This window comes from Elephas maximus, chromosome 16 (genome assembly GCF_024166365.1).
Source record: "Elephas maximus indicus isolate mEleMax1 chromosome 16, mEleMax1 primary haplotype, whole genome shotgun sequence".
In the NCBI taxonomy this organism is placed as follows: Eukaryota; Metazoa; Chordata; class Mammalia; order Proboscidea; family Elephantidae; genus Elephas; species Elephas maximus.
Window position 1 is genome coordinate 60141576 of NC_064834.1, and position 144179 is coordinate 60285754.

Sequence of the window (144179 nt, forward strand, 5' to 3'; positions counted from 1 at the left end):
GTCAGATGGATCCTGGCAGAGAATACCAGGAAGATGTTTACCTGTGTTTTATTGGCTATGCAAAGGCATTTGACTGCATGGATCATAACAGATTATGAATAACTCTGGGAAGAATGGGAATTCTGGAACAGTTAATTGTGATCATGAGGAACCCGTGCATAGATCAAGAGGCACTTGTTCAAACAGAACAAGGGGATACTGCATGGTTTAAAGTCAGGAAAGGTGTGCATCAAGGTTTTACCCTTTCACCATACTTATTCAATGTGTATGCTAAGCAAATAGTCTGTGAAGCTGGACTATATGAAGAATGGGGCATCAAGATTGAAGGAAGACTCATTAACAACCTGTGATATGCAGATGACACAACCTTGCTTGCTGAAAGTGAAAAGGACTTGAAGCACTTACTGGTGAAGATCAAAGACCATAGCCTTCAATATGGATTACGTCTCAACATAAAGAAAACAAAAATCCTTACAACTGAACCAATAAGCAACAACATGGTAAATGGAAAAAAATTGAAACTGTCAAGGATTTCATTTTACTTGGATCCACAATCAACAGCCATGGAAGCAGCAGTCAAGAAATCAAAAGACCCATCGCACTGGGCAAATCTGCTGCAAAGGACCTCTTTAAAATGTTAAAAAGCAAAGATGTCACCTTGAAGACTAAGGTGTGTCTGACCCAACCTATGGTATTTTCAATTCTATCATGTGCATATGAAATCTGGACAAGGAATAAGGAAGACCGAAGAAGAATTGACACCTTTGAATTGTGGTGCTGGCAAAGAATATTGAATATACCATGGACTGCCAAAAGAATGAACAAATTTGTCTTGGAAGAAGTATAACCAGAATGCTCCTTAGAAGCAAGGATGGTGAGACCGCATCTTACATACTTTGGTCATGTTTTCAGAAGGAATCAGCCCCTGGAGAAGGACATCATGCTTGGTAAAAGTACAGGGTCAGAGGAAAAGAGGAAGACCCTCAGCAAGTTGGACTGACACAGTGTCTGCAACAATGGGCCCAAGCATAACAATGATTGTGAGCATGGTGCAGAACCAGGCAGTGTTTCTTTCTGTGGTACATAGGGTCACTATGAGTAGGAACTGACTCAGTGGCACCTAAGAACAACAAAAACAATTTTTAATAATCTGAAAAAATCAGATTATTCACAAGATAACTCACTAGATTACTTATATGATAATTATAGGCTTAATAAAACATAATTTATGATGCAGTTTAGGCAATGTGGCCATTTATGAATCTTCTTTGAAAAAAGAAGGAAGTTTGTTTTTCAAAACAGATTTTTAATGAGGCTTGTCACATTAGGTATAGAAAATGACTAGCATACCAGTTTACCAATTTAGACTAATTAAAGCAGCAATCAATTTAAACTCATAAAAACTCAGAATTACAAAGACTGTTTAAAAGGTAAAATAGCTAGAATCTGATTAACAGAATATAAGCTGAAATGTTCCACAGAACAAGCCTTCCTTAGTAAACTAATCATGAATAGTTCCTACTAGTATATTTATTATTAGGATATAAACAGCATTCCCTACATGAATGAAAACAGCTTGTTCTTTGAAGTCAGTTGAATTCTCCCTGTCTACAGTATTGTTTAATGGACAAACTGTCTTGAAAGAAGTACAACCAGAATGTTCCTTAGAAGTAAGGATGGTGAGGCTACATCTTATATACTTTGGACATGTTGCCAGGAGGGATCAGTCTCTGGAGAAGGACATCATGCTTGGTAAAGTAGAGAGTCAGCTAAAGGAGGAATACCCTCTACGAGATGGACTGACACAGTGGCTGAAACAATGGGCTCAAGCATAGCAACAATTGTGAGTATGGAAGAGGACCAGGTAGTGTTTCATTGCGTTGTGCATAGGATCACTATGAGTCAGAACAGACTCGATGGCACCTGACAGCAACAACAACACAATATTGTTTGCTAAGCTTAATCTTCATGGAACCCTAGTGGTGCGGTGGTTAAGAGTTACAGCTGCTATCCAAAAGGCTGGCGGTTCAAATCCACCAGCTGCTCCTTGGAAATCCTATGGGGCAGTTCTACTCTGTTCTATGGGGTCACTGTAAGTCAGAATCAACTCAACAGCAACAGGTTTGATTCATTTTGGCTTTAAGTTTAATCTTCATGGGTTTTTTTTTTTTTTTTTTCCTTGCATTTGAGTAGTAGAGTTTAAGCGGACATTCTTATTTAATCATTACATGTGCTCATGAGGTAAGTAAAGCAAGAGTTATCATTTCTTTCATGGACAAAATAGTGAAGGTTAAAGGTATTTTGACACAAACATTAAGTGCTTGACTACTAACAAAAAGATTGGAGGTTCAAACCCACCCAGAGGTGCTTAGAAGAAAGGCCTGGTAACCAGGGTGGATTATTCAGATCTTCTGTAGTGAACAATTTCACATTTTTTCACCACTTCAAAGATTCTGCTTCTAGGTATGGCTGGGATCTGTCTCTCTCCCAATCCCATGGCACCTTCTACAGAATCAAAGCCTGTTTTCAAATTTATAATCCCTGACAGGGATGGATTACCCAGTAAGTGAGACGTGAAATCCATGTGAAATTGGTCGCAACAAATTAGCGAATACACACAAATAAACTCCTGCTTACCTTGGAAACCCTGGTGGTGTAGTGGTTAAGTGCTACGGCTGCTAACCAAAGGGTCAGCAGTTCAAATCCACCAGGCGCTCCTTGGAAACTCTATGGGGCAGTTCTACTCCGTCCTATAGGGTCTCTGTGAGTCAGAATCGACTCGATGGCGCTGGGTTTGGTTTGGTTTTTGGTGCCTTGCTTATTGGGTAACTCTCCTGGCCTGGTGATCTGCTTCTGAGAGGTCACAGCTCTGAAAACCCAGTGGAGCAGTTCTACTTTGCAACACATGAAGTTACCATGAGTCAGGATCGACTGGATGGCAACCAGTTTAAAGGTATTTTGTTGTTTGTCTAAGGACAGGAATATGCAGGGAGTGGGACAAGAAATCAATAGAGTCAAGTGCTTCCTAATAACTCAGGTAATCATTGATCTAAATCCACTAAGTCTAAGGTGATGAATTCTGAATAAATAAGGTTATATCTTAAAGGGATATATATTGATTACAAAGAAAAATAATCCTCTCTGTTAATTCTTAAAGTTCTTATAGACTTTCTACATGAAGGGTTGGGAAGTAAGGTAGAGGAGCCCATCTCTCCTGATTGGGACTGAGCTGGACTGCACTATAAAATTTATTGTTTTTTTTATTTGCTGTTCTGTTCCAACTGGGGAAGAATAACCTATATTTAAATAAATTAATGATATTTTATTCTGTGTCTATCTATCAAGGTAGAAAATTGCAACCAGATTGATCTTTTGAGGTTACACTGAGAATCCCCCCTCCCTTGCCTCTCACCCCCTTAGAGAAATGTTTATGGAGGGAATTAGGCTACCTGTTTGCATAAACCAATACATTTGGCTGGTGGCTCTGCAGGTCCAATTAACTCCTCTGACACTGTGGTAAAACAAGGATATTGGATTATGTTTGTAGCCAATTAGAAACTTCATGGTTGAATACTCCTTGTAACACTATTTATAAAGTTATGAAATCCTAGTACTAAAAATTATTTCATGGAGTAGGAGAGAGAGTCTAGGCAAAAGGGAAAGAACAATTATTTTCTCTAGGTCACTATATAAAAATCATGACCTCTTTGATATCTTTAGGAGGAAAACAAGGTATTTTTTTGTTTGTTTTTTCCTGTAGCAATCAGAAATATACAGGGCATAAAGCAGTAGAAAGGCGTCTCTTTATTATCATTAGCAATATTATTACTTGTTGTTATTGTTAGTTGCCATCTAGTTAATTCTAACTCATGGCAACCCCATTTGTGCAGAGTAGAATTGCGCCACAGGGTTTTCAAGGCTCTCACTTTTCAGAAGCAGATTTCCAAGCCTATCTTCTGAGGCACCTCTAAGTAGGTTTGAACCACCAACCTTTCAGCTAGTTGTCGAGCACTTAACTATTTGTGCCACCCAGGGACTCCAAATTATTACTAACACATTATAAAAATTAACATTATTTTGGGAGACAATATGGTAAAATGGATGTAACATTGGGTTGGGAAATCAATAGGCCCAAGTTCCAATTTTACTTTTGCTGTTTTATAAGGCACAGCTTCTCTGAAATTAACGTACCCATTTAGAAAGTAGAAACAATAATTCTGATACTATGAGGATCAAATGACATAATACACATGATGTGTTTTTAAAATTATAAGGTATAAATCATAAAATAAAATTGTAACAATATGTTTCTTTTGAAATTATTTGAAACTATAGTACAAGCAAATCTTACTTTATACATTAGAAGTGTACCCAAGAAAATGTTTATAAAAATAAATATTTGGAAGTCAAACCTCATTTTAATTGTGCTAAAGGTAAATAAGCAGCCCTCTCACTCTCCTGATGTAAATATTTTGTAAGTGAGAATGGAGTTTTTAATAAAGCCATGGAAAAGTTCAAGAACTTATGCCGGACACACAATCTGTACTTGTAGTCTTTGATCTTCATCAATCAGTACTTCAAGTCCTCTTCATTTTCAGCAAGCAAGGTTGTGTCATCTTTGTGTTGCAGGTTGTTAATCGTCTTCCTCCAATCCCAATTCCACATTCTTCTTCATACAGCTCAGAGAAATAATAATAGACAAACTATATAAGGTATAATGACATTAGCTTACAGTGACATTAAAAGAAATGGTTTCTGAAAGATGAATGGAAGCGACAAATAATGGGCTACCAAAATAATAGAAAAGTTCAGGGAAGTGGCATTTCTTTGACCTGAGCCTTAAAGGAAGACTTCTCTCACTAGAGATTTTTCAGCGAGTTTCTGACAGTGAAGCGTTGTGCCTCGTCTTTTGACATAAATTAAGTGACTCCCATTTCAAAGAACATTCAGTGAAGAAAGAAAGTGTGTCCATGCTTGCAGAACAACCTTTTCAGTGGTAGAGAAAAACAAAAAATAAAAACATAAATAAACCCTGGCAACTGAGGAGAGAGAAAAGATTCGTGAGGAGAGTTGCCAGAACGAGGGAGAATTGCCAGAGAAAAGAGAATTTAACACTACTGGTGTAGTGCAACTAGAAGAAGGTTCATTGTCAAATAAAATATTGTTTCTCCAAGTGCAGTGAGGGCAGATGGATCAAAAGAAACATGTGGATGACGGTGCACTACACTGTACTAATGCATGAGTACAAGGCAGCCTCAGCTAAAGAAAAAAAACAGCTAAAGAAAGAGCCAGTTAAACGGATTAGGTTCTTGGAAGATTCCATAAATAACAGCCCTCGGTCCTGTACTGGGCACAGAGCAAAAGAGTAGTGCCAAAGGGAGCTCAAAATATTACCTTTAATATGATAAAGTTTAAACTGGGGAACATAGCTTAGTAAAAACACATGTTGTTGCTAGTTGCCATCAAGTGGATTCTGACTCATGGTGACCCCATGTGTTCAAAGCAGAACAGTTTCATAGGATTTTCAAGACTGTGACCTTTTGAAAGTAGATCACCAGGCCTGTCTTCCAAGGTACCTAGTCAAGAACAAACAAAGCAATACAAAACAAATAGGTCTGCCAATTGAATCCCAGAATTAAGAAGACTTAGTGCAGTTCCTGGGTGGTTAATGGCTGGGTGGCTTACTGAAAGGTTGGCGGCTTGAGTCCACTCAGAGGTGTACCTGAATAAAGTCCTGGTCATCTACTTCTAAAAAATCAGCCACTGAAAACCCTATGAAGCACAGTTATACTCTCCCACACATGGGGTCACCATGAGTTGAACTCAACTCCCAGGCAATGGGGTTATTTGTTTGTTTTATTGTGCTTTAGGTGAAAGTTTACAGTGCAAATTAGTTCTCATCCAAAAACGATACACAAATTATTTTGTGACATTGGTTGCAATCCCCTCGTTGTGTCAGGACTCTCCCTCTTTCCCTTTACACCCCGGGTTTCCCATGTCTGTTATTCCAGTTTTCTTGTCTCTTCCTTCCTTCTCAATTTTGCTTTTGGGCGGGTGTTGCCCATTTGGTCTCATATACTTGACTGAACTAAGAAGCATATTCCTTATTTGTGTTACTGTTTTATAAGCCTGTCTCTTTGGCTGAAAGGTAGATTTCAGGAGTGGCTTCAGTGTCCAGGGGCCATAGTCTCAGGGGTTCCTCTAGTCTCTGTCAGACGAGTTAGGTTTGACCTTTTTGTGTGAATTTAAATTTTGTTCTACATTTTTCTCCTGCTTTGTCCAAGAGCCTCTACTGTGATCCCTGTCAGAGTGGTTGGTGGTGGTAGTCAGGTACCATCTAGTTCTTTTAGGCTCAGGCCAGCTGAGGCTGTGGTTCATGTGATCCATTAGTCCCTTGGACTAATATTTTCCTTTTGTCTTTGGTTTTCTTCATTCTCTTTGCTCCAGATGGAATGGGACCAACAGATGTATCTTAAATGGCCACTCACAAGCTTTTAAGACCCAGACACTACTCACCAACGTAGGAGGTAGAACATTTTCTTTATGAACTATGTTATGCCAATTGACCTAGATGTCCCCTGAGACCTTGGTCCCCAACTCTCAGCACCAGTAACTCAGACCCTTAGGGTGTTTGGACATGTCTAGGAAGCTTCTATATCTTTGTCTTGGTGAACCTTTTCTTAGTTTTTTATAATAGTGGTCTCATACAGTACTTGTCCTTTTGTGTGGTGTTTGTTTTTAATTCTTGTCCAATCTCCTTAAGTAAATTGATTACCAGACAGCCCTTGGGCCATATAATCACATTTCTTGCTTCTATCATTACCAATTGCTTCAGAATAAATCACATTAGGCAGATAATGGTGTCATATCATTGAAGTTTTTCATCTTTGGGGGTATGAAGCTCAAATGAATAACCATAAATCTTATTATCTTTGGAAAGGTAATATATGAGAGGAGTGAAAAAAATATAGCTATAGATTATTTTTGATGGGACTATAATTTGAAGAAAAAATGTAGATACAGACAAAGTATATGCAAGCTTTATTTGTGCTTCCAACTAGGACTGCACTGTAGAAGATACCAGAAACATGTGTTTTGTGATTTCTGCCCACAACAGATTTAATGTCTAGGTGAAGAGACGAGACTTAGATGTACATTACACATGGAGAAAAAGAAAGGTGATTCCTCATGAACTGGGCACTCAATTAGCATTGGGATTAACTAGCCAGTCTTTAGTCCCTATCAAGTATAATGTACAGCTTAAAAGTATAAACTCCAGAGTCAGACACACTTAAGCACACCTTGGACACTGTGCTGCCTTGGGTAAGATATTTGCTGTCACAGAAACTTAATATTGTTATCTTTGTAATGGAGACAATGATATTACCATATTTTTAGGCAAATAACGCAAGACTTCTACGTTTGTTTGCCAACCGAGACCTCCCCTTGTGAGGTATTTTTGTAAGTGCCACTATGCCAATTTTTTTTCCATGTTGCTGTAAAAAAATTCGCATAGCATGTGTAAAAATATGGTAGCTATCACCTGAGATTTTTGTGAAGATAGAATGAGATAATGAAGAAAAAGGGCCTAAGAGTGCCTGGCATATATTAAGTTTGAGCTAAGTGCTAGGTAGTATTATTATTGTCATTATTAACATTAGCAAGTAAAGACTTATAGGAAAAAGGTCAAAACTCAGTATAATTAGATGGAACTCAAGGATTTGTGTTATAAACAGAATCTCAAGGGAGTGCTAATTTGGAGCTAAGAGGATGGTTTCAAATTGTATAGTCAATCCAGCAGGCTAGTGGAAGGAGGAGTGAAGACTAAGGGGAACAGGTAGGGGAAGAGATTTAAAGGAGACAGTGGGAACTAGAACTAGAGTAAGTTCAGATAGAGGTGACATGCAGAGACTGTGGCCCTTCTATCACTTGGGTCTCCTGCTAGGGTACTCTGCAGAGTATGTGAGATATCACATGACCACATTGCCATACACCTTCTCTCCACCCAACCCCAGGTGATTAGATCGGGGGTAAAGTATTAGTAAGGGGGATCTTCCATGGACTGAAAAGTATCTGACTTAAAATCAGGAACCCTTCTATTGGGCACTTAAATAGAGTGAAAGTCCAATCTCAAATGGCAGAACTGAGAGATTCATGAGAGCAGAGGTTAGGGCCACCGTTACCAGCCATGTTCCCAACACTGTTGTGAAGAAGTACAGTCCCAGAGGACACAGATCAGGAGAAAATTAATGGAGCAAATGCTCAGAGAGACAGAGAGGTTAGGAGAAAATTTAAGCTGAGGGAGCAGCCACATCTCAGAGTTGTCCTTCTGAGAGTTTAGTTCCTGGTGTTCAGCTCTTCCTTGATTCCCATGATACCTCGCTGTAGCTGTCTATGGCTCTCCCCCCATCCTCTCATTTATACTTGTTTTCCTTCCTTCCCACAAGAGCAATCCTACCCAAATAGAACAGAAACCCTATGTTGATTCTAAAAGCAGAAATTTGTTGGACCCAAATAAGGAAAACTTTCTTTTCCCAGTAGTTTATTTCATACTGGCTAATGCTTTGAAATTATCCAGGAAAACCATGAGCGAAAGTCTCCACCACAGCCTGGGAGAGTTAAAGCCACCTGGCATCTAACCCAGCTAATGGAAGATACAGCACCCCTCTATATAAGGCATCTTGGTGATGCCGTGGATACCCCGCAGTCAGGGGATATAAGCCAGGACTCTACAGTCACACGGACCAGGGTTTGAAATCTGAGTCCTCCACTTTTTGACTGTCTAACCTTGGGTGAGTTATACCGCCTCTGTGAGCCTCAGCTTCCACATATGTAAATTGGGGGTAATAAGATCTACTTTGTATAAGTTCTGCACAAGTGAAATGGAATAGTACATTAAACCTTCAGCATATGGACAAACAGTAGCAAGCCTTTTATAAGCTCGTATAGCCTGTATGAGGCAATATGACTAAGAAAACTGGCTTTTTCTTCTGGAGAACTACTGGCAAGTGGAATAAGGGCTGGGTCTTAGCATCCATTTGCCTCCTGGGTGTATGCCCTTCTCCAGGGCAAAATCTAAAGAGCAGCACTACCCCTTAAACCCATTGCCGTCGAGTTCTTTTCAAGTACTTAGTAGTTATTAACTAAGCATTAATTATTATGTTGTTCTTGTATTTAACTTACGTTCAATTTCATTTATTGCAGAAAAACAGCATACCCACAAATAAGAACTTGTAACTTAGAGAATTTTTCCTTAGCGATGGCTCATAACTAGTTAAGTAGCTGGGGTGAGGAGAAAAATAGGATCCTCAAGACTTCAGCCTGATAGAAAAATCAATGTAGTTCAGAGTGTTGTCAATAGCACCAATTATGTCTCATTGGTCATGATGGAAAGTGGTCTGCACTTACCTAATATGATTTTTTAAAACATGATGCCTGATTATATATCACCCTAAATACTGAATCTGGGCAGGTTGATATAAAATAAAATATATCCTTGTCTTCCAAAGGCTCATTTAGCTGCCTAGAAACAGTTGATCTATCTATAATGCAGGGTGCATAATTCAAAATGACAATAAAAAAAAAGAAGCTTGCATAATTGCATGCACATAGAGAGTAAAGACTGCAGAGAGGTTTATGGGTTACAACCTGCTGAAGACCCTTTGCTGAAATGTTTCATTCACTTTTCTTTGCAGACAGCTAAATTCTTTCATGTTCATCCCTTTGGATAAATTTTTCCCAGGAGTTGATGCACTTTAAATCTGCCAAACAGAGACCTATTAAATCTGACTCAATGCTATAAATGGTAGCAGCCTGAAGCCCTGAGCTATAGCTGCTCTAAAGATGACACATACCTTCCTTCCCTTGTGGCATTTTACAGAGAAGGACAGCAAGGTTATTACAATCACCACCATCCAAGTTAGAAATGGGATGGAGATAACACTGGTGACTCTTGCCCCTCTTTGAGGGGTCACCTGATAAAGCAGTTGAGTGACATAATCCACAGGCTACTGTAGACCCTGCCCAACTGGACTGTGCTTCATTTTTACTCTTCAATGGTTGGGAGTGGGTGGATGAATGAACTCAGAATCATGTGATTCACTCATCTCTGAACCAAGGGGACACACAGTGAATGCCTCAAGAAAACACTAAGAGTGGGTTAATGAATATCATTCAAAAGTCTGAGAAGAGGTGATATTTTTATTCCCAGATTTAGCAGCTCCCAGCTATGGGTGTTGAAGCATTCTGAAGTTGACAGGTTTGGGAATGCTTTGATCTAACACACTCATTTTTATAATGTGGTTGTTAAAAATCCAAGAATGATAATGTTTCAGCAAACTGAGTTCTCTATGGCTTGTATTCCATCTGTCTACTGGGAAAAAGCAGTATTCAGGCATCAGAACCTAATCAAGGAAAAGAGGAATGAGTTTTCTCAGTGGCAGGTTGTACTGTACCTAGCAGTAGGCCTGGCACACAGTAGGTGCTTAGTAAAAGAGTCTTCCTCTCTTGCTTATTTGGCCACTCTATACTCCTGAGTGAAGGGCTTATCCTTGCCATAGGAAAAGAGGAATAACAATTCTGTTCAAAGAAGAACTGGGCCTGCGGAGTCTCAGGACCTATTGGACGTTGGTTTTCCAGAAATAGAACTTTCATGGAAATATCCCAAAAGTGTAGTGGTTAAGAGTGTGGACACTGGAGTACAAATGGCTGGACTGAATCACAGATCTAAGAATCATTAACAATGTGGCTGGGTAAGTTAGCCTCACTCGTTTTATCTACAAAATAGGGATAATACAAAGTTTATGTAAACACTACATGAAATGAAGTATTAATGCAAAGCCTGGCACAGAGTGAGGACTCAATAAATGTTAGTCACCTGGGAAAATGGATCTGATAAGTCATGGATCTGGCTCCTAGTCACATTTAGAAAACTTGCCAAGTAAGCAATGACCATTCCTTGGATGAATGTTACACACACATACACTTATTTGGATTGAGACAATATCTGGAAATGGATGAAGGAGCCATCCCCGTTGGTAAGAAATTGTATCTCACTGTGGTTTTGACTTGCAATTCTTTTTATGACTGATGATGCTGAATATCTTTTCATGTGCTTGTTGGTGGTTTCTAAATCTTCTTTGGAAAAATGTCAATTCAGATCCTTTGCCTGTTTTTTCACTGGTTTATATATCTTTTCATTACTGAGTTGTAAGCATTCTTTATATAGTCTAGATATAGGTCCCTTATCAGATATACGATTTGCAAATATTTTCTCCCTATCTGTGGGTTGCCTTTTTATAAGTTATCAGCAAATTGGAGGAAAAGTAAATAAAACCAAAATTCTATTAATCTTTACTGCTGGGCTCAGATTACTGGTGAAAATGCATCTGTGTACTGAGGTAATGTTAGAAAATCTGTATTCTTATTCCAGCTCTTCTCTTAACTAAGGGAATGATCTTGCAGGATTATTCACTTCTTTGACCTCTATTTTCTCATCTGTAAAGTACAGTGACTAAAGTAGATGGGCCTCAGATATCTCATCCAGATATAAATTATGCGGGTTAGATGTTTGATAAAATCAAGTATAAATCCTGAAAGAAAGCCATTTCATATACCAAAATCTTAATGTAAAATAATTGCTCTAGAGTCATAGGTCACGCAGATGAGTTTTCACACTGGTACCATCCATTTTTTACTTCCTTCCTCTTCACTTCCTTTCCATTCTTTCATGAATTTACCAGTTACTGAAAGCTTGTTCTGTAATTTCTAGCTGTATAGGGGATATAAATGAATAGGATTTCTCTATGGCTTTGCTTCAATTAGGGACCCCCTCTGACCCTGTAGTATCTGCCTTTTTAGAAGTTTCAAAGACTAGCTATCATAGGGTTAATAAATTATTTCCTGATCTTGAATCCATAGCCCATAACACACATAAATTATCAAAGCTAATTCTCCCTGTACCAAAATCATTGGAGAATAGAACTTGAAACACAGTAAGATAACCAAATATGCACTGGAGAAGTGTTCTCCTCCACTACTCTCTCCTCCCCTGTGACTTGTTATTCAATATGGATTAATTCGGTTGTACATACTTTCCTGAAAATTTTCCTTGCCTTCAGCTATATATTAGTGCCACTCATGCTAAATTGACTTCCATGATATATTACACCTGGATGTGGGGGGAAAAAATCATTCTTTGGACTGTATACTTTATACTACAGGTACTGCAGCTTTCACCAGCTTGCTCATTGGTTCAAGTCCATTAACAAAACAATGATGAAATAAAAAGGCCTTGGGCATAAACACAAGACTGAAAATCTACAGGATGGTTTGCACTCATTTGTAATATTATATTATTCTAACATGTTGGAAGTTTTTGACTTTAGGCAAGAAGAAGATGATTTTATAATGGTGTTTCTTTTCTAAGTCTTTTCCTTTCTGCTTACAAACTGCTGACTTTCTACACAGGCTGTCACCGAATTGCTTGCTAACATAGATCTCCAAAGGTCAAAGCTTATGTCAGTAATGCTTGCACTTGGCGGCAAGAAGGCAGTACAACTTATTAATTACACAAAATGAAACATTTGAATACCTACTACTCTTCCCCAAAAAATCATTTTAAAATGTAAATAGTAGTTATTTTATTCCAATTGTCTAAGAAATTTGCTCCCTACTAATAATGTCTTAGCTATCCACAACAATAATTAAGAGATTTTGAATCTTATAAACCTAGACTCAAACCCCATCAGTGCCATTTATAATAGTGAAGTTTTGTAAACATTATTTAAATTCTTTAAGGCTCGACGTCACCATCTTTGCCAGGGAGTGATAGAAGTACCTACCTCATAGGATGGTGGTAAAGATTTTTTGAGATGTGTCTTGAGGTGTTGGAGAAGACCAATTTAATAAAAACTTCACCAGTACTTGTAGAGCAGTTAACAAGAGGATTGGTATATAACAAGCTTTTGTAAAGTATGACATGGATGTTTATGTTCTTCTTATTCTCTTTACACCTGACCTTTGTCACTGTGATAGTAAGGAGACACATTTGGTTCTAAAAGTAATCCAAATCAAAGATAGAGGGAATCCTGCTGTTAAAGATATGATACACTCTAGGAGTCCTAGATCTAGGTCCTTACACACAAGCAACCTCCATGAAATCTTGGAATCTCTTCTCGTACCTCCATCCAATGGGGTATTACATTTGATTTCTAATGCTCCTTCCTTCATTTCTGTTACTTGATAATCTTCCTCCATTTCCTCTCCTTTCTGCTCGTGGTCCAAACAAATACAGCCTCTACCCATCAACTTTAGGCATTTTCCTCAATTCTAGACAATTTAGCTTTTAAAATCCCTTATTTCACTAAAACTAGGAAGGCTGGACTGCAAAATGAAACTTGGGAACTACCACATCATAAATACTGGTATATTTTCCACCTCAGTTAGAGACCCTGCTTCTCAGTCCTTTTCCAAGAAGCAGACATTGCATCATTTTCAGAATCAAAGTGGAGAACTGGCCCTCATGTTCCAGAGAGAAAAAGCGGTTTTGCAATACCAGAGCTAGATCCTTTTTTGGCATAATGCTAGTTGGCAGCAGAGGTGGACTGAGGGAGAAAGAAAAGCCCTTTCACAAGTCAAAGGAATCAAAACACACAATGTTGACGTAAAAATTAAACATTTTGATTTTTTCATAGGGAAATGGAAAATGATCAGAAATTAGATCATTATAGTCATACTGTTTATTGTTTCAATAAAAAAAAATCATGTATTTTCCCAACCATACATTAAAACTCTACCACGATTTATAATCCACTGTTTCTAAAGAAAACCGCTGATTCTATTGGGAAAAGTTTACATTTGTTCTTTATAACATCAAGTATGTATAACATTTAATAACTATGGTACATAATAATTTTAACTAATCTCAAAGTTATAAATAAAAACCTTAAGAGGTAAAATGACCCAGTCCCTTGACTCCAAAAATATTCTTTCTTGAGACTATATCACAGTGTGTTAGGAAGAGTAATCAGGACCTTTGAAGGGTTATGCTAAAAATAACTTACGCCAGACTTCAATCACCTATTTCAGTTTCTTTGCTTCTTTGCTTCTATGACTTCTAAATCCTCCTCTATCTGCCCATATGAGCATAACCATTATATAAAGTCACCTTCTTGTGCACACAAACACACACAGAACTGCTGATGCTGACTGACACCTTTTCCTCAAAACAGATCCTTTTCCCAACCTGAAACCATTCCTCATCATTTTTTAACCGTCCAATGGGAAGGTGCCGGGATTTTCATTACACCAAAAAGGCTCTAGAAATTTAGTTACTAAATTTTCCAAAAAAATCTCAATCCTACTGAAAACATTGAAGCCAGATATATTTTAAATCACTTGCTGCCTTTATCAGGTTTCCTTATCAGAATGAATGCAGCCCTCCATTTTGTTTGCGTGTCTTTAATTTGTGAAATGTCTCTCACGTTCCCACTGTCTGGGTACAAGTGGGAGCCCCAGCTACGTTATACTAAAGGAACTACTAATACCATCTGTTACTTAAAAGACCTTGCTATCCATGCCCCTCTTCTCCCAGGAATTCGATTGCAGTAAAATAATATTAAAAAGAAGTGAATACAGATGTCCAAGTGCTATATTAAATTGTTAACTCTGACCTTTGAAAATCAGAACAGCCAAAGACAGCCATGATTAATGGCTTCCCCTGCCTTCCTAAAGAGCCACATTTATAAATTACAACCTGCAGGATAAAGAAGGTGTGTGGTTACTGAACGGGAAAGCGTTCAAACCCAGTGCTTCACCTTCTTGTCTATTAGTTATGCCAGTTTAAAAAGCTGATTAGAATGTGATTTGGTCATTTATTCATAACTTTTTACCACATTAATTTATACAATAGGTACGTATTTTTAAAAATGAAATAGGTGGTCCTATGTCATACAGGTGGTTTCAGAAAGAGAAAAGATAGTCAAGAATCCAGGCAGCTCAGCAAGAAAATCTGTCAACTTCTCTTCCCACCCAGTTCTCATAGCAGATTCAAGGAGACAGTGCAGACAGTTGTGGGCATGTCAAGCGCCTGTTCTCCAATATTACGTTTTCGATAGGTAGCAACATCATAGTCTTTGAATCTTGAACCATGAAAATGTATTATAATGACCATAATATTTGATCAAAACTAATAAAATTACAATTAATTTAAAAACATTTTAAATAAATTGAACATAAATCCCTCATTCTTTGAATCCACTCTTAGAACAATATTTCTATCAGTGGGAGCCACAAAGATGCGTCAGGCAGGACACGCCAAAATGCAAGGAAAGAGGATGATGGTGAGAATCCAGCCAGGTCACAAAGATTATGAAAGGGAATACTCAAGGGCCATTTACCTGGTATGTTCACTGTGGGGATCCTCTTCATGACATTTTGGAGTCATCAAAAAGTTACACTTTGGGCGGGGCCAAGATGGCAGACTAGGTGGACGCTACCGCAGATCCCTCTTGCAACAAAGACTCCGAAAAACAAGTGAATCAATCACATACATAACAATCTATGAACCCTGAACAACAAACACAGATTTAGAGATGGAGAATGAACAAATACGGGGAGGCAGCGATTGTTTTCAGAGCCTGGAGCCAGCTTACCAGTCAGGTGACCTTCAGCACCGATTTGGGGCAGAGCCCAGGGGGGCAGATGGCACAAACAAGGGGCCAAGCCCTGGCCACCGAACTCATTCCGGGAGGGGGCCCAGCCAGATCGCGTGGGTGGAGTGGCGACGCAGCCGGTGGGAGAAGTCCCCGGGAGGCAGTGACAGGTCTTGGAGCGGGGAGAGCAGCGTCCCAGCCGGGGAACCGTCCCGCCGGGATTTTGGTGGGGCACGGGCACAGCATAAGCACAGGGAGCAGCTCCACCCCCCTGAACTGACGGGGGGGGCAGCCGGTTCGTGCGGGCGGCGTGGCGATGCAGCCGGTGGGAGAAGTCCCCAGGAGACAGTGACGGGTCTTGGAGCAGGGACAGTGGCGTCCCAGCCGGGGAATCGTCCTGCCGGAATTTTGACTGGGTGCAGGCACGGCATAGGCACGGAGAGCTGCTCAACCCCCCTGAACTAGCCCCGGGAGGGCCCAGCCGGTTCGCGCGGGCAGTGTGGCGACACGGCCGGTGGGGGAGGTCCCCGGGGGGCAGCGACTGGTCTTGGAGCGGGGAGAGCAGCGTCCCAGCCAGGACGTGCAGTCGCGGCGCAGGCGCGGGGAGCTGCTCCACTCGCCTGAGCTGACCCTGGGGGGGGCCCAGCCCGTTCTCGGGGGCAGCGTGGCGACGCGGCTGGTGGGACAGGGAGTCCCCGGGAGGCAGCAACTGATTTTGGAGTCGGGAGTGCACCGTCCCAGTAAGGCAACCTTGACGTTGGGCATGGGGCTGGCAGCGGAGGATCTGACCCTGACTCCAGCGGACCAGACCCCCCGGGGGCAATCTCCACACAGCCAGAACACATAGGCAACGCTCCCCATGGAAATCTCAGATATAATAGTCATTCCAAGCAAGACAAGCAACTCTGGCTATATTCTGAGGTGCTACTCTCCTATCTCTCTGATCCCTCCCCCACCCGCCCCAGGCGGCTTCATTAACATCCGAATAGCCTGAGCCAGAGGGAGAACTCTGATAGGGATCTGACTGCATTTTTTTTTAGTGGATTTTCTGGAAAAACTAGTTTCCCAGTGATGGCTCGGAGACAGCAGTCCATATCAAACCACATAAAGAAGCAGACCATGACAGCTTCTACAACCCCGCAAACAAAAGAATCAAAATCTTTCCCAAATGAAGATACAATCCTGGAATTATCAGATACAGAATATAAAAAACTAATTTACAGAATGCTTCAAGACATCACAAACGAATTAAGGTAAACTGCAGAAAAAGCCAAGGAACACACTGATAAAACTGTTGAAAAACTCAAAAAGATTATTCAAGAACATAGTGGAAAAATTAATAAGTTGCAAGAATCCATAGAGAGACAGCATTCAGAAATCCAAAAGATTAACAATAAAATTACAGAATTAGACAACGCAATAGGAAGTCAGAGGAGCAGACTCGAGCAATTAGAATGCAGACTGGGACATCTGCTGGACCAGGGAATTAACACCAACATAGCTGAAAAAAAATCAGATAAAAGAATTTAAAAAAATGAAGAAACCTTAAGAATCATGTGGGACTCTATCAAGAAGGATAACTTGTGGGTGATTGGAGTCCCAGAACAGGGAGGGGGGACAGAAAACACAGAGAAAATAGTTGAAGAACTCCTGACAGAACACTTCCCTGACATCATGAAAGACGAAAGGATATCTATCCAAGATGCTCATCGAACCCCATTTAAGATTGATCCAAAAAGAAAAACACCAAGACATATTATCATCAAACTCGCCAAAACCAAAGATAAACAGAAAATTTTAAAAGCAGCCAGGGAGAAAAGAAAGGTTTCCTTCAAGGGAGAATCAATAAGAATAAGTTCAGACTACTCAGCAGAAACCATGGAGGCAAGAAGGGAATGGGACGACATATACAGAGCACTGAAGGAGAAAAACTGCCAGCCAAGGATCATATATCCAGCAAAACTCTCTCTGAAATATGAAGGCGAAATTAAGATACTTACAGATAAACACAAGTTTAGAGAATTTGCAAAAACGAAACCAAAGCTACAAGAAATACTAAAGGATATTGTTTGGTCAGAAAACCAATAATATCAGATACCAGCACAATACAAGGTCACAAAACAGAACGTCCTGATATCAACTCAAATAGGGAAATCACAAAAACAAACAAATTAAGATTAATTAAAAAATAATACTACTAATAATAATACACATAACAGGGAATCATGGAAGTCAATATGTAAAAGATCACAATAATCAAAAAGAGGGACTAAGTATAGGAGGCATTGAACTGCCAGATGGAGAGTGATACAAGGCGATATAGAACAATACAGGTTAGGTTTTTACGTAGAAAAATGGGGGTAAATATTAAAGTAACCACAAAGAGGTATAACAACTCCACAACTCAAGAAAAACATAAACGACTCAACAAACATAAAGTCAAACACTATGAAAATGAGGATCTCACAATTTAATAAGAAAAATGTCTCAGCACAAAAAAGTATGTGGAAAAATGAAATTGCTAACAACACACATGAACAGGCATCAAAATGACAGCACTAAAAACTTATTTATCTATAATTACGCTGAATCTAAATGGACTAAATGCACCAATAAAGAGACAGAGAGTCACGGACTGGATAAAGAAACACGATCCATCTATATGCTGACTACAAGAGACACACCTTAGACTTAGAGACACAAACAAACTAAAACTCAAAGGATGGAAAAAAATATATCAAGCAAACAATAAGCAAAAAGAAGAGGAGTAGCAATATTAATTTCTGACAAAATAGACTTTAGACTTAAATCCACCACAAAGGATAAAGAAGGACACTACATAATGATAAAAGGGACAATTGATCAGGAAGACATAACCATATTAAATATTTATGCACCCAATGACAGGGCTGCAAGATACATAAATCAAATTTTAACAGAATTGAAAAGCGAGATAGACACCTCCACAATTATAGTAGGAGACTTCAACACACCACTTTCGGAGAAGGACAGGACATCCAGTAAGAAGCTCAACAGAGACACGGAAGACCTACTTACAACAATCAACCAACTTGACCTCATTGACTTATACAGAACTCTCCATCCAACTGCTGCAAAGTATACTTTTTTTCCTAGCGCACATGGAACATTCTCTAGAATAGACCACATATTAGGTCATAAAACAAACCTTTGCAGAGTCCAAAATATCGAAATATTACAAAGCATCTTCTCAGACCACAAGGCCATAAAACTAGAAATCAATAACAGAAAAACGAGGGAAAAGAAATCAAATACTTGGAAACTGAACAATACCCTCCTGAAAAAAGACTGGGTTATAGAAGACATCAAGGAGGGAATAAAAAAATTCATAGAAAGCAACGAGAATGAAAATACTTCCTATCAAAACCTCTGGGACAGAGCAAAAGCAGTACTCAGAGGCCAATTTATATCGATAAATGCACACATACAAAAAGAAGAAAGAGCCAAAATCAGAGATCTGTCCCTACGACTTGAACAAATAGAAAGGGAGCAACAAAAGAACCCATCAGGCACCAGAAGAAAACAAATAATAAAAATTAAAGCTGAACTAAATGAATTAGAGAACAGAAAAACAATTGAAAGAATTAACAAAGCCAAAAGCTGGTTCTTTGAAAAAATTAACAAAATTGATAAACCATTGGCTAGACTGACTAAAGAAATACAGGAAAGGAAACAAATAACCCGAATAAGAAACGAGAAGGACCACGTCACAACAGAACCAAATGAAATTAAAAGAATCATTTCAGATTACTACGAAAAATTGTACTCTAACAAATTTGAAAACCTAGAAGAAATGGATGAATTCTTGGAAAAACACTACCTACCTAAACTAACACATTCAGAAGTAGAACAACTAAATAGACTCATAACAAAAAAAGAGATTGAAACACTAATCAAAAAACTTCCAACAAAAAAAAGCCCTGGCCCGGACGGCTTCACTGCAGAGTTCTACCAAACTTTCAGAGAAGAGTTAACACCACTACTACTGAAGGTATTTCAAAGCATAGATAATGACGGAATACTACCCAACTCATTCCATGAAGCCACCATCTCCCTGATACCAAAACCAGGTAAAGACATTACAAAAAAAGAAAATTATAGACCTATATCCCTCATGAACATAGATGCAAAAATCCTCAACAAAATTCTAGCCAATAGAATCCAACAACACATCAAAAAAATAATTCACCCTGATCAAGTGGGATTTATACCAGGTATGCAAGGCTGGTTTAATATTAGAAAAACCATTAATGTAATCCATCACATAAATAAAACAAAAGATAAAAACCACATGATCTTATCAATTGATGCAGAAAAGCCATTTGACAAAGTCCAACACCCATTTATGATAAAAACTCTTACCAGAATAGGAATTGAAGGAAAATTCCTCAACATAATAAAGGGCATCTATGCAAAGCCAAGCCAACAGCCAATATCACTCTAAATGGAGAGAACCTGAAAGCATTTCCCTTGAAAATGGGAACCAGACAAGGATGCCCTTTATCACTGCTCTTATTCAACATCGTACTTGAAGTCCTAGCCAGGGCAATTAGGCTAGACAAAGAAATAAAGGGTATCCGGATTGGCAAGGAGGAAGTAAAGTTATCACTATTTGCAGATGACATGATCGTATACACAGAAAACCCTAAGGAATCCTCCAGAAAACTACTGAAACTAATAGAAGAGTTTGGAAGAGTCTCAGGTTATAAAATAAACACACAAAAATCACTTGGATTCCTCTACATCAACAAAAAGAACACCGAAGAGGAAATAACCAAATCAATACCATTCACAGTAGCCCCCAAGAAGATAAAATACTTAGGAATAAATCTTACCAAGGATGTAAAAACCTATACAAAGAAAACTACAAAGCTCTACTATAAGAAATTAAAAAGGACATACTTAAGTGGAAAAACATACCTTGCTCATGGATAGGAGGACTTAACATAGTAAAAATGTCTATTCTACCAAAAGCCATCTATACATATAACGCACTTCCGATCCAAATTCCGATGTCATATTTTAAGGGGATAGAGAAACAAATCACCAATTTCATATGGAAGGGAAAGAAGCCCCGGATAAGCAAAGCATTACTGAAAAAGAAGAAGAAAGTGGGAGGCCTCACTCTACCTGATTTCAGAACCTATTATACAGCCACAGTAGTCAAAACAGCCTGGTACTGGTACAACAACAGGCACATAGACCAATGGAACAGAATTGAGAACCCAGATATAAATCCATCCACGTATGAGCAGCTGATATTTGACAAAGGACCAGTGTCAGTTAATTGGGGAAAAGATAGTCTTTTTAACAAATGGTGCTGGCATAACTGGATATCCATTTGCAAAAGAATGAAACAGGACCCATACCTCACACCAAGCATAAAAACTAACTCCAAGTGGATCAAAGACCGAAACATAAAGACTAAAACGATAAAGATCATGGAAGAAAAAATAGGGACAACCCTAGGAGCCCTAATACAAGGCAGAAACAGAATACAAAACATTACCAGAAATGACGAAGAGAAACCAGATAACTGGGAGCTCCTAAAAATCAAACACCTATGCTCATCGAAAGACTTCACCAAAAGAGTAAAAAGACCACCTACAGACTGGGAAAGAATTTTCAGCTATGACATCTCCGACCAGTGCCTGATCTCTAAAATCTACATGATTCTGTCAAAACTCAACCACAAAAAGACAAACAACCCAGTCAAGAAGTGGGCAAAGGATATGAACACACATTTCACTAAAGAAGATATTCAGGCAGCCAACAGATACATGAGAAAATGCTCTCGATCATTAGCCATTAGAGAAATGCAAATTAAAACTAAGATGAGATTCCATCTCACACCAACAAGGCTGGCATTAATCCAAAAAACACAAAATAATAAATGTTGGAGAGGCTGAGGAGAGATTGGAACTCTTATACACTGCTGGTGGGAATGTAAAATGGTACAACCACTTTGGAAATCTATCTGGCGTTATCTTAAACAGTTAGAAATAGAACTACCATACAACCCAGAAATCCCACTCCTCGGAATATACCCTAGAGAAATAAGAGCCTTCACACAAACAGATATATGCACACCCATGTTTATTGCAGCACCGTTTACAATAGCAAAAAGCTGGAAGCAACCAAGGTGTCCATCAACGGATGAATGGGTAAATAAATTGTGGTATATTCACACAATGGAATACTACGCATCAATAAAGAACAGTGAGGAATCTGTGAAACATTTCATAACATGGAGGAACCTGGAAGGCATTATGCTGAGCAAAATTAGTCAGAGGCAAAAGGACAAATATTGTATAAGACCACTATTATAAGATCTTGAGAAATAGTAAAAACTGAGAAGAACACATACTTTTATGGTTACGAAGGGGGGAGGGAGGGAGGGAGAGAGAGGGTTTTTTATTGATTAATCAGTAGATAAGAACTGCTTTGGGTGAAGGGAAAGGCAACACTCAATACATGGAAGGTCAGCTCAATCGGACTGGACCAAAAGCAAAGAAGTTTCCAGGATAAAATGAATGCTTCAAAGGTCGGCGGAGCAGGGGCGGGGGTCTGGGGAACATGGTTTGAGGGGACTTCTAAGTCAATTGGCAAAATAATTCTAGTATGAAAACATTCTGCATCCCACTTTGAAATGTGGCGTCTGGGGTCTTAAATGCTAACAAGGGGCCATCTAAGATGCATCAATTGGTCTCAACCCACCTGGAGCAAAGGAAAATGAAGAACACCAAGGTCACACGACAACTAAGAGCCCAAGAGACAGAAAGGGCCACATGAACCAGAGACCTACATCATCCTGAGACCAGAAGAACTAGTTGGTGCCCGGCCACGATCGATGACTGCCCTGACAGGGAGCACAACAGAGAACCCCTGAGGGAACAGGAGATCAGGGGATGCAGACCCCAAATTCTCATAAAAAGACCATACTTAATGGTCTGACTGAGACTAGAGGAATCCCGGCAGCCATACTCCCCAGACCTTCTGTCGGCACAGGACAGGAACCATCCCCGAAGACAACTTATCAGACATGAAAGGGACTGGTCAGCGGGTGGGAGAGAGATGCTGATGAAGAGTGAGCTAATTATATCAGGTGGTCACTTGAGAGTGTGTTGGCAACTCTTGTCTGGAGGGGGGATGGGAGGATAGAGAGAGAGGGAAGCTGGCAAAATTGTCACGAAAGGAGAGACTGAAAGGGCTGACTCAATAGGGGGAGAGCAAGTGGGAGTACGGAGTAAGATGTATGTAAACTTATATGTGACAGACTGATTGGATTTGTAAATGTTCACTTGAAGCTTAATAAAAGTTAATAAAAAAAAAAAGTTACACTTTGGCCAACTTGGGTGAGAATTCTCAGCAGACAGATTTATGAAGGGAGCTCCTATCAGACAATTGTAAGAGTTCCTTACTTCATTTACCTCCCATGCTCCTACCTCAACCACAGTTGATTAGGATTTAGCTTAATTATCAGGGGATTCATTCACCCATTAATATCCTGAATGACAAGAATAAGTGGATTATGGGATTGGAAGTGTGGGAGCTCTGTGGGAACAGAAAAGTTGAGGAGCCAGGCTTCTTGTCTTTGACTTAGTGTAGATTTGGATAAATGCCCTTCCATGCTTCCTGTCTTGGTTATCTAGTGCTGCTGTAACAGAAGTACCACAAGCAGATGGCTTTATCACACAGAAGTTTATTCTCTCACAGTCTAGCAGGCTACAAGTCCAAATTCAGGGTATCATCTCCAAGAGAAGGTTTTCTCTCTCTGCCAGCTCTGGAGGAAGGCCCTTATCATCAATCTTCCCCTGGACTAGGAGCTTCTCCGAGCAGGAAGCCCAGGTCCAAATGACACACTGTGCTCCTGGCACTGCTTTCTTGGTGGTGTGAGGTCCCCATGTCTCACTGCTTGCTTCTCTCATGTATATCTTACAACAGATTGGCTCAAGACATAATCCAATCTTATAGATTGACTCCTGCTTCATTACCATAACTGCTGCTAATCCCATCTCATCAACATCATAGAGATAGGATTTACAACATATAGGTAAATTGCATCAGATGAAAAAATGGTGGACAATCACACAACACTGGTATCCACAGCCTAGCCAAATTGACACACACATTTTTGGGAGACACAATTCAGTCCACGACACTTCCCTTCCCTCAGGACATTTCCTTCAGGCTTTCAGCAACCAGATTCTGCTTATCTCAGAGTGTCTGAAGCAAAAACCTACAAATTAGCAGGGCTCTGGTACAAAGAAAAGGTCATGTAATAAATCCGAGGGCTGTGTTATGGATTGAATTGTGTCCCCAAAAAATGTGTGTTAACTTGGCTAGGCCGTAATTCCCAATTATCCACCATTTTGTGATCTGATGTGATTATCCTACGTGTTATAAATCCTCACCTCTATGATGTTAATGAGGCAGGATTAGAGGAAGTTATGTTAATGAGGCAGGACTCAATCTACAGGATTAGGTTGTACCTTGAGTCAATCTCTTTTGAGATATAAAGCAGAGATTCAAGCAGAGAAGAAAGGGACCTTATACCACCAAGAAAGAAGTGCCAGGAGCAGAGGGCATCCTTTGGACCCAGGGGTCCCGGAGGTGAGAAGCTCCTAGACTCAGGGGAAGAATGACGACAAGGCCCTTCCCCCAGAGCCAACAGAGAAAGAAAGCCTTCCCCTGGAGCTGACACCCTGAATTTGGACTTTTAACCTCCTAGACTGTGAGTGAATTAGTTTCTTCCTGTTAAAGCCATCCGCTTGTGGTATTTCTGTTATAGCAGCACTAGATAACTGCGACAGGCTAAAAACAAAACTAAATAATGAAACAACAACAAACCCACATCAACCACCAGGGCTAATCTCACCTTCTCCCTTTTAATCATGAAAGCTCATTTTTAAGAACGGATGATTAGAATAATGTCAATTTTAAAACCACTTTAAATGATACTTTAAAATATAAAGAAGACAGCTCTTCATTTGAACTGGACTAAATGAGCTTTAATTATGCAATGTGAACAACTGAAAAGAACTAATTAGAAAGCATACCCTTGTTTAGGTACACCCCCATCAATGTGCTTTCATAAATGGAATTCATGTGAAAAGAGATCATTTTTTTTAAAACATAAACAAGAACTTGGTATTTGTGGATAAGATCAAAACAGAGGTGTTACAAAAAATAGGTGTTAAACAGGAAAAAAAGTGAAAGTCAATGTAATGAGGCTTTAAAAATGCAAATTAAGTGCTTGTCTGTCTCAGTTGTGTCAATTGATTGACACTATTCTGAGCTCTTAAACAGATGAAAGCTTGTCTCCTGCCTGAATCCAATTGGGAGATGTTTACAAGCTCTTCAATTTTCATTTGACAGGAAGCAATTGATTTAGTATTGAAGCTCCAGAAGTTACAAAGGGCTTGTATCAAGATCATATTAACTCTTGGGTGACTTCCTGTAAGATTTCAAATTCTCTCTTCTTTAACTATGCCTAAGGGAGTTTGAATGGAGTCTCTGAGTGGCGCAAAGTTAAGTACTCAACTACTAGCTGAGCCCCCACGTGCCTGTCAGTTTGTCATACTGTGGGGGCTTGCATGTTGCTGTGATGCTGGAAGCTATGCCACAGGTATTCAGGTACCAACAGGGTCACTCATGGAGGACAGGTTTCAGCTGAGCTTCCGGACTAAGACAGACTAGGAAGAAGGACCCGGCAGTCTACTTCTGAAAAGTATTAGGCAGTGAAAATCTTACGAATAGCTGCAGAACATTGTCTGATATAATGCTGGAAGATGAATCCCCTAGGTTGGAGGGCACTGAAAAGATGACTAGGGAAGAGCTGCCTCCTCAAAGTAGACTCTACCTTAATGACGTGGATGGAGTCAACCTTTTGGGACCTTCATTTGCTGATGTGGCATGACTCAAAATGAGAAGAAACAGCTGCAAACATCCATTAATAATCAGAACATGGAATGTATGAACTATGAATCCAGGAAAATTGGAAATCGTGAAAAATGAAATGGAATGCAGAAACATGGATATCCTAGGCCTTAGTGAACTGAAATGGACTGGTATTGGCCATTTTGAATCAGACAATCATATAGTCTACTATGCTGGGAATGACAACCTGAAGAGGAATGGTGTTGCATTCATCGTCAAAAAGAACGTTTCAAGATCTATCCTGAAGTACAATTCTGTCAGTGATAGGATGATATCCATACGACTACAAGGAAGACCAGTTAATACGGCTATTATACAAATTTACACACAAACCACTAGGGCCAAAGATGAAGAAATGAAGATTTTTATCAGCTGCTGCAGTCTGAAATTGATAGAACATGCAATCAAGATGCATTGATAGTTACTGGTGTTTGGAATGGGAAAGTTGGAAAACAATGAAGAAGGATCAGTAGTTGGAAAATACGGCCTTGGTGATAGAAACAATGCTGGAGATTGAATGATAGAATTTTGCAAGACCAGAGCCAAAATATGACCTTGAGTATATCCCACTTGAATTCAGAGACCATTTGAAGAATAGATTTGATGCATGGAACACTAGCAACCGAAGACCAGACGAGTTGTGGAAAGACATCAGGGACATCATCCATGAAGAAAGCAAGAGGTCACTGAAAAGACAGGAAAAAAAGAAAAGACCAAAGTGGATGTCAGAGGAGACTCTGAAACTTGCTCTTAAGCGTCCGGCAGCTAAAGCAAAAGGAAGAATTGATGAAGTAAAAGAACTGAACAGAAGATTTCAAGGGGCCTCTCGAGAAGACAAAGTATTATAATGACATGTCCAAAGAGCTGGAGATGGAAAAACAAAAGGGAAGAACACGCTCGGTGTTTCTCAAGCTGAAAGAACTGAAGAAAAAATTCAAGCCTTGAGTTGCAATAGTGAAGGATTCTATGGGGAAAATACTAAACGACTCAGGAAGCATCAAAAGAAGATGGAAGGAATACACAGAGTCATTATACCAGAAAGAATTAGTCGATGTTCAACTATTTCAAGAGGTGGCATATGATCAGGAACTGATGGTACTGAAGGATGAAGTCCAAGGTGCTCTGAAGGCATTGGCGAAAAACAAGCCTCCAGGAATTGATAGAACATCAATTGAGATATTTCAACAAACAGATGCAGCGCTGGAGATGCTCACTCGTCTACGCCAAGAAATATGGAAGACAGCTTTCTGGCCAACTGACTGGAATAAATACATATTTATGCCTATTCCCAAGAAAGGTGATCCAACCAAATGTGGAAATTATAGAACAGTATCATTAATATCACACACAAGCAAAATTTTGCTGAAGATCATTCAAAAACAGCCACAGCAGTATATCAACTGGGAACTGCCAGAAATTCAGGCTGGTTTCAGAAGAGGACATGGAACCGGGGATATCACTGCTGATGTCAGATGGATCCTGGCTGAAAGCAGAGAATACCGGAAGGATGTTTACCTGTGTTTTATTGACTATGCAAAGGCATTCGACTACGTGGATCATAACAAACTGGATAACATTGCAAAGAATGGGAATTCCAGAACACTTAATTGTGCTCATGAGGAACGTTTACATAGACCAACAGGCAGTTGTTTGGACAGAACGAGGAGATACTGATTGGTTTAAAGTCAGGAAAGGTGTGCGTCAGTGTTGTATTCTTTCACCATACCTATTTAATCTGTATGTTGAGCAAATAATACGAGAAGCTGGACTATATGAAGAAGAACAGGGCATCAGGATTGGAGGAAGACTCATTAACAACCTGCGTTATGCAGATAACACAACCTTGCTTGTTGAAAGTAAAGATGACCTGAAGCACTTACTAATGAAGATCAAAGACCACAGCCTTCAGTATGGATTGCACCTGAACATAAAGAAAACAAAAATCCTCACAACTGGACCAATAAGCAACATCATGATAAACGTAGAAAGATAGAAGTTGTCAAGGATTTCATTTTACTTGGATCCACAATCAACAGCCATGGAAGCAGCAGTCAAGAAATCAAAAGATGCATTGCATTGGGTAAATCTGCTGCAAAGGACCTCTTCAAAGTGTTGAAGAGCAAAGATGTCACCCTGAAGACTAAGGTGCACCTGACCCAAGCCATGGTATTTTCAATCGCATCATATGCATGTGAAAGCTGGACAATGAATAATGAAGACTGAAGAAGAATTGACTCCTTTGAATTGTGGTGTTGGTGAAGAATATTGAATATACCATGGACTGTCAAAAGAATGAACAAATCTGTCTTAGAAGAAGTGCAGCCAGAATGCTCCTTAGAGGCAAGGATGGTGAGACTGTGTCTTACATACTTTGGACATGTTGTCAGGAGGGATCAGTCTCTGGAGAAGGACATCATGCTTGGCAGAGTACAGGGTCAGCGGAAAAGTGGAAGACCCTGGATGAGGTGGCTTGACACAGTGGCTGTGACAATGAGCTCAAGCATAACAACAAGTGTGAGGATGGCGCAGGACCAGGCAGTGTTTCGTTTTGTTCTGTGGTGCATAGGATCTCTATAAGCCGGAACCGACTTGATGGCACCCAACGACAACAACACTAGCTGAAAGGTTGGCAGTTCAAACCCACCCAGAGGTGCCAGAAGACAGGCCTGACTATCTGCCTCTGAAAGGTCACAGCCTTAAAAACCCTGTGAAGCAGTTTTACTCTGCACACATGGGGTCACTATGAGTGGGAATCAACTCGACAGCAGCTGACAACAAAATGAGTTTCAAGCAGAGCATGTTTTGAAAGGAAAATGTTATTTCCACAATAATGTCCTTAGAGGGAAGAGTTTGCCTATTTTATTCCCTGAATGTTTAAGTTGTTAGGTGCCATCGAGTCGGTTCCAATTCATAGCAACCCTGTGTACCACAGAACAAAACACTGCCTGCTCCTGTGCCACCCTTAAAATCGTTACGCTTGAGTCCGTTGTTGCAGCCACTGTGTCAATCCTTCTCATTGAGGGTCTTCCTCTCTTCCTCTGACCCAAGCATAATGTCCTTCTCCGGGGACTGATCCCTCCTGACAACATGTCCAAAGTATGTAAAACACGGTCTCACCATCCTGGCTTCTAAGGAGCATTCTGGTTGTACTTCTTCCAAGACAGATTTGTTCATTCTTTTGGCAGTCCATGGTATATTCAGTATTCTTCACCAACACCACAATTCAAAGGAGTCAATTCTTCTTCAGTCTTCATTATTCATTGTCCAGCTTTCACATGCATATGATGCGATTGAAAATACCATGGCTTGGGTCAGGTGCACCTTAGTCTTCAGGGTGACATCTTTGCTCTTCAACACTTTGAAGAGGTCCTTTGCAGCAGATTTACCCAATGCAATGCATCTTTTGATTTCTTGACTGCTGCTTCCATGGCTGTTGATTGTGGATCCAAGTAAAATGAAATCTTTGACAATTTCAATTTTTTTCCATTTACCATGATGTTGCTTATTGGTCCAGTTGTGAGGATTTTTGTATTCTTTATGTTGAAGTGTAACCCATATTGAAGGCTGTGGTCTTTGATCTTCATTAGTAAGTGCTTCAAGACCTCTTCACTTTCAGCAAGCAAGGTTGTGTTATCTGGTTAATGCAGGTTGTTAATGAAACTTCCTCCAGTCCTGATGCCCCGTTCTTCTTCATATAGTCCAGCTTCTCAGATTATTTGCTCAGCTCAGCCCTGAATGTTAGGCATGTGTATTCTCTGATTCAGCCCTCCTGGGAACCCTAAGCAGTGGGAAGTATTACTAACTCTGTTTTAAAATGAAATAACTGAGGCAAAGGAAAGTTCAGAAATGTGTCCATGGTCATAGCGAAAGGAAGTTGTATGCCCGAGAGTCTAAGCCGAACAGCTGACCTGAGATCCTGCACACAGAACCACTAAATTACTGCACCCGCACTATTTTCTGGGACACCTGAGCAAAAACCAACCCACTGGCCCTAATGCAGAGATACCACTGAAGTCATCCATTATTTCAATCAGGACATGCCTATGGCCCTGGGTTTTCCAATGAAAACCAAAAAGAAAAAACCAGACCCATGGCTGTGGAGTCAATTCTGACTCCTAGCCACCCTATAGGACAGAATAGAACTGCCCCACAGGGTTTCCAAGGAGCGCCTGGTGGATTAAAACTGCCGATTTTTTGGTTAACAGCCAAACTCTTAACCACTACACCACCAGGGTTTCCTTTAGCAGATACTATATTTTCCTTTGACTACTGGAGCATTTCAGGGATGTCCTATGTAGATATAGTGGCTCTCAAGATATTGAAATTTAATCAGAACGTCAGGAAAAACCAAAGGCTCTGTCAGGCAATACACATATGACATTATTACTATTTTATCTTCTTCCCACAGAAGCAGAGAGATCTAGGGAAGTGGGGCAAGCTGTGTAGCAATGAACACTATCAATCGTTTTTAAAAACTTTTTAGTTTGTGATAATTATAGATTTACATACATTTGTAGGAAATAATCAGATATCTCATGTGTCTTCACCCAGTTTCCCTCAGTTGTTCATTTTTTAAATTTGTATTTGTAAATAGAAAGTTTATTAAGTGGTATATATTATGCCCTTTTTGAAGTACACCAGTGATCATTTGGCAATTGAAATCACCATAATGGTTTTTATGACATGGCAATTAGCTGTAATTATATTTCCTCCAATGTATTAGTCCTAAATATAGATAGTTTTATTTAATCTTATTACAGGTTGTTTTTGAATTCTATTGCAATCAAATGAGGGAGTGATAAATTATTTAGTAGCAGCTAACCAGTAAATATAGCACATTCTTCAGACAAAGTTAATTTGATTCAAATGTTTGACAAATAACTTCTGCCTGGATGATTTATCACCTTACCGTGGAATGGTCTTACAACAGCCAGGTCATGGTCCTAGTCTGCATTTTGGAACTTTCATTGAACTTGAGAGAAGGATGGCAGACAGCATAATTCTTTTCTGAGAGATTAATAAGATTAATAAGAGGAAGTAAAAAGGATTTGGGTTAAGTGCATGCTAAAATAAGTTCATGTTAAGAACATATGGCTCAAAAAGGAAAAAATTCAAAATAAAAGCCATAATGATACACAGACTACTTGAATCAGAAATCATAGAAATTATGCATGATCGATGAAGAGACAAGAAGCACTGTGAATCTTAATTAACCTTTATGAAACTGTAAATCCCCCAATTACTTCTCACATCATGACCTTGATCCCAAATAACCACAGTCATCTTAGGTTGAGAGGATACTAACACGGCATTGATTAGGGTAGTAAAGGGCTAACAAAGACCTCTGATGGGGTTTGAAGGGAAGGCACCACTTTAGCTAAACACCTTTGAGGTACTTTTCTAGGTTAAAGCTCTGATTCTAAAACCAAGAGTGAGGCAGATGACCTTCCTAACTTGCCACATGTCAGTCCCCCTCATTGCTGTGCCCCCTTCTCCTTTACTGTCATTTTACTACTTGTCTTAAAGATCCCAATTTTCAGTGAGCCTCCTGCAGAAAACCCTGTGCTTGGCTCACCTGAGTTTACTAGAGTCCCCTGTGCAGTGTTTCTCAAAGAGTCATCTGCTGCCGAATCACCCACCCAGGAAACATAATAAGCATGTGCTTTCCTAGGCCTTACCCCAAACATACTACAGTATCTATCCCTGAGCATGAGGCTTAGGCAGCTGCATTTTAAAAAGGCTCTGGGTGATTTTAATGTCCATTTAAAGCATGAGGACCAATGCCCTATCTTTCTCCCTACAGAACTTTCTACGCTTATTTTTCAAAAGAATAATTTTATAGGTCAGCAGTCCCTAACAACCTCAAACCCTGGTGGGCACTGAGAATCAATGATAAAGAGCTCTCCTCTGAACATGTGTGACTAGTTTCCTTTGTGCCCCATGCCCCCGCCTATAGAGCGGCTTTTTGCTTGGATCAACAGGAGAAGAAAGAGGGCAGACGTGTGGGGCGCAGAGGATGCAAGACGTGGGGATCAATCATGACAGGAACCAGAAACATGCAGGATCTTTCAGCCTTTGCCTTCTGCCTTTTCAGAGATCATAGAGGTGCTACAGGTATCAAAAGGAAGTTTGGCAGGGTGGATACCCATCTGTCCAGTGGTTCTCAACCCTGGCTGCACAGTAAAGTTACCAAGGTTGTTTAAATAAAACTCAAAAAAAATTGCCTGGGCCACCCATAAACCCATTAAGCCATATAGCCTGAATCCTAGACAGTGATTTTCTTTTTTTTTTTTTTTTATTAACACCAGGTGGTTTTAACGTGCAGCTGAATGTAATGTTAGTTCATCATATTCCTTGATCAAGAATCTCAACGTATTCATTCCCTCTGCAGCATTGATAAGTAACTGTGGCAATATCAATTTATGGCAATTGATTTGTATACACATGGGAGCCCTGGTGGTACCATGGTTAAAGCATTCGAATGCTAACCAAAGTTTGGTAGTTCAAACCCAAAAGTTGCTCCAGGGAGAAGGATGTGGTAGTCTGCTCTTGTAAAGAGTACAAACTTGGAAGCCCTATGGGGTAGTTCTACTGTGTCCTATAGGGTCATTATGAATCAGAATTGACTGGATTGCAATGGGTTTTTATATACATATACATAATAAAGCCATTGCCATAGAGTCAATTCTGACTCATAGCAACCCTATAGGACAGAGTCGAACTGCCTGATATGTTTCCAAGGAGCAGTATTATTCATTTTCCTATGGGTCCTAGTCCCAGCCCTCTATTTAAGCAAATGATTTAACTTCCACGGCTTCTGTTTCTTTATTTGTAAGATAAATGGTTATTTCAAATAATTTCTAAAACCCTTTATTGCTTTACAACTCTAGCCTAAGACTAGGGGTTACTCTCCAGGGAAAAAGTGGGAACCCATCACACTCACTTGGGGAGTTTCCTTCTGTACCACTTATCCATACCCCCAAGAGATTTGATATTCAATACTACCCTCCTGACCAGCACCACCACCAATACACACCAACCACAGGCCTAGAAAATAAGAAGAATCTAAAACTCTGAAATCCTCCTTTTTTTTTTCATTCTTCCACAATATCTCATGTAAGACTGCCATGAGTGGGTGCTTCTCAGGCCCTGCTTTGGGAACTGATATCACCAAAAGGGTAAATGTCCCAAGTCCCTAATTTCTCTGGACTTCCTCCTCTCCCTACATACTGGGCCCATAATCCTTCCCTGCCTTGGAATCTTTCCAATGACTTTAATATACAGAAATAATCCTACCACTAACGATATAAACGATGTGACAGTTACCAGCCTGCAGACTCTGCTTTTCTGAGTAAAACGGAAAACAGTCAGGTTTAGTGATTTACTGAGCTACAGTATACAGGTATTCTAGCTCTGCTGTTAAAAATATTTATGATTACTTAATGATACATGTAAGCCCTGTTACTAATCATTTATTAACATATAAAACCTTGAAATCCTCTGTTTCTGGTGCCTGTGAGAATAAGTCATTTTTCAATCAACCAAAATTTCCAAAGCTGGTCCAGTGAAACTAAAAAATTATCATCAGATTTATTGGATGGCACCATTACTGCCAGATCTCATGCTGACACGCAATCTATAATAATGTCAAGATGTATTTAATTTATGGTTAGGAGATTAAGCTTAGCAAAGATATCCCAAGCGATGGAGCCAGTGATTTCAATAGTTTTGAAAACACACACTGGAGTAAGCTGTCACCCGACAGGAGCTTCTTCTCAGAAGCCTTACTCCCATCCTTTCAGAAGAACAAAAGCTTAGGCAGCAGCTATAAAAACTATAGCTTTCCAGAGATAAGTGTGCAATGTCATCAAACCAGACATTTAAAGCACTAAGTAAGTAAGATGGGGAGAGGCTCTTACACGTTCTTCCAGCACAAGTGAAAATAGATGGCACTTTTATTACAGAAAAGAAATCCTAAACCCACCACCCTTTTGGTTAAGCTAGTGGGTGGTATAGTCTGCTTTTGTGATATTTTCAGTTGAGCTAATGGTGAAAGCCACTCATCAACATCTCAGAAGCAGGAAAGCCTTAGAATCACAGCCGCAGGCTACGGGATTCATCAGAACTCCTTCTGTCTGGAGGATGGAATCCTTTTATGGATTCGGAATGGGGCGACTCCTACGCAGGATCCCTAGGGAAGTCCTGAAGCACTACTGGGGAAAATACAGGAGAGGTGATCACGGCCCACTGATCCTGTTCACCAAAACTACTGCGCTTTCAGGAAGTCTCTCTCTGGGTGGCGTAAACTGCTAACTGAAAGCTTGGTAGTTCAAACCCACCCAAAGATGCCTCGGAAGACAGGCCCGGCATCTGCTTCCTAAAGGTCGTAGCCCCGAAAACCCTATAGAGCAGTTCCACTCTGTCACACGTGGGATCTCCATGAGTCTGAATTGACAACAACACTGCACTTTTAAAACTAGGCTTTTGACTACATCATGGTTTTGTCTTCCTTGATACTTAACTAATTTTGCATATTTGGGCAACGTATTTAATCTCTCTGTGCTCATTTTTCATGTCTATTGAACGGTTTAATAATACTTCCTAATTGGTAGGGTAGCTTTTAATATTAAATAAATAAATGAGTAAAAACACTTTAAAACAGAGCCTAGAAGAAAGACAACTATCACTAGCATTAACATCTCATCATCATCAACTCTCCATCTCAATTTTTCAATTGCAGGAAATATTCCTGCTGTCCTCCTTGCCTCTGTCCTTCTCTTTCCATATCTGTCTGATTCTCATGTCTGTGTTACTCCTAACCTTGACTTTGGAAGCAGCCAACTCATTGTACAGCCAATACTGGGCAGATCCAGAGAGGGGTGTGGATCCAAAACTAATGGATATTGTCAGTTATCAGCGTTCTGAAATTAATAGGGATCTCTCCAGCTCTCAGAAACGCCTGCCAGTGGTGACAGAGACTCCTGGCAACAACAACATTGGAATGAGCAGGCCTTTCCCCAAAGGCAGCAATGTAAGGTTGCAAAACAGAACTGCTGAGGCTCAGGGGAGCTTGAGTAGGTACAGAAGCTCTGAGGCATGATTTTAAGTGTCTTAGATGGTACATGTATTCCTGATCCACAGAAAGAGGAAAGACTAGGGCAGTGTGTTTCAGGGGAACCTTGTTCTAAGTAGTGCCAGTACTGAGCAAACTAGAAACTGAAAGGGCTTGAACTATTAAGGCTCCCACAAGATCTCCTGCCTTCATTAAAACAAACAAACAAAACCAGTTGCCATCGAGTCTACTACAACTCAAGACAACCCCATGTGTGTCAGAGTAGAACTATGCTCCACAGGGTTTTCAATAGCTGATTTTTTGAAGTAGATCGCCAGGCCTTTCTTCTAAGAGACCTCTGTGTGGACTTGAATCTCCAAACTTTTGGTTAGCATCCAAAAATATTAACCATTTTCTCCACCCAAGGACCCTTACCTTCATAGGCTTGTCACTAGTCCCACCTGCTTGGGTTCTAGTCAAGTTTCTATTGTTTGAAAAGCCATGAAATATCCCCCATTTAATCATTTAATCCCCTCCTTAGGTTTCTTGTCCTTGCCCTTAATTATGGAAGGGCCTGACCTACAGATACAATTGATTCTCAAAATCTGGCCCCAGCATTCAAGACAAAGGCCTCCAGCTAGACACCTTGGTGACTTAATGGGGAAAACATTGCTCTTTGGCATTTGTTATTGTTTTTGTCAAGATGCCAAAAAATACAATAATTTGAAGATTAAGAGAAATTATTCATATCCTCAGACAAATCATGTTTTATATAAGAAAGTAAGAAATTAGTTTAATCCACTTTTTCTTCATTCAGTTGATCTATTACCACAATCATCATTTAACTTGAGATGCCAATTTAACATAGATTAAAAATGCTTTGCTGAAAGATGCTTCTTGGAGGTGCACCAATTGCACATATATTGGCATTTGCATGACATTTTATTGTGATTTCTTTACTCGTGTAAGATTCCAACTTGGCAAAGGAGATTCTGAGAAACAATCACACTTCCCCCAAATATCTTAGGTCTTGAAAGAGAGACAGCATTAGAACTTGAGGCCAATCTTGAATGCACACATGGCCCCAACCAGCAAATGCGTGAGAGCATTGGATGAATAATGCATTGGTACACAAAAGATTCAGCACATTGTGGATAACTGATGGCAGTATGAAAAAGGCAGGGTGGGAAGCATTCATCATTTCATAAAATACAGCTCCACACCTCACCTCACAGGAACCTGTGTAGATTCATCATGCTAAACACTGCAGCTTACCCCCTTGCCCCTTCACTAACTAATAGCAAAGATGAAAAGGAAAGGAAGATTCAAATTCATGACTCTAGTGTTTTGTTGCTCTGTGTGAAAGTCTAGGGAGAAAAGTTTAGGGGGAAAACCAACCATAATGCCAGATATTTCCAAGACGCAATGCATAAAGTAACCAAAACATCTTATTTGTCATATAACTATTATGCCTTCCACTCTGTGCTTAGCACAGAGGGACACGGCTATCTGCTTCAAAGAGTATAGTCTAGTAGGGAAGGCAAAACTATACCGTATGAAAAAATATTGAAAAAATGCAAAGCAGAGCGAAAGAAGACAGGATATGCTGAAGTTATCAGAAAATATATTGGGTCAGGGAAGGTTTATGACAACATGTTCTTATACCAGATCAGTAAACCCCCTTTGTTTGGAGTGATGTCATATAAAGGGTGATCATATTCTCCATTTACAAAAATACTGGTTAAACTATTACTTAGGCACAGTAGAAGCAATCCCAACTTTTAATTCCCAATTTTTTTAATTTAATTTTAATTTCAAAGAATCCTCTGGGAAATGGAGGATACGTGCATCAGTTGCTATACGGTAGTGACAATCCTATGCCACTCTTTGTATTGAGTCTATTTATGACGAGTCAGGGTCCCCAGGATCATGCTTCGCCTTGTTCCTCCACCTGTCTAGATCACCTTTATCGTTCGGGGCACAACTCAAGTTCTGCTCCCTATATAAATTCTTTTCCAATGACTCAATTTTTATCATTTGTTCATGTTTCAAATGTTAATCTTGCCCCATCAAAATGGATTATATTATTTTTTAAAAAGCAGAATCTATGCAAGGCAAAAATAATGTTATACATTTATCAAACCATATCATTTCCCTAATGGACAAAACAGAAGACTAAATTTTTTTGCCTCTAGGTGAATTCATTTGACTACTTTTGACCAGTAGAATGCAAAGGGAAGTGATGTTCACCATCAGAAATCCTGGCCTCTAAAAGTTCCTCCACTCATGATTCTCCTGTATTTTCCTCTTTCCACAGAGAATCACATTGAAGATGGCTATGTCTCAAGATGAAAGGAGTCTGGATCCCTGGGTCAGTGACAGAGAAAAGCTATATGGGTGTATTCCCTGACCAGCAATGTCCTCGCTTAACTTTATATGCGCAAGAAATAAAATTTTATTATATTAAAATTGAAATTCTGTGGTCAATTACATAGTAGCTAACATTAGCTACCATGATTAATACAGTATTTCTTTTTCAGTTTTATTTTTGCCTCTTATTGAAGTTTAACATATACATATAGAAAAAATGCCCAAATCCTTAGTAAAGAGCTTGATTAATTTTCACAAACTGTACACACCCATGTAGCCAGCTCCCAGATCGAAAAACAGAACATTACCAGCTCCCTAAAAGCCCATATCATGCCCTGTCCCAGCCGTCATTGCTGTAGAGTTGATTCTGACTCATGGCGATCCCATGTGTTACTACCCACAGGGTTTCCTCGGCTGGAAACAGATCACCAGGCCTTTCTTCCACAGTACCACTAGGTAGGTTTGAACCACCAACCTTTAGGTTCATAGCCGAGTGTGAACTGTTTAGATCACCTAGGGATGTCATTACTAGTACTTTGACTTCCAACAGCATGAATTGGTTTTGTCTGCTTTTGTACTTTATAGAAATGGAATTATGAGATTGCAGTTTGACAGGTTACCACTAGAGGCCTTTCCCGAAGCAAAAAAAAAAAAGCATGAGCCTCCTCCCCCTGGCCTTCTCCTTCCCAATCGCAGTCACCTGAGCAATTACCTTCATCCCCTATAATAAGACCAGTGGTTCCTCATGTCACAGGGTGGGAGGAGAGAGGGAGAGAGGGCTGAGCACCCAGATTACTAAGTGACTGGGTCCACAGTCACAAGGTTCCCAGAGAGATATTAGAGACAAAGATGGGAACCAGCTGGAGCTCTGTTCTCAATCTCACTGCAGTCTTCCAGTGAGCTAGCATTGCCCAAATGAGTAATGAGGACTGTTTCTGCTCAGGAAATTGACCAGCTGCCTCAATGTCCCTTTCTTCTAGGCTGAAACCCTAAATTCAGCTCATTAGGTATTACCATAATCATGCTAAGGTGAAAGTAAGAAATAATATATCATGAAAAACCCAGGGAAAATGAAATATAACATAGAGGTTAAGTTCACAAACACTGGAGTCAGGCAGAGCTAGGTTTGAAACACCACCCCATCATTTGTTAGCTTTGTAAACTTGTGCAAATTACTTAACCTCTTTGAAACCTTACTCCCAAGTAGTTCAAAGGATTAAGAGTGTGTATATGAGAAGTGGAGAAGAATGTTATTTGTTTGTTCATTTGTTTGTCATGGCTGTTTCTACCCTTAATGGTGTGGCTAAAGGAAGACTCCTGTTTTGTTTCTGAAGGCATCTCAGTAGGTTGAATTTGTAATGCACAGACTAAGCATGGGGTCAGAGACGTAACTAAGCTATGGCAGGTAGGGCGCAAGCCCTGGGTGCTGCTTGAGGAGGGGCTCTAATGAGCAATTTCTATTGGCCATCACAGCTTCCATAGCCAGCTGTGAGAGACCATTCAGCAATTTAAAACAAAGGTACTATTTTCTGTAGATAGGCCCCTGCATAGAGTGGAAGCCCCAGTGCCGTCAAGTCGATTCCGACTCATAGCGACCCTATAGAACAGAGTAGAACTGCCAGAGTGGAAGCAGAAAATTAAAATTTCTGTAGAAGGATAGAAATTGCTGTCTTTTTTGGCAAAGAAATACATGCAGTTTGATTAATACACACACCCAAACCACACCACATATCTACATCTAATTTTACATACATGCATCTATATACTTGCTGAGGGAATTCTGTGTAGAACGGAGTGCATTTCTTTTTTTCATCAGGAGATATCAGTCCCTGGAGAAGGACCTCATGGTTGGTAAAGTAGAGGGAGGGTCAGTGGAAAAAAAAGAAAAACCCTCAATGAGATGGATTGACGCAGTGGCTACAACAATGGGCTCAAACATACCAACAATTGCAAGGATGACACAGGACAGGGCATGATTCATTCTGTTGTACATATGGTCACCATGAGTCGTAATCAAATCGACTTGACTGCACCTAACAACAACAACATAAGTCTGTATACATATAGATAGAGGGAGAGAAAAAGCATGCACACACAAGCCTTGGTTCCACAAAAATGAGTTCCTATATGAGTAGTGCCCGACTTACGACATGTTTGAGTTATGACAAGCTACACTTACAATAATCCATTTTTTTATACATCTTGTCATTGGTCATATGTTCTACGTACAGTGTTGTAGCATGTAATTTGCTGATATTATTATTCGCAGATATTCACTCACAGGTGTTCAATTTTATGATTTACTATTCAAAACACTGCCATATAAAAGGCCTGGTCTACAATGAAGTTGGTATGGTGTCAGTGTTTGGAGTCATAATGGATAGAAAGTTGGGCAATGTTATAACTCTAACGACATAAATTCAACAATTGAACTGCTCATGCATCCAATAGCCGTTATGACTCCAACTTCATTGTTACGACACCAACACTGACTTCATTGTAGACCAGGTGTATAGCGTGATCTTACTCAGTATTTTCTACCCTATGAAGCATTAGTTGTTAATTTGAAATGAGGTATTGACTTATATCAAAATCAACTTACCATGGAGTCATCGGAACGGAACCCTGTCGTAACTTGCAGACTACCTGTAATGCTCTTTTTACCTCTTGCTGTTCTCTCTCAACAGTAACCTGTAGAAATCCTTCCAAGTTAATGGGTGTACTCTTACCTCACCATTTTTAGTGTCTGCATAATATTACAAAAGGCAGCTGTTCTGTAGTTAAGTCAGCCATTGCTTCCTTCATGGACACTCGCTTTATGTCCATTTTTTTGCCATTAAGTACAATCAGCTTTTTGGTGAAGGGTAAGACAGTACTCAATACCGGGGAAGTCAATACATCTTGACCAAGGCAAAGTCATAGAAGCTTCACAGACATCTCCAAATTCCCTGAGGGACTCAGTAACAGGGGCTGAGGGCTGAGGACCGTGGTCTTGAGGGACATCTAGCTCAATTGGCATAACATAGTTTACAAAGAAAATGTTCTACATCAGGCTGGAGTGAGTAGCGTCTGGGGTCTTAAAAGCCTGCAAGTGGCCATCTAAGATACATCTACTGATCCCATCCCAGCTGGAGCAAAGGAGAATGAAGAAAACTAAAGACACAAGGGGAAGATTAGTACAAATGACTAATGGACAACAACTACCACAATCTCTGGCAGACTGAGTCCAGAGCAACTAGATGGTGCCTGGATACCACCACTGGCTGCTCTGACATGGATCACAATAGAGGGGCCTGGACAGGGGAGAAGAAAAAAATGTAGAAAATTCAATTTCATTAAAAAAAAAAAAAAAAGAGAGAGAGAGACAAGTCTTGCTGATCTGACAGAGACTGGAGAAATCATAAGAGTGTGGTCCCCAGACACCCTTTTAACTCAGTACTGAAGTCTGTCCCAAAGTTCACACTTCAGCCAAAGGTTAGACAGGTCTATAGGACAAAGAACATCGCACATGAGGAATGTGCATCGTAGTTCCATCATGTATCTGAGACTAAATGGGCACACCAGCCCAAAAGCAAAGACGAGAAGGCAGGAAGCTGGACACATGGAAACAGGGAACCCAGGGTGGAGAAGGGGAGAGTGTCAACACATTACAGCGTTGACAAACAATGCCACAAAATCATTTGTGTATTAATTGTTTAATGAGAAATTAATTTGCTCTGTAAACTTGCACCTAAACACAATTCAAAAAAAAAAAAACCTGGAGCTTCTGTTTTTGTGGGAGAGATTCAAAGAGCAGGCTTTCTGGGGCGGAGACAATGAAGTTTCAGTTTTGAACTGTTGTTACAAGATTGCTGTCCAAAAAAATAAATGTGTAGCAATTTACATATTCAACAGCAATATCTAAGAGTATGTTTGTTTTTGTTGTTTTTTTTACCCAAATTCCTCTCAGCAATAGGTTTAGCCTTCTTTATTTTTGTTTGTTCATTTTTTACTTATACAAAGAAAAGCAAGTAGTACAATGCACCCAAATACCCACACCTAGTTTCATCAATTGTGAATATTCTGCAACCCCGTAGCCTTACTTTGTAAGCTTGGTTTATTGAGGTATATTGTTGTTGTTGTTAGGTGCCATAGGGTCAGTTCCAACTCATAGCAACCCTATGCACAAGAGAATGAAACACTGCCCAGTCCTGTGCCATCCTCACAATTGTTGTTATGTTTGAGCCCATTGTTGCAGCCACTGTGTCTATCCATCTCTTTGAGGGTCTTCCTCTTTTTCACTGACACTCTACCAAGCATTATATCCTTCTCCAGGGACTGATCCCTTCTGATAACACTTCCAAAGTATGTGAGACAAAGTCTCACCATCCTTGCTTCTAAGGAACATTCTGGCTGTACTTCTTCCAAGACAGATTCGTTCATTCTTTTGGCAGTCCATGGTATACTCAATATTCTTCGCCAACACCATAATTCAAAGACATCAATTCTCCTTTGGTCTTCCTTTTTCATTGTCCACCTTTCAAATGCATGTGAGGCGATTGAAAACACCATGGCTTGAGTCAGGCACACCTCAGGCCTCAAAGTGACATCTTTGCTTTTTAACGCTTTAAAGAGATCTTTCGCAGCACATTTGCCCCAAGCAATGTGTCGTTTGATCTCTTGACTGCTGCTTCCATGGGTGTTGATTGTGGATCCAAGTAAAAGGAAATCCTTGACAACGTCAATGTTTTCTCCTTTTATCATGATGTTGCTTATTGGTCCAGTTGTGAGAATTTTTGTTTTCTTTATGTTGAGGTGTAATCCTTACTGAAGGCTGCGGTCTTTGATTTTCATCAGTAAGTGCTTCAAGTCCTCTTCACTTTCAGCAAGCAAGGTTGTGTCATGTGCATAACTCAGGTTGTTAATGATTCTTCCTCCAATCCTGAGGCCCCATTCTTCTTCATACAGTCCAGATTATTCGCTCAGTGTACAGATTGAATAAGTATGGTGAAAGCATGCAACGCTGACGCACACCTTTCCTGATTTTAAACCATGAAGTATGCCCTCATTATGTTTGAACAACTGCCTCTTGATCTCTGTACGGATTCCTCACAAGCATAATTAAATGTTCTGGAATTCCCCTTCTTTGCAACGTTATCCATAATTTGTTATGATCCACGCAGTCGAAAGCCTTTGCATAGTCATTAAAACACAGGTAAACATCCTTCTGGTATTCTCTGCTTTCAGCTAGGATTCATCTGACATCAGCAATGATATCCCTGGTTCCACGTCCTCTTCTGAATTCAGCTTGAACTCCTGCCAGTTCCCTGTTGATGTACTGCTGCAGCCACTTTTGAATGATTTTGAGCAGAATTTTACTTGTGTGTGATATTAATGATATTGTTCAATAACTTCCACATTTGGTTGGATCACTTTTATGGGCATAAATATGGTATAATATACACATAGTAAAATTTGCCCTTTTTAGTGTAAAGTTTTATGGGCCTTGACAAGTGCATAGTGTTGTGTAATTACCACTACAGTCAAGATACAGAACTTTCCCTCACGCTGAAAAGCTCCCTCACAGACCTTTATAGTCAGCCAGTCTCCCCACATCCAGTCCGAGGTGAGTTCTTGTTTTACTTCCCTGTATTTTTGCTGTTTCCCAGAAAGTCACATAAATACAATCATATAGTCTGTAGCTTTTTCAGCCTGGCTTCTAATATTTAGCATAATGCATCTGAGATTCATTGACACCATTGTGTGTATCAGTAGTTTGTTCCTTTTGATTGCTGGGTAGGTTGCATTGTATGGTATATCAAACCTTATCCATTCGTCAGTTGAAATTGTGGGTGGTTATGAATATACCTGGTTTCTTAGTTATCTAGTGCTGCTATAACAGAAATACCACAAGTGGACGGCTTTAACAAAGAGAAGTTTGTTTTCTCATCTTCTAGTAGGCTAGAAGTCCAAATTCAGGGCATCAGCTCCAAGGGAAGGCTTTCTGTCTCTGTCAGCTCTGGATGAAGGTTCTTCTCATCAATCTTCCCCTGGACTAGGAGTTTTTCTGTGCAGGAACCCCTGGTCCAAAGGACGCACTCTGCTCCCAGCGCTGCTTTTTTGTTGGTATTATGTCCCCTGGTTTCTCTGCTCACTTCTCTCTTTTATGTTCCCAAAGAGATTGGCTCAAGACACAATCCGATAGTGTGGTCATAACTGTTGCCTATCCCACCTCATTAACATCATAGAGGTAGGATTTACAACACATAGAAAAATCACAACAGAATACAAAATGGTGGACCATCACACAGTACTGGGAATCATGGCCTAGCCAAATTGATACACATATTTTTGGGGCACACAATTCAATCCATGACACCGAGGGGTCCCTGGATGGTGCAAATGGCTAGAGGTTTGACTATTAACCAAAAAGTTGATGGTTCAAACCCACCCAGAGGCACCTCAGAAGACAGGCCTGGTGATCTCCTTCCAAATGGTCACAGCCTTGAAAATCTTGAAGCAGTTCTATTCTGCATACATGGGGTCATCTTGAGTCGGAATCAACTTGATGGCAACTAACAAAGTGAATAAACCTGCTGTAAACATTGACTTCCATGTGTATGTGTAAACATAAGTTTTTATTTCTCAGACAAAAGTCTAGGAGTAGAATTATTGGGTCATATAGCAAGTGTATATTTAACTTTATAAAAAATTGTAGGCGGGGCCAAGATGGCGAACTAGGTGGACGCTACCGCAGATCCCTCTTGCAACAAAGACTCGGAAAAACAAGTGAATCGATCACATACATAACAATCTACGAACTCTGAACAACACGCACAGACTTAGAGACGGAAAATGAACAAATACGGGCAGAGAGTGACCGTTTTCAGAACTAGGAGCCAGTGTACCAGGCAGGTGACCTTCGGAGCCCGATCTGGGGCAGAGCCCAGGGGGGCAGACGGCACAGACAAGGGGCCCAGCCCTACCCCCCCAAACCCATCCCGGGAGAGAGTCTAGCTGGTTGGCGCGGGCAGTGTAGCGGTGCAGCCGGAGGGAGAAGCACCCGAGAGGCAGTGACTGATCTTGGAGCAGGGAGAGCAGCATCCCAGCCGGGGAGCCGTCCCGCCGGGAGTTTGGCGGAAAGCTGGCGGGGCGCAAGCGGGGGGGTCAGCTATATTTCCCTAAAGCAACCCCGGGGCGGGGCCCACACGTTCGTGCAGGGGGACGCCCACCCAGTTCGCGCGTGTGGCACGGCGCACCGGAGGGAGAAGTCCCCGGGAGGAAGTGACTGGTCTTGGAGCTGGGAGAGCAGCGTCCCAGACGGGGAGCCATCCCGCTGGGATTTTGGGGAAAGCGGGCGGGGCGTGAGTGTGGGGTCCAATTATATTGCCCTGAATTGACCCAGGGGGCGGGCCCACCTGGTCGTGCGGGTGACGCCCACCCAGTTCGTGTGAGCGGTGCGGCGCACCGGAAGGAGAAGTCCCCGGGAGGAAGTGACTGGTCTCCGAGTGGGGAAAGCAGCTTCCCAGCCGGGGAGCCGCCCCGCGGGGATTTTGGAGAAAGCGGGCGGGGCGTGAGCACGGGGTCCAATTATATTCTCCTGAATAGACCCTGGGGGCGGGCCCACCCGTTCTTGTGGGAGACGCCCACCCCGTTCGCGCGAGCAGTGCCACGCACCGGAGGGAGAAGTCCCCGGGAGGAAGTGACTGGTCTCCGAGCAGGGATAGTAGCGTCCCAACCGGGGAGCCGTCCCGCCCGGATTTTGGCGGACGGGAGCGGAGCGTGAACGCGGTGATCAGCTCTATATTCTGTGGTGCTACACTCCTAGCTCTCTGATCGCTCCCCCACCCTCCCCAGGCGGCTCCATTAACATCCGAATACCCGGAGCCAGAGGGAGAATTCAGATAGGGATCTGACTGCATTTTTTTTAGCTGATTACCTGGAAAATCTAGTTTCCCAGTGATGGCTCGGAGACAGCAGTCCATATCAAACCACATAAAGAAACAGACCATGACAGCTTCTCCAACCCCCCAAACAAAAGAATCAAAATCTTTCCCAAATGAAGATACAATCCTGGAATTATCAGATACAGAATATAAAAAACTAATTTACAGAATGCTTCAAGACATCACAAATGAAATTAGGATAAATGCAGAAAAAGCCAAGCAACACACTGATAAAACTATTGAAGAACTCAAAAAGATTATTCAAGAACATAGTGGAAAAATTAATAAGTTGCAAGAATCCATAGAGAGACAGCATTCAGAAATCCAAAAGATTAACAATAAAATTACAGAATTTGACAACGCAATAGAAAGTCAGAGGAGCAGACTTGAGCAATTAGAATGTAGACTGGGACTTCTGGAGGACCAGGGAATCAACACCAACATAGCTGGAAAAAAAATCAGATAAAAGAATTTAAAAAAATGAAGAAACCCTAAGAATCATGTGGGACTCTATCAAGAAGGATAACTTGCGAGTGATTGGAGTCCCAGAACAGGGAGGGGGGAAGAAAACACAGAGAAAATAGTTAAAGATCTCCTGACACAAAACTTCCCTGACATCATGAAAGACGAAAGGATATCTATCCAAGATGCTCGTCGAACCCCATTTAAGATTGATCCAAAAAGAAAAACACCAAGACATATTATCATCAAACTTGCCAAAACCAAAGACAAACAGAAAATTTTAAAAGCAGCCAGGGAGAAAAGAAAGGTTTCCTTCAAGGGAGAATCAATAAGAATAAGTTCAGACTACTCAGCAGAAACCATGCAGGCAAGAAGAGAATGGGACGACGTATACAGAGGACTGAATGAGAAAAACTGCCAGCCAAGGATCATATATCCAGCAAAACTCTCTCTGAAATATGAAGGAGAAATTAAGATATTTACATATAAACACAAGTTTAGAGAATTTGCAAAAACTAAACCAAGACTGCAAGAAATGCTAAAGGAGATTGTTTGGCCTGATGACCAATAATATCAGGTACCAGCACAATACAAGGTCACAAAACAGAACGTCCTGATATCAACGCAACTCAAATAGGGAAAGCACAAAAACAAACAAATTAAGACTAATTCTAATAAATAAATAAATAAACAAAATAATACACATAACAGGAAATCATGGAAATCAATAGATAAACGACCACAATAATCAAAAAGAGGGACTAAATATAGGAGGCATTGAACTGCCAGATGGAGAGTGATACAAGGCGATATAGAAGGATACAAGTTAGGTTTTTACTCAGAAAAATAGGGGTAAATAATAAGGTAACCACAAAAAGGAATATCAATTCCATAACTCAAGAAAAAAGCCAAGAAAAACGTAACGACTCAACAAACACAAAGTTAAACATTATGAAAATGAGGATCTCACAAGCTACTAAGAAAAACGTCTCAGCACAAAAAAGCATGTGGAAAAAGGAAATGGTCAACAACACACATGAAAAGGCATCAAAATGACAGCATTAAAAACTTATTTATCTATAATTACACTGAATGTAAATGGACTAAATGCACCAATAAAGAGACAGAGAGTCACGGACTGGATAAAGAAACACAATCCATCTATATGCTGCCTACAAGAGACACACCTTAGACTTAGAGACACAAACAAACTAAAACTCAAAGGATGGAAAAAAGTATATCAAGCAAACAATAAGCAAAAAAGAAGAGGAGTAGCAATATTAATTTCTGACAAAATAGACTTTAGACTTAAATCCGCCACAAAGGATAAAGAAGGACACTATATAATGATAAAAGGGACAATTGATCAGGAAGACATAACCATATTAAATATTTACGCACACAATGACAGGGCTCCAAGATACATAAATCAAATTTTAACAGAACTGAAAAGTGAGATACACACCTCCACATTTATAGTAGGAGACTTCAACACACCACTTTCGGAGAAGGACAGGACATCCAGTAAGAAGCTCAACAGAGACACGGAAGACCTACTTACAACAATCAACCAACTTGACCTCATTGACTTATACAGAACTCTCCACCCAACTGCTGCAAAATATACTTTTTTTATAGTGCACATGGAACATTCTCTAGAATAGACCACATACTAGGTCATAAAACAAACCTTTGCAGAATCCAAAACATCGAAATATTACAAAGCATCTTCTCAGACCACAAGGCAATAAAACTAGAAATCAATAACAGAAAAACGAGGGAAAAGAAATCAAATACTTGGAAACTGAACAATACCCTCCTGAAAAAAGACTGGGTTATAGAAGACATCAAGGAGGGAATAAGGAAATTCACAGAAAGCAACGAGAATGAAAATACTTCCTATCAAAACCTCTGGGACAGAGCAAAAGCAGTGCTCAGAGGCCAATTTATATCGATAAATGCACACATACAAAAAGAAGAAAGAGCCAAAATCAGAGAACTGTCCCTACAACTTGAACAAATAGAAACTGAGCAACAAAAGAATCCATCAGGCACCAGAAAAAAAATAATAAAAATTAGAGCTGAACTAAATGAATTAGAGAACAGAAAAATAATTGAAAGAATTAACAAAGCCAAAAGCTGGTTCTTTGAAAAAATTAACAAAATTGATAAACCATTGGCTAGACTGACTAAAGAAATACAGGAAAGGAAACAAATAACCTGAATAAGAAACGAGAAGGACCACATCACAACAGAACCAAATGAAATTAAAAGAATCATTTCAGATTACTACGTAAAATTGTACTCTAACAAATTTGAAAACCTAGAAGAAAGGGATAAATTCTTGGAACAATACTACTTACCTAAACTAACACATTCAGAAGTAGAACAACTAAATAGACCCATAACAAAAAAAGAGATTGAAACGCTAATCAAAAAACTTCCAACAAAAAAAAAGTCCTGGCCCAGACGGTTTCACTGCAGAGTTCTACCAAACCTTCAGAGAAGACTTAACACCATTACTATTGAAGGTGTTTCAAAGCATAGAAAAAGATGGAATACTACCCACCTCATTCTATGAAGCTACCATCTCCCTGATACCAAAACCAGGTAAAGACATTACAAAAAAAGAAAATTTTAGACCTATATCCCTCATGAACATTGATGCAAAAATCCTCAACAAAATTCTAGCCAATAGAATCCAACAACACATCAAAAAAATAATTCACCCTGATCAAGTGGGATTTATACCAGGTATGCAAGGCTGGTTTAATATCAGAAAAACCATTAATGTAATCCATCACATAAATAAAACAAAAGATAAAAACCACATGATCTTATCAATTGATGCAGAAAAGCCATTTCACAAAGTTCAACACCCATTTATGATAAAAAGTCTTACCAAAATAGGAATTGAAGGAAAATTCCTCAACATAATAAAGGGCATCTATGCAAAGCCAACAGCCAATATCACTCTAAATGGAGAGAACCTGAAAGCATTTCCCTTGAGAACGGGAACCAGACAAGGATGCCCTTTATCACTGCTCTTATTCAACATCGTGCTAGAAGTCCTAGCCAGGGCAATTAGGCTAGACAAAGAAATAAAGGGTATCCAGATTGATAAGGAGGAAGTAAAGCTATCACTATTTGCAGATGACATGATCGTATACATGGAAAACCCTAAGGAATCCTCCAGAAAACTACTGAAACTAATAGAAGAGTTTGGAAGAGTCTCAGGTTATAAAATAAACATACAAAAATCACTTGGATTCCTCTACATCAACAAAAAGAACACCAAAGAGGAAATAACCAAATCAATACCATTCACAGTAGCCCCCAAGAAGATAAAATACTTAGGAATAAATCTTACCAAGGATGTAAAAGACCTATACAAAGAAAACTATAAAACTCTGCTACAAGAAATTCAAAAGGACATACTTAAGTGGAAAAACATACCCTGCTCATGGATAGGAAGACTTAACATAGTAAAAATGTCTATTCTACCAAAAGCCATCTATACATATAACGCACTTCCAATCCAAATACCAATGTCATATTTTAAGGGGATAGAGAAACAAATCACTAATTTCATATGGAAGGGAAAGAACCCCCGGATAAGCAAAGCATTACTGAAAAAGAAGAAGAAAGTGGGAGGCCTCACTCTACCTGATTTCAGAACCTATTATACAGCTACAGTAGTCAAAACAGCCTGGTACTGGTACAACAACAGGCACATAGACCAATGGAACAGAATTGAGAACCCAGATATAAATCCATCCACGTATGAGCAGCTGATATTTGACAAAGGACCAGTGTCAGTCACTTGGGGAAATGATAGTCTTTTTAGCACATGGTGCTGGCATAACTGGATATCCATTTGCAAAAGAATGAAACAGGACCCATACCTCACACCATGCCCAAAAACTAACTCCAAGTGGATCAAAGACCTAAACATAAAGACTAAAACGATAAAGATCATGGAAGAAAAAACAGGATCAACCCTAGGAGCCCTAATACAGGGCATAAACAGAATACAAAACATTACCAAAAATGATGAAGAGAAACCCGATAACTGGGAGCTCCTAAAAATCAAACACCTGTGCTCATCGAAAGACTTCACCAAAAGAGTAAAAAGACCATCTACAGACTGGGAAAGAATTTTCAGCTATGACATCTCAGACCAGCACCTGATCTCTAAAATCTACATGATTCTGTCAAAACTCAACCACAAAAAGACAAACAACCCAATCAAGAAGTAGGCAAAGGATATGAACACACATTTCACTAAAGAAGATATTCAGGCAGCCAACAGATACATGAGAAAATGCTCCCGATCATTAGCCATTAGAGAAAGGCAAATTAAAACTACAATGAGATTCCATCTCACACCAACTAGACTGGCATTAATCCAAAAAACACAAAATAATAAATGTTGGAGAGGCTGCGGAGAGATTGGAACTCTCATACACTGCTGGTGGGAATGTAAAATGGTACAACCACTTTGGAAATCCATCTCGCGTTATCTTAAACAGTTAGAAATAGAACTACCATACAACCCAGAAATCCCACTCCTCGGAATATACCCTAGAGATACAAGAGCCTTCACACAAACAGATATATGCACACCCATGTTTATTGCAGCTCTGTTTACAATAGCAAAAAGCTGGAAGCAACCAAGATGTCCGTCAACGGATGAATGGGTAAATAAATTGTGGTATATTCACACAATGGAATACTATGCATCGATAAAGAACAGTGACGAATCTCTGAAACATTTCATAGCATGGAGGAATCTGGAAGGCATTATGCTGAGCGAAATGAGTCAGTTGCAAAAGGACAAATATTGTATAAGACCACTATTATAAGATCTTGAGAAATAGAAAAAACGGAGAAGAACACATACTTTTGTGGTTACAAAGGGGGGAGGGAGGGAGGGAGGGAGAGGGCTTTTTATTGATCAATCTGTAGATAAGAACTGCTTTGGGTGAAGGGAAAGACAACACTCAATACAAGGAAGGTCAGCCTAATTGGACTGGACTAAAAGCAAAGAGGTTTCCGGGATAAAATGAAAGCTTCAAAGGTCAGCGGAGCAGGGGCTGGGGTCTGGGGAACTTGGTTTGAGGGGACTTCTAAGCCAATGGGCAAAATAATTCTATTATGAAAACATTCTGCATCCCACTTTGAATTGTGGTGCCTGGGGTCCTAAATGCCAACAAGCGGACATCTAAGATACATCAATTGGTCTCAACCCACCTGGAGCAAAGGCAAAGGAAGAACACCAAGGTCACACGACAACTAAGAACCCAAGAGACCGAAAGGGCCACATGAACCAGAGACCTACATTATCCTGAGACCAGAAGAACTAGTTGGTGCCCGGCCACAATCGATGTCTGCCCTGTCAGGGAGCACAACAGACAACTCCTGAGGGAGCAGGAGACCAATGGGATACAGACCCCAAATTCTCATGAAAAGTCCATACCTAATGGTATGACTGCGACTAGAGGAATCCCAGAGACAATGCTCCCCAGAACTTCTGATGGCACAGGACAGGAACCATCCCCGAAGACAAATCATCAGGCAATGAAAAGGACTGGTCAGTGGGGGGGAGAGAGATGCTGATGAAGAGTGAGCTAATTAAATCTGGTGGACACTGGAGAGTGTGTTGGCAACTCTTGACTGGAGGGGGGATGGGAAGATAGAGAGAGAGGGAAGATGGCAAAATTGGCACAAAACGAGAGACTGAAAGGGCTGACTCAATAGGGGGAGAGCAAGTGGGAGAAGGGAGTAAGATGTATGTAAACCTACATGTGACAGACTGATTGGAATGGTAAATGTTCACTTGAAGCTTAATAAAAATTAATTAAAAAAAAAAAAAAGACCAGGCTTAATGGTCTGACTGAGACTAGAGGAATCCTGGCGGTCATGGTCCCCAAACCTTCTGTTGGCCCAGGACAGGAACCATTCCTGAAGACAACTCATCAGACATGGAAGGGACTGGACAATGGGCTGGAGAGAGATTCTGATGAAGAGTGAGCTACTTGTATCAGGTGGACACTTGAGACTGTGTTGGCATCTCCTGTCTGGAGGGGAGATAGGATGGTAGAGAGGATTAGAAACTGTCAAAATTGTCACAAAAGGGGAGACTGGAAGGGCTGACTCATTAGGGGGAGATTAAGTGGGAGTATGGAGTAAGGTGTACACAAGCTTATATGTGACAGACTGACTTGATTTGTGAACGTTCACTTAAAGCTCAATAAAAATTATTAAAAAAAAAATTGTAAACATGTTTTTCAGAGTAGGTGTAATATTTTATATTCCTATCAGCATTGCATGAGAGGTCTAGATTCTCCGCATCCTCAGAAGTATGTGGTAATATCGGCTTTTTTTTTTTTTTTTTTTTGTCTTATTGTGATTTTTTAACTTGCATTTTCCTAATGACTAATGATGTAGAAAAAACTGGCCACTGAAAACCTTATAAATAGCAGTGGAACATTGTCTGATATAGTGCTGAAAGATAAGCCCTTCAGGTTGGAAGGCACGCAAAATCCGACTGAAGGAGAACTGTCTTGTAAGGTAAATGGTCAGCGAAAAAGAGAAAGACCCTCAACAAGATGGATTGACACAGTGGCTGCAAAAACAGGCTCAAACATAGCAATAATTGTGAGGATGGCACGGGCCCGGGCAGCATTTTGTTCTGTTGTACATTGGGTCACTATGAGCTGGAACTTAACTCGAAGGCACCTAACAACAACAACAAGGATGGTGAGTATCTTTTATGAGCAAATTTGCCTTCCCTGGTGAAACATTTCTTCAAATTTTTTTGCCATCTTAGAGTTGGGTTGAATATTTTCATACTGTAGATAAGTGAGAGTCGTTTATCTATTATAGACAAAGTGCTTTATCAAACATGTATTTTACAAATGTTTGCCTTGTCTTATTTACTTAACAATGTATTTTATTTTTAGTTATATAAAGTTGACTTATTTCAGTGTACGGTTCTGAGTTTTAACACACAGAAACATGTAGACACCATCACACTCAGTACACAGAAATTTAGCTACTTTAAAAATTAATTTCCCCATTCTCTGCCTTTGTAATCACCCATTCTTTCCAACCACAGCCCCACTAATATATCCTGCACACCTCTAATTTCATCTTTTTGAGAATGATATAAGTGTAACCACACAATACACAACGTTTGGAGACTGGCTTCTTTCACTCAGCAGTGCCTTTCGGAATCTCCCAACTCGTGTGCATCACAAGTCCATTCCTTTTTACTGCTGAATCTGAATCGAATTCTACTGTATGGATGCACCTTATCCATTCACCCATTAAGGACGTCTGGTTTGTTTCTAGGTTGGGGCAATTAATAGAGTTGAGATAAATATCCACGCAAAGATTATTGTTTGAACACGTTTTCATTTTTCTAGGATAGATTTCTAGCAGTGGTATTGCTGGGTCATACATAAGAGTATGGAAACTTCCAAACCAAGTTCCATGTTCCCACCAGTCTGTGTATAGTCAGTAAGGTCCCTGGGTGATGCAAACAGTTTGTGCTCAACTACTAACCTAAAGGTTGGCAGAGCGAATCCACCCAGAGGCAACATGGAAGAAAGGCCTGGTGATCTGCTTCCATAAAGATCACAGTCAAGAAAACTCTATGGAGCAGTTTTACTCTATAACATAAGGTGTTGCAATGAGTCAGAATCAACTTGATGGCAACGGGTACAGGTAAAACTCACTTAACTTTTAAAACAACATTATGAGGGAAATATTATTATCCTTTTTTTTTTTTAACAGATAAATAAATGAAAGCACAGAAAAGTAAATGACTTATCCAAGGTCACAGAGAAACCAAAAGGTGAGACTGGGTTTGGACACAGTTCATTTGGCATCAGGGTCTTTACCCTGAAACTCTATTGTATAATGCTTCTCAAATGTACAATCCATGCTCAACGGAGAAGTAGATCAGGAAGTTTAAAGCAAAGGAAAGAAAAGACCTCAAGGCATTAATCTCTCCCATTATACCATTTTATTCTATTCATTGAAAGGGTTATCAAATCACCCTTGGACAGATCAGAAGCAAAATCATGGTCTCATTTTCACTGAAGGTGGCACAGGCACACACACGCACACACACACACACAAACTCAGTAATTCTTAATTATTCAACACATTAAGTTGGGATTTTAGAGTTTGTTCTTCTAGATGTCCACTACCTCCTCCAAAATTCTGAGGCTTCTTTACTGAAGTGTTATCAAAAGATTACTTTCTTTTTATTCAAAAATCAGATCTTCTTGAAGGCATATCGGTTCAAGTCCTCGTCGCCATATTGAATAACTAAAAACTCATTGCCATCGAGGCTATTCTGACTCACAGCGACCCTATAGGACACAGTAGAACTACCCCATAGGCTTTCCGAGGAGTGGCTAGTGGATTCAAACTGCTGACTTTTCAGGTAGCAGCTGAATTCTTAACCACTGCGCCCCCAGGGCTCCTCAATATTGAATACAAAAACCCAGTGCCATTGAGTCGATTCCGACTCATAGCGACCCTAAAGGACAGAGTAGAACTGTCCCATCGAGTTTCCAAGAGTCACATAAACTGTACACTTAGCCAAGCAGAGTAGGTATACCAATGATGGTAAAATCAGATACTACCACTTTCTCCATGCTTGGAAACCCACTTTCACACTAGAAAGGATTTACCCAACTCAAAAGGGACGATGAAAAAGGAGCCTCAAAAAAAGGCAATGTTTATGATAGCTAGGATATCAGTACCCTTGAGAGATTGCAGCAATAATCAGGGTTCAGTACAACCAAATCGTATGGTACACAAAAAGTAATGTCAAATAAGACACTTTTATTGGAGTAGCCTCTAGAACAGAGAGAAGCCCAATAGCAAGTGGATGAAAGAACATTACCTTTCCTCTAACCATTAAATAGATCGATAACCTATTAACTCTAATCTTCCTCTCAGTAGCATTCATTGTAATTGTGACCTAAACTGTGTACATGATACCCCAGTTGAGATTTATCTTTACACATGGACAGCACTGATACTCTTGCCTTGATCCCAAAGCATAATAGTAATTTAAATCAGCTTTGTCCTTTCCTTAAAAGCTGTTCACCTTCATGGTCTTTCAAGATCATCATATTATGCATCATTCTATCCAGCTTTTTCCAGTGTGATTGTTATCATAATAGAAATCACAACAGAATCTTAGAAGGACTTCAGGAATCTGCTTACTTGAGATGAAATATTAAGAAAGGCCTCGTGCCAAAACATCTTCTCAAAGTCATTACCTTATCCATGTAAATCTTCTCATTTGTTCCCACCCATATGTGTCTTAGAGGACAGAGTCAGCAAAAGTTGGGAAAATAAATGTTAGAAAATTGCCCTGCATATGAGGATAGAATGACGGAGGGAGGACAGTATTATATTGAAATCTGCATTTTAATATAAGATTAGAGAAAACATACCTGGAACCAACAAAAGAGGAAGAAATGTTGCAAAGTAACCTTGACCTTTATTTCCCTAGTATTATTTCACATGTATGGAATAAAGAAGCAAGAAAAGACCTCATTTCTGAAGGAGAGAGCAGGTGATTTGTGCAGGAAGTGTAATCCACTGGTCTGACAAAAGCAAGAAAACCACACACTCAGGCTGTATTTTCATGGTTTGGAGTTTCCCACTTCACCAAAGTAACTCTAATGGCATTCAGACCTACTAGAGGGAAGGAGGGAGAAGGGAAGGATGAGAGGGAGGGATAGACAAAGGGAGGAAAAAGGAAACTCTATGAACCTCCAGTCTTAAAAAGTCAGCCAAAGGGAAGATCAAATTTTTATAATAAATTATATTTTTATAAAATACATACCGATTTTTAAAACATATATTAGAAAGCCAGCAAGCAATAGGTCAAGAAGAGAGGTTAGATAAGCCAGAAATAAGAAAGAACTCCATGAAATCAGGAACGAATAAATGTTGGGAATATCATGGGTTCTATTTCATGGGTTGTCTGAGTTAGCAAATATTAGAAAAAAGAGAAAGTAGAAAGTTTTAGCATCACCCTGTGTTTAACTTTGAAAATGAAGGAGAAAGGTGAGAAAGAATCATCTTCTTGAGCACCAAGACTCCTGGAAAAACAGAAATGCTCACTCATTCATTCATCTCACGCTAAGCAAATATTTAATCTCCTCCATGTGACAGACGTTGTGCTAAATACTGAAAATTAAAGAATAAAAAGCACAATTCCTGCTCTAAAAGCTTGCAGTCCAGACACTAAGTCCTTGTAAGACTCAGAAGAATCATCTGATGTGAGACAGTTCAACAAAACATGGAAAAAAAACTGGGAAAACAAATGGATGAGGAAAAAACTGCAAAATGGAGCCCATTCTGAACATAGCTGCCAGATAGATCTTATAAAAGGTCAGTAAAATTATATCACTTCCCTATGCCAAACCGTCCAATGGGCTCCCTATTTCTCCAGGAGTAGAATAACCTTGTTGTTGTTGCTAGGGGCCATGGAGTCAGTTCCAACTCATAGGGACCCTGTGCACAATGGAACAAAACATTGCCAGGGCCTGCCCCATCCTCACAATCATTGCTGCATTTGAGCCCATTATTGTAGCCACTGTGTAAATTCCTCTCATACAGGGTCTTTATCTTTTTCACTGACCCTCTACTTTACCAAGCATGATGTCCTTCTCCAGGGACTGGTCCCTCCTAATAACATGTCCAATGTATATGAAACAGAGTCTCGTCATCCTTGCTTCTAAGGAGCTTTCTTGCTGTACTTCTTCCAAGACAGATTTGTTCATTCTTCTGGCAGTCCATGGTATGTTCAATATTCTTCGCAAACACCGTAATTCAAAGGCATCAATTTTTCTTCAGTCTTCCTTATTCATTGTCCAGATTTCACATGCATATGAAGCAACTGAAAACACCATGGCTTGGGTCAGGGGCACCTTAGTCCTCAAAGTGACATCTTTGCTTTTTAACACTTTAAAGAGATCTTTTGCAGCAGAATTGCCCAATGCAATACATCATTTGATTTCTTTATTATTATTATTGTACTTTAGATGAAGGTTTACAGAACAAACTAGGTTCTCAATAAACAATTACCTACACATATGATTTTGTGACCAACCCCTCAACATGTCAACACTCTCCCTTCCTGACCTTGGATTCCCTACAACCAGCTTTCCTGTCCCCTCCTGCCTTCTAGTCCTTGTTCCTGGCCTGGTGTGCCCATTTAGTCTTGTCTTGTTTTATGGGCTTTTCTAATCTTTGGCTGAAGTGTGAACCTCAGGAGTGACTTCATTACTAAGCTAAAAGGGTGTCCAGGGGCCACACTCTTGGGGTTTCTCCAGTCTCTGTCACACCAGTAATTCTGGCCTTTTTTTTTTTGTGAGTTAGAATTTTGTTTTACATTTTTCTCCAGCTCTGTGCACTACCCTCTATTATGACTCCTGTCACAGCATTCAGTGGTGGTAGCCGGGCACCATCTTAGTTGTGCTGGACCCTGTCTGGTGGAGGCTGTGGTAGTTGTGGTTCATTAGTCCTTTGAACTAATCTTTTCCTTGTGTCTTTGACTTTCTTCATTCATACTTGCTCCTGACAGGGTGAGACCACTGGGGTATCTTAGATGCCACTCATAAGCTTTGAAGACCCCAGAAACTACTCACCAAAGTAGAATGTAGAACATTTTCTTTATAAACTGTGTTATGCCAATTGAGCTAGATATTTCCCATGACCATGGTCCCCACAGCCCTCAACCCAGTAATTCAGTCCATCAGGGATTTGGGATGTGTCCATGGGTCTTCCATGACCTTGCCTTGGACAACCTGTGCTAGCTTCCTCAGTATCGTGTACTGTCTTACCCTTCGCCAAAGTTACCACTTTTCTATTTTCTATTTAGTGTTTTTCCATCCCCACCCCTCCTCTCCCTCATAACCATCAAAGACTGTTTCTTTTTGTATGTAAACCTTTTCATGAGTTTTTACAGTAGTGGGTTCATACAATATTTGTCCTTTTGTGATTGACTTATTTCACTCAGCATAATGCCCTCCAGATTCATCCATGTTGTGAGATGCTTCACAGATTCATCATTGTTCTTCATTGTTGCATAGCACTCCTTTGCATGTATGTACCATATTTTATCCATTCATCTGTTGATGGACATCCAGGTTGTTTCCATCTTTTTGCTATTGTGAACAATGCTGCAATGAACATGAGTGTGCATATGTCTATGCATCTGACAGCTCTTATTTCTCTAGGTTATATTCCTAGGAGTGGGATTTGCTGCATCATATGGTCTTTCTATTTCTAGCTTTCTAAGGAAGCGCCATATCATTTTCCAAAATGGTTGTGCCATTTTGCATTCCCACCAGCAGTGCATAAGAGTTCCAATCTCCCTGCAGCCTCTCCAACATTTGTTATTTTCTCTTTTTTTGATTCATACCAGTAATGCCAGGGTGAGATGGAATCTCATCGTGGTTTTGATTTCCATTTCTCTAATAGCTAGTGATTGCGAGTATTTCCTCATGTGTTTGTTAGCCACTTGAATGTCTTCTTTGGTGAAGTATCTGTTCATTTCTTTTGCCCATTTCATTTGATTTCGTGGGTGCTGCTTCCATGGGCATTGATTGTGGATCCAAATAAAATGAAACCCTGACAACTTTGATCTTTTCTCCATTTATTAAAATGTTGTTTATTGGTCCAGTTGTGAGGATTTTTGTTTTCTTTATGTTGAGGTGTAATCCATACTGAAGGCTGTGGTTTTTTACCTTCCTCAGTAAGTGTTTCAAGCTTTCTTCACTTTTAGCAAGCAAGGTTGTGTCATCTGCATAACACAGGTTGTTAATAAGTCTTCCTCCAAACCTGATGAGCCATTCCACTTCATATAGCCCAGCTTCTCAGATTATTTGCTCAGTATACAGATTGAATAAGTATGGTGAAAGTATACAACCCTGATGCACACATTTTCTGATTTTAAACCACACAGTATGCCTTGTTCTGTTTGAACAGCTGCCTCTTGATGTATGTACAGGTTCCTCAAGAGCACAATTAAGTGTTCTGGAACTCCCATTCTTTGCAACGTTATCCATAATTTGTTATGATCCACACAGTCGAATGCCTTTGTATAGTCAATAAAACACAGGTGAACATCTTTCTGGTATTCTCTGCTTTCAACTAAGATCCACCTGATAGCAGCAATGATATCCCTTGTGCCACATTCTCTTCTGAATCCAGCTTGAATTTCTGGAAGTTCCGTGTCAATGTACTGCTGCAACCATTTTTCAATTATCTTCAGCATAATTTTACTTGCCTGTGGTATTAATGATGTTGTTTGATAATTTCCACAGTCCACTGGATCATCTTTCTTTGGAGTAGGCATAAATACGGATCTCTTCCAGTTGGTTAGCCATGTAGCTCTCTTCCAAGTTTCTTGGCATAAATTTAAAGTCTTTAAAATGGGCAAAAGGCCCTACACTACCTGGCTCTGTGTTATTATGCAAAGGCTATAGCTCTAACTAATCTTTTTGCTGTTTCAACCATGTGGGATGGGCTATGCACTCTGCCACCTCTTCCCTCTGTCTGAATGCCCCCTCCCAACATCCCCACGGCTTTCTTCTAACCTTGGCTTAAAAGCCATATCTCAAAATGGTATCCCTTGACTAGCTCACTATGAATACGCCCCAGAATTTCTGGTCGCTCTTATTCTTCTGTATTTTTTTTCTGTCACATGTATCCTTTAATAAATATATCATATAATGGAGAAATTTATTGAGTTCTTACCACTCGTTATCTGTCTCTTGTCACTGGAATGTAAGTAGATGAAGGTAGAATTTTTGTGTTTGTTTTGTTTTCTCTTTTGCTCACTTCTCTATCTGTAGCACCTACAACAGTTACTGGAATAGATTAGGCATTTGACTAATATATGTTGAAATAATGAATGAATTTTAAAGGAATAGATATGTATAAACTCTCTTTTTGGAGTTTTTCATGTTGAGAAAATGGTTAGAGGTTTCTATACTAAGTGAACATCATTTATAAAAGTTAAGTGAAATTTTGTCCCTAGACGTTCCCAGAGGTAAGAAAACTTACTGTTCTGACTGGTATAGATTATCACCTGTCTAAAGGCAGGCATGGAACCAGATAATCTTGCAGGATTCTTTCATTTCTCTTCTATCTTAATAGGAAGGGAACTTGGGAAAGAATAGAATAGTAGACACTTCCATGATCACACCTTTTGAATAATGTATCTTCCTGCATTGCTGTTGTTTTTAGGTGTCATCAAGTTGGTTCTGACTCATAGCAACCCTATACAACAGAATGAAACACTGTCCAGTCCTGTGCCATCCTCACAATCATTGCTATGTTTGAGCCCATTGTTGCAGCCACTGTGTCACTCCACCTCACTGAGGGTCTTCCTCTTCTACACATAAAGAGATGCCATTAGAGAATGTCCCATTTAAATACATCCAGTCCTTACAGTGCTGTATTTTTTCTTGCATTATTTAAATTCTCTGTGCATATTAATGAGCTATTTCTGTTCAGAAGAAAAGGCAAGGTTGGAGCTATTACCAGTATAATCTAAATTTATGTATTTTATATTGAGCCAAGCATGACATATAAGAAAAAATAAAATAACCCACTATTTGGAGGCAAGCAGGCTAAGATACAGTTTCAGCTCTCCTATTTACTGGGTATCTAGGCACAAATGATTTAAAAAAAAAAAAAAGTGCCATCTAATCGACTTTGACTCATAGCCATGCTATGGGACAGGATAGAACTGCCCCATAGAGTTTCTAAGAAGCACCTGGTGGATTCAAACTGCTGACCTTCTGGTTAGCAGCCATTGCACTTAACCACTATGCCACCAGGGTTTCCTATGATTAACATTAACCACTCAAAATCCAACTCAAACTCATTGCCGTCAAGTCAATTCCAACTCTAGCCATATAGTTGGCAGTTTGAACCCACCCAGGGGATCTTCAGAAGAAAAGCCTGGCAATTCACTTCTGAAAGTTCACAGCCTTGAAAACCTTATGGAGCACATTTGTACTCTGCATACATGGGGCTGCCATGAGCCAGACTTGAGAGCAAGTGGTTTGATTTTAGTTTGGCCTTGAACACATCACTGGACTTCTTCATGTCTTCTGTTTTTCTTTCCATAAAATGTAAGGGGGACGGCTATTAACATTTATTCTCATGTTGTGGAAATTAGTTAAGCTAATGTATGTGAAGTATCCAGGGCTCCATAATACAACGGATAACGTTGAGGAGAATGGGAATTCCACAATTAATTGTGCCCATGAGGAACCTGTACATAGCCCAAGAGGCAGTCATTTGAACAGAAAAAGGGGACACTGGGTATTTTAAAATCAGGAAAGGTATGCGTCAACATTGTATCCTTTCACCATACTTATTCAAACTGTACTTTGAGCAAATAGTCCAAGAAGCTGGACTATATGAAGAAGAACGTGGCATCAGGATTGGAAGAAGACCCATTAACAACCTGTGATATGCAAATGACACAGCCTTGCTTGCTGAAAGCAAAGATGACTTGAAGCACCTACTGATAAAGGTCAAAAACCACAGCCTTCAGAATGGATTACACCTCAATATAAACACCAAACAAATCCTCACAACTGGACCGATAAACAACATCATGAAAAATAGAGAAAATACTGAAATTGTCAGGATTTCATTTTACTTGGATCCACAATCAACACCCATGGAAGCAGCAATTGAGAAATCAAAAGACACACTGCATTGGACAAATCTGCTGCAAGAGACCTCTTTAACATGTTAAAAAGCAAAGATGTCACTTTTGAGGGCTAAGGTGTGCCTGACCCAAACCATAGTATTTTCAGTCACCTCATATGCTTGTGAAAGCTGGACAATGAATGATGAAGACTGAAGAAGAAGTGATGCCTTTGAATTATGGTATTGGAGAAGAATATTGAATACACCATGGACTTTCAGAAGAATGAACTAATCTGTGTTAGAAGAAATACAGCCAGGATGCTCCTTGGAAGTGAGGATGGTGAGACTTCATCTCACATACTTTGGACATGTTATCAGGAGGGACCAGTACCTGGAGAGGGACATTATGCTTGGTGAAGTAGAGGTTACTGAAAAGGAGGAAGACCCGCAACAAGATGGATTGACACAGTGGCTGAACAATGAGCTCAAACATAACAACAATTGTGAGGATGGTGCAGGACCTGGCAGAGTTTCATTATATTGTACATAGGGTGATATGAGTTGGAACCTACTGGACGGCACCTAACAAAAACAACATAATCCAAGTGCTTGGGTGCCAAGTGCTTTCTGTGCATTATATACTTCCATCATAATCCCATCAGTTGGAGTTATCACCATTTTACAGATGACGATAAGAAAACACACTAGGATTAAGTAACTTGCCCATAGGTCACACAGGCAGAAAGCAGCAAAGCTGGGATATGAACTTTCATATTTCTGATTCAAACAGTAGAAATTATAATCACAATCTATACTTGGCTCCATATATTACTATGCTAGTTCCCTCTTCCTTGGTTTCAAGAATATACTGTCTTGAATTCCATTCCAAAGTAGATTGCATTATAAAAAGACTCTAACATATAACCTATCCTCCAACCTGCTACATTTTCAGCTTTCTCCCAATTATTCTTCCTAAACAATTCCTCTTTCTTCTTTAGCATCTTTTTTCCTTTTTCTTTTTTTTTGGTAGGGGGGGTGGCGGGGGAGAAACACTCAGAGACTGCTTTCTTGCTCAAATTTTTTTTTTATCATCTCTCTCCCAAGCCATAAATATTTAACTCTCTAATTCATGGAGATCATCCTCTGGTCTGTTTCATCATTTTGCGTCTTTCTTTGGCAGACACTTACCACTCCATGTGTCGACAGGTACAGAGACACTCTGAGATAAAGCCATGTTCTAAGTAGAGGCCCCCAGCGCCTCCATTTCCACCTGAGCTGAGTCACTAAATCCAGCCTCCCAGTGTAACCTGAAACTGGAAACAAAACATTCTAAACACTCAGTCCGGTGGTTATGGTGATGGTCACAGATGTCGGCTTGCTGGAATTCCAAAGCAAGGTGGACAAGGACAGGGCTGGAGGTATTTTTTCAGATGAGAAGCAAAAGAACACAAACCAGAGTGCTTCAGATAACTAACAAAAAAAAAAAATTTTTTTTTTTTTTGCTTATCTGCTCAAGGCAAATATTTGAACACTGATTGCAAGATGGATAATACACTCACACACACACGTACACACGCATAAGCATACACACAACATAAATCAAAACATTGAAAATGCCCAGTGAATTCTGATGAGCAGGCAAGATGAGATTCTAGATGAAAAAGAAAGCAGAAAGACTGCCCTGGTATACAGTGTAAACACAGGGTTTTTCAAAGGACTCTATATATTCTTTAAAGCTGCCCACAGCAAAGAAATTCATCTATGGATAGCCCAGACTTGCTAAAACCAAAAACAAAAGGGAAGAACAAAAAGAAGTACAAGAGGTGACAGAAAGCTGTAGTCCCAAAAGGAAAAGTGGTCCAAAAATACACAATTCATTAAACTGGTACAAGGTATCAGATACCGTTTAATACCCTATTCATCGTCTCAGAACTCTATAAGAGAGGAATTCGTATTCCCTTCATAGAGATCAGGAAATTGAGGCTCAAACTATGACCTAGAAATTATGTACAGTCACAGGATTCAAACCCAGATTTTCACATTTCAAAGCTCTTCCCCTTAATTACTCTGCTGTTCTCTTAAGAAATACCTTTTGCAGCCCCTGCTTCCTTGTTGGATTATTCCCTGAGGCCTCCCAACTCTCACAGGGGAAATCAGAGCTCTCATCCAGGAAAGAAGTGGCCACACTCTACAAACTGGAAAGCAATGAATGGTCCAGTCTGTTGTTTCAGCCACATTGCTGTTTACAGTCACAAAATATTTGGCTGCCGTAGTATGGGCCAGAAGTCTTCCTGTACCAGAAGTGGGAATCTATTTAAATATGCAATTGAGCTTTACATTTATTTCTGTCTGTTCAATCCACCCACACATCAATCTAGAGCAATAAGGTAAATATCATATTCAGTAGGCTTCAGAGTATGTGAAAGTGTCCATGTTGGCAGGAGAATCTCACTACAGTAATCAGGCAAAGACACAATTTCTGTTACGATGCCAAATCTCTTCTTAGAACATATTGGAGGACAATGATTGTTTAGAGATATTTAGAATTGTTGGGGAAAGTGGAAAGAAAGTCTGGTAGTTATATGCAGAAAACCAAAAAAAAAAAACAAACCCCTTGCTGTCCAGTCAATTCCAACTCACAGCGGCCCTATAGAACTGCCCCATAGAGTTTCCAAGGAGCACCTCGTGGATTTGAACTGCTGACCTTTTTGTTAGCAGCTGTAGCTCTTAACCACTATGCCACCAGGGTTTCCTGGTTATATGTCCATATAATTTACCTGAACTGGAGAGAAAAGAGGTGCCAATTGGCAACCTTGTAGAGGTGACAAAATGCGTAAAATTATTTTCTCTGCTTGTTACCTGTTCTGAAATGCCAAGGTTTAGAGAGGCTTCCTAAAATTGAAACACAGTATTTTCTTCCCTCCTCACTACCACTCCACCTAGGTATGGGAGCCATATACCCTTTTCCTCCAACCCAGGATTCAAATTTTATTAGCCAACAACTACACATAGTTTTTCCCTTTAAATGCATTCTTGATTGCATGTGTATTTCTGGAAATACTACATTTCTCGGTATGACATATTCGTGCCAAAATTTATCTAAGACGCTTAACTCCACTTGAGTTCTCTAATCACGTGTGTCTGAAATGATGTGAGCTCCTGAAGAACGAGGGGCCTTATTTTAATTATATTATCTATATTTCCAGCATACAGCATCATGATTGACACATGATAAGCAACCCTCATACATTATTATATTAATCAGTGATTGAGAATACCAAAACCAAAGCCAGTGCCGTCGAGTCAATTCCGACTCATAGCCACCCTACAGGACAGAGTAGAACTGCCCCATAGAGTTTCCAAGGAGCACCTGGCAGATTTGAACTGCCGACCCTTTGGTTAGCAGCTGTAGTGCTTAACCACTACGCCACCAGGGTTTCCATGATTGAGAATAGCACTGACAAATTGAGAGGGACTTGAACTGCCTCGTGTTTTCTGAAAAAATATCACATAGCAAGAGTTCACGGCTAAATTCCTTTTATCCCAGTATTTGTTTAATTCATATTGTTTCTAAACAGTTGGAACTTCTCTCTGTAAAATGCCTTAATGATAGCATATTGCTTAAAGACTCAACCAAATAGATTCACTAAGTCTTCTCTGACCCAGCTCGGTAGGCCAATTTAATTCACAGCAACAACTGCAATAATTTCCAATGACCACATTTAATTATCATACATGATTTCCTTACAGTACCATATTGGGCCCATCTGTGAAAATGGCGGGGAGCCCACAAGCAAGGTGGCAAGTGATCAGCACTTTGGCACGGGTAGGAAGAGAAGGGACAGGGGAGTAAAGCTGCTGCTAAATGTTGCCAAGCCAAGCCACTCCATACCAGCAGCCTGACCTGTCTCAGCTCTGAAACTCTGCTTCCGTTTGTGGCCATTAACAGTCAGACATTAATAAAAAATGGAAAAAAAAAAATCAAAACCAGGAAATAAGGGTGATAAGGAAAGGCATAAAGTTGTTCAGTTAGGACCAAAAACTGAGAAAAGACGTACAATATGAGCTAGGTTGGAGCTTGAAGGCATAAGAGTGCAAACTCTTCATTCTACTTTGAAGAAAAACTTAGCAAAACTTAGCAGAAAAAAGTTTTCTCCGTTTCTTGTAGAACTGCTTGCCGGTGCCATGAGGCCCTTGTACACCTCCACATAGGCCATGTCTTCCTTTCCTACTGCTGCTGTAACAGAGATACCACAACTGGGTGGCTTTAAAGAAATTTATTGTTTCACAGTTCTGGAGACTAAAAGTCCAAATCAGGGTCTCAGCAACGTCAATTCCTTCTCTGAGTCTCTCTCCTACTTTCTAGTGTCTTCCAGCAATCCTTGGCATTCCTCAATATGTCTTTGCAGTCAGGCAGAACAGCCTAGAGATTTCAGGTTGGCCCCGCACTAGCTATGTAATCTTGGAAAGCCACTTACACCTTTCTGAGCCACGATGGGTGTTTGCATGCATTGGAGAGAATATAGCGTGTGGAGCAGAGTCCTTGGCATAGTGTTGATAATTACTGGGAGAAAGCAGCAGGACTCTGAGGGCTGAAAGGAAGGAGGAAGGCTGAACTGGGGAAAGAAGGGCAGAGCAGAGAGGAACCCTGGGAATATGAGACGATACATTGTTTATTCTCATCTTTGCCAAGGTTAGCACTGGATGGGGGCACCAGACACCCCCACAAGCCTGAGAGGTCTTGATGGCCCCACACTGCTTAGCTGAAGGAAAGTTTATCCAATTAAAACTGTCTTAGTTGGTTTCGTTGCCACACTGTAACTGACCTTCTTTCCCTCCTGTGGGTTTTTAATATTCCTCTTTATTAATTTTATCCTGAATGCACAAAACAGGTGTTCTGGATCCAAGACAGATTTCTTAGTAATTGTTGCTGTTGTTACTTATCATAGAGTTGGCTCCAACTCATGGTGGCCTTACATATAACAGAAGGAAATGTCACCTAGTTCTGTGCCATCTTCATGCTTGTTGGTATGTCTGACTCTGTTGTTGCAACTATTATGTAGTGCCTTCCAACTTAGGGGGCTCATCTTCCAGCACTATATCTTTCAGAACTACATCAAACAATATTCTGTTGTGATCATAGGGTTTTCATTGGCTAATTTTCAGAAGTAGATCATCAGGCCTTTCTTCCCAGTCTGTCAGTCTGGAAGCTTTGCTGAAACCTACCCACCATGGGTGACTCTGTTGGTATTTGAAATGCTAACAGCCAACTTCCAGCATCATAACAACATGCAAACCACCACAGTATGACACACTGACAGATGAGTGGTAGCCTTATCAACTACCTCACAGGGATTTACCAGAAGTTTGGGGTGGGGTAGGAGTTGAATAGGTTAAGCCAAGGGGGTTTTTTTTACGGTGGTGCAACTATTCTGTATGATTGTAATGTTGGATATAATGTGTATTTGCTAAATCCCATAAAAATTTACAGAATAAGGAGTGAACCTTAATACATGCAAAAGAAAAAAATCATTTAGGGGGTCAGCGGATGCCAGGGATGGAATGCAGGATATGAAAAAGAATCTAGCTATTTTACAGATGTACGAAACGTCACTGAAGACGGTGGGCTAAAAAGATACTGACCTAAAGAACTTAGAAAATGAGCACTGACTGTAAGGCCAAATGTAAAACAAAGTTTACATAAGGACTACATTACAGTCAATAAAGTTGTTTCCCACAAGGGTACGCATTAACTATTCTCAAACTAGTATATCTCTATATTTTTTTTTATTAACTTTTATTGAGCTTCAAGTGAACGTTTACAAATCAAGTCAGTCTGTCACATATAAATTTATCTACACCTTACTCCTTACTCCCACTTGCTCTTCCCCTAATGAGTCAGCCCTTCCAGTCTCTCCTTTCGTGACAATTTTGCCAGCTTCCAACTCTCTCTATCCTCCCATCCCCCCTCCAGACAGGAGATGCCAACACAGTCTCAAGTGTCCACCTGATATCATTAGCTCACTCTTCATCAGCATCTCTTTCCCACCCACCGTCCAGTCCCTTTCATGTCTGATAAGTTGTCTTCGGGAATGGTTCCTGTCCTGTGCCAACAGAAGGTTTGGGGACCATGACCGCCGGGATTCCTCTAGTCACAGTCAGACCATTAAGTATGGTCTTTGTGTGAGAATTTGGGGTCTGCATCCCACTGATCTCCTGCTCCCTCAGGGGTCCTCTGCTGTGCTCCCTGTCAGGGCAGTCATCGATTGTGGCCGGGCACCAACTAGTTCTTCTGGTCTCAGGATAATGTAGGTCTCTGGTTCATGTGGCCCTTTCTGTCTCTTGGGCTCTTAGTTGTCGTGTGACCTTGGTGTTCTTCATTCTCCTTTGATCCAGGTGGGTTGAGACCAATTGATGCATCTTAGATGGCTGCTTGTTAGCATTTAAGACCCCAGACGCCACATTTCAAAGTGGGATGCAGAATGTTTTCATAGTAGAATTATTTTGCCAATTGACTTAGAAGTCCCCGCAAACCATGGTCCCCAGACCCCCGCCCTTGCTCCGCTGACCTTTGAAGCATTCATTTTATCCCGGAAACTTCTTTGCTTTTGGTCCAGTCCAATTGAGCTGACCTTCCGTGTATTGAGTGTTGTCCTTCCCTTCACCTAAAGCAGTTCTTATCTGCTAATTAATCAGTAAAAAACCCTTTCCCTCCCTCCTTCCCTCCCCCCTCGTAACCACAAAAGTATGTGTTCTTCTCAGTTTTTACTATTTCTCAAGATCTTATAATAGTGGTCTTATACAATATTTGTCCTTTTGCCTCTGACTGATTTCGCTCAGCATAATGCCTTCCAGGTTCCTCCATGTTATGAAATGTTTCACAGATTCCTCACTGTTCTTTATCGATGCGTACTATTCCATTGTGTGAATATACCACAATTTATTTACCCATTCATCCATTGATGGACACCTTGGTTGCTTCCAGCTTTTTGCTATTGTAAACAGAGCTGCAATAAACATGGGTGTGCATATATCTGTTTGTGTGAAGGCTCTTGTATCTCTAGGGTATATTCCTAGGAGTGGGATTTCTGGGTTGTATGGTAGTTCTACTTCTAACTGTTTAAGATAACGCCAGATAGATTTCCAAAGTGGTTGTACCATTTTACATTCCCACCAGCAGTGTATAAGAGTTCCAATCTCTCCGCAGCCTCTCCAACATTTATTATTTTGTGTTTTTTGGATTAATGCCAGCCTTGTTGGAGTGAGATGGAATCTCATCGGGGTTTTAATTTGCATTTCTCTAATGGCTAATGATCGAGAGCATTTTCTCATGTATCTGTTAGCTGCCTGAATATCTTCTTTAGTGAAGTGTGTGTTCATATCCTTTGCCCACTTCTTGATTGGGTTGTCTTTTTGTGGTTGAGTTTTGACAGAATCATGTAGATTTTAGAGATCAGGCGCTGGTCGGAGATGTCATAGCTGAAAATTCTTTCAGTCTGTAGGTGGTCTTTTTACTCTTTTGGTGAAGTCTTTAGATGAGCGTAGGTGTTTGATTTTTAGGAGCTCCCAGTTATCGGGTTTCTCTTCATCATTTTTGGTAGTGTTTTGTATTCTGTTTATGCCTTGTATTAGGGCTCCTAGGGTTGTCCCTATTTTTTCTTCCATGATCTTTATCGTTTTAGTCTTTATGTTTAGGTCTTTGATCCACTTGGAGTTAGTTTTTATGCTTGGTGTGAGGTATGGGTCCTGTTTCATTTTTTTGCAAATGGATATCCAGTTATGCCAGCACCATTTGTTAAAAAGACTATCTTTTCCCCAATTAACTGACACTGGGCCTTTGTCAAATATCAGCTGCTCATACGTGGATGGATTTATATCTGGGTTCTCAATTCTGTTCCACTAGTCTATGTGCCTGTTGTTGTACCAATACCAGGCTGTTTTGACTACTGTGGCTGTATAATAGGTTCTGAAATCAGGTAGAGTGAGGCCTCTCACTTTCTTCTTCTTTTTCAGTAATGCTGTGCTTATCTGAGGCTTCTTTCCCTTCCATATGAAATTGGTGATTTGTTTCTCTATCACCTTAAAAAATGACATTGGAATTTGGATCGGAAGTGCATTGTATGTATAGATGGCTTTTGGTAGAATAGACATTTTTACTATGCTAAGTCTTCCTATCCATGAGCAAGGTATGTTTTTCCACTTAAGTAGGTCCTTTTTAATTTCTTGTAGTAGAGCTTTGTAGTTTTCTTTGTATAGGTCTTTTACATCCTTGGTAAGATTTATTCCTAAGTATTTTATCTTCTTGGGGGCTACTGTGAATGGTATTGATTTGGTTATTTCCTCTTCGGTGTTCTTTTTGTTGATGTAGAGGAATCCAAGTGATTTTTGTATGTTTATCTTATAACCTGAGACTCTGCCAAACTCTTCTATTAGTTTCAGTAGTTTTCTGGAGGATTCCTTAGGGTTTTCTGTGTATAAGGTCATGTCATCTGCAAATAGAGATAATTTTACTTCCTCCTTGCCAATCCAGATGCCCTTTATTTCTTTGTCTAGCCTAATTGCCCTGGCTAGGACTTCTAGCACAATGTTGAATAAGAGCGGTGATAAAGGGCATCCTGTCTGGTTCCCGTTCTCAAGGGAAATGCTTTTAGGTTCTCTCCATTTAGAGTGATGTTGGCTGTTGGCTTTGCATAGATGCCCTTTATTATGTTGAGGAATTTTCCTTCAATTCCTATTTTGGTGAGAGTTTTTATCATAAATGGGTGTTGGACTTTGTCAAATGCCTTTTCTGCATCAATTGATAAGATCATGTGGTTTTTGTCTTTTGTTTTATTTATGTGGTGGATTACATTAATGGTTTTTCTGATATTAAACCAGCGTTGCATACCTGGTATAAATCCCACTTGATCGTGGTCAATTATTTTTTTGATATGTTGTTGAATTCTATTGGCTAGAATTTTGTTAAGGATTTTTGCATCTATGTTAATGAGGGATATAGGTCTGTAATTTTCTGTTTTTGTAATGTCTTTACCTGGTTTTGGTATCAGGGAGATGGTGGCTTCATAGAATGAATTGGGTAGTATTCTGTCCTTTTCTATGCTTTGAAATACCTTTAGTAGTAGTGGTGTTAACTGTTCTCTGAAAGTTTGGTAGAACTCTGAGTGAAGGTGTCTGGACCAGGGCTTTTTTTTGTTGGGAGTTTTTTGATTACCGTTTCAATCTCTTTTTTTGTTATGGGTCTATTTAGTTGTTCTACTTCTGAATGTGTTAGTTTAGGTAGGTAGTGTTTTTCTAGGAATTCATCCATTTCTTCTAGGTTTGCAAATTTGTTAGAGTACAATTTGTCATAATAATCTGATATGATTCTTTTAATTTCAGTTGGGTCTGTTGTGATGTGGCCCATCTCTTTTCTTATTCGGGTTATTTGTTTCCTTTCCTGTATTTCTTTAGTCAGTCTAGCAATGGTTTATCAATTTTGTTAATTTTTTCAAAGAACCAGCTTTTGGCTTTGTTAATTCTTTCAATTGTTTTTCTGTTCTCTAATTCATTTAGTTCAGCTCTAATTTTTATTATTTGTTTTCTTCTGGTGCCTGATAGATTCTTTTGTTGCTCCCTTTCTATTTGTTCAAGTTGTAGGGACAGTTCTCTGATTTTGGCTCTTTCTTCTTTTTTTATGTGTGCATTTATCGATATAAATTGGCCTCTGAGCACTGCTTTTGCTGTGTCCCAGAGGTTTTGATAGGAAGTATTTTCATTCTCGTTGCATTCTATGAATTTCCTTATTCCCTCCTCGATGTCTTCTATAACCCAGTCTTTTTTCAGGAGGGTATTGTTCAGTTTCCAAGTATTTGATTTCTTTTCCCTAGTATTTCTGTTATTGATTTCTAGTTTTATTGCCTTGTGGTCTGAGAAGATACTTTGTAATATTTCGATGTTTTGGATTCTGCAAAGGTTTGTTTTATGACCTAATATGTGGTCTATTCTAGAGAATATTCCATGTGCGCTGGAAAAAAAAGTATACTTTGCAGCAGTTGGGTGGAGAGTTCTGTATAAGTCAATGAGGTCAAGTTCGTTGATTGTTGTAATTAGGTCTTCCGTGTCTCTATTGAGCTTCTTGCAGGATGTCCTGTCCTTCTCCGAAAGTGGTGTGTTGAAGTCTCCTACTATAATTGTGGAGGTGTCTATCTCACTTTTCAGTTCTGTTAAAATTTGATTTATGTATCTTGCAGCCCTGTCATTGGGTGCATAAATATTTAATATGGTTATGTCTTCCTGATCAGTTGTCCCTTTTATCATTATGTAGTGTCCTTCTTTATCCTTTGTGGTGGATTTAAGTCTAAAGTCTATTTTGTCAGAAATTAATATTGCTACTCCTCTTCTTTTTTGCTTATTGTTTGCTTGATATATTTTTTTCCATCCTTTGAGTTTTAGTTTGTTTGTGTCTCTAAGTCTAAGGTGTGTCTCTTGTAGGCAGCATATAGATGGATCGTGTTTCTTTATCCAGTCCGAGACTCTCCATCTCTTTATTGGTGCATTTAGTCCATTTACATTCAGCGTAATTATAGATAAATAAGTGTTTAGTGTTGTCATTTTGATGCCTTTTTATGTGTGTTGTTGGCCATTTCATTTTTCCACATACTTTTTTGTGCTGAGACGTTTTTCTTAGTAAATTGTGAGATCCTCATTTTCGTAGTGTTTGACTTTATGTTTGTTGAGTCATTACGTTTTTCTTGGCTTTTATCTTGAGTTATGGAGTTGTTATACCTCTTTGTGGTTACCTTAATATTTACCCCTATTTTTCTAAGTAAAAACCTAACTTGTATTGTTCTATATCGCCTTGTATCACTCTCCATATGGCAGTTCTATACCACCTGTATTTAGTCCCTCTTTTTGATTATTGTGATCTTTTACATATTGACTTCAGTGATTCCCTGTTATGAGCATTTTTTTTTTAATTAATCTTAATTTGTTTTTGTGATTTCCCTATTTGAGTTGATATCAGGATGTTCTGTTTTGTGACCTTGTGTTGTGCTGGTATCTGATGTTATTGGTTTTCTGACCAAACAATATCCTTTAGTATTTCTTGTAGCTTTGGTTTGGTTTTTGCAAGTTCTCTGAGCTTGTGTTTATCTGTAAATATCTTAATTTTGCCTTCATATTTCAGAGAGAGTTTTGTTGGATATATGATCCTTGGCTGGCAGTTTTTCTCCTTCAGTGCTCTGTATATGTCGTCCCATTCCCTTCTTGCCTGCATGGTTTCTGCTGAGTAGTCTGAACTTATTCTTATTGATTCTCCCTTGAAGGAGACCTTTCTTTTCTCCCTGGCTGCTTTTAAAATTTTCTTTTTATCTTTGGTTTTGGCAAGTTTGATGATAATATGTCTTGGTGTTTTTCTTTTGGATCAATCTTAAATGGGGTTCAATGAGCATCTTGGATAGATATCCTTTCGTCTTTCATGATGTCAGGGAAGTTTTGTGTCAGGAGTTCTTTAACTATTTTCTCTGTGTTTTCTGTCCCCCCTCCCTGTTCTGGGACTCCAATCACTCGCAAGTTATCCTTCTTGATAGAGTCCCGTATGATTCTTAGGGTTTCTTCATTTTTTTTTAATTCTTTTATCAGATTTTTTTTTCAGCTATGTTGGTATTAATTCCCTGGTCCTCCAGGTTTCCCAGTCTGCATTCTAATTGCTCGAGTCTGCTCCTCTGACTTCCTATTGCGTTGTCTAATTCTGTAATTTTATTGTTAATCTTTTGGATTTCTACATGCTGTCTCTCTATGGATTCTTGCAACTTATTAATTTTTACACTATGTTCTTGAATAATCTTTTTGAGTTCTTCAACTGTTTTATCGGTGTGTTCCTTGGCTTTTTCTGCAGTTTGCCTTATTTCGTTTCTGAGGTCATCCCTGATGTCTTGAAGCATTCTGTAAATTAGTTTTTTATATTCTGTATCTGATAATTCCAGGATTGTATCTTCATTTGGGAAAGATTTTGATTCTTTTGTTTGGGGGGTTGTAGAAGCTGTCATGGTCTGCTTCTTTATGTGGTTTGATATGGACTGCTGTCTCCGAGCCATCACTGGGAAACTTGTTTTTCCAGAAAATCCGCTAAAAAAAAAATGCAGTCAGATCCCTGTCAGAACTGCCTTTGGATTATAACCGCCACCTTGTTCCCTATAAGGATTAAAGTCCGAGATTTGGATCATATATGCTTGGCTGTAGCTGGTTCTGTGTTTTTAGTCCAATTAGGGATGGATTTTTGGTCCCCGGGTTTTTTGTGGTTCCTTCTCTCAGGCTGGAAGAATGGGTTAGGAAAAGACCAAAAGAAAAAAAAAAGGTGGGGGGGAGCAAAGCCGCCGAGGAGCCGGAGCCGTTCTCCCTCTGGCTCAGGAAATTCCAATGTTAATGAAGCCGCCTGGGAAGGGTGGGGGAGTGATCAGAGAGATAGGAGAGTAGCACCTCGGAATATAGCCAGAGTTGCTTGTCTTGCTTGGAATGACTATTTTATCTGAGATTCCCAAGGGGCGTGTCACCTATGTGTGCTGGCTGTGTGGAGATTGCCCCCGGGGGTCTGGCCTGCAGAAGCCACGGCCAGATCCTCCACTGCCAGTCCAAAGCTCAGCATCAAGGTTCCCCTGCTGGGACGCTGCACTCCCGGCTCCAAAATCAGTCGCTGCCTCCCGGGGACTTCTTGTCCCGACAGCCGCATCGCCACGCCGCCCCCGCGGACCAGCTGGGCCCCCTCCCGGGGTTAGTTCAGGGGAGTAGAGCTGCGCCCCATGCTTGCGCCATTACAGCACCCAGTCAAAAGCCCAGCGTCAGGTTCCCCTGCTGGGACGCTGCACTCCCGGCTCCAAAACCAGTCACTGCATCCCGGGGACTTCTCCCACAAGCCACTTCCCCACACCGCCCGCGCAGACCGGCTGGGCCCCCTCCCAGGTTCAGTTCAGGGGGGTAGCGCTGAGCCCCTTGTTTGCACCGTCACAAGATTTATGAGTTCAGCTCCCCTGGGCCCAAAAGCCCGGCGCCAAGGTTACCTGACTGGTACACTGGCTCCAGGCTCCGAAAACAGTCACTGCTTCCCCGTATTTGTTCGTTTTCCGTCTCTAAATCTATGTTTGTTGTTCAGGGTTCATAGATTGTTATGTATGTGATCGATTCACTTGTTTTTCAGAGTCTTTGTTGCAAGAGGGATCCGAGGTAGCGTCTACCTAGTCCCCCATCTGGCCCCGCCCTATATCTCTATATTTGAACTGAACAAATAAGCAAACGAGTAGTGGATAGTGACAGCCAGGTCTCTCACTTGGAATGGGATGTTACAGAAAAGCAAGGGAAAAGACCACAATGATTTATGTGGTAACGAGTTAGTGTTTGAGACATCAGTATGAATTCATGTTTTGCTTAATATAAGTACACACAGACATGTATAGATAGAGATACATAAAGAAATATTTATGGATATGTGTGTGTAAATGGGGCAGTATACACACACGTTTCCTTGCTCTGTCACTTGAGAGGATCTAGAAGCAATGAAACCCCTGTAGGAACAAGCCCATCCTCTGCCCAGGTTTTGATTCTCAATAAAGGGAACCAGGGCTCCTCAGAGAAATGACTGATTCTAGAGTTGGGGCAAGAAATACACAAGATGAGCCTGAAACATTGCACAGTATCAGAAAGTAAGGAAGTGATGATTAAAAAAAATAATAATTAACCCCCCCCCAACACACACACAAAACAGGAGCATTTAAGGACACAAAGCCAACAGAAAGTGCTCCCAATGGAAAAAGCTGAAACAATTTAGAGCAACAAAATAAAGAAGGATGATAATCCAAACCATAAAATAAATATATATGAGCCCATACTGATATTCCTAAAGGCAACTTAAAGTCAAACAGTAACCCGGTAAGTAGCTTAGTGAAGATCGTTTTGCCTTGGGCATTGGGCTCTTTTGAAGAATTTTCTGTGTGCAGTCAGTTTTGAGAGACAGGAACTCCAGGGTCTGACTGAAAGCTGTGTTTTAGGGTAAGTTTTATTATACAAACACTTCTCCATGGCAATGTCCATAACATGGGATACAAGAATCTTTGGACATGCTTTCATCTTTGGAACAATGTAACTCTCTAGTCAGAAGTGTTGCCGAATATGGAAATCATATATTAAATAAATTTCAAATCAATTTGTGTTATTGGCTTAATATGATTTTTATTTCAACACTTCTAAAGGCCAGAATGGAAAGGGAGGGAAAATGAGGGCAAAACAAGTAACCTGACAGTGGAGAAACCGGACAAGCCACAAACTGTCCAAGCCACGTAATTGAGATTGATATCTAGGGCGATAAGCATATACCTTTGATAATGGTGCAGTGATTAAGAGCTAAGCCGCTAACCAAAAAGTTCAGCAGTTCAAATACACCAGCTGCTCCTTGGAAACTCTTTGGGGAGTTCTACTTTGTCCTATACGGTCACTATGAGTTGGCATCAACTTGACAGCAAAAGGTTTTTTGTTTTGTTTTGTTTAATGGTATGAGAATGGCACTTTGCCTCTGTGACTTCTTCCAAAAAAACCTATGTCCCCAAACTAATCAAAAGAAAATCAGACAAACCCCAATTGAAGGACATTCCACAAAATGCCTCACCAGTACTCTCCAAAACTTTCAAAGTCATAAAAAAAAAAAAACACAAGGAAAGTTTGAGCAACTGTCACAGGCAAGAGGAGCCTAAGGACACATGATGACAAAATGTAACATAGTATCCTGGATAGTATCCTGGAACAGAAAAAGGACAGTAACTAAAAACTAAGGAATTCTGAATAAAGTACAGAATTGAGGTAGTAATAATGTATCAATATTGGTATATTAATTGTTACAATTGTATCATATCAATACAAAATATTAATAACAGGGGAAGCTCGGTGTGGCATATATGTGAACTCTGTCCTATCTTCACAAATTTTCTATAAATCTACAACTATTCTAAAATAAAAGTTTATTAAAAATTAATAAAATGTTTCCCAGCATTGACATTTTAGTCATACAAATACATACAATGGAAATGTGTTTAAAATTAATAGTCACACTAAGACCTCATTTCCCTTGCTGAGCAGCCTGTCAATTACAGTTGTTTCTTGAGAAGCATTACTGGCAGTCATTCGTATATTTAAACAATCAGTGCCATCAAAACTGAGAACATCTCAGTCAAGAATATAAAATTTAAATTTATCTGATGGGAGAGGTAACTGCCAAATTTGATTCCCTGTTATATAAGTGGTGTGCAAAGAAATTAAGGAAATGGCTTCTAACCTTATGTTTATTAAAGGCAATAACAGATAAGTGAACTCCAGGGCTCCACTTACCTAGAAACCAAGATAAGATGCAGAATTAACAAATGAGAGAAAATAATTCCAGGCCAGGGTTGCCACAAGCTACATATGGACAGAAAGAGGAAAAGGCCAGATGGAGTATTTTACAAAACAGATAGGACAAAGAAAACACATAGAATTAGAACCTGGATATTTTAAACAGGGCTTTAGACAGATTCATTCCAATTCAACCCCCTGCTGAGAATTTGCCTTTTTACCCCAGACATACTGAATCAGGATCTACATTCTCATGTTTTTATACATAAGAATCACCTGGGATCTTTTTTAAATGTAGATGTATAAATAGAAATCACCTGGGTTTTTTTTAAAGGTAGATTCTGATTCAGTATATCCGGAACGGAAATGCAAATTCTCAGCAGGGGATCGAAACTGACCAAACTGGTTCAAAGCTCTGCTTTTACAGCACATTGCTTACTTTTGTTTTGGGGGTTTTATTTTTGTTTTGTTTTGTTTAAAGTGCTAAGCGATCATTTTAAATAATTCAAATCATTCCCCCCAAAAATTCAAAGAAAAATATTGCATCATACTTAATCCCAGAACTCAGTAATGTTGTGTTGTTGTGTGCTGTCATTTCCAAGTCATAGGGATCCTATAGGACCAAGCAGAATTGCTCCACAGGGTTTTCTTGGCTATAATCTTTATGGGAGCAGATTATCAGATCTTTTCATCAAAGGAGCTGCTGATGGGTTCGAACCTCCCACCTTTTGGTTAGCAGCCAAGTGCTTAACCATTGTGCCACCAGGGCTCCTAACTCAGTAACAATTATTGCAAATCCTTTGAATATCCTTAGACATTTCTCTGTACCTAGAAGTTCTTATAGTCTGTATACCCTACTATTCATTGTGCAAGACTTACACTTCTTATTTAAATTTATTCCTAAGTGTCTTATTCTTTCTGAAAATATTTTTTTTTCTTAATTTCTTTTTTGGATTGTTGATTGTTAGTATACAAAAAAAAAACTGATATTGTATGTTGATCTTGTATCCTGCAATCTTAGTGAATTCCTTTATTATTATAGTAGGGAGGTTTTTTTGTTTTTGGGGTTTTTTTTTTTTTAGTAGGATTTTCTAGATAAAGGATTATGTCATCTGTAAAAAAAAGTTTTATTTCTTTTCAACATGAACGGATCTGTCTATCTATCTGTCTGTATTAATTTATCTGTCTTATTGCACTGGCTAGCTACTTCAGGAAAATGTTGACTATAACTGGCAAGAGTAGATGTCTTTGTCTTAATTCCCAATTTTAAGGGGAAAAGATTCAGTCTAATATTATTGTGTTTTCAATAGGCTCATGAAGCTCCCTTTTATACTTAGTTTGTTGAGAGTTTTTTATCATAAATAGTTTTGGATTTTGTCAAATGCTTACTCCGTATCTATAATCATTTGTTTTTTCTCCTATTGGCTACTTTTCTTTTTTTTTTTTTTTAGTATTGTCCACATTTTATTATTTCCGTGCATAGCTTATAATTTTTGGTTTAAAATTGGGCATTTAATGCTGAGTCACCATAAAAGAAGTTACCTTTGGGGGGGCATCTCTTCTGACTATAGACCTTTGTGACCTCACTTATCGTCTGATGCATGAAACTCTCCAAAATTCCTTTCCAGACCTCCACCCAACACGGAACTAACTAGAGCAAGGGCTGTATCCCAGCTAATTTTTGTCATATTTGCACATGGCTTTGCATATTTGCATATGAGGGGTCTCTGAGGGTGGAAGAGAGTGGGGTCGGTTCACCATGAATTATGTTCTCAGACCTACTTGGTTGGGTTTCAGCTGAGCTCTTTTTATGTCCCACTCTTACGGTACTAAGAAGTGCTAACTATGAAGTGTTCTCCTTGTTCTATCAATTTGTTATATAATTGTTATGGTCTACACTCAGCTGCCAATCAAAAAGTCAGCAGTTCGAATCCCCCCGGCGCTCCTTGGAAACCCTCGGGAGAAGTTCTATTCTGTCCTATAAGGTCGCTATGAGTCAGAATTGACTCAATGGCAATGTGTCTGGGTTTTGTGGGGGGGGAACACAATTTGTTTTGTTTCTACTAACCAACTTTTATACTTTTCGCTCATTACATTTCATTTTTCATCAACACTGCCCACTCAATATTTTTGTCTAGAGGCAAAGCACAGTTCCCAATCATTCTCCTTACATATCCTCCACACCTATGTATGAATTTTAGTTTATCTCTTTATCACATAAATGGCTCATCAGCTAAGCCTGCTGTCATGAATTGAATTACTTCCCCCCAAAAATGTGTGTATTAATTTGGTTAGGCCATGATACCCAGTATTCTGTTGTTGCTTCCATTTTGTGATTGTAATTTAATGTTGAGAGAATTAGGGTGGGATTGTAACACCACTCTTACTCAGTTCCTCTCCCTGCTCCAATGTAAAGGGAGTTTTCCAGGGGTGTGGCCTGCACCACTTTTTATCTCTCAAGAGATAAAAGGAAGGGGAAGCAAGCAGAGAGTTGGGAACCTCATATCACCAAGAAAGCAGCCCCAGCCCCGGGAGCAGAGTGTGCCATTTGGGCCTGAGACTCCCGTGCTGAGATTCTCCCAGACCAAGGGAAGACTGATGACAAAGATCTTCCTCCAAAGCCAACAGAGAAAGAAAGCCTTTTTCTGGAGCTGACACCCTGACTTTGGACTTGTAGCCTACCAGACAGTGAGAGAACAAATTTCTCTTTGTTGAAGCCAACCACTTGTGGTATTTCTGTTATTGCAGCACTAGATGACTAAGACACTTGCTAAAACTTGAAGCTCTCAGCAACCATTTCCCAAATGCCCACTCTAAATATGTTGCCATTCTCTCTCCACCATAACATTTAAGCATTTCTCTATGAACGATAGATACATTGAGAGTACCTATGGATTGCGTGTCTTAAAAAATATTTAAAATGCTGACGAACAAAATGAGCCAACATGGGAGGAATCCAGATAACACATCTTATGAAAATATACTGGATGATCAAGGTATGTTAACTTAAAATACTTATCATAAACAAGATGATCATATTCTAATATAAGAAGTGTTTGAGTTAGAAATTTGAGCTGCAGCCACACTTTAAATCACCTAAGTCAAAATTATTTTGCCACCTGTAAGCATACCTACTCTGTGAAAATGCAGATGGCTACTCTAAGATAATTTGAAGTTGTAATAGACTCATTTTAATTCATTCTAATAATGAAATTCCTATAACATGCAATCAGAATTCAAATGGGCATCTGTCAGAGATACTATAGGAAAGATTCTTACCCTGGTTGGGTGGTGGGTGGTTGAGCTTAATGACATTTGAAGCCATCCAATATCAAAGACTTAAAAATATTTCAGTGAAAAGTTTGGTTGTCTCCTGCCTCCTTCCTTGAAGCTTAGAGTATGGAGACACAATATGGTATTAGTGAAAAAGAAAGAGGAATAATCTAGGGTCAGAAGAACTGAATTGTTCCACCACTAGAAAGCTGTATAACCTTAAATTGTCATATCACCTCTCTCAGTCTCAGTTTTCTCATCAGGAAAATAGAAATAGTAGCAGTGGCAGTACTAGTGATAGTAGTGGTGGTAATAACATAATATCTGCCTGGGTTTTGGGGTGTCAGGATTGGAGGAAGACCCATTAACATCCTGTATTATGCAGATGACACAACCTTGCTTGCTGAAAGTAAAGAGGACTTAAAGCACTTACTAATGAAGACCAAAGACCACAGCCTTCAGTATGGATTACACCCCAACATAAAAAAAAAAATCCCCACAACTGGACCAATGAGCAACATCATGACAAATGGAGAAAAGACTGAATTTGTCAAGGATTTAATTTTCTTTGGATCCACAATCAACAGCCATGGAAGCAGCAGTCGAGAAATCAAAAGACACATTGCATTGGATAAATCTGCTGCAAAGGACCTCTTTAAAGTTTTGAAAAGCAAAGATGTCACCTTGAAGACTAAGGTGCACCTGACTCGAGCCATGGTATTTTCAATTGCATCATATGTATACGAAAGCTGGACAATGAATAGGCAGACCGAAGAACTGACGCCTTTGAATTGTGGTGTTGGTGAAGAATATTGAATATACCACGGACTGCCAAAAGAATGAACAAATCTGTCTTGGAGGAAATACAACCAGAATGCTCCTTAGAAGCAAAGATGGCGAGACTTCGTCTTACATACTTTGGACATGTTGTCAGGAGGGATCAGTTCCTGGAGAAGGATATCATGCTTAGTAAAGTACAGGGTCAGAGGAAAAGAAGACCCTCAATGAGATGGATTGACACAGTGGCTGCAACAATGTGCTCAGGCATAACAAAGATTGTGAGCACAGCAAAGGACGGGCAGTGTTTCCTTCTATGGTACACAGGGTCGTTATGAACCAGAACCAACTCGAGAGCACCTAACAACAACAACAAACCTGGCTTTCATTTCAGGTTTATTGTCAAAACACTTTTAAAACTGTAAAATGGGATTTAAAAATATATAAGAAACTAAATTGCCCAAGTTTTCCAGAAAACAGTGCAATTGGAAATACGATTTTTGGCTACGAAATTTGTAAGAACCAAATCTCCCAAGAAGTAACATGATCACTTTACAATACCAAAAAATCAACCTGTAGTCCCAAAACCCCAAAAATGCTGAGTTTACAGTCCAAAGTGTCTGCAGCTGATACACAGATTATATTTGTTTCTAAACAGAATAATCAACAGAAAAAGGCCACTTCCACTAGCTACCGCAAATCATTGTTGGCTTACTTTCTGCAATTTCTCTATAACGTCTGCAAAAGTAATCAACCAATTATGGAAACCATCTGGAATAGAGCAGAGAAGAAGATTTATTTATTTTTTTTAATTTTACCCTGAATAACTGGCACCATAATAAATAACATGTGAGATGAACAATGATATTAAAAAACCCATTATCATTAAGGGAGGGAAGGAGTGAGAGATTTGCATAAATGAAGTCGTGATTGGTCATTACCATATATGGTAGGCACATGACTCTCCACAGCTGAAACAGGTTAAGAATTCATCTCCAGTGCTCGCTGAGTCTCAACCTGTGGGCCCAGCTCATTCATCATGGGAAGCAGCTCAGCCTAATGGAGCTGGATAGCTGGTGATTCATTCAGACACCCTGGGCAAATTACTCATGCCCCTGGGACACTTGACTCATTAATAAAAATGGGGATTTTTTCTTCCACCATCAACCTGCCCCAGATGTCCACAGATTATTGGAGGAACACAGCAGGGGGACAGCTTCAAGGCTGAACCAACCAACCAAACATCCCCGATTCCAACCCACCCTCTTACACCCAGGAGCACAGTTGACTGGCAAAATACAAGATTCCTAGATCTAATGGTAACCTAGACCAAGTAATGTAGGTTCTAATGGAATGGAATGACAGTCAAAAGTGACTTTCTTCTAAATAGAGACTAGTGGAATCTACAGGGACAGTTTCTCTGTGGTCTAGACAAATTAAAAAAAAAAAATTTTTAGACAAATATGCATGAGCAAATACTCAGGATAGCACTTAAAACTGTAATGGATGCATCAGGCTGCGCTTTGGATATTTTTAAATATAGTTGGGTTGAAGGTGCCTTTGGATTGTTTTGTCAATAAATAAATGGTTATGCAGCAATTTACTTTATGATCAGTAATGTTTAGGAGCTGAGGTGATAGAGAATGAACATTAAAGCATAATCTTTGCCCTCAAAGAGTTTATAATCCAAGACATACCCAGGAAACAGCAGTACACAACGTAGGACATAATAAATTTAAAGGTTACCGTCCATTGAGCTCCAACCGGTGTCAGCACCTTGAGTAGGTAGCAACTATTGCCTTCGCTGTATATATTAAGAAAATTACATTTAGAGACCTCAACTCAAAGTCACAAAATTAGCAGAATTGTGCTGCCAGGTGTGGCTGACTGTAAAGCTGGCGTTCTTTCAACTAAAACAGTGCTTGTCAAAATTTGCTGTCATCAGGATCACTTGAGGAGTTTTGTTGTTGTTGTTGTTTGTTTTTTTAATTACACATAGCTAGGCCTTATCCTTAGAGATACTGACTCAATTGCCACCTTGGCATTGGTGTGTTTATTTAAAGCCCCAGGTGATTTTAATGTGAAGTCCAAAAGAAAGACTATGGAACTCAATCTTCTGGTCTAAACTCAGAAGATACATACTCAGAACAAAGTGTATTCAGTAGGTTACAATTTATCACAGATAACCTGGAGTAAGGTAATTTGCTCTTAACAAAGGTGTTTCCCAACTAAGGAGACTTAAATGACAATCTACTCGATTCAACGTCACCAAAGGAGATTTGTCCTATATCATCAGATTCTCAGCTATAGAGTAAAAATGCAAGTAAGAATACACACACATTATACATTTTAGCTCACTCTGTGTTTTCATGGAGCCCTGGTGGCACAGTGGTTAAGAGCTTAGCTGCTAACTAAAAAGGTCAGCAGTTTGGATCCACAAGCGGCTCCTGAGAAACCCTATGGGGCAGTTCTACTCTGTCCTATAGGGTCTCTATGAGTCAGAATCGACTCGATGACAACTTTTTTCTTTTAATGTGTTTTCATATACATCGTTTCATTCAGGATTTTGAACCGGTTTGTTCTGATTCAAACCCCTGCTGAGAATTTGCATTTCTAACAAGTTCCCAGGTGATGCTAATGTTGCTGGCTAAGAACCAATTCTGAGAACCACTAGTAGAGCAGTGGTTCTCAAAATTTATTATTTTACATAAGAATCACCTGGAGATCTTATTAAAATGTAGATTCTGATTCAGTATATCCGGAAACCTTGGTGGCGTAGTGGTTAAGAGCTACGGCTACTAACCAAGAGGTCAGCAGTTCGAATCCACCAGGCGCTCCTTGAAAACTCTATGGGGTCAATTCTACTCTGTCCTATAGGGTCGCTATGAGTCGGTAATCAACTGGGCGGCAGGGAGTTTGTTTTTTTTTTTTAATCTGGGGTGGCGATGCAAATTCTCAGCAGGGGTTCGAACCAGACCAAACAAGTCCAAAGCCCTGCTTTCGTTTAAGAATCACAGCAACCTGGAGAGAGGACAGGGTAGGTATTTTAGTTGCAAATGAGTAAACTGAGGCCCAGTGCTCATTTCATTACACCACTCTGATTTGGCTGCTCCAATAACATTGTAACTTTGTGGAACCACTGTAAATTAAGATGGGAGATCAACAATTCATAGAGCAACTAATTGAGCAGGGCAAAGGGTTGGATGCATTAAAAGCAATCACTTTCTTAGGAAACACCCCTACAACTCCTATGAGAGATGCCACCCAACCAGCATTGTCATAGTCATCCCTCCAAATAGAATATTCAGAATATACATGTCCACTAGCTTTTTGAAAGGAATGAAGATAAACACATTCCTTCCCAAACTACTTGCTAAGCATATCAATATGCATTTTCCCCATACGTATTGAATGACTTACTTACACCATGAGTGGATGAAGACAGCAGGAAAATCTATTCAAGCGCAGAAAAGCAATGAATTAGCTAGTAGCTTTCTACAAATCTGTACTATTTAGTCTAGGCTTCCAGCATTTCATATCAAAATAAACAACTTCAGGGAAGTGACTGACTACACAGAAGATTACAGAGCTTAATAAGAAGCCAAAATAAGCACCTGGCAGTGCTATCAAGGGAGAGCAGATGTTTGCTGGTAAGCTGGGGTCAGTGGCTTTAGTTCCTAAGTGAGAAATCCCTGCACACCTGGGGAATTAACTCCGTGTGAGAAGTGGCAGAGACACCAGCTCATTCCTCTTCGTGGCCCGTGGTTAGCAACTCAATCTTCCTAAAAGTTCTCAGGAAAATAGGATGTGGCCCAAGGACACTCAAGAAATTGTTTTGAACTGGGCAACGTGGGTATCAGTGACCGGGAGTGAGCAAGGGGAGAAGAAAATTGTCCTAAATTTTTAAGGTGCTTCTTTACATTAAAACACACACACACACGATAAACTGAAAAAAAAAAAAAGATTTAAATCAACTAAAATTTAATAAGAGATAAGCTACAATTGTTTTTCAAAACAAATATTTACACATTTCATTTTTCAAACTAAGAATTTGCAGAGAACACACAGATGGGGGTTCAAATCTACAAACAAACAGGAAAGATCCTGGGATATTTCACTGAATCTTAAACCATGGTTGAATAACTAGGCCTTGGGAAAGGTGGGAACTATGACAGCTCTGGGGACCAAAACAACTGAGGCAGGCACTGAGGATTTGTGTTCCCTACTGGGGGGCTCAGTGGAGTTTAGGTGGCGAGCATGCCCACGTGCTCCTACAGAAGAGTCTCATTGAGTTGATGCATTAAGGTGAGCCTTGTTATACTTACCACTTCAGGCTCACAAACCCAGAAGTGCTAAATGGATGACGTTAGCATGTTGGGGTATCTCCAGTTCCTTTGATTTGCATGACACTCAGGCTGCAGTAGATCCTTCAGCGTCTTCTACACCACTATTCACATATTCTTACATTAAGAATTTATTTACTTAAGCTAATGGGTGTGAGCGCCATCATTTGCATTCAGCCCAACAACTCAGACAGGTTATACTTATAACCACTGCCAACTTTTAATATCTGAATGTTTTGACTCAAATTACTAAATTCTCAAGATGAACAGTATGATTAGCCTAGCTGGGGCCACATGTCCTCTTCTGTTCTGATTCACAATGGCAAGGAAATGACAACATAGAATACAAATATAGCCTCTGCCCCATCCTCCCTTGATAGTCCTAGCAAAGAGCTGGGATCACTAGGACTTGGGCAGAAAAAGAACCTTGACCACAAATAACTTTCTGTGCCAATGTCTCCACTAAAATAGGGAAAATAGCACCTGTCATTCACACCTCTGCTTTATTGTTTTTTCAAAGCCTCGTTATCTGCTATATATTTTTCACCTCCTACTATATATATAGACAGAGAGAGAATAAATATATATATAGTATACATATTTACTTTATATATGTTTACCATATTATATATATGTATACATACAGTAAAATATTTTACTTACATATATATATATACATAAAAAAAATACATAGAGAGAGAGAAACCTGCAAAAGCTGGAACCTATTAAGGTGGAAACCTGTCAGAGAAGGAAAACTCAAATATTTTCCACTTGAGAGCACTAGTTAAGTGTGACTGCACCCTGTCAAAGGTGAAAAACTTGCAAAACCTGGAAAAAGAAGGCAGTCCCATCAAGTTCCAGCTTTCATAGGTTTCACTGAAAATACACATACACGTACATACTACACTCGCGTGCACACATACACATATATATTTTAATTCTTTATTTTCCCCAATGGAGTGTAAGCTTTGTGAGAGCACAGTTTTTTTATCTGATTTCTGACTTCTTCACTGCTAAATTCCCAGGGCCTTAGGAATATCTGGCACAAAGTAGGTGTTCAATAAATATATGTTGAATGAAAGACAATGAATTAATATAGAGTCTGACTGATTATGACGGAATGGCATAAACTAAGCAAATTATCTGCCATTACATAGTATATTCTTTTCCTAGGGCTACCATAACAGAATAGCACAATTGGGTGGCTTAAAAACATTTACTGTCTACAGTGCTGGAAGCTAGTAGTTCAAATCCAGGGTTTCACAGAACCGTGTTCCCTCCAAAGCCTCTAGGAGAAGAAACTTTCTTGTCTGTCATGGCTTCTGGTGGCCCCAGGCATTCCTTGGCTTGCAGCTGCCACATAAATCTTCCTTCTGTCTGTCCTTCTGTTTCTCACCTTCGCTTTTACAGGAAACCAGTCGGTTTGGGTTGAGACCCACCCTACTCCAGTATGAACTCATGTTAACTTAACCAGTATCATCTTTAAAGATCCTATTTCCAAACAAGGTCATGTTCAGAGATACCAAGGATTAGGGCTTCAACATAAATTTTTTGAGAAGACAATTCAATCCATAACACATAGCATGAGCAATAAATAGTGAAGTCCTAACTTATATTTGACATTTCCAAAACATCTTGCACCTATGTATAAGAACAGTAATAGTTAACATCAAATTGGGGAAGGAAAAAAAAAACATCAAAAAAGTCAAAGTGTTAGTGAAAACACTGGGAAACAGATTAGCTCATGAACTGGTGAGAGTATATCACTGGGAGCACCACAGAGGAGCATACTCCAGGACTACACTCTAAAATGTAAAATACACAAACCTTCTAATGCAGAGGGGGAAAAAAGACAAAAGACTGTAAGAATGACTGGCACTTAGACTTACATGTAAAGAGATAATTCTGGTCCTTTCTGATAACAGATTTGGATAGGAAAATTAGAAAAGAAAACGGGCATTGAGAGCTGAGGTGGTTTAATGGAGTTAGTCAGCCATGGGGCCCCAGGAGCCTCGGGCAGCCAATAGCTCAAGAGAGCAATTGTAACCCATTGCACACTAGATGCTGAGCACTGCAAATTCAGTCCTCACCATCACACTGAGACATTCATTTCTCAGGTGAGAACACTAGGCTCAGGAAGTTTATGGTTCTCAACTATTTTTTGGTGTAATTATGATTAAGTGATAGAAAACAGACATAAATGAAAGGGTGAATGGCTGGCTGTGAGTTTTAGGGGATAGAAGGGCATTTGGCTCAATAGAGAGATCTCATCAGGATTCTAAAATAGTATTGAAATAAAATTGGGGGGGGAAAAAAAAAAAGCCCAAGTATTCTGATTAGCCACCACCCATCTGTCAGTGGAGTCTTGCTTATTGCCATGATGCTGAACAGGCTTTGGCAGAGCTTCCAGACTAAGACTAGGAGGAAAGGCCTGGTGATCTGCTCCTGAAAATCAGCCAGTGAAAATCCTGTGGATCACAACGCTCAGATCTGCAACTGATTATAGGGATAATGCAGGGCTGGGCACCATTTTGCTCCATTGTCCGTGGGTTTGCCATGAGTTGGGGGCCAACCCTATGGTAGTTAACAATAACAACAATTCTGATTAGCAACCCTCTTCCTCCTTGAAGAACTCTTAATTTTTTGTTCGTTTAAACCCTGATTATTCTGAGCCCAAGATCTGTGTTCTTTGCACCACCAACAGTGGACACAGCAAAACAGTTGGCCATACTTGTGCAATCTCACCATTTAATTTAATAATGCAAGTATTTGTTCTTCAACAGCACATTAAAAAAAAGTAGGCATGCAAGAGGAAACAGAAGTATAATTTATCACTTACTCAGGTTCAGTAAACATCATACTGATGTGCTAACAGTCTCTAATGAGGACAGAAAATATCATAAGTTATTCTATTCTTGAAGGCATGTGTTCGCAGTTATTTATGGAGAGCCTCTTTACCAGCCAGGCTGCCTGTGCTGAGTGATGGAGATTCCAAGATGAATAAGACATGGTCTCTCTGACCCTAGCCGAGTTCACCCAATGTGATTAGGCTTCAAGGAATGTAGGAATAAAGTGTTTGGGGAAATTACATTTAACTATGCCAGAGGTAGCCCAGAGGGCTACATACCCCTGGCATGGAGAACTTTGTTTCCTCCAGGTCACTGGAGCATACATTAGCTCCTTTAAACTCCATAACTACCTGTGAGTTAGGTACTATTGCTACCCCCTTTTCCGGCTGAATAAGGTTAAGTTAGGCAAAGAGACCTTAATTATGTTTTCCAAGGCCAGGCAGTTAAAATAAGTAAAAATATACCAACAAAAAATAAAATAGTTTAAAGTGGAGCCCTGGTGGTGCAGTGGTTAAGGGCTTGGCTGCTAACCAAAAGGTCAGCAGTTCAAATCCACCAGCCAGTCCTTGGACACCCTATGGGGCAGTTATAACTCTGTCCTCTACGGTCACTATGAGTTGGAATCAATTCGATGGCAATGGGATTGTTTGTTTTTAGTTTAGTTGAAAGTCACTTCTTTATCATATATCATATAATTTTTGAAAAATATTCTTCAAGGGAGCTCAGGAGATTATATATTACTATAAGATCTGTTAGAGTAAGTATCACCAGGTGCTGTAACAAACAGACTCCCAAGTTTCAGTAGCTGAACACCATAGTTTATTTCTTGCCCTGCATAGGTCCATTAAGCAAGTTTCTTTTTGGCAGGCAGCTTTACGTAAAGCTCATTTAAGAGCTCAGTCTTCTATCTTGTAAGTCTAACTTTAGGGTCCCCGTGTCCTCTGCTAAATCCTCCACATCATGAGGGAATGTGGAGGCTCATGTGAGTGGTTACACTAGGCCAGGCCTGAGAATGGCACGTTTTACTTCTGTCTCTTCCATTGGCCATAACTTAGCCATATGGCCACACCTGATAGCAAGGAAGCTGGAAAATGTAAGTGAGCTATGTGCCTAAGAGGTTGAGAAAATGGATTTTGATGGGTACACAATAGTTTCTGCCATAGAGTTCTGTGTGTATGCGTGTGTGTGTGTGTGTGTGTGTGTGTACCAGCCTAAGTTGTATGTATGTGTATGTGTGTGTGTGTGTGTGTATATATATATATAAACCTAAATTAAAGTAGCTATATGACCTACAGGAGTCCCTGGGTGATGCAAAAAGCTAATGCTTGGCTGCTAACTGAAAGGATGGAGCTTCGAGCTCACCAAAGGCACCTCAGAAAAAAGGCCTGGCTATCTACTTCTGAAAATCATCCACTGAAAACCCTTTGGAGCACAGTTCTATGCTGACACATCAGAGGTTGCCATGACTTGGCATTGACTTGGCAGCAACTGGTTTATTTTTTTATCCAGGCGCTACAGAAAACCTCTCTTGCATCAGGTATTGTGAACCAAGAGTCTGGGGTCCATTGATAAATTTCAGTCTGTCCCTGAACCTGGGTGAGGTGAAGGGATTATATATTTTGACTACTCTCAAACTGAAGTTTAACATTTCTTTCTGTTATAAATCTAGACAACAAATCATCGCAGTGTTAACCATACTGTGATTTATCACCCAGGGAAATCACAGATCTTTTGATATGACATAAGAGTTGTGGCAGACATCTCAAAATATAATTTACACTCATCACTATTTGAAATTGTGGTAGTTATTAGATTCTCCAAGTTACTAGATCTTTTTTTTGATGTGTTAGATGCTTATGTATTACTATGTCATAATTCTACAAAAACATTGCTTTTCAATATAAATGGCTTCCTTTATAATCATATGCATGTTATTTTATTCATTTGAAAACATTATTCTGAGGAGTCCTAGGCTGCACAGACTTCCAAGAAACCCTTGTCTTGGATTTTTTTATTCTTCGGAGAAAAATACACAGAAAGAGGATGACGCTGAAAACAGCGTTTAGACTTACAGTTATGAAACCAGAAATCAGTAAGTCCATACATTTTGTTTCCCCAGAATAATCCCTCAACCTCCTAGAAGAGGAAGAGGAAAAGTAGGAGGAGAAAGAAGAAAGAGAGAACAGATCTGGCAATACACATACAGCATTTACGGGCCTGTTTGTTGTGTGTTCCTTAGCCGGTGCAAGACCAACAGTCCAGAACACAGCACTGGCCAACGGCGATTCCAGTGGTGAAAGAGAATTGTGTTAAAATATACCAAAAAAAATGGGGAAGATAAATGAGTGCTTCAGTCATAGCAAGGGACTTGGAACTAATAAGGAGATTATATTATCTGCTGTGGAAAAGACTTTATTTCACATCTGCTTTGTGATCTTGGCAATCATTCCAGGGCCTATGTGCAGGGAAGAAACCCTGGTTAAGTGGTTAAGTGCTACGGCTGCTAACCAAAGGGTTGGCAGTTCAAATTCGCCAGGTGCTTCTAGGAAACTCTATGGGGCAGTTCTACTCTGTCCTATCACGCCACTATGAGTTGGGATCGACTCGACGGCACTGGGTTTGTTTTTTTTTTGGATGTGCAGGGATGGCTACTTATCTGGGAGTTCCCCAATGTCTTTGAATTTGAGGACTGGAGGTTTATGGCTGAATTTAGAGTGCTTTTGTTGTTGTCCTTTTTCAATTTTTTATTTATGTTATTATTCCCTGCCTACTTTTATAAATGATCTGAAGTAGTTTAACACACACTTGCTCCTGTACCAAGGCTATGTTTTAACCCTGAACTGGGTCTAGGGATTGCTCCCTGGTGGTGCAATGGTTGAGAACTACAGCTGCTAACCAAAGGTGGGCAGTTTGAATCCACCAACTGCTCCTTGGAAATCCTATGGGGCAGTTCTACTCTGTCTTATAGGGTCACTGTGAGCCAGAATTGACTCGATGGCAGTGGGTTTAGAGCTGGTCATTTCATCCCCCCCCCCCAGTGCATCTGTGGGTATGATGGGTGTAGTGGATAGTAGGAGGAGGAATGGAGAATTGGTAGGTTCTGTTTCAACATTAAAAGCTCAACACGACTTTTGCCAACTGTTCTATTTCCTAGTTCATTGTGCAGGGCCTGGGGTCTTAAAAGATTGCAAGCAGCCATTCAAGGCACAATTGGTCCCTATTTGCCAGGAGCAAGAAAAGGAGAGACAGGAGAAGGATATGGAATGTGTGGCTAATTGCTTCCTTGAACAACTGCCTCCTTTACCACGAGACTAGAAGAGCCGGATGATGGGCAGCTACCATTACTGAATATTTTGATCAAAGATTCTACAGAAGAACCCTGATCAAAAACTGGAAAACACAGAATATAATTTCAAATTCTCATGCGCTCTAGACTTTCTGGAGCCAAGCAGGCTAGATGAACCTCTGAAACTATTGCCCTGTGATAATCTTTAGAACTTAAACTGAAAACATCCCCTGAATTCTTCTTTAAGCCAAACAATAGTTTAACTAGTAAAAAAGTCTGCCTTAAGCATTATGGTCTTTTAAGAACTACGTATATGGGATCAAAGTGACAACAGCAACTTAAGAGATTAGATAGGAACCTTAAGGAACAATGAATTTATGTTAATGGGGGAGCAACAACTCAGAGAAGGGGAGTGAGAATGGTTGCACAACTTGAATGTAATCAATGTCACTGAATTGTACATATAGAAATGGTGGAATAGGTATTCGTTTTGTTGTGCATATTCTCAATAACAAAATAAATTTAAAATTTAAAAAAGAAAAAAGCTAATCACAGGTAATTGCCGTGTCTTTTGTGTATTATCAATCCTTCCAAAACTACTCCAGTGAGGTTTAAATTGGCCCTTTGTGGGGAGGTTATTTTACAAGCCTAAAAGCACCCATTCAGGGTTCTAAAATGTGATAAAAGGTCACATAGATTAGGTCAGAGAGAAAAAGATGATGCTCTGATTCAATTATCACCACATTTATATGAAAGTCAGTAATACAAGCCCCTTTCAACAATGGAGGAAACTGAGGTGATGACAGTTTAAGTGGGGCCGAGATCACAGAGTTATGAGAAAAGGGGGAGGGAGGACCAGAGGTCTAGGAGAGGCTGGATGAGCAAATATGAGGAGGGGAGATTATTGTGAATTAGAGGCTTTTCAATTGCTAATGCAAACTGTTCTATTTATGGAAAACAACAGATCGTTATTCCTTGAGGGGGCAACATATGCCAACAAGCTGCTAAATAGCATGGCTTGGGGGAAAAAATAAACTTTTGTCACCGAAGTCGTAAGTGAAAGATGTAGAAAGTGTGACGATTCAAAGTAACCAGAGTAATAGATTTTAAGCTTTAACATGCATCGGAATAACCTAAAACACAAATTTCTGAGCCTGATCCTTGAGTTTTTTATTTAGTACATCTAGGTGGTACTGGGAAACCTGGTGGAGTAGTCGTTAAGAGCTACAGCTGCTAACCAAAGGGTTGGCCGTTCGAATCCTTGAGGTGCTCCTTTGAAACCCTATGGGGCAGTTTTACACTGTCCTATATGTTTTTTTTTTTTAATATATATATAGGGTCGTTATGAGTAGGAATTGACTCTATGGCGACAGGTTTTTAGGTGGTACTGAGTATTGACACTTCTAACAATTTCCCAAGTAATGATGAAGCTTGAGAATTGCAATCCTTGAGACCTTCTGCCAATCAAGAAAAAAATATGGAGAAAAAAAAAAGATCAGCGTCAAACCCACACATAGTCAGGCTGCATGAGAGAGTCCGGCCTAAGAATGTAAAGTGTGAGTATGTGTGTATGTGTGTGAGTACGTGTGTGTATGTGTGTGAGTACGTGTGTGGATACAATAAACCTCTGGGAAAGGAGATTATTGTCTTTCTCAAGCGAAAATCAAGATGAGATCATGCTGACCAAGGGTTGGTACCAAACATTCTGCATTGACAATCATCTGTTCCCCTACCCCCACTATAAACTGGTTTTTTAGAGGAGACAGGGTCAGCATGAGTTTTTCAAGCCACATAAAATCAGTTCTACTTCATCCTGATTTACACTTCTGAGATTTTCTCCAACACTTACTTCCTCTGCCTTCTTGAAAGCAATTTGCAAATTAACCCTGCAATGTCTGTCCAGGATTAGGACTCTTATGTTTCCAGGTAGGTAGAACACTAGGGGCACTTTGTTCAGGGACTGCAACCATTAACATGAGAGGTTTTAAGCTATCAGAATAAAACAAAACAGTATTTCACACATTTCAAATTCAATCTATATGTAAATTTAGAAAGCCTCTTTTTTAATGAATAATTTGTGAATATTTATGTTTACACTATTTACCTAAGAGAGATTTATGCCTTTAATTAACAGTTTAGAGGAAGCATTCTTGTATTTTATAAAACCAGGTAATTGAGGAGATACAGACTATAGACCCATCTCCTATTTAAAGATAAACAACTGCTTCCTGACTCAATAAAGATGAGGGTGAAGTTGATCCAAAAGCTGATAATTTATATTCGAAGGGTATCAGGAAATTTAAGAAATATTTTCCAACATACACTTTATTTCCTAATTACTAAATACTCAACATAAAATATAAAAGATCAATAGCAACTTAAATGTTGGCATTATTTAGGCACAGGTTTATATTACAAGAATTAAAAAAAAAAAAAGATGCTTTTATTCTTTGTATCTTGAGGGTCTAGCACATTAATGATGAAAGCATGATGCATTTAAGGCTTCTTATATCGATTTTCATAAGGGAGAACTCATGTAGAAGAGCAATTAGGGCAACACAAGTCACTGTAACAAAGAACCCCCGTATTTCTGTGACTCAATATATTAGAAATTTACTTCTTGTTCATATATTAGAGCATATTGTTTTTATGCTTTTCAAGGAACCCTAAATTCCCTCCTTCTTGTGCAAACAATATCCTCTAGAGCCTAGCTGTGGTCTATATACCATGAGACAAAGGGATAAAGCACTTAGCACAGTGCTAAGTACACAGTAAGTGCTCGATAAAGTTAGTTACAGTTATTATTAAGTAGGTCAGTATGATGAGAGTTTCCAGTGTGAAGTGGTGAGTGGTCAGGTTGAGGAGGGGGCAATAAGCCAGAGAATGGAGCTACCCACACGCCATATGAAAGAGTTTACACTAAATCCTAAGTTTTAAGTAGGGATAGGAGCCCTGGTGGCACAGTAGTTAAGAGCTTGGCTGCTAACCAAAACGTCAGCAGTTCAAATCCAACAGCTTCTCCGTGGAAACCGTATGTGGCAGTTCTCTGTCCTACAGGGTTGCTATGAGTCAGAATTGACTGGACAGTGATGGGTTTGGTTTTTTTGTTTTTTGTTTTTTTGGAGGACAGTGTAAGAGTCTCATCATATCAACATCAAACTATGAAACTAGCAGCAGTGAGGATGATGGTTGGAGATGCAAGCAAGTCATTTAATTCATCTTCAAAAAGCCTACAATAAAATATGTCTAGTATGCTTTACAAAGAGAAAATGACAGATCATATATAAAAATATGTTGACAAATGTAAAATGGTACTTAGAATAAGTCATAATATGATCATCATGCCTGGGTACATATCAGATATGCTTATGGTAGGGCTTGCCCAAGTATTCTTCATGAGCAAGAAGCTTGGATCTCAAGGAAAATTCTTTTTTTATTTTTTAATTTTTTATTGTGCTTTAGGTGAAAGTTTACAGTTCAAGTTAGCTTCTCATACAAAACTTTATGCACATATTGTTATGTGACCACAATTGCTATCCCTATAATGTGGCAGCACACCTCCCCTTTCCACCCTGGATTTCTTGTGTCCATTCAACCAGCTCCTATCATTTTCTGCCTTCTCATTTCGCCTCCAGACAGGAGCTGCCCATTTAGTCTCATGTATCTACTTGAACTAAGAAGCACACTCTTCACGCGTACTATTTTATGTTTTATAGTCCAGTCTAATCTTTGAAGAGTTGGCTTTGGGAATGGTTTTAGTATTAGGTTAACAGAGAGTCCAGAGGCCATGTCTTCTGGGGTTCTTCCAGTCTCAGTCAGACTATTAGGTCTGGTCTTTTCACATGAGTTTGAGTACTATACCCCACTTTTCTCCTGCTCCATCAGGGACTCTCTGTTGTATTCCCTGTCAGGGCAGTCATTGGTGGTAGCCAGGCACCATCTAGTTCTTCTGGTCTCAGGCTGATGGAGTTTCTCTTGTTTATGTGGCTTTTTCTATCTCTTGGGCTAATATTTTCTCCCAAGGGAAATATTCATGATAATCTACCCACCCTCTTCTAGGAGAACTTCCTGCCAGGCCTCATTTCTATTTACTCATTAGGCCCATGGGTGAAGTATGCAGGGAACAAGGAATGATATGGCTGCAGGCACAGGGACATTTTTATGTAGAAACAGTGATCGTGAGGGCTCATTGGCAGTGAATGTGGGAGCCATCATTTCATTCTGCAGAGCTGAACTGCAGTATCGAAAGGCCCAATGGTGGAGAATAATTCACCCCAGATATCAGGGCTTGGATTAGAGTGAAGCAAGCAAGGCATTTGTTCCTGGTGCAAAATTTAAGGCAGTGCTGATATGCTCAGTAATCAATATAAATGATATTTTAATTCAGTTTTATAAATAATGAAAATTAATGCAAAAAATCTATGGTGAAAGAAATATCAAAATTTTAAATAAGGACTAGTACTATGTTTTTTTACTATGCCAAGTTTATCAGAGCCTGAAGCAAAAGGAAAAATGTACACCCCTGTGTATGTGTTTCTATGTAATTTTTATGGTTAATTTTCCACATTAAAGTAATTGAAGACGTATTTTAAAATCAAAACATAATTAACTTTATTAAAAATTCATTTAATTTGTTTAATCAGTTAATTCATATAATTAACTTCATTAAAGTTATTTAAGATCATCACTTGGTCAAGAGAAACCATCAAATATGGTAATTCTCTCAATAGAAGGTGAGATAAGCAAAGAAGTAGATTTTGAAAATATTATTGATGAGCTTGCTTCCATTAAAGCCAGGAAAGAAAAAATATATATTCTGTATTTAGTATAAATAAAATAAAATATTTAAACTTAAAATTATGTTGCACTTTTTTCTTTTCTTTTTTTGGGGGGGCAGGGGCATGACAAAACTCAGCATTTTTATATGCTGACAACTAATTCAAATTTTAACAGCATTTTGAAAGGCAAACAAAACATATCTACTGGCCAAGAGAGCCATTTAACCTCAAATCTGTAATCTCTGATATATTTGTTTCTAAATATTCAATAATGTTTCATTGCAACTTATTTTCTCCATTAAAACATAAGTCCCATGAGTATAAGCACACATGTAAGCTATCAGAGGAAGCGCATGAGAGATGCTATAAGAATCTTTTATTTGTTATTGATTGACAGGAAACTCTAATTATGCCCTTGTATGCCCAATCTGGTTTAAAGTCAAACAAAAGGCTTGAAAGGAAATTCTATATCAAGTTAATACGACCAAGATGTTGTCCTAGGTAATATGCACTGGCCGTTCCTACCAGAACCATGCCTGTAGAAAATGGCAGATAAAAACAGGCTTGCCAAGTCAAGGCTGTACCTCAGTTCCAGAAGTGATGACACAGTTCAGTTAGTGCCAAGAGCTTTCTAAATGACATCAGTCTGCACGTTAGAAAGAGTAGTTTCATAGTCCCAAGCAGAAGTTTAAAAATAAGCAGACAAGGCCTCTCTCTAAGTTTCCTAGCTCTGCTGTAACACAAATACCACAAGTAGGTGGCTTTAAAGAACAGGAATTTATTTTCTCACAGTTCGGAAGGCTAAAAGTTCAAATCAGGTTCTCAGCCATGTCAATTCTTTCCTTGTCAGCAGCCCTGAGGATTCTTTGGTTTTTGGTGACCCTCACATGGCATCTGTCTTCCCCAATATATGTGAACTTGTCTTTAAAGTGGGTAGGTAAGTATGGTAAGTAGATAGAAAGTGGATTAGACAGGAAGGAGGAAGGGCAGGTAAATAATTAGGCAAGGTAAGGAAGTAGGTAGGCAAAATCAAATTTCCCCAACTCCTTGCTTCCTGTCTCCCAGTTTCTCAGACTCACAGATGAGGGACATGATCACTGTGAAGGGCTTACCCTGTGATAGGACAAAGTTTTAGAAGCTGAACTCAAGCTAACTTTAATAGGAGGTAGATAAGAACATCAATAAATATGTACCGATAGTACATAATCAAAATATTTTAAAATAGCATTCTCTCGTGGATCTTGATTGAGCATCTCCTTAATCCATAATCACCTATCACTGTGTGATACTCTTGATTCCACATAGTAACTCCCTTAGCTTCCATGGAATCTGTCATTCATCCTGGGGCCCCTCTTGCCAGACAAGCTGCGTAGCTGTTTGAGAAGAAAGCTTACCAACAGAATGAATAAAATGGGAAACATCAATCCCTTCAACTGATGCACTCCTCAATAGCATTTGTGAACCTCATTTTTGCTACTAAAATCCTATTTGAAATGCTCCCTCTTTGATCTGAAAAGTTTAACCCAGTTTACTTTTGGATAGTGAATAATGGCCCTAATTTATTACCTACATATGTACATTGGAAACCCTAGTGGCAAAGTGGTTAACAGTTTGGTTGCTAACCAAAAGGTCAGCAGTTTGAACCCACCAGGCGCTCCTCGGAAACCCAATGGAGCAGTTGTACTCTGTCCTATAGGGTTGCTATGAGTCAGCATGGACTCAATGGCAATGGGTTTTTAAGGGTACGTGTACATTATATACCATCAAAGTTGTCATTGTTATTTTTAAACACAGACCTGGATGCTATAAAAGTTTCCCTAGAAGTTAAGATAAAGGAAAAAAAAAAGTGATCCAATTACAGAGCTGACTTTTTCAATTGTCACTAAAAGTTATCAACAGGCTCAGATGCTGTTAAAACATTTAGAGAGCACCTTGCTCCCCTTGAGACATGCACAATTTAAAGAACAGGTTTAGAGAAAAACAACAAGGTGAGCTGACACAAATCAGAAACAAAAGAACTTAAACTGCGTATCAGTTAGAATGTGTCTGGCTATAAGTAACAGAAACCCTGCTGTGGTAGGCAGAGTGATGGTTCACAAAGATGCCCAAATTCTAATTCCTGTTACCTTATATGTAAAAAGGGCTTTGCAGATGAGATTAAGTTAAGAATCTTGAGATGGGAAAATTACCCTGAAATATCCAGAAGGGCCAAATGTAATCACTTGAGTCCTTATAAGAGGGAGACAGGCAGGACAGAAATAGAAATGTGACAACAGGAGTGAGGTGGGAGTGATGCGCTCTGAAGACGGAGGAAAGGCCCCGAATCAAGGAATGTAGGCAGCCTCTTGTAGGAAAGGGATTTTCTCCTGGATCCTATAAGAAGAATGCAGCCCTGCCAACACTGATTTTAGCCTGGTCAGGCCCATTTTAGATTTCTGACCTCCAGAACTTTAAAGAAATATATTTTTTTGTTGTTTTAAGCTACTAACCAATAAAAACCAAATCCATTGCCGTAGAGTTGATTCCAACTTACAGCGACCATATAGGACAGAGGAGAACGGCTCCATGAGGTTTCCAAGGAGAGCCCGACCTTTTGGTTAGCAGCTGTAGCTCTTAATCACTACACCACCAGGGTTTACTTTAAGCTACTAAGTTGATGATAATTTTTTATAGCAGCAACCGGAAACTAATATACCTGCCTACCAATGACTTAAATCATAATAACATCCACTGTTTACTTAATGAGAAGTGTGGAGGTAGACGGTTTCAGCATCAGGGTGGTGGCTACACAGTGTATTCAGGAAACCAAGTTCTTTGTGCACTTCTGTTCCATCACTCAAGGTATTGATTTTTCATTTTTAGGCTTGTCCTCTCACCAACACAAGATGGCTGCCACAACCCCCAACACCTGCAAGGCTAAAAGATGTATTAGTAAATAGAAATATAAATTACAGGCATCACAACAACAAGCCTATAAACCAAAGAACATGGCTCTGTTCTTAACATCAAGATAAAATTAAGTAAAGAACCATCCCTTCCTATTTTTCTCCCATCGTCTTCAAAAGCCTACCTCCTGTACCACCCCAGCAGATTTCTCTTTTTGTCTCATTGTCCAAAATTGGGTAACTGGGCTACCCTTAGCTGTAAGGGAAGTTAGGAAAGTGATTATCAGCCACCCCCCAAAAAATCATGATGCGATAGCAAGAAAGAATGGATCAGATCAAAGAAAGGCTGTGGGTGGGCAATTAACTGTCTGCCATAAGCTCTTTATCTTGGGTCACTCCCTTGATGACACCAAGGAGCAACTATTACAATTGAGTGATGGCCCTCCATAATGTCATTCTCAAAGGGGATAACTTGTTAATTTGAAACCTACAACATGAAAGTGAATCACTTAAACCAACTTTCCTAAATGTGTTCCTCAGAAGACTGATCCTCAAAGACAGTCTGGGGGGAAAGGTCTCTTTGTAAAAATATTGAGATTTCTCGGTGTACATGAGCATATTAAAGGCTTGATAATCCTGAAGAAAGATAACTAAATATTTACCAAACCAATAAATAACACACAAAAATAACCCATTGTTTTATATAACACCAATCTTATATCCCACTGACCACACTTTGGGAAAGTCTGGTAAATGCTTTCTCTTCTCCATTCCTTTGGGATACAGACCATATTCTGGCGAGGTATTTAATATGTATCAGATGGGAGATCTGAAGATCCCAATGATATCCCAGGTCATGGCTAATTATGTTGTATATCAAAATAGTTTGTTTATTCTTCAGCTCAGACCAAGCAAGGTATAAATTAGTCTGGAAAGAGTAGGCAGTCTTACACTTCTTCAGTTAAAGGGGCTCTGACAGAAACTGATTAGTTAACCAAGCAGAAACAAAACTGAAAATTAAGCAGCTGGCACCTTGAACTATAACAGGGAAAAAATGTTTGCTAAGATTTAGAAGGATTATGAAAAGTGGATACAGCCAATTTTAGTTGTATTTATTTCAGCAGAAGCTTTCATTTAAAAGACTTTGTGACTTTACACAGATTTGTCAATTCTTGGCTCTGCAAACAGCCTTCCATAAGAGAAAAGAAAAAGTCTTGGATTTAGAAGAGCACCGAAATTATTTCCAATCACCCTATCTCACCTTTCTGTTCTGTACCCCTACTCCCCTGCACCACCACCTCACCATTCCTCTTCCTGGAACACACAACCCCTAGAAAAGCAGCATCCAGAAACCCAGCAGCATAGGCGGTCATGCTTTTCTGGGGCTCAGTAATACCCACCACAGGCCTATGGCCTGGCACACTGATGTACAGAAAATGTCTTCTTTGAATCTTCTAACTATGCTCTCCAAAGATGTTCCTCACTGCTGTCCTTAACTGGTACAGGGAGAGAGAGATCAAAATAACAGCATAACCATCCGGCAGACCCTGGGCTTAGAAATGACAATTACAGAAATTTCAGAGAGCCCTGTTAGCTCAGTGGTTAAGAACTTGGCTACTAACCAAAAGTTTGATAGTTCAAATCCCCTGGCCACCCCTTGGAAACCCTACAGGGCAGATCTACTCTCTCCTATAGGATTGCTATGAGTCAAAATCAACTTGAGAAATAAGCATTTTGAATCTCTTGAAAAGAGACAGTTCAACATACTGAGGCAGCATAACTCTTCTTCAAGGCTCATAAGGTTCACGCCACAACCAAACTCCTCTATAGCCAAGAAAATCAAAGTCTCCAGGCCTAGTAGTACTGTCCTCTGAGCGCCAAAAGCAAGAAGGCTAGTGGATCTGAGTTCTAGAACTCAGATGCCACATGTGGAAATTCACATGTCTATCAGATTCCTCCAGAGACTTGGAGTTCTAAGGATTTGTTAAAAACGCATTTCCTCACTTCTTTACCTCCCACGGGCTGTGTCCTTACATCTGGCTTTGGACTGTATATGTTTACTGGTGAAGTGGCCACACACATGGCTGCAGCCCCTGAGAGCCTGGGAGAGGTCTAGTGTACACATCTCAGAAGTGAAAATACAAGGAACATGAGAAACCAGTTCTCACCACCAAAGTGGCGAACTTTCCTACTTGATATTTGCACCCTCAGAATATCAACCAGCCTAGATCATCTTTACAATAGTCACCAAATGCAGAATTTAAAATTTTCTCTCTGTTAGAAATTCCTACCTCATTCATCTCTGCTCATCCAGGTGCTAATGGATAACTCTCAGCTCTTCCACAAAGCCTCCCTCTTCCCTTCTGCTCTTGGCTCAGAGAAGGTAAGGGCCTTATCCTTGGATACTCAGCTATTAAGTGGCAGAGCTGGAGTTTGAACATAAGTCTATCTCCCTGACTCCAAAGCCCATTTATGCTCTTGTCTCAAATAAGAATAAGTCTATAACTGTTGTTGTTGTTAGGTGCCATTGAGTCGGTTCTGACTCATAGCAACACTATGTACAACAGAACGAAGCACTGCCCAGTCCTGTGCCATCCTCACAAGTGCTGCTATGCTTGAGCTCATTGTTGCAGCCACTGTGTCAGTACACCTTGTTGAGGGCCCCCTTCTTTTTTTCAATGACTCTGTATTTTACCAAGCATGATGTGTTTCTTCAGGGACTGATCCCTCCTGATAACAAGTCCAAAGTATGTGAGATGTAGTCTTGCCATCCTTGCTTCTAAGGAGCATTCTGGCTGTACTTCTTCCAAGACAGATTTGTTCATTTTTTTTGGCAGTCCATAGTATATTCAACATTCTTCACCAACACCACAATTCAAAGGCGTCCATTTTTCTCCAGTCTTTCTTATTCATTGTCCAGTTTTTGCATGCATATGAGGTGACTGAAAACACCATGGCTTGGGTCAGGCTCACCTTAGTCCTTAAGGTGACATCTTTGCTTTTCAACACTTTAAAGAGGTCTTTTGCAGCCAATTTGCCCAGTGTAATGCGTCTTTTGATTTCTTGACTGCTGCTTCCATGGATGTTGACTGTGGATCTAAGTAAAATGAAATTCTTGACAACCTCAGTCTTATCTATGTTTATCATGATGTTGCTTATTGGTCTAGTTGTGAGGATTTTTGTTTCCTTTATTTCGAGTCTATAACTCTAGTGAAAAATGAGTTGGGGTTTTTAACCCAGGAAGCCTGAACTCACTCTGTTATTGGTCAATCTCTGATAAAAGAAATCACATCCACCAAAACACAATCTCCTTTTTCTGAGTTAAAGCACTGAGATGTGTGTGAGGCAAGGGAAGGGTCACTAGAGAGGAGATGGGAATACGTAACGTAATTTACTTCTTTGTATACCAAGAGGTAACATCTCCAACAAAGAGAAGGCAAACCAATGGCTTCACTGGCAGTGTCAAATCTGTATATCAAACATGTCCCAGGCAAGGGATTACTAAAAAATTATACTCAAAGCCCAATCAAAGCGAGGAGTCAAACGTACTACTTTCATTGAAATCTGACAAATCACCCTCACTGTGACTTCTTGCTGAAAAGCACATCAGGAAACTAGATGCCCTTGCTTTGGATTCTGGCAAACTGCAGATTCTTAACAGGAGCTGGTTATTTTCTGGAAGGCACCAGATGATAGAAAATTTCTCCCAAGGGAAAGTGCAAATCCTTTTCTGCATGGGGTATCAAAGGCATTCTACAACTAGGGTGAGATTACATTTTAAATCACACACTACAGAGGCCATTTTCTTCTCTGTATACTTGCTAGGATTGCTAACATCTGTATTACTGTTAATGGATTTAAAATAACAACAGGGAGACGTTAAGTATCTGCTTCAAAAATGTCATCACAGATGTAGAGCTGCCTCAGTTACCTAATTTATGCCTATTCCCAAGAAAGGTGACCAAACCGAATGTGGAAATTATAGAACAATATCATTAATATCACACACAAGCAAAATTTTGCTGAAGGTCATTCAAAAACGGCTGCAGCACTATATCGACAGGGAACTGCCAGAAATTCAGGCCAGTTTCAGAAGAGGACATGGAACCAGGGATATCATTGCTGATGTCAGATGGGCCCTGGCTGAAAGCAGAGAATACCAGAAGGATGTTTACCTGTGTTTTATTGACTATGCAAAGGCATTCAACTGCGTGGATCATAACAAACTATGGATAACACTGCAAAGAATGGGAATTTCAGAACACTTAATTGTGCTCATGAGGAACCTTTACATAGATCAAGAGGCAGTTGTTCGGACAGAACAAGGGGATACTGATTGGTTTAAAGTCAGGAAAGGTATGTGTCAGGGTTGTATTCTTTCACCATACTTATTTAATCTGTATGCTGAACAAATAATATGAGAAGCTGGACTATATGAAGAAGAACAGGGCATCAGGATTGGAGGAAGACTCATTAACAACCTGCGTTATGCAGATGACACAACCTCGGTTGCTGAAAGTGAAGATGACTTGAAGCACTTACTGATGAAAATCAAAGACCACAGCCTTCAGTATGGATTCCACCTCAACATAAAGAGAACAAAAATCTTCAAAACTGGACCAATGAGCAACATCATGATAAATGGAGAAAAGATCGAAGTTGTCAAGGATTTCATTTTACTTGGATCCACAATCAATAGCCATGGAAGCAGCAGTCAAGAAATCAAAAGATGCATTGCATTGGGTAAATCTGCTGCAAAGGACCTCTTCAAAGTGTTGAAGAGGAAAGATGTCCCCCTGAAGACTAAGGTGCACCTGACCCAAGCCATGGTATTTTCAATCGCATCATATGCATGTGAAAGCTGGACAATGAATAAGGAAGACTAAAGAAGAATTGACGCCTTTGAATTGTGGTGTTGACGAAGAATATTGAATATACCATGGACTGTCAAAAGAACGAACAAATCTGTCTTGGAGGAAGTGCGGCCAGAACGCTCCTTAGAGACAAGGATGGCGAGACTGCGTCTTACACACTTTGGACATGTTGTCAGGAGGGATCAGTCCCTGGAGAAGGACATCATGCTTGGCAGAGTACAGGGTCAGTGGAAAAGAGGAAGACCCTCAACGAGGTGGATTGACACAGTGGCTGCAACAACGAGCTCAAGCATAACAATGATTGTAAGGGCGGCGCAGGACCGGGCAGTGTTTCGTTCTGTTGTGCATAGGGTTGCTATGAGTCAGAACTGACACGATTGCACCTAACAACAACACAGGACATTAGTTACCACACTATTCCTCACAATACATTTAAGTCTTTCTATTGCTCTATCCACTGCAGTTGAGTCAATTCCGACTCAAAGCAACCCTATAGGACAGAGTAGAACTGCTCCATAGAGTTTCCAAGGAGCAGCTGGTGGATTCAAACTGCTGACCTCTTTGTTAGCAGCTGAACTCTTAATCACTGTTGACACCAGGGCTCCTTCTGTCTCTCTAAAAAAAAAAACTAGGACCAGCTAATTTCATCTTTACAACCCTTTTAATATCAATGCACCTATATATTAAATTGTACAATACAATGAGTTCATTTTTTAATGACAATCTTATGATTCATACTTAACTTCTAAATATTTATATTGAAGATTCTTCATGGTTCTTTAAGAAATTAGGACAACAGATTGAATTATTTATAATTATGTATTTCTCATCTATAAACATTCACATTCAATGACTGCTATAATCTGTCAATATTAAAATCTTAGTAAGATAACACCTTATTGAAACTCAAGGTGTTCTACAGACGGCACGATAATCTCCAGGACTTTGCCACAAGAATATATTTGAGCAGTCATACTGCATCTCACAGGCAAAGGGGACCTTCCATTTTCTTCTTCAGCTAGTAGATCAAAAAGCTCTGAATTGAAAATCTAGCTAAACCTGACATCCTATTTGTGAATCACATGGGCAAATGTAGACAAGAGAATATGCCTGGCTTAAAGGTGATTGTGAGGATGAAATCCCATGATATGAATGTGCTTTGCAAAATGTGAAGGAGTGATTAAATGGATAATATTATTTACATATCAGATTGTATTTATTGGGAGTTTGACTATGTGCCAGGGGCACTTTATATTCTTATTCCACTTAATCAGCCCTAAAATCTAAAGAGGTATTATTATCTCTATGCTACGAATGAGGGAACTGAGGCTCAGAAAGATTGTGACTTATCTTCTTTTAACTGATAAGTAGTAGAGCCAAAATTCACTTAACTCTCTGATCCTAGAATTCACAACCATTATTAATTAACTTCTTATTTCCTTCCCTGTTTCACAAATAAAGGATGAAGAAGGGTCACTGAAAGCAGTAATTTCAAGAAAAACTAAAAATTCAGTACCTCCTCCTGCCTTGGTTTATTATACTAATAATCCCCAAATGTGGGCTCATAATTCCTTTTTGGGGGGGGATATCTCATAGTCAAATATATTTGATAAACAGTAGTCAAATATATTTGATAAATAGTGGATTAAAAATACCTAAACAGTTTCCTCTTTTTTTGGAACATTTCTCAGAATCTTAGGTGAATTGTGAAATGTAAGATCAGAACAGTCTTATTATGAAGCATTTCCCAAAAATATTTTACAAAGGCAGGATTACACGTGTATGTGTGTGTGTGTGTGTGTCATAGATTGAATTATGTCCCCCCAAAAATGTGTCTATCAGCTTGGTTAGGCCATGATTCCCAGTATTGTATGGTTGTCCTCCACTTTGTAATTATAATTTTATGTTGAGAGGGTTAGAGTGGGATTGTAACACCACCCTTACTCAGATCACCTCCCTGATCCAAGGTAGAGGGAGTTTCCCTGGGGTATGGGCTGCACCACTTTTTATCTCTTAAGAGATAAAAGGAAAGGGAAGAAGCAGAGGGTTGGGGGCCTCATACCACCAAAAAAGCTGCAGCAGGAGCAGAGCGTGTCCTTTGGACCTGGGGTCCCTCCCTGTGCCTGAGAAGCAACTTGACCGTGGGACGACTGAGGGCAAGGACCTTCTTCCAGAGCCGACAGAGAGAGAAAGCCTTCCCCTGGAGCTGACACCTTGAATTTGGACCTTTAGCCTACTTTGCTGTGAGGAAATAATTTCTCTTTGTTAAAGCCATCCACTTGTATTTCTGTTATGGCAGCACCAGGTGACTAAGACAGAATTTGGAACTAAGAGAGTGGGATGCGGCTCGGACAGATACCTAAATTGTGGAAGTGGTTTTGAAACTGTAAATGGATAGAATTGTGACAGCGGCAGAAGACCAGCGCAGCAGAGAACCTGCAGTGGCAGAGCAGCAGCAGTGACAGAGAACCAGGAGATCAGTGCCAGACAGCACTGGAGCTGACCCACAACCACAGAGCAAGAGAACTGAGTGCCTGTGTGCAGGAGGCTTCCTGGCCGAGTGGGGTGCCTCCAGGCACTTATCTGTGGAGCTACAGAGCTTTGGAACCCTTGCCCCAGCAGGGCAGATGCGGGCATGAGGCCTGAGGAGCCCAGGGGCCAAGAAACCAGGAAGCAGAAGCTGAAGAGACAACACAAGAAGCCCAGCTGCCTCAGTCTCAGAAGGTATGGCCATGACCTCAGGGGTTTCAAAGGGTGGAGCCATGGCCTCTGGTGTTTCTAAGGGTGGAGTTGCCACCCAGATGGACTAGGAGAATGGTGCACCTAAGGCCGAGGGAGCAGACCTGCTGTCCCAGTGGGTCTGGAAGGCAGAGCTGAAGCCCAGGGCAGAGGGGCCTCCACTCACAACCTGGAGAGTGTGGCCAATACCTAGAGTCTGGAAGGCAGGGCCATTGTGTAAATTGTTTTAGAGAATAGGGGATTATTTTGAAAGCTTTGAGGGCTAACATAATGTGTTCTGCTAACTTGCTTGATGCTTGTTATGCCTTCTTTCCCTCCAGGTTCTCTCATTTGTAATAGAAATGTCTAGCCTATGCCTTTTCTGTCATTGTACCTTTGGAACCAGATAACTTGTGTTCTAGATTTCACAGATGAAGAGGAATTTTTGAATTTTGGACTTGGTCTTGATTTAAGACTTTTGCTATGCTATGATGGGATAAATATGTTTTGCGTATTGCAAGAATGTGATTTTTGGGGGGCCAAAGGGTGGAATGTCATGGATTGAATTATGTCCCCCCCCAAAATAAGTATATCGACTTGGCTAGGCCATGATTCCCAGTATTGTGTGGTTGTCCTCCATTTTGTGATTGTGATATTTCTGTTAAGAGGATTAGGGTGGGATTGTAACACCACCTTTACTTGTTAACTAGGTTTCTAACTACAATAAAAAAAGGGGGGTTATTTTGGTTTCATAATTGGATGTAGATCTTTGACTGTGTGATACTGTATGTACTTTTTCCTGTATCTTTAAATATTCATACAACTAATTTTAATGGTGACTTAGAAGTCTATTGTAGGAATAGATCATGGTTTACATCACTTTTTTTTTTTTACATTTATACTGTCTGCTTTAAAGTATATAAACAATGCTTCAATGCCCATTTTAATAGAATAAACCTTAAGTATAGAGTATATCTGTGACAATTTCTTCAGATTCCTGGAAGAAGGATTTTTGGGTCAAGTAATATATACATTTTTTAGACCATTGATACATATCAACGAATTTCTTTCCAGGAAGATTGTATCCATTTAGAGTCCTACCAGAAGTGCATTAGAGAACTCCCATACTGTATTTTCTATCATTAGAAAAATTTTAGAAATGATAAAATTTTTGATAGTACAATAGATAAATATTAGTCTTTAAATATATGTATCTTAATTACTGGCTTGGCACTTATTTGTGATTTGTGTGTGCATATATTTTAAACATACATATGTCATAGTGCTCAATTTTTCTTACTGATACATAGGAACTGTTTATGTTTTGAGGATAATATAACTATTTCCTCTCTATTGAGTTTCTAAAATTTTGTCTTGTGTATTGCTTACCTTTTACTTTGCTTAAAGATGATGTATCTGTTTGTGTGTTTATTGTAGAAGTGGGAAAAGAAAGAACAATTTCTTTGAAAATAAATATTTACAGTGTAAAAATTTAGAATTCACATGCTGACAGAAAACATAGTATTATAAAATGAGTTTCCATGAATAGCACATTTGGCATCTGATTCTTTATCTTTGCCACATTTCTGGGCAAACAGGCACACCTAATTCATAGCCTATGTTCTCTCTGCCCCACATTGAAAGAGACTGATGTTACTGCATGGGAACAATAAATCTACAGAGAAACTGCCCACAACGTCTCTTTCAAGATGCTTAGTGGTATAGGCTTTGGCAGAAAGAGGGTATTCCAGCTGTATTGTTTCAAAATTCTTTGAGGGATAGGCAGTTGAGGCTTGATTGATAGGCATTTCTCACATCATTTATGCCCAGTGCTCTGCAGTTTACTTCTGTAAATTCCAATATATTTTCCCAGAGGTAATTCACAAAATGTTTTTCAGGTTGTGGGACCTTTTTGCCTTCTGTATCTAATGCAGCCAGCAGACAGGTTGGAAAAATGACCAAAAGGAATACGGGGCATAGAGACAAAAAAGAAAAATAAACAGATCTCAAAGTAAAACAAATGAAAACCCAAAAAATGACATTTCAATTCTTAGCCTTGTGCACTTGCTTCTGTTGACCACGACACAATATAAGGGGATATCAGGTGTATCAGGACACAGGGAGACCAGGAGCGTATGAACGGGGTTGCAATTAAAAAACCAAAAAAACCTAACCCAGTGCAGTCAAGTTGATTCCAGCTCTAAACGACCCTATACTATAGGTCATAGTAGAATTGCCCCATACTGTTTCCAAGGCTGTAACTCCTTTTCTCTTTTTTTTTGTACTTTAGATGAAGGTTTACAGAACAAACTAATATCTCATCCAACAGTTAGTACACACATTGTTCTATGACATTGGTTAACAACCCCACGACATGTCAATGCTCTCCCTTCTCAACCTGGCTTCCCTGTTACCAGCTTTTCTGTTCCCTCCTGCCTTCTAGTCCCTTCCCCAGGGCTGGTGCGCCCCCTCTAGAAATTATTGAACTGGCAAATGTTTTGTTGTGTGTATTTTCACCACAATAATAATAATAAAAAAAAAAAAGTATACATTTTGAGTAAACAACCCTGTAACCAGCATTCAGATCAAGACATAGAACATTACCAGACGTCAAAAGCTGCCCTGTGCTCCCTTTCAGTCTGCACTCCTTACCACCAGGGTGGCCAGTATCTCTTTGTGTGTTTGTTTTTAATTAGATGACAGAATATGTCATCCACATCAAACTGTCCCTTTTACATGAGAGTCCAGCAAGGCCCAGAGTAAATGGTTCACCCAAGGTCCCACAAAGAGTTACTAAATAACTAGGGCTGGAACTCGGGCCACTGGATGCCCCATCCATACTCCATTCTGTACATGCCATCCGGCCACTAAGCTTGTTTTCCATGAGATGGCAACAAACACAGTGACCCATTGAAAGATACCATATTCCTCTCCACTAAAGAGATCTAGACTATCCAGTTTGAGTTTTGCCACCCAGGGCAAGTTCCCTTCTCCCTGAGCACCTCTCTGTTTCCAGAACTTCGTAACTTTGTGTCTTTCACACATGGAAAGGAGATTTTCTCTCTTCTCTCTCTCTTTACACACACACACACATTTTAGGATGCTCCAGATAAAAATTAAAATTTGAAAAAAATTACGGGGTCTCATCTAGTAGAGACATCCGATTAGTCACATGCTTGATATGCTAATCTTTAGTCTGAAGAAAAGTATGACTTAAAAGTTAGGCTGAGATCAATTATGTAATCACAAATTTAGGAGCTCTCAGAACATGCACTCGGAATTTGGACACTCAATAAACTCAATAAACCTCTTCCCAAGACTAAACGAAAACCAAACCCATCATGTAAAGTCAATTCTGGCTCATAGAGACCCTATGGGTCAGGGTAGAATTGCTCCATAGTGTTTCCAAGGCTGTACATTTTTATGGAAGCAGACTACTTCATCTTTCTTTCATGGAGTGGCTGTGGGTTTGAACCACTGACCTTTTGATTAGCAGCCAAGTGCTTAATCACTGTGCAACCAGGGCTCCTTTTCTCTTTGACAGTAGTCCCTGAATATTCTGGTTAATGAAGGTTTCAGTGTCATGTGGTACAATATAAAGAGCTTGAATGTTGACACCCAATAAACACCTGGGTTTTAATCCCAGTTTCGTTTTACAAGAGTTGTGTAACCTCATGCACAGCTTGTGTGAGTTAGCTCAGCACCCTAAGTCTTATGTTCTTCATTTGCTAACTGGAGAAAATAAAAATTAATCTTATAGGAGTTTTTTACCATTGATGAAAATGCATTCAACCAATTTAACCCAATGCCTCATGCCTAATGAACACTGAACAAATGGTAACTAAATCAAAAATCCGTCCTAAGAATAAAAGTATTTCCATCCTCCTATGACGATCCCAGCCCCATACTCTCAGCTTACCTGAAAGTTTTAGAGTCTAAGAGTCTCTATTCTTAGTAGCTACATAATTTATGACATTGTACTCTGGTGTTGGATTGACAATCATCTCCTCCTAAAGGCATATGTCAAGAACCATTCCTCATCTCCAGGAGAGGGCTTAACTGACAGAAAGATAGATATAGTCCATGTAAAGAAGAGGCAATGAAAGTGCAGTGTCTCTGGGAACACTGAAGGGAAGCTACTTCATGGTGTCATCAACAGAAGCTGGGATCGGCTGGTGACCTTCCAGAGATAACATCCAACTTTTGCTCCAAGTGGTTCCTATCTTCTCTGCATCAAAGTAGCAACCTGACCTACCCTGGCCTCCAACAGTCTCCTGAATCACACTGAAGTGTGTGTCCCCACGGACCCCCATAGAAATGTCTGCCTCCCAAAGATGGCTGCCTGCTGTGTGTCCATATAAACACCTGGATCACATCGCTGGCCACAGTTAGACTTTGTGCATTGCCCTTCTGCCCTTCTTCCTTCCTTTTCACTTCCCTCCCTCACCTCATCCCTCACTGGCTTTGCACTTGCAGTCTGAGTCCTCAGGCTGGTTAAAGGCCCAGCAGGAAATCAAGGAATCCTGAAGTAGACATAGACTCAGCCAAGAAAGTGGTTAGGGGCTGACTGGAGTGATACGGTAGCATTTGCTCAGTCAGGGAACAAAATATTAATTTTCTGCCTTGGCTGCCCCTCCTGGGTTTTTTTCCGGGACACATTATTTAGGGGATAAATGGATGTGTTGAGTAAGCAAAGCGTCCACCCCATGCCTGTACTGTATAACCTAAGTCTTCTGAGAAAAATGGAAAAGCTTCTAAAGAATCTCTAATCAGCTCCTAAAAGGGAAAATGTTCCCGGGTTTGGCTACATTTCTGAGCCAGAAGAAAACCAACTTCTGGGGCAGTGCAGTCAGCCAAGATAAGCCTTAGAGAAGGCTTTCAATACAAACAAAAATCATGTTGCACTTTAATATATGATTCAGTTAAAAGCCAGAGATACCTACTGCAAATTGAAAAATTAGCAAACCTCGTCATTGGTTACCATGTCCCCAACCACCAGACTTTCAATTTGTCCATCAAGTTGCCCAGAATTACTTTAGGCCCCCAATTAATTTCAACATGCCTTCCATCAAAACTCCCGTTGCCTCTATAATTTATTCTCAGCTGTTGGAGAATATAAAAGATCTGATAATTATATTCCTGTTGAGTTTTTAATAGCTGATAAAATGTCTTACCTCACCTCTGTACATTTGCCCTTTTCATATAGTAATTATATAGGCACTGTTAAAAACATTTGAAAAGGAATATTCCAGAGATGAGGATGGGAGGGCACACATGCCACATAGACACTTATTTTCAACTTCTGGCCACTTAGACTCAAATTGATGCCATTTGGTGACAAAAAAAAAAAAGACTTTATCTTACTACAATAAGCACACATACACTCCTGCATATGTATACATGCACACACACAAACATGTACATACAGGTATGCACACATATACACTTCATAGCCTACAAGGGCCCATCCAGGGATCCTAATCAAGCCTGCCTCATTTTATAGCATATTATCAATTCTGCCTGATTTCTGTCAGGAAGATCAGTTCTAAAATTACACATAAGAGCATTTGAGCCCAACTCATTTTCTCCCCAACACCTGAATAATTGAGAAGAAATTACACTATACATTAAATAAAATAATTTATTTCCCAGACATATCTCAGACTTCAGGCATTTTTAAGTTGATAATCTATAATAAAGTAATTGCGTAATTATGAATACACTTGCCAAGTAGGTAATTATTATGCTTAGAACATGGAAAAATGGCTTTTTAAAGAGGAGGAATAAAAAGATGATATTGAGAATTTTACTGAATCAAATAGAAGTTTCAGTTTTTGTTGGAGTGGAATAAATGGCCCTGGCCAGAATTGGTGTTACAAGTCTGTAAGTCCATTTTAAATAGGGTCAGCTAATGAGTTTGGAGAAAGGTTCATCTGGCTGAATTCTCATTAATATCCCTTTGTAGCATTAAGTTGGCCTAGAACCAAGTCAAAGCTGGTGTCCATCGTGTCTCCCCTTTTCTCCCCTTCTTCCTCTGACATCATCCCCAGCTTCAGCTTGCTGTCATCTCCATCATCACCACCTCTACCCTAGTCGAAGCCACCTACTTCTTTTGCCTAGACTAGTCCAACAGCCTCCTAGCTAGTTCCAAAAGCCACTCTTCATTTGCTTGTTTGTTTTGTGTTGTTTTTATTGAAGTGAAATTTACATAACATAAAATTAACCATTTCAAGATAAATAATACAGTGGCATTTTGTACATTCATAATACGCTATAACCATCACTTACATCAAATTCCAAACATTTTCACCACCCCAAAAGATGTCATATCTATGCCCTGAGTGCAGTGTAGGTTAATTAAAATACTTACAAGCTTTTTAACTGAAAGATGAGAGCCAAGCACATTATCATTACTATAAATACACTTGAAAAAGTCAACCGAATCTTTCCTGTAGATATGCCTGCTGGAAGAAGACACTTCCAATTAAAGCGATCAAGATAAGACATTAGCATAAGAAATCTAGCATCAAAATTTATTTTTATCTTCTTAGTGAGATGAAGATTCCAATTCCATGCAATGAGATTCAGGACAGGAGATTTTTTTCACTGTGGAAATAAACCAAGATAGACACAAGGTCTCTTTTGTATCAAATATATTTCTTTATCTAATCCTGAAAGCCAGGAAACTCTCTACCAGGGCCCAACAAGTCCTTCTAACTGCAAAAGGCTCTGGTCATACTGAAATGATATGGAAACGCAGTGCTATTGGAGAAAAGAAGAAAAATGTAATGCCCAGAACATTATCAGAACTAAACACTTTTCAATATACTAAGACTTCTATCGCTCTGTTAGGTTGAAAATTAAGTAACGCTAGCAGGGTGACTGTGTGGCATGAATTGTTAAGCGCTTGACTACCAACTGAAAGATTGGTGGTTCAAACCCACCCATAGACTTCTCAGAGGAAGACAGGCCTGGCTATCTGCGTCTGAAAGGTCACAGCCTTGAAAACCCTACTCTGCACTCATGTGGTCACTGTGAGTTGGAATCAACTCTGTGGCAGCTACCAACAACAAGCAGGGTGACTGTGAGCAACTTGTTTAATTTCTATAAGCCTCAGCTTCCTTTTTATGAGATCTACCTTTTTTTTTTTTTTTTGAGAGTCAAATAATAATAATAAATTGACTTACACAAGGCCCAAAGCAAGTACTCCGTAATTGGCAGCTCTACACAGAAAGCAGTAAGGTGCAGTGATGACAGTGGTTAGGTGTCTTATTAGTTGTGTGACTGTAAGCGAGTTATTTCTCTGTCCCTCAGTTTTCACATCTGTAAAATGGTAATTAAAGGACTTAAACTAGGTATTATGCAGAAAGCACCCAGGACAGCGCCGGGTGCACACATTAAGCACGCAGTAAATGTCAGTCACCGTTATCATCATCCTTGTCCTTGTCCTCAACATCACCATCATCATGGCATCAAAAATGTATTTTTCCCTTACTAGTCAACTTCAGGCAAAGACTAAGGTCTTTGCAACAATGAAATCTTTGATTTCTTTTCTTAAAAGGCATAAACATTAAAACTATCGCTGAGAGGAAAATCTCTCTAAGATAAATGTCACAGTGACCTCATACATCATTTCCAATGTTGCCGTTGATTCCTGGACCTCAAAAACCTCATATGCTACATTATCAGTTGACTGCCTGTCTCTCTAAGGCTCTATGGTGAGAATGAAGCGATCATATAAACCTCTCAGGATGGGAAAGCCATATGACTATGGCATCTCCTGCATTTGCTGAAATAGCCATTTTTTTAATTTATTTTTTAAGTTTTTGTTGTGGTGAAATAAATACAACAAAGCATTTGCCATTTTAGCTTTTTTATGTCTACAATTTAGTGACATTAATTAATTAATTCAACCCTCACCACTGTCCTTTCCCTAATGTTTTTATAACTTTAACAGAAAATTAGTACCTTTAATTAGTACCTTGAAGCCCTGGTGGCACAGTGGTTAAAGTGCTTGGCTGCTAACTGAAAGGTTGGTGGTTCAAAACCACCAGCTGCTCTGCAGTAGAAAGATATGGCAGTATGTTTCTGTAAAGATATGCAGCCTTGGAAACCCTATGGGACAGTTCTACCCTGTCCTATTGGGTCACTATGAGTTGAAATCGACTTGGCAGCAGTGTTTTGTTTTTTTTCTTCTAATCAATACCTCCCTTCTCCCCCTTCCTACCCAACATTGATAACCACTAATAAACTTTAGTCTCTGTGTATTTGCCTATTCTAAATATTTCTTATAAGTGGGATCATACAGTATTGGTCCTTTTGTATCTGACTTATTTGACTTTGCATAATGTCTAATACAAAAGGCTCCTAAAGTGTCAATGTTTCCCTAAGTGATATTTTATGGCAAAATTAATACCTGCATGAAGTATAATAAGTGGTTTTTTTGAAAAAATGCATAAGCTGACAGTGTAATCATCATGCTGTCAAAGACTACAAGATTCCATGTTCCCAGAGCCCTCTATATTCCCTGGTTTCAGTTGCACAGGCTGTCATCAAGATGGTGAAATTTATTTCTCCTTTAATTGTACCATGACAGTTGGTTTGATAGGAAATATAACTGTGGTGCCACTTTCAAAAAGGTTCGAAATCCATGCAGAATTTCTGTAGGGGTTTACAGGAACAATGAAGAGAATGGCTTGCACGCCAATGGAATCACACCCCCTGCCCATAAAAGGCTTTACAGAGCCATGGGGCTCAAGTCAGGTGTCTACAAATATTTAACAACTGGTGACTTATCTACTAGGGTGAAGAGGCAGAGTATCCTCCTTCCAAAATGGTTTGTTTACTTTCTCATGCACTAAGAAATAGGCATGTGTTAAAAACTTTCACGGCTGTTTCAAGATCTGTGTGTGGCTTCCCCCTAAAACCTCTGCAATTTCACATATAATTCATCAGAGACATAATTATCTAGAGCTCAGGACCAGTAGATAGAGCCAGACCTGTCTTCTCCTCTTCCATCCACCACTAATATCATTGTAGGGCAAGCTGGTTGGTCTCCATTAACCTAACTCCCGTTGTGTTCATTTATGATAAAGCCACTCACACTATGGGAGGTCTTGTTTTATGCTAGCCCCTGGAGCTTTATGGAGTAATCATATCATATGCCGCCATCCTCAGAGTACACACATTTGAGAACTAAGGTTTGTGTTCATGATAAATTAGCTCTGTACTATCAAGTATGATTTGAATATAATTGGATAGGCCAATGAATGGCCTACAAAACTGCATCATAAAGAGCACAGGTTTCAGCATCAGCTTTTCTAGGTCTGAATCCCAGCTGCACCACTAACTAGCTGCATGACATCGGTAGCTATGGGAAAGCTACCCAGTCTGGATAGCAAACCAAGGCCTAGGAAGTCATCTGAACTTCAAAGTGGACTAGGAGTTTGATAGATGAAAAAGGGAGGGGGGCTTGGTGTTACAGGCAGAAAGGGCAGTGTGTGTAAAGGTAATGAGTAGAGAAAAAGGATATGGCAAATTCAAGGAGTACAGAAAGGAGACCACCGTGACTCAACACAGAAGTGTGGCTAGAATGCGTGGTGTACAGTTTGCAGAAATGGGGGCGGGGGGGCGGGGAGGCTATGGATGTCCTTGTGAGCCATGGGCAAGGTTTTCTTTTTTCTTTAAAAACTAATTATTAACAGGGGGTGACTGCTTAAGAGTCTCCTCAGAACTAGAGAGAGGTGATGGTTGCACAATATTGTGAATGTACTGAGAGGCTCAATATCATCAGTCGGAACAGGGTTAGGGGCCAATTGTGGAGTGCACCATCAATTGCTCATATGCAAGTTCAAGTTGAAGCTGAAGAAAATTAAAACAGGTCCACAAGAGACAAAGCACGACCTTGAGTATATCCCACCTGAGTTTAATGACCATCTCAAGAATAGATTTAATGCATTGAACACTAAGGACCAAAGACCAGATAAGTTGTGGGATGACGTCAAGGGCATAACACATAAAGAAAGCAAAAGGTCATTAAAAAGAAAGAAAAGACCAAAATACATGTCAGAAAAAACTCTGAAACTTGCTCTTGAATTTAGAGTAACTAAAAGGAGGAAATGATTTTTTTTTTTTTTTTAAAGGAGGAAATGATGAAGTAAAAGAGCTGAACAAAAGATTTCATAGGGTGGCTCAAAGTAAAGCATTATAATGAAATGTGCAAAAACCTGGAGTTAGCAAACCAAAAGGAAAGATCACCTGCTTGGCATTTCTCAAGCTGAAAGAACTGAAGACAAAAATTCAAGTCTGCATTTGCAATATTAAAGGAATATAGTGAATGTACTAAATGTATAAAAAGGTATTCAGTAAATAGTTTTCCTTCCCCTCTCATTCTTTTCAATGGCTGCATTGTATGGTTGTAAAGTTTCAAATGCTGTACATTTAAGTTACTGCTAACTTTTTGCTTTTACAGGGAATTTGCAATAAAGTTTTTTTTTTCTATGTGTTAATTCTTACATTTACAAGTATATCTCTGGGTTAACTATTATCTATTTACTCTTCTAATTTTTAGCTACTGTCTGGCTAAAACTCCCTATGAAATTGGTATGTTTTGATTTCCTTTACATTCTCCTGCCTTCCTATCTACCATCTGATTTGAGTGAATTATAAGGGTTTTTTTTTGGTAGTAATTACCTTTAAAAATTTAAGTGTACTTAGTATGAGCTCTATTACTTGCTTTGGCAGCTTTAAAAAACCTTTAATTTTCAATTATACAGGTCCTGCACTGTCACCATTTTTATCCTGTTCATCCCAACTTTATCATTTCCACTTTGTCAGGTCTTATATTCTTTTCTGTAACTATAACCACCCACCACCCACCCCACACTCCGTATTTCAGTCTTATCCCTTGTCTTAATCAGACTGAGTATTGCAGAAGTTTCACCTTTCATCTCTCAATCAGTTGAAGCTTGCCCCCTTAGAATCAACTAGAAACTCACATTCTAGAAAGACTCACAGGAATTCTATTCTTGGAGTTCTTGCATAAAAAAAATTTTTAACCTTTTAATATAAGTAATTTTCATAGATATGATCTTAGTGTTGATTATTCTACATCAATGTTTTCTAAGACATATTATCACTTTATGATATGTAAGTCCACAGCACTTTTGTTTGCCAAAAAAAAAATTTTTTTTGAATTATATATTTACTTACTATTTATACTCTATTGATCTTGTGCTCTTCTTCAGAAATTCTTTTATTTTCTATCTACTTTCTTCCTGTCCTTTTTTAATTGTTGCATATTTAATCTTGCTTGCATTTATTAATTCAATGCTACATGTTTATAGAATGTTTTTAGTCATGTCTGTTCCCCTTTGAGAGTCTTCCAATGTGACTTTAACCTCTGTAATATTTTCTATTTCCCTCTTGAGTTCCTTTTCATATCTTTTATGGTCTCACCATATCCTCCCTGAATCCTTGCAGACACTGCTGTTACTGTTTTACTGAGCATTGCTTAGTTAGGTTATTATTACTTTTCAATTTATAGAAACATACGTGGTTAGCATTTTTCTGGTGAGTAACATTTGTCTTTCTTTAGTATATTCGACATCCATCAGTATTCTCCCTTTAAACCTCCCTATTCTTCTTTTCTTGCCCAGCACACTTAGGAGAGTGTTTTCTCAGCCTAATCAGTCCCATTTGCAGCCCAGCGTCAGCTGCTGTTTTTCCACACATCTCAGCAACATGTGAGCTTCATTCATTAGCAGCTAATTTACTGTTCCCAGAAAGTGGCAACTGACTGTTTATAACATTTCACTACCATAAAGCTTACTCAACAGAAAGCAAAAGGAGACTTAGGGAAGTAGAGTTTGGAGGAAACATAAATAAATAGATATTGCAGGCAGTTTCTGTTTATTTTGGTGTCAGGGTTAGTGAGTTAATGCTAAGAAAATAAACAGCTTCAGTTAATGAAACAGACTGTTAGGAAAATAGAACTGTTCTCATGGCTTGCCATGTAAAGGAGTCAATTTATTGCTTTTGAATGAAAGTGCATTCATAGAACTCCACCATTTGTTCACATTAAGATGTTCCCCAGAGGTGTTTATAAAAGTAGAGCCCTTAAGTGGTTGTCAAATTTCCCCCCTCCCACCCCATCTTTGGAGCCCTTTTGTCAGCAGCCTAACAGTGGCACATAGGGATACTAGGGCTATTTCATGAGATGATTTACTTATACGGGATTTTCCCTGTCTGTTAGAACCAGGGAGAATGGTCTGGGCTGAGCCTCAGGATGTCTCTGTAACAACCTGAAGCCTAAGCCCGTGTATTTTTATGAAGCACGGAATATAGACGTAGAAACCTAGATTCTCAGAGTCAGAAGCAAGGATGCTTGCTGTAAGGGGAGATTCATCCAGCTATATTGCTCTGCCACCCCTCTCTCCACAGCCAGTCTTTTCAAAAGCACTTTCTCCCTTCCTCACCTCTCAGTGACTTCTCTGCCCACTCACGTTTGGCTACCACTTCCTCCCTCCCTTAAGGTCATCAGTGAGCTCAATGTCATTAAGCAAACGGATATTGTTTAGTCATCCTCTAACTTAACCCATCAAAACAATTTTCCACCATGATCAATTCCTGCTTCTTAAAACTTTGTGCCCCTTGGTTTCCGTGACCTACCTTGCGCTCCTTTTCCTTTTCTGTTTTCTCTCCACTCTTTATTGGGCTCCATTTTAGGTTCACCTTCCTCTTCCCTCAGCCAATGAGTGCTGGTTGTCCTCTGCGGCTCAGCCCTAGGCCCTGCTCTGCTCTTACACTTTGCACTCTCCCTGAAGGATCTCACCACCCCCATGGATTCCACAGTCATCTGAATGCAGAGGACCAGACACCTCCCCTCTGAGCTCTGGACTCCATTAACCAGCTGCCCCATTGACATCTCCACATGATGTCTCAAAGGTATTGCAAACTCAAAAAGACCAAATTCATATTAAAACAAAAGAATGTTTAAAATTAAAAAAAAAAAGCAAATCTGACATGTTATTCCCATTTTTCCAGCTTAAAACAAACACTTCAGTGGTTTCTCATTGCTCCTAAGAGAAAAATTTGTAAAGCAATTCACAGAAGCCTGAGTAAACTAGTCAGTGACTATCTCCGTGGCCTCTTCTCATACCACACTCCACCTGTTCTCTTTACTTCAAGCTCACCAGTCACAACTCTCTGCTTTATGCCCCTTACTGTAGCCACACTCCTGCCCTGGGCACTTCTACCTCATCTACTCTTCTCCTCATTCCCAGATTACTTCCTACTTAGCTGGTTCTCTCCTCCAGATGCCAGCTCATATGTCAACCCCCCAGATCACTCACCCCAACCTCCCTGACAAGGTTAATATCTTCTGTCTTATGCTTCCCATGGGGAGTCCCTCAATGGTGCAAACAATTAACACACTCAGTTGCTAACTGAAACATTAGAGGTTCGAGTTCACCCAGAGGTCCCTTGGAAGAAAGGCCTGGCGATCCAGTTCTGAAAAATCAGCCATTGAAAACCCTATGAAGCACAGTTCTACTCCGACACACATGGGTCACCATGAACTGGAGTCAAGTCAGTGGCAACTAGTTTGGCTTTTTGTTTCATGTTCCCATAACAAAATATGTCTCTGGGTGTCATAATTTCAGTTTTTGTGTAATTTTTTGATGAATGTAAGTCTTCCCAGACTGAAAGCTCCATGGTGGCAGGAACTAATCTTGTAACGCTGTCTGTTGTATCCTCAGAGTTAGCACAGTTGGTGCTCAGTAAAACTTGCTGTATGTGTTGAATAATTTTAAACCAGGAGGTCTGGGGCCATGTCCTGGTTCTGCCTTTGCTGAGCTTTATAACTTTGGATGGAAGAGATTTCTGTCCTTATTACTGAAGCATTTTTGTACATTGTTCAAATCCTGTCCCCTGGGGGAACCCAATCCATTTACTGATAAATCCCTTCAGCATGCTTTTACTCTCAAGAAGCTTGCATCGAGGAACTTAACAGCACTTTCATAGTTCATCTAATTCCCAAATTTCCTCAATCAGCATCTGCAAGTGCCTCAAGATTTCTCATACTTGAGCTTTCTGGCTGTTCTGTTAGGGCAAGTGCCTGGATCCTCCTGTAACTCAGAGCATGGAAAGTACACAGCTGATCCCTGTTGGGGGATGCTCAAAGCTTGCCCAGGTTGCTCTATGGTTTGGAAACCCTTGAAGGAAAGGTTTTAGTGTAGAAAAGTGTAAGAAAGTAGTCAGGAAAATATTTAAGGTACTAAGCATGAGAGAAAAATACATGCATCTCTGATTAGTCTCTACCCAAATTTCAGGTCTTCTCTGAAACTCTTCTGCCTTCCTCTATTGAAGAGGCAACATTTAGTTACTGAAGAGACAGCACAAAAAGTAGTTAGGTTTCTGCACATCAGCAAAGACCATTCTAAAAAGGAAGCAATCACATTTACAAAAACATCTGAAAGAATAAAATACCTAGAAATATGTTTAACCAAGAAAGTGAAAAACTTGCACACTAAGGGTTATAAATCAGTACTGAAAGAAAATAAAGAAGATCGAAATAAGTGGAAGGACATTCTGTGTTCATCAATTAGAGGACTTAATATTAGTAAGATATCAATAATACTGCATGCAATGGATCACTTTTATATGTCCTTTCTCACCATGGTCTTGTAACTCCCACCAAATGACTGGATGGGACTGTGCAGATAAGGTGCTTGTGGCCCAGCAAGTGGATAGGATAGCTTGCTAATAATGCACACAGGTGCATGGCACCCTTATAGGGGTGTGACCATGCAAATAAGGTATATGGAACCCTAACAAGGAGATTGGTTGAAGTAGTGAAAATGTTTTTTCTTTAGCGTTTTAATATTAGGGAGGATATATTTTCTCATTTGTTTTAATATAGCTGTATAAGCAGTGATTAATCTCTAGTCTTTGGAAAATGGTGCAGGCTCTGTTCAAAATATAGCTGAGCAGACTGTTCCACTCTTAAACATAACAAACACCCTAATACCTTACAACATATTTTCCCTTATTTGAAACAGGCGATTGAGAGCTTGACATGGCTAATGCTATAATGACGTTCTAAGTAATCTCTAAACATTTTTAATTGCACCAGCTACACCGGTCTCCTCCGAAAGGGTGCAGAGCTATCTCAGCTCCTGTGGCTTTGATGTCTCCTTTCTTTGTTGTCTTGAGAAATGGCCTTCAGCCTGCAAACCGACAAGAAGGTTTGCTTTCTTGCTCCCTATCTCAGCCCAGTGGACTTGGCAAAACAGCCCCACTAGCCTAGAGATTCTTATGAGAGTTTTTTGGCCTGTTATAAATACACTGATTAGAGTCCAGGTGCTGACATGTTTATCTTTAGTTTAATAAAGAGTTTTTGTAGTTGTTCTGTGATGTATAAGACCATCTGTGGACTACATGCTCAAAACATTAGGTAACTGTGATCTTTTCTGTATAAAACCCTCCCATCAACCCTTTAGGGCAGACAGAATTTAGGAGAAATTTAACCCCCTCTGTCTCTTGAATGCCGGTATTCAATAAAGCCTTCTTACTGCCTACCCCCACCCCCCACCCCCGTCTCAGTATTGGCTTTGCGGCAGGTGGCTCGAACCCGCAATTTGCGGTAACATGGTCAGTTTTGCCATCCTGGTAGGCTTAAAGGGAGACACAGAGATAGAGAGGAGCTGTAACAGGGAAGACAACTAGAGAGGGTGGCTCCAGACAGTAGGAACCAGGAGACCTGTGCGAAATCGCTGCGGTGGGACTTGCTGACCCACAGAGCTAAGAGGCCTAACATTTGTTCAAGAAGGCCCCCAGCAGGGCCTAGTGGCAGAAGCCCCCCAGCAGGGCCCAGCAGCACAGCACGACAAGAAGGTGTCCTGATCACAAGGAACTGCATCCTGAGTCATTGTTCTTGTTACTTCCAAGTTGATCCCGAGCCCGAGTTGTACCCTGTTACTTCCCTAATAAACCACTGAACTGGAAGTATAGCTCATGGGTTTCGTGAGATGTTACAGTAAATTACCAAACCCAAGACAGAGGGAAAGTACTGAGGGGAGGGGGAGTAACTGATGTTAGAGATGATGAAGTGGTACAGCGGTTTGGATAAGTCGGGCATTTGGGACATCTTTAACCTCCGCCTCATAGGAACCAGCTTTGTGCTGATCCTTATAAAAGAAATCGTTCATTTAGTTGGTGTCAGAAAGGTGGGGTTTGTGCAAGGGCCCAGACTGAATGGAATATGTGGTTTTGGGAAAAAAGGGATAAACAGGAAAATGAGAAACATTTGTTTTCTGGATGGGATAAAAAACACTCATGGACTGAAACAGCTGTTATGTTGCAATCGGTTACTCAAGACAAAACTTATTCATGGGGTGTAGGAATGGTGGATGTTGTTGTTGTTGTTAGGTGCCATTGAGCTGGCTCTAACTCATAGTGACCCTATATACAACAGAACGAAACACTGCTCGGCTCTGCACCTTCCTCATGATCGCTGTGATGCTTCAGCCTATTGTTGCATCCACTGTGTCAATCAGTCTCCTTGAGGTCGTCCTCTTTTTTGCTGACCCTCTACTTTACCAAGCAAGATGTCCTTCTCCAGGGGCTGATCCCTCCCGATAACATGTCAAAAGTATGTGAGAGGAAGTCTCACCATCCTCCCTTCTCAGGAGCATTCTGGTTGTACTTCTTCCAAGACAGATTTGTTCGTTCTTTCGGCAGTCCATGGTATATTCAATTTTCTTCACCAATATTATAATTCAAAGATGTCAATGGTGGATGTGCACCTGTAAATTCCGAGGAACTGGCTAGTTGAACGCATATGGAAATACAGAGTGGTAAGGTAAGGGCAAGACATGCAACTCCTCGGTTTCTGTTATCGGTAATAGCTACGATGGCAGAGAAAATGAACGTAGGGGTGAATGGTAGCACTGAACCAAGCCCAAGCCCAGTCCAGCTGGAGTTATAACCACTAGTCTCAGGGCCGACCCAGAAAGGAAAGATTATGTCCGAACAACAGGAAGTACCCCTACAACCACATGTCACCAAGAAAGTAGTCCAGGAGGGGAACGGGCAAAACCAAGAAGAAACTATTGAAACCAGGGGATATGATGTAAAAGAGTTGCTTCAATTTGTAGATTGGTATCCTCCGTTTCCTGCAGAACTGTTCGTAAAATGGATTGTGAGAGTGACTAATCTAGGGGTAGCGTCTTTAGTTTTGAATGCTGCAGAATGGGAGGGTGTGTTTGGGTTGATGCAAGACCCATAACTCACCATGAAACAGTCCACAATGTTGATACAAGATCCAGTTACATAGCAGCTTAACCCAGAGGGAACGGCCAGCCTGGGGGACTGGATTAAATCTGCAGTGAGTTTTTTTCCCTGAGGAGGGAAACTTCACTCTCCCCTTCTAAATACCCAATCAAACACCCCAGAGGAAGCAGCCGATGTGCTGCTTATACAAGCCATGCTGGAACGGCTTTATGGTGATCAGGATATTAAATGAGTATGTCCCTTACACAGGTCATGACAGATACGGTAATCAAGGGAGCCCCTTCAACATGGGCACCTCATGTAACCTTGCTATTGTGAAACAGAGCGACAATCTGAGAAGGTGTGTCAGATCTGTTGGCACAGCTTCCCTGCATGCAAGAAACATAAGGGTGGTTCATAGGAGAAAGGGAAGAGGCAACGGGGAAAGAACTTACCCAGCAGGATGGAGATTTTCAGACGGTTGTTAAGAAATGGGATGAATATAGTGTTTTTAGATGGTTGCTAAGAAATGAGATGAATACAGTGGACATTGATAGAGTTGAGACAAAGTTTCTCATGCAGCACTACAGGAGTTTGGGTGAAAACTCCTGCTGGTTCTCCAACGTTCAAGAGGCCTAAACAAGTCCCTTCTATTTACCCCAGTCAGGGGGAATTTAATGTTAAGAAGCCCCACTTAGAACCACTTGAAGCAGAGACTCAAACTGGTTGATCAAGATAAGGACTGATGAGGGGGTGAACCATGGTCTTCTTGTCCAGTCCCAGCAGGGGACCTGAGACCATATGCACATGAATGGGTGAAATGGCCCAGGGGTGAGGAATATAACTTCTTGGGGCTCCTGGATGCAGGAGCCCAATGTACTGTAATCCCAAACCTGCCAATAAAATCTTGAAGGGGTCTAAAATTAGGCTGAGGGAATATGGGGATACAACGGTTGATTGAGACTAAGGTGAAAGTTTGCACAAGAATTGGAAGATTTAAACAGATCTTGTATAAAGTAGTTGCATCTCTCTTACCTGACTGTATTATTGGTAAGGATATTATGTCTAAGTAGGGAACACTCCCCGCTACCTGATACTGTAAAACTAAAGGCATACAAGTCTGCCTTAGGCCAGTATTGGTTGGACATGTTAAATGGGAGCCATTAGAATTATCCAAACCCACTCAGGTTGTTAACTGTAACAGTACAGGGTACCTGGTGGACAAAAGGAGATTACTGCTTTGATTAATACATGCTACAGGCTGGAGTGTTGGTACCAAGAAATTCTCTGTGTAACAGCCCTGTAAAGCCCATGAAAAAGTTAGATGGCTCATGGAGGCTGACAGTAGACTATTTAGGCTCTAAATAAAGAGAGAGAGACCACAGGGCAGATAACGAAGCATACGATAGCCAAGAGAAGTAATGATGGGTAGAGCAGCCATATGGGATACAGGGTTGAGGTAAATGTTGAAATGGAACCAAACGATTTGTTTCACAAATAGTACTGACATCTGTATGAATTTCTATCAACATGTCAAATGTGTAGAGCTTGGGAAAATAGTAGGTGCTCAATAAATATAGGCCAATTGATTTATTGAATCAATCTGTATCCACACATATTGACTCTAATGAGCAGACTGCTAGAACATAATAGGGCAGCTGTTCACTTGAGAATAAAGGTCACTCTTCCCTAATTCAAAAACTGTAGCCTTCAAAACTTTAATTACAGTGCTGCAGGTTGGCTTGGATCTCTCCACCTTTTTCTCTATGGCACAGAAATTAAACTGGGGTGCAGAATCTTTATTATCCATCTACAACCTGGATGGTAGTTTGCAATACACGTTAGTTGCTGGGAAACAACTACGCGTTTCTGAATAGCTTTATTATTAGGACTCAGGAGGGGGGAAAATCTTCCTAAAGATTGCTATACCCTATGTAAGAGGCAGTATGCCACTCTTTGCTGTGACCAACTCACGCTGCCTACCGCCTCCACTCAACAAGGCTTACCTTTCAGCTTTATCGGATTTAATAAATCTTCTTCTTGGGGTTTCATCTGGGGCATACACATGCGTGGGAGTATAACTTATTTTGTTATTATTATAAAACTGCTCCCCTAATGAGATTATATATTTATTTATTACAACAATAAACACATCTACAAACCATAAAATAGATGACATGCTGTTACCTCTACCCAAAGTGTCAGCTTGAATTGAGAAATAAATTAAGTGATCCATCTGCCTCTCATCGTTCTCCCCTCTGTTTCCTTGTGTATGAGTGGTGTTCAAGAATAGTCAGCATTACTTACACTAATTACTCAGTAACAAAACTCCGTATAGAAATTGACTGGCCTTGTAATACAATTTTGCCAATACTTAACTTACTATGGCTTTTTCCTCAAATCTAATAACAATGAAGAACTTTCTCTACTTATTAACAGTTTTTGCTTTATCATGCCAATACTATTAAGTTTTCTCTATTAGGGTCTTATAGGCAATGATGAAAATAATACATCATATAATAAGGGAAAAATAATCTGATTTATTTTCCTAGTGATTCCCAGGTAGAGGGGAGGGACTATTTTTTGTCAGTTACACCACAAAACTCATTGTCTCTGCTAATATTACTCAGACATAAAGGCTGAAAGAACCAGCATACATTGGAACTATCTAAACATAAACGTACCAATTTATTTTTTTCTAACACATGTTACAATAATCCTAAAATGACACAGCACAAGTCACTACAGGAAAAAACCATAATAATTTCTTTTATGTCTTTCAAATATTTTCATTTTACTTCTTTTTTGGTTTTTTTAAACCCCCTGGCCCATCCATGAGGTAAAAAATACTTTAAAATCTTTGGGAGGAGACAGGAAATGTGATTCTCCATTTGAATGTCTTTATTGGGGCAAAATTTGATTTTTAAATTTACACAAAGAATTTATAGTCACTGTAAAAAAAAAAAAGAAGGAGAAACTAGAAAATAAAATAAAATAAGCAAAAAGAAAACACCCACACTTCCACCACCCAAAGACAATCACTGCTTGTGTCTTGTGTAAAATTCCAGAGATCTTTCCCAAACAAGATGATATAAAACCTTTTTGTCTATTTTGGTTTCTTAAGACACCATACAGTCATTTGCTTTTTATTTTGAACTTTTTATTTTGAGATAATCGTGGAATCTCACACAGTTGTAATAAATAATACAGACTGATGCCATTTTCCCTTTATCCTGATTCCCCTAATAGTAACAACTTGCAGAACTATAGTCTAATATCACAACCGGGATGTTATCCCTGATAAAGTCAAATTACCCATTTCCTCTGCCATGGGATCCCTCACATTGCCCTTTTATAGCAACACCAGCGTCCCTCCTGTCTCCTTCAACCTCCCCTTAATTCCTGGCAACCCCTAATCTGTTTTCCATTTCTATATCTTTCTTTCAAAATGTTTATAAATGGAATCATACAGCATATAACCTTTAAGGATTGGCCTTTTCCACTCAGCATTATTCTCTAGAAATTCACCCAAGTTGTTGCATGTTTAAATAGCTTGTTCCTTTTAATTGCTGAGTAATATTCCCTGGCGTGGATATACCACAATTTGTTTAACCGCTCATTGTAGGACATCTGGGATAATTCTAGTTTGGGGCTATTATGAATAAAGTTGTTATGAAAGTTCATGTACAAGTTTTTCCTTGAACATAAGTTTTCATTCCTCCGAGATAAATGCCCAGAACTACACTTCCTGGGTCCTATGGTAAGTACCTGTTTAGTTTCATTAGAAACCGCCAAACCTTTCTAGAGTGGTTGTACAAGTTTACATTCCTAGAGATTTTATACATAGACAATCTGCAAGTAGGGACAGCATAAAGGCACCAAAGAAATTAGTGCAGGCTTATCCCGCTAACTTAAATACAAACTTTTACAGAGAAGTGCGACAATTTCATCCTTACGTGAGAACTAAGTTCACAGATTCAGAAAAGACAAATTTTATTCGTGTAAGCATGTATGATTCCATAATAGAAGATAAAGTACAATTCATATTTCCCAATGTTGAAACTGCTTTACACATATTCCTGACTTTAATGATCACAAACTGTACAACAGAATTTGTTTCTGTTCCTAAAGATACTCAAAACCCTCAGCGCACAACAATGATTCAGAAAAGACTCCATTCATTATAGTTATTACGTATGAAAGTATATATTGTTTGGCAGTTTAATCACATCGAAATCATTAAAGAATTTGTAAGAGCAAAAAATAGCAAGAAATGTTTTTAATTGTAACGTGTTAGAGATGAAAGATCTATCTAAAAATAAAATATAGTAATGTGTTGTAATATTTGTCTTCTGATCATTACATTTTCTTTTACGACATCTTTTCATTTCTTCATTTATAATTATAGCATTTATTACAAAACAAGCAACAAAACCGAAGTATGAGACATCTGAAGTAACACTGGTGAAAGTCAACTTCCGTGGGAGATAAACCGAATTTTACATTGACTGTTGAAACAACTAAGTTCACTGACTCATTTCTTTGTTGCAGAATATGTGGAATATCCCTTTTTTTAGAAAATGTGGTATAAAGTAAAAATCTTAGTACCCCACATCCACTAAAAATTTTACAATCCAATTCATCTCATTCTGCCAAAACGGCATACACCACTTTTACGTTCATTTGCTAAGACACACACACACACACACACACACTCACACATATAACTGGAAACCCTGGTGGCATAGTGGTTAAGTGCTACACCTACCTGCTAACCAAACAGTTAGTTCGAATCCACCAGGTGCTCCTTGGAAACTCTACGGTGCAGTTCTACTCCGTACTATAGGGTCGCTATGAGTCAGAATTGACTCGACGGCAATGGGGTTTTTTAATACATAACTCACGTATCCCATTGGAATGCATGAGTTACCAGAAGAGGGGGCAACACAGACCATCAGTGCTTTAATCCAGCCCTGGTTGGGGTGCCTCATCATAGCATGGTGAAAGTTAAGGTTTAGGCTCTCCTTTTGGCTTTCGCTGTATGGATAGGGATGGGCTGTAGTTGTTTCTGTGGTGTTTGGCTAGAGTGTAACAGTTATTGTCTACAAGTTGTATGTCTTGTTAAGCTATCTTATTCATGGTCCTTTAGCTAGAACACACATAGGGTTGCTGAGTCGGAATCAACTCAATGGGTTTTTTGGGTGTTTTTTAGCTAGAAAGAGTAGGATTTTGTTGGAGCAGTTTATCTCTTCGTCTATCTATTTATGTATTTATTTATTGTCTTTGTCCGTTGGTGTTTCTAGGTTGCCAGGTTCTTCAGCTCCAAGTCTGAAATATATCAGACAAAAAGATAGCCTAACTTACCATTCTGCTGTTCCTTGGGTCCTGAGGTCCCTAGCCAGGTGCCGTCTTTCTACTTTTCAGAGTCTTCTTACGTTTGTTTTTTATATAATGCGCAAGGTTTTTAGCTGTATTTTGGGGAAGAACAGGAAAAAGTACATCTACTCCATATCCCGTGAAGCAGAAGTCTCCCATACAGACGTTAGTCCTTTTTCTAGACCCCCTGCTCCAGGACACACAGACTATTTTGATTTGTGCTAGCACTTCTGATTTACACTGGTTTATGACTTACAGCTTTCCTTAAGCCTGGAGGACAGTTATGTAAAACGGTTCACTTCCGGTTTTGATAAACTGGGCTTTTGCCATTCACTTTGGAGCTTTTGCATTATTCGAAATGGCACTTTGCTACTAAAAAAAAGAAAAAGTCAGACATGTTGGTAGAGATGAGGGTCAGTGTTTTTCCTCATCTTTTGGTCTTCCCTCTTTCTCTCCACGCTTTCTGTTTGCCCAGGTGTGCACATACCATGTTCATTGCCAGGGTTTTCCCTTGAGCATTCTGCCTATTCCGATGAGTCTTTGTGATGAGTGTAAGTGCTGCAGAAATTAAAGCAGTCTTTTCTTTGTCACTGTACATTCTCCTTTCCCTAGATGACTGTACAGTGTGGAGCACAATAGTATTTGTGTGTGTGTGTGTTCCATGTAATTTAATGCTTTGGGAAACAAAAATCTTACCTACAAAGGGGCTCCTTTTCCCTCCTGAGGCTATGAGAAGAAAATGTTATACTATTGAAGATGTAGACAGCTTATTCAACTTGCGAATTTTTTTCTCTCGTTTTAAACATTTTTGCAAGGAAACAAAAATCCATAAAATCTAGTATGATTGGACTTTTCCCACAGTGAAGGGTCATCTTCCATGCAGACAATCAGGAAGACACTTCCATGCTTTGCATGCTCCAACTGCTCCCTGTGAAACGACACTCTGAGGACACCCTCCACCCATCTGAAAGAACCTGCTGGACTCCCGGTAATTCCTCCAGCCCCTCAGCCTCAGCTACATGATTGGACTTGTATTGCAGACTCAGCCAGGCCTCTGGGTTAACCATGAGCACCTGCAGAGTAAATTAAAGATGATGAAATTCAACAGCTCAGATGGCAGCATGAAGTCAGTATCTGCCCTTCAGGTCTGATTAAACTGTGAGCCTCACTTCAGCTCTGAGAACTCTGCCTTCTAGCTGTCTAGGTAGTTACCGTACAGGTCAGTTCCTAGCATGGGCTCACGTGAAACCTCACAGCTTTTCTCTAGGTTTCCCAACATGGAGCTCCTTTCTTATTCTTGAAAGTTCACCGTGGCATTGTCATCTTATTTTAAATATCCAAGCAGAGACTGGTCTGCCAGCTCTGAGACTCTATTGCCCTTCCCCACCCACATAGTGGTATCTACTCTTGTGTCCTGCCAACCTCCTTCCTGTCAAGTGAAATGCCACCAAACTCTCTGGATACCAGGTTTTGCCTCCCTGCCTTGCTGGGCACCTTTCTCCTCTTCAATTTCATCCACCTGTAATGTGAAGAAGAATAAAACTGAGACTTCAGAGCTTTAGTTCTGAAACACAAAAGGTTAGGGGCCTCTGGTATATTTGAATCCATGTGGGAAAATATAGTCATCACTATCTCTCTTTCTATATCTTACTAAATATTATAAGCTTTATTGGCTTCTTTCTCTTCCCCATTTTACCTCCCCACTCCCACACTCCTCCCTACCCCCATACCACACACCAACCCTCCATATCAACCCTGAGCTTTCTGGAATCACTTCCTAAATATAATATTTGCACTCAAATCCATGTATCAGGATTTTCTGAGAAACACAAACCTAAAGCCTTGGCTCAGATCTCCACTGGCTACAGGGTAAAGCCCAAACTTATTATCTCTTATAGCCCACAGTGATGGTCTCTGATCTTAATTTCTAATGTCCTTTTCTTTCACTCCTTTCAGTGAACTCTATGTCAAAGTCATATTGAGCATATTCTTATTCCCAAATTTCCACACTTTCCTTCTTTGTCTTATACTTGTGCTATTTCCCTGGATTGGAGATCCACGTAGCAGAGTTGTTAGGAACACTGGCTTTGTAGTCACTCTGCTGGGCTGTAATCCCAGTTCCATCACATGCTAGTTGTGTACACTTGGGTAGGTTGCTTAGGCTCTCTATGCTTCTGTTTCCCTGTTTGTTCTATTGGCATACTAACAGTACATACCTCACAAGATGAGTGAAAGGAACAGAGGAATTAGTAAAGGACTTATAATAATGCCTGGCCTTTAAGTCATTACTCAAAGAATGTCAGTTATCATTACTCCAGCTCCAACTCTTATTCATCCTTAAAACCCAGCTCAACCACCTGTTTTAGGAAACTCTCCTGGTGTTCCTAGCCTGGATATAAGCATCCGCTCTTCTGAATTCACTCTTTGCCTAGGTGCCTTTCATGGAATTTATTTCTCTACAATGTGTTTTAAACACACTAATTTCACCTACTAGCCTCCTTAACAAGATATTTCCTTTGGATCCAATATCGTGCTCAGTGTACAGTAGGTCCTCTAATAAATATTTAATAAATTAATTCATCTCAACTATAAAACAAAAAATATAAGATAGAACATATTTAATTTTTGGGGTCTAATCAATTCCACTGAGAAGAGTAACAGAAAATTCCAATTTCAGAGCTATATTTTACCCCTAGGAAATAAAACTCAAATTAAAATTACAGACGTTAAATAACAGTTCAGTCCCATCTGCCCATCAGGGTGGATTCCACTGTGGAGCTTCATTCTAACATAAGAAAAATAAAAATGAGGAGATAAGGTCTAGTTTTGTTGTGTTTTATCGCAAGAGCGTTATTTACAACTTTGTGTCATGTTTACAAAACATATGGCAATTCAGAGTCCATACGCCAACAAAAGAAGCAATTTTAACATCCAAATACATGTCTCTCCCAGCCAGAATCTGTTTAGGGTAAGTAACTATATAAGAAAGTAGATAAATAGAGAGCCATATTGAGATGGTAATTTGGAAAGAGTTACATGAAACAGCTTCTGCTCTGCCACTCTGTAATTGAAGAGATGGTTCTCATTCATCCACATGGGAACCCAGAACTCTAAGCACAAGTCACTGCCAATTTCTGAGATTATGCCTGACAGTATTTGAAAGCAAAAAATAGGATAATGTTTCCTCACAGAAATAGAGTCAATCACACTGTTCTCTCTCTCCTACATTTTCCTTTCCCTTCCTCTGATTCTTCAGTTTTGTTGTGTCCTGAAAGCACATTACTCAGAGTCACTTGACTAACCAAGTTGTATATAGTGATTGAGTACCTACATGGCATACCTGGCCCTGCTGAGTTAAGAAACAGAGCAACCTGCCAGGACATAACTTATCAAGCTGGGTAGGTCAGTCCTCAAGCCTATGGGGAGATTGAAAGCTCCTTGAGGGCAGAAGCTGTGTTTTAAATTTCACTCTATCACTCAATAAGTATCAATAGAAACCGATACACCAGTGCGAGCTTTAACTCTAAGAAGTGACTGACCCTCTGCCAGCTTAATCCAGATGTACAACATGCCCTGTTTCCATGCTCCAGGCAAGTCCTTTCTCTGTGTCTGTGGTCTCCTGGAAGGAGCCCTGGGCTCAGAGTTAGGATACCCATGTCACATTCCTAACTCTGTGTGTATCAGTAAAGATCTTTCTGGATATCCCATTCTTTATTCTGTGTATATCATCAAAGATCCTTCTGGCTACAAAAAAAGAAAAAAAAAAACTAATCAACTGGCCTAAATAATGAGCGCACTTATTATCTTATATAACAAGGTGTGCAAAGATAGCTGGATCCAGGGTTATTAAGTCAAAGCTATTATCTATCATCACAAACCTGTATTTCTCCCATCTTTCTGCCCTAGATGTGTTGGTCATATCCATCAAACTAGCTCCTCTCTCTTGGTCACAAATGGCTGCCACAGTTCCACATGTCGCATACAGGCATGACAGTATCATGGTAAATGAGTGGAACTGTCATTCCACGTATGTTTCTTAGTAAAGAAAAGATACTTTCCTCGCAACTGCCCCACTTCCACCCCTACAAGCCCTCTTCTCATATATTTTTGGCCAGTTATGCGCTTACCCCAAACCAGTCACTGGAAAAGAGAATGAAAATTACTGTAATTAACTTAAATCAACCCATCTTTACTGTCTGGATATTCAGGATTGATTCTTGGGTAGGATATAAAAACACAACATAAAATTAGTGAGATGAAGTTAGAGGTTTTAGAGGTAATTTTATAGCTTTAAATGACTACATTTTTAAAAAGAATAAAGGAATAATATCAATGATCTAAGCTTCGACCTTAAATGCTAGAAAAATAAGGAAAAAATTAATAAAGATCAGATCAACTGAACAGAAGACAAGCAATAAAGAACAATCGATAAAACAAAATTTTTTTTTGCAAGACTTAATAAATTTGATAAACCTCTAATACGATTGATTAAGAAAAGAAAGAAGACACAACTTGCTAATATCAGAAATGAAACAGAGGGTGGAATATCTCTACAGATCCTAAAGACAGTAAATGGATGAATAACTTTGAACATTGAGCTAATTAGTACACAATTTAGATGAACTGCTGTATCAGTCAGGGTCCAGTTGAAAGACAGAAAGTACATCAGTAATTTGAACAGGAAAAAATTGATATAAATAATTACTAATAAGTGTGCATGAACCCTAATACAGGAATTGTAGATGTGGGGAGGAGTGACTGCCTCTAGGCTAAGGAAGTGTCCCCAAGGAAGGAACAACCTTGGAAGAAGCTGTAGTCCCACCTCCCCATATACTCCTCTTGCTGTCCCCCTGCTGAGATTCCACCTGATCTGAGAGGGTGTGGTTGTGGCCTCCGGATGGTGGGGAAGTTAATGCAAATTCAAAGCTTCAGATAGAACAAAATACATTTGTACTTGGTAAATGATTTGATTCAAATGGGAGACACAACATGCTATAGGAAAGGGAAAAGTTGCTTGGCTTTTCTGCACACCCTTTGTTAATCAACTTCCCTTTTCCCTCTCCACTGTGAATGGCTTTATCACCTATAAAATGGATGTCTAATGGAATCCCAAAAAAGAGACACTGTCTTAACCTGTTTATAGATAGATAGATAGATGATCATGACAGATAGATAGATGATAGATAGATAGATGATAGATAGATAGATGGATGGATGGATGGATGGATGGATGGATGGATGGATGGATGGATGGATGGATGGATGGATGGATGGATGGATGGATGGATGATAGATAGACAGACATAACAAAACCAAACCCACTGCCTTCGAGTCAATTCTGACTCATAGCGACCCTATAGGACAGAGTAGAACTACCCCATAGAGTTTCCAAGAAGCGCCTGGTGGATTTGAACTGCTGACCTTTTGATTAGCAGCTGTAGCACTTCACCACTACGCCACAAATTCCTCCTCTCTATTTCCACTGATCTAAATATCCTGTTCCTAAGAGCTAGTAGGGAGGGGTTTACTAATAATGGTTTCTGCAAATTTTAAATGATATTCTGACATTTAAGTCATTTTCACCGCTCATCTGTGTTTGTCGTACTGAGGTGGTTTGAGTGTTGCTGTGATGCTGGAAGCTATGCCACTGGTATTTCAAATATCAACAGGGTCACCCACGGTGGACAGGTCTCAGCAGAGTTTCCAGACTAAGACATACTAGAAAGAAGGACCTGGAGGCCCACCTCTGAAAAAATTGGCCAGTGAAAACCTTATGAATAGTAGTGGATAGTCTGATACAGTGCCAGAAGATGAGCCCCTCAAACTTAGCAATGATTGTGAAGATGGTGCAGGACCAGGCAATGATTCGTTCTGTTGCATGTGGTGTCACTATGAGTTGGAACTGACTTGACAGTACCAAACAAGTCATTTTAGTAAAAAAAAAGAAAAAGAAAATTAAATTAAATTAAAGCACAATAAAATAAAATAAACAAATACATCCCTCCCATTCATGCCTTCTGTGCCAGCAAACTAAACAAATAAAATAGAACCTAGCTATTTCCTCTCCTATATCTTAGTCTTCTATCCTTACATGCAAACAGTAAGGATACAAGCTAATTAGCTGTGGGCTCTGATGAATAACTTTAAATGGTTAAAAAGCTCAGGATTTTTTTGATTTATGGTTAAGATCAAAGTTATATCTTCTCTTCCTATTGTTTTGGGCAACAGTTTATTTGTTTGTGTTAACATTGGCTTTAGTTGTATAAGTTAATTTCAACCAAATGGGAATGCAATAGGCACAAACTCTCTGAGTGTGAAGAATTCACACATGGCAGTTCTTGAGGAGTGCACAGAAGCTTACACTCTATGCTTTTCCACTCTGATGACACCTGATTAGTCAGTCGTTTTGTTTATATTGTATGGATGTTGCCTGTTGCCTCAGCGAATGCCTTAAAACATACATGCATTTTATGCTGATCACAGAAATATAACCCTGCCTACCCAGCACGTTCCCCATTAAAAAGCAGTTTAGTCCTTGAAGTAGGCATGACATTATTCTTTTTCATAAACACAGCTATTTTCAACCACAGTCGATAGCTCTCTCTCATATCACCATTACATATTCATCGTAGGTAGAACTCTTCTCTCCACTTGAATAAAGTCAAACATCTTTTAATCTCATAGTTGGCAGCTGTGACATTAAGATCCAGTTGTAACCGGCTGCCTGCGGCTGATGAATGATTGGGTTAGGTCATCCTGGATGCTGAATTTTTCTGAGAGAGAGGCGTATGACGAGAAACAGGCACTGTTCTTTGTGCTGTGTTGAGCAGGTTCCAACTGCAACCACCCAGTGATGGCTCTTGAATTGCCTTTGACAGAGTCCCTGATGCTCTGGAGTCAAGAGCTTAGAAATGACCCTCAGGTAAAGAACAGTCCTTAACACAGAATCCAAGGGCTTCGGGGGTCTGAAAATCAAATGGACCACAAAATGTTTCCAGCTCGTGTAATACCCCCATTGCCTGCTAGGAAGAAGACTTGTAACTTTAATTTTTTTTAAGTTTCATATCTGGAAAGAGCTTAAGAACCACAACTCTAGGCTCGAAATTACTAAGGTTTGGGGGCAAGTCATGTGTTCGCTCTGTACCTCAATTTTCCCAAATATCAAATTGGAATAGTATAACTCCTGACTGACTTTCTTCCAAAAAGAGTGAAAATTAAATACAGGCCATGTAATCATGAGCTGTTATTTCTCTACTCTTCATTTCCCCTCTGAGAAAGCTTGTGAAATTTTGCCTGTGGTTTTGTGAGGGTTCTTTGGGGCATGGTCCATTTACCCAGTTTCTTTTAGAGGCTCTACTTCAATATTTTACATATACCCCCATTTATAGATATTTTGGTATTCTAATTTCACTGTTTTATGCAAATTCTTATTTCTGATTGCTCCCTCAAGCCAAACAAACTCTTAAATTGAGAATAAGTAAAAACAGCAAGTATTGCATTTCTGCTGATCTGCATGTGGGTGGGAGTTGAAGTGAACAGGCAAATATCCAAATGACATATAGTCACTTCCAAGCAGATGAAAATATCCCAATAGGTGTTATCTTAAATCAGAGTAGCTCTTCTGTGGAAACAGGCAATACTGGGTGGCTGCTGAAAAGATACATTTCATTTTACCCAGGAAAATAAATTCCAAATGATGTGCTTTTATCTGCCTACCATCCTAATTAAAAAAAAAAAAAAAAATGTTGCCGTCAAGTTGACTCCAGCTCATGGCAACCCCATGTGTGTCAGAGCAAAACTGCTCCATATGGTTTTTCAGAAGTTTATCAGCACACCTTTCGTTCTAGGCACCTCTGGGTGGACTAGTATAATCCATCCTTTGTGTGTTTGTGTGTGTGTGTGTCTCTGTGTGTGCTTTAGGTAAAAGTTTACAGCACAAATTAGTTTCTCATTCAAAAATTTATACACAAATTGTTTTGTGACAATTGTTGCAATCCCCACAATGTGTCAGCACTCTCCCCCTTTCACTTTCCACCTCGGGTTCCCCATGTCCATTCTTCAATTTTCCTGTCCCTTCCTGCCTTCTCATCTTTGTTCTTGGGCAGGTGTTACCCATTTGGTCTCATACACTTGATTCAACTAAGAAGCACATTCCTCACATATGTTATTGTTTGTTTTTAGGATTGCTATGAGTCGAAACCGCCTTGACAGCACCCAACAACAAAACAATCTTCGGTTGAAAGGTGGATTTTGGGAATGGCTTCAGTTCTGAGTTGTCAGGGTGTCCAGGAGCCATAGTTTCAGGGGCTCCTCCAGTTTCTGTCAGACCGGCAAGTCTGGTCCTGTGTGTGCGCGTGCGTGCGTGCATGTGTGTGTTTGGGACCCTCTATTGTGTTCCCTGTCAGAGTGGTTGGTGGTGGTAGCTGGGCACCATCTGGTTTTTCTGGGCTTAGGCTGGTGGAGGTGGTGGTTCATGTGTTCCATTAGTCCTCTGGATTGATATTTTCCTTGTGTCTTTGGTTTTCTTCATTCTCCTTTGCTCCAGAAGAGATGAGGCCGAAAGATGTATCTTAGATGTCCACTCACAAGCTTTTAAGACCCCAGACGCTACTCACCAAAGTAGAATGTAGAACATTTTCTTTATGAATTCTGTTATGCCAATTAACCTAGATGTTCCCCGAGACCACGGTCCCCAGCCTCGGCCCCAGTAACTCAGTCCCTCAAAGTGTTTGGATGTATCTAGGAAACTTCTATGACTTTGCCTTGGTCAAGTCGTGCTGACTTCCCTTATATTGTCTGTTGTCTTTCCCTTTACCAGAGTTAATATTTGTCTACTATCTAGTTAGTGATTTCTCCCCCACCCATAACCATCAAAGATTTTTTTTTTTTTTTTCCTTTGTGTAAACCTTTTCTTGGGTTTTTACAATAGTGGTCTTATACAATATTTGTCATCTTGTGATTTACTTATTTCACACAGCATAACGCCCTGCAGATTCATCCACATTGGGAGCTGTTTCACGGATTCATCATTGGTCTTGCATAGTATTCCATTTTATGTATGTACCATAATTTGTTTATCCATTCATCTGCTGATAGGTATTTAGGTTATTTCCATCTTTTTGCTATTGTGAATAATGCTGCAAAAAACATGGGCATGCGTATGTCTATTTGTGCAATGGCTCTTACTTCTCTAGGATATAGTCCTAGGAGTGGGATTGCTGGATCATGTGGTATTTCTAGTTTTTAAGGAGGTACCATATCGTTTTCCATAGTGGTTGTACCATTTTACATTCCCACCAGCACTGCATAAGAGTTCCAATCTCCCAGCAGCCTCTTCAACATTTGTTATTTTCTGGTTTTTTTTGGTTAGCGCTAGTAATGTTGAAGTAAGATAATATTTCATTGTAGTTTTGATTTGCATTTCTCTAATGGCTAGTGATCGTGAGCATTTCCTCATGTGTCTGTTAGCTGCCTGAATGTCTTCTTTGGTAAAGTGTCTGTTCATACACTTTGCTCATTTTTTTGATTGGATTATTTGTCTTTTTCTTTTGAGATGTTGAAGTATTCTATAGATTTTAGAGATTAGATCCTCATTGGATATGTTGTAGCCAAAAGGTTTTTTCCCAGTCTATAGGTTCTCTTTTTACTCTTTTGGTGAAGTCTTTTAATGAGCATAAGTATTTCATTTTTAGGAGCTCCTAGTTATCTAATTTATACAATCCAATCTTTTGATTAGCAGCTGAGCACATTAACCATTTGCACAACCCAGAGACTCCACTTAGGTACAAATCACAAGAAAAAGTTAATAGCTGAATTTTATTGATTATGGTACATCTTCCATGGTAAATTTCCTGCATAAGCCTCATAAATATTCATCACTTTAGAAGAATCTTTTATTACGTTACTCTACTGAGCATCAAAACTTCTACCACAAGGCTGAGCAACTTACATCTTCTGAAATCTAGATAAGAGGACAAGTGTTAAGATGAAAGTGGTCTGAAAAAGGAAATAAAAGAAAAGGCTACTTAGCAGTCAGGAAATCAAATGACCCATTGCATTGGGCAAATCTGGGGCAAAAGACCTCTTGAAAGTGTTAAAAAGCAAAGATGTTACTTTAAGGACTAAGATGTGCCGTGGTGTTTTCAATCACCTCATATACTGGACAATGAATAAGGAAGACTGAAGAATTGATGCCTTTGAATTACGGTGTTGGCAAAGAACAATGAATATACCATGGACTGCCAGAAGAACAAATCTATCTTGGAAGAAGTACAACGAGAATGCTCCTTAGAAGTGAGCATGTTATCAGAAGAGACCAGTCCCTAGAGAAGGACATCATGCTTGGTAAAGTAGAGGGTCAGCAAAAAAGAGGAAGACCCTCAACGAGATAGATTGACACAGTGGCTGCAACAATGGGCTCAAACATGACAATGATTGTGAGGATGGCTCAGGACCGGGCATTGTTTTGTTCTGTTGTACAGAGGGTGGCTATAAGTCAAAACTGACTCGATGGCACCTAACAACAACAATTTGGTTTCCTAAAAGCATAATGCAAGAGGTTTTCTCTAAGACCCGAGGAAGGAGCGTGCCATTCTCTATCTTCACCACTGACCATGGAATTATGACTTCTTCCTTGAGGAATATTCTAGAGATGGAAGAGGAGGATGTTCCCAAAAATTGTATAAAGAGGTACAATTACAAATATAAAAGCTTGTTTATGTAAACAAGGCAACTCTCTACCCATGAGCTCAGCAGCTCAGATCCCTAAATCAACCTGGGCTCCTGCCACCACAAGTGAGCAAATCAACAAAACTGAATGTAGTCCTAATTTAAATGTGTTGATTCACTCATGTAATCATTTATTAATTCTTTAAAATATTCAGGCTCCTGTTAAATGCCAGGCCCTTTGGCTCTATAGCTGTTGGCAGCACACTACACTCCTGTCTAGGGGGATCTCATGTTTTAGCAGGGGAGACAATCAATGAGCAGAAACTTATCCCTAAACTCCTCAAGCTATTCATTTTCACAAAGATCCCTCAAGTGGTATTCAAACAGCCTCTCTGCCCATTATAGGCCAAGTCTTCAAGGCTCATTTCTCAAATAGTATTTACACAAGAGGTATAGTCTCTGAAAACCCCTGTTCTCTTTTCCTCAGTCTAACACAACCAAGTGAATCATTTTCTCTACAGATGTGGTTGTTTTCTGTTAAATCTAAAGAATATTGCTAAGTATCAGTTACTCTGTCTTTCATAGCTGTTCCTCAACTAAGAATTTATTAAAGAATTAACTGAAAGATAGATTATAGGAGACTTTTCTCCATATCAATTCTTTTTATTTATCAAAAGGCACCTTTTAAATACCAAGTGATTGATATTAACTGAACATTAATTCAATAAAATTGACTTCTAACTTGTACTAAAATTGCATTAGTTTCAGGCCAAGTAAATTCTAGTAATGGTAAGTTACTCTTACTCTAAAGCTTGTCCTACGGAGTCTGACTTCACTAGAAACTACAGCTCTGTCTCCTCTCTTCTCTCTGTACGGGATGATAAATAACAATAACGGTTGCCAGATTTAGGAAGTAAAAATATAGGATTCCCAGTTAAATATGAATTGAAAATAAATGACCTTTTTTTTTTTTTTTTTAGTATAAGTATGCCCCACATATTGCATGTTAGATACTTAACTAAAATACTATTTTTAGTTTATCTGAACTTCAAATTTAACTGAGAATCCTGTATTTCATTTGGCAACCCTACCATAATGTACTGAGACACCATGAGGTTTAAACTTCAGGGGATCCATGTCATAGCATATATCCTGAGAAAAAGCCAGAAATGTGACAATTAGATACTTTTTAGCCAGCTAAGGCAACAAACAGAACTATACTCTCAAATTTATGCATAAGGAGAAACCAGGTGATATAAAAGGAAGCTGTTTTCCCACTGACCTTTTGAAGTTAAACAAAACCATATTTTTCAAGCAAAAAGGAAGAAGTTACTTTTTGCATAAATATCTCACCTTTTAAAATTTGGTTGGAAAAGTCAATTCTCTGCACCACGCCTCCTCTCAACCATTCAGACATCTGTAATACTGCTCATAACCTTGAACTGATTTAATAAAAAACACAACACAAACAAAGAAACCTAAATAAATTAAATGGAATCTATTCTTTCACTGCACAATGGATTTTAGTTTTGCCCCAAGGAAGCTTTATATTTCATTATTATTAAAATCGCCTGCAATATTTTGCCTAGGAAGAGCACAATTTTTCCTTTGGTTTCTTCCATCTTACTCACAACCCCTCTTGCATGTTTTGTGAATGACAGCAGGTCTTAATTGTTGCTTTTTAATATTACAAGCTCTGAAACAGGGCTTCGAACCAGTTTGTTCCAGTTCAAACCCTCGCCTAGAATTTGCGTCTGTAGCAAGTTCCCAGGAAGTTACACACAAGACCCACCCAGCAATCTTGTTAAAATGTAGATTCTGATTCAGTATACCTGGAGTGGAAATGCAAATTCTCAGGAGGGAACTTGTTAGAAATGCAAACTTTCAGCTGGGGTTTGAACCAGACTGAACCAGTTCAAAGCCCTGCTCTCAAACGCAAGGTGATATTTTACTAAATAAATTTTGTATACAGAGAGGCAGGGCCAAGACGGCGGAGTAGTCAGATGCTTCTGTTGGTCCCTCTTACAACAAAGACTCAAAAAAACAAGTGAATAGATGATATATATGACAAGCTACAAAACCTGAGCATCAAAGGCAAAGTTAAGAGTTGTAAAAGATTTATACAAAGAAAACTACGAAACACTTCTGCAAGAAACCAAAAGATACCTACATAAGCGGAAAAACATACCTAGCTCATGGATAGGAAGACTTAACATTATAAAAATGTCTATTCTACCAAAAGTGATCTGTAAAGTTAATGCAACTCTGATCCATATTCCAACGACATTTTTTAACGAGATGGAGAAACAAATCACCAAATTCATATGGAAGGGAGAGAGGCCCCGGATAAGTAAAGCATTACTGAAAAAGAAAAACAAAGTGGTGGGCCTTACTCTACTTGATGTCTGAACCTATTATACCGCCACAGTAGTCAAAAGAGCCTGGTACTGGTACAACAGCAGATACATAGACCAATGGAACAGAACTGAGAATCCAGACATAAATCCATCCACATATGAGCAGCTGATATTTGACAAAGGCCCAAAGCCTGTTAAGTGGGGAAAAGACAGTCTCTTCAAAAAATGGTGCTGGTTTAACTGGATATCCATCTCCAAAAAAAATGAAACAAGACCCATACTTCACACCATGCACAAAAACCAACTCAAAATGGATGAAAGATCTAAATATAAAATCTAAAACAATAAAGATCATGGAAGAAAAAATAGGGACAACTCTAGGAGCCCTAATACATGGCATAAACCGTATACAAAACATTACTAACATTGTACAAACACCAGAAGAGAAATTAGGTAACTGGGAGCTCCTAAAAGTCAAACACCTATGCTCATCCAAAGACTTCACCAAAAGAGTAAAAGACCACCTACAGATTGGGAAAAAGTTTTTAGCTGTGACATTTCCGATCACATCTGATCTCTAAAATCTGCACGATACTGTAAAAACTCAACAACAAAAGACAAATAACCCAATTAAAAAATGGGCAAAGGATATGAACAGGCACTTTACCAAAGAAGACATTCAGGCTGCTAACAGATACATGAGGAAATGCTCACCATAATGTAGGGTTGTTGAACATTTATGGGGTAGAAAAAACAACATAATGAGAAAAACATTTTTAGGGTGATTATTCCCTTGTGTGGGATCTTTAGGAGTAGAAATAGTAGGACTTTAGCAACGGAGCAAGGCAACTTTCTGCTCCTAATAATATCATGCTCCTTCTTTTCATCTTGAGTGGAGTAGTCCGTAACGAGTGGAGTGGTCCAAAAGCTACTTTATAGTTATTTCTCCCTTCTCTGTATCCGCTCGCCCTTCAATTTTAAAGAAGCAATTAATAAATGTAATGTAAAGAAAAATTATGAGCTTAAAGCTTAGGTGAGTGTCTTGAAGCCTCCTGCTTCTGCCTTTGCCTTTCCAGCTGGGGTGCTTTACTGTGTAAATTCCATTTACAACAGCATCTAAAAGAACAAAATATCTGAACGTAAATTTAACCAAGGACATGAAAGGCTTGTACACTGAAAACTATAAAACATTACTGGAAGAAATAAAATAAGACCTGAGTAAGTGGAAGGACATTCCATGTTCACGGATTGGAAGACTTAATATTGTTAAGATGTGGATCCTATCCCAAACAATCTATAGATTCAATGCAATCCTCATCAAAATTTTAACAGCTTTTTTTGCCGTAACAGAAAAGTCAACCCTCAAGTTTATATGGAACTGCACGTGTCCCCAAATGGCCAAAACAATTTTGAAAAAGAACGAAGTAGAAGGACTCATACTTCCCCAACTCAAAACATACTATAAGCTACAGTAATCAAAACAGTCTGGTATTAGTATAATGATAGACATATACACCAACAGAATAGAATTGAGATCCCAGGAGTAAACCCATACATCTATAGCCAACTGATTTTTCTCAAGGGCACTAAATCTATTCAATGGGCAAAAGAATAATCTCTTTAATAAATGATACTAAAACAAAACCAAACCTGTTGCCATCCAGTCGATTCCAACTGATAGTGACCCTGTAGGACAGAGCAGAGCTGCCCCCATAGGGTTTCCAAGGCTGTAATCCTTACAGAAGCAGACTGCCACATCTTTCTTCCACAGAACGACTAGTGGGTTTGAACCACTGACCTTTTAGTTAGCAGCTAAGTGCTTAACCATTGTGCCACCAGGGCTCCTCAATAAATGATATTAGGACAACTAAATTTCCACATGCCAAAGGATGAAGCTGGACATATACTTCACACCATATATAAAAAATAACTTAAAATGGATCAAGGACCTAAATGTAAGATATAAAACTCTTAGGAAAAAACACAGGAATAATGCTTTGGGACCCAGATTTTAACAATGGATTTTTAGATATGACACCAAAAGCACAAGCAAAAAGACAAACTAGATAAATCAGACTTCAAAATCAAAAACTTTTGTTCATCAGAGGACTTCATCAACAAAATGAAGCGACAATGTACAGACTGGGGAAAAAAAAATTGGAGGGAACCATATATCTGATAAAGGTGTAATACCCAGAATACATAATAAACTCCTACAA